Source organism: Misgurnus anguillicaudatus, chromosome 21, assembly GCF_027580225.2.
Source record: "Misgurnus anguillicaudatus chromosome 21, ASM2758022v2, whole genome shotgun sequence".
Classification (NCBI taxonomy): Eukaryota; Metazoa; Chordata; class Actinopteri; order Cypriniformes; family Cobitidae; genus Misgurnus; species Misgurnus anguillicaudatus.
In genome coordinates this window covers 41,445,089-41,589,267 of record NC_073357.2, presented here as the reverse complement: position 1 = coordinate 41,589,267, position 144,179 = coordinate 41,445,089, and the positions used below count along the sequence as shown (strand labels likewise).

At 38.0% G+C, this 144,179-nt stretch overlaps 1 protein-coding gene and 1 long non-coding RNA gene across 2 annotated transcripts; one reads left to right on the top strand and one right to left on the bottom strand.

Moving 5' to 3' along the window:
* Positions 1 to 12,708: 12,708 nt before the first annotated feature.
* LOC141353327 (uncharacterized) lies at positions 12,709 to 16,575 on the bottom strand. The gene is made up of 2 exons (XR_012360373.1): positions 16,239 to 16,575; positions 12,709 to 13,170 (listed from the first exon to the last, which is right to left on the bottom strand). It is a non-coding gene; the product is annotated as an uncharacterized lncRNA (long non-coding RNA).
* A 35,031-nt stretch (positions 16,576 to 51,606) lies between these two features.
* On the top strand, positions 51,607 to 137,477 carry cdh8 (cadherin 8). The gene is made up of 12 exons (XM_055207810.2): positions 51,607 to 52,282; positions 53,911 to 54,395; positions 86,847 to 87,141; positions 111,776 to 111,895; positions 114,184 to 114,351; positions 114,464 to 114,651; positions 122,588 to 122,835; positions 126,379 to 126,515; positions 127,966 to 128,087; positions 129,827 to 129,938; positions 135,676 to 135,927; positions 136,123 to 137,477. The coding sequence occupies exons 2-12, from the start codon at positions 54,141 to 54,143 to the stop codon at positions 136,614 to 136,616; spliced, it is 2,391 nt and encodes a 796-aa protein (XP_055063785.2). The 5' UTR covers positions 51,607 to 52,282; positions 53,911 to 54,140; the 3' UTR covers positions 136,617 to 137,477.
* The last annotated feature ends 6,702 nt before the right edge of the window (positions 137,478 to 144,179 follow it).

The following is a 144,179-nucleotide window of genomic DNA, read 5'->3' as shown; positions in this document are numbered from 1 at the left end:
CTGAAGTGATTTTAGGCTCAGCTAAAATGAGAAGACCTAATTAAGGAGACTGATGGCCTTTACTTAAAAGCCGCCAGAGATGTGTTGGGTACTTTGTTTGTCCCCACAGCAGATCACTTTGATTAACCACTGTCTGTATCAACTCAGGCAGGACAATTAAGAAAAAAGCTCCAGTCAGGAAAAAGAAAAGGAAACAATTTTAATAATTGTGATGATTTTAATTATAAATACGGTTGCAAGCAGCAGTTATTGGGCCAGACTTAATAGGCCCTTCAGCCAATTGGCTCAGGCTTAATTATACTCAATCTCAAGTAACAGAGGTAACACCTATGGCCAGACACACTAAAATAAAAGTCCCCATACGAAAGTGTCAGCAATATACTTTTTTTACAGTTACAAGCAAAGTGGTTGAAGTAACTACTGTTTACTACAAAGTTAACTTGTTTTAAAGTTTTTGGATCCTAATTTCTGTAAGAAAAGCACTGCCAAACATAGCTTCCCAAATGTCCTAAAGATTATGTAATGAAGACCAGTGCCCAGTTGCATAAAAGTCCTTAACCCTCGTGTGGTGTTCATATTTCTGTTACTTAGACAATGTTTGTGGGTCTAGTGGACCCGCTGTATTATTTGTATCTTTAAATCAATGCAGTCATACAAATGTATGTAATATTGTTTACAGATGATTACTTTAGCCTTATTGCAAGTAATATAGACAGAATTTTTGGTTAATGTTTGTCATTTATAACTGGTAGAGGACTATTTATAGATTAAAGTGCTATTCGTTTTTGTGATAATATGAAATAAGAGAAGAAAATTCTATTCCCCTCCAGATGTTTATCTAAAATAGGTATTTTCATCACTTTTTCATCTCAAATAAGTTTTTAATCACTTTGATGTTTAATTCTGTGAACTTAGTTTGAAATTGTACACATTTGTGTCAGTCTACACAGCACAAGCCTCATCTGAACAGATGCGGTATCATAACACATCATCCACACTGAACACATAATCTGTTCATGCCAGCCTACACAACACATAAGAAGCAGATTTTTACTGTGTAGCTGTGTTGCATATGCATTTCTTCCATTTTATAGACGTATACTGTGTCTTCCTTTCCATCTTATGTCCACACACACTGCAGTACAATGTGTTGCTTTTGGCTACAACCTAAAATGATGAAAATGCTTAGATATGAACTTTTACTTTCTCTATTTCTCACTCTCTCTCTCACACACTCATACACACACAAACACACACACACCAAAGGTTTTGTGGTAAACTCATGGTTTTACAAATGGTAATCAATACACCAATTTACCATGATTACTACACTTTTACTATAATACAACCATGGTTATTTTTTGTAAGGGATATAATGGTAAAATGTACACTCTAAAAACAAACGGTGCTATATAGCACCAAAAGTGGTTCTTTGCTCGTAATCATAGAAGAACCGTTTTTAGTGCCATATAGCACCTGTGAAGCACCTGTGTTGCACCGGTGTAGAACCAAATAGGGGCCATATAGCACCACACATGGTTCTACATAGCACTATATGGTTCTACACAGGTGCTTCACCGGTGCTATATGGCACTAAAAACGGTTCTTCTATGATTACGAGCAAAGAACCACTTTTGGTGCTATATAGCACCGTTTGTTTTTAGAGTGTAGAAAGGTTCCTGTTAGACAAAAGGTAAAGTGTTTGGGACAGTGGAGGCAGATAAGTGTTCATGCTTGATATATAAAATGTTGTATCCTTTCGCTGTTACAGCAAGTGCAGAAGGACAAAACTCTGCCATGCATCCATCACATATGTACAGACATATATACAAACACACTCATGCACTCACAGGAGTCCCAGATAGGAGAAAAACAGAGTAAAGTTACATAGCACATTCAATTTTCACTCTCTTATTACCCTCGGGTCCAGTGGACCCGAACACCACATATGTAATATAAATGTGTAGGGGGTTGTACGGTGTACAGTCATTATAAAGTTGATTATTTTTATGTTCTTTATAGAAAATGAACCAAGGCCACTGAATCTGAGGTTGAAACAACAATTAATTGCATACTTTTTCTTTTGGTAAACATTAAAAACGGGTCCCACAGACCCGAACACCACACAAGGGTTAAGCTAAGAAATCCCTTGGATATAAGGTTAAGGATACCCTTAATAAAAAGCTTAAGTGTTCACTTAGGGAACCATAAGGCTATCAATAAGTATTTACCCTTTAATGGTAAAATATTCCCTTAAGTTCTGCTATGCATTGCAACAAAGTCCTTAGTACCTATTTTACCTTATAAACTTAAAGGCGGAGTCCACGATGTTTGAAAGCCAATGTTGATATTTGAAATCACCTAAACAAATACGCCCCTACCCCAATAGAATCTGGACCTTCTGTTGATAGACCTGCCCCACACATACGCAACCCGGCAAGGATGTCGGTTAGTAGACACGCTCCTTACTACTGATTGGCTATAAGTGTGTTTTGGTAGTCGGCCCGTCTCCTTTTCTAAAGCGTTTTTCAAACATCGTGGACTCCGCCTTTAAGGAACTTTAACAGATTCTTTAACGTCACACAATATGGCTGATTTTATGGTTATTTAAGAAAAGGAAAGTTTCTCATCAGTCAATCCAAAGTGCTTCAAGTTTTAATTAATTTGAGGCTTTATACATGCAGTACTTTACAGTCTGTTATTTGTGACATTTCATTGTACACAAATCCACTGAATGTTAAGCTGCGTGCATTGATTTGTTTACGCTGTGAGGTTTTGTAACTATAGCAACCACTTTCCATTGCCATGTTTTGACAGAGACAACCGAAAATACTTCATAACACTTAGGTAATGTGACAGTTAAGACGTTTGTTGCAACGCTCTTAAAGAAATCCCTTCCCTCAGGGATTTTTCTCCCTCAGGGAAACCCTCACTTATGGAGTTTCATGCAACCGGGCACAGGGGTCTCATTTATAAAACTATGCGTAGGAGCCTTACTAAAACGTGCGGCCAAAAGCCAAAAAATGGGGTACGCCAAAGAATATGGTGAAAACGCTATAAGAAACATTACACTAAAGACAAACATAGGGGAAACAGACTTCGACAGAACACTGGATCCATAAAAATCACTGTTTAATGCTGAAACACTTCACACCACAGCTCCACCCACAACAAATGTCATCTCTGTTTGCAAACACGCAAAAGGTCTATAAAGTTCTTCTTTCTTTTATTTTGGATAGCCTCTTGAGATGTATCATCTCATTTTCAAGAGGATCCTTAAAGTCCTAAAAAAGTCCTTCCTTCAGAAATTCGTATCGAGTTCTGATTGTGTAGCTTGTTTAGTGTGTTGCCGTTAGCTTAGCTGGCGACTGACGTATTCCTGTACGTATTTTGATTTTTAAAAATCATGCACACTAGACTCTGTTCCCTTTATAAATCACAAATTACTTGCAAGTGTGTGTATGTGAATCACCCACATATCCCACCCATGTTCACGCCCATATTGGGTCACTCCTTGGAAGGTTCTCCACTGTTAGTTTTCGCCATTTGTTGATAATAGCTCTTACTGTGCTTTGCTGAAGTCCCAAAGCTTTAGAAATTGCTTTATTTTTTTTGTGACTGATAGATCTTTGATCTACTTCACTTTGTCAGGCAGGTCCAATTTAAGTGATTTCTTATTGGCAAACAGGTGTGGCAGTAATCAGGCCTGGATGTGGCTGAGGAAATTGAACTTAGGTGTGATAAACCACAGTTATGTTTTAACATGGGAGGCAAACACTTTTTCACACAGAGCCATGTAGTTTTGGATTTTGTTTTCCCTGTACTTAAAAATTGCATGTTGTGTTCACTTGTGTTATCTTTGACTAATATTTAAATTTATTTGATGATCTGAAACATTAAAATGTGACAAATATGCAAAAACATAAGAAATTTGGAAGGTGGGCAACACTTTTTGACACCATGGGCTTCAAAAACATGTCACACTTTCACTTTTTCACACAAAAAGTTCAAATTTATAATCTGAAGAACCTCTACTTTTGTATGTTAAAGGTTCTTCTGTGGCAGTGGTTACCAACCATGCTCCTGGATATCTACTTTTCTGCACCTTCAGTTCACCTCCAACCTGAAATCAAACACACCTGAACTTGCTAATCAAGCTTTTCATGGATACCTGAGGCCTAGTCCAAACTGTAGGTTTTTCTCCTGCGGTTAAAAAAAATCTCTTGCAGGGGTTTTCAAAAATGTTCGGTTTCAGTGACGTGATACTGCGTTTCTGTGTGGATGAACGTCCGAACCGCGTAAAAAAGTACCGGTTATAAAAATACACATGTCTGTGTGGACAAGGCCTAAAATTAGAGGCAGGTGTGCTGAAGCAGGGTGGGATCTAAAGTATGCAGGAGGGTAGGAGTGCTTCTCAATTCTTATTTGTGCATCCTCGTTTCCTTTCCTCACGTCTTAGCTCCACCCTCCTAGGATGCACGGATGGAGGAGACGAAGTATTAAGTGAAATGATATCCTCTTTCCTTACTCTCTTTATAACGTTTATTATAAAACGGCCAGTTCTGGTTCTTCATTCTGATTGGTTGAAACGCGTTCTCAGCTGTGATAAAACTCACCGGTAAACCCACGGCTCAAACCGTATTACATAGCTTGTATCACTGCGCCACTGTTGTTGTGTACTGTAGAAAATAACTGTCAAAATGTCGTATTTTGTTGTCAATTTTGATTTATTGTGTGGGCTAATTATATTATATTGTATTAATTATAATCCTCAACAATTGAACAATTAATGGCGATATCCAGATAAGTGTCAATAAATATTGTTGAGTTTTCTTGTTGATTAATCATTAATGCTTCCGTGAGGAGTAGTTGTACCGTATATTATCCACTGGGTGGCGATCTTACACAAACACTGATGCTTTCACTCAACACTTTAAAACTCAAGTGTATTTTTTGATCAGCGATCTGAATCGGATTTCTAACAAAAGTCATTCACAGAAATGGAATTATCCCAACATTTTGCTCAAAATTTGAGAGGATAAAAGAACAATTGAAGGTAGGGTGAAACGTTTTTATTTTGTTGTTTGAAAGCAGAGGGTCTGTTCTTTCATTTGATATATTGTATGTTTATATATCTAAAGAAGAACATTTTTCTGGAAGGCATTAATGTTTAACTAAAGCTGGGTGGCAACTCTTTTAAAAAACGCTGGCAGGGAAAGTGTTAAGCATGCTTAACACAAGCACATGCTTCCAAGCATATCCACACGTCAACAGTTGCACGGTATAAATGTTAATGTATAAATTAGATGAATGTTAATTTATGAAAATAAACACCACAGTCTTAATGAATCATATTTTCATTGTGTCTTTGCTCCGTCTGTTTTGCTTGGGAACCGCTCTGTTGCAGACACACTTGAGTCTGAGGAACTACTTTGTTTGGCGGAAGACTAATATCTGTACTAATATAATTACAACTTATTTGCTGTGTTTTATTATATGAAATCCTGCTATACATAATTTGAAGCAACCGTTTTATAAACGCAGTGGGCCCCGCGAGGCAGTGGGTTGCCAGTGCATTTTATAACGGCTAAGGGGGTTTTAGGCACTCCGCTTCGCGTCGTGCCTAACAACGCCCCTTAGCCGTTATAAAATGCACTGGTAACCCACTGCTTCGCGGGGCTTATTGCTTTATTCTCTAACTATCAAGTGCATTAAAAACCCCCAAAATAAAGTTAATTACATACTTGAGTCAGAATTCATATCCTTACTACATTAAAATAAAGACATTCTTAAAAGTGCTGTAAAAAATTAATATATGTGTCTATACCACTAATCATTTATAAAGATCGGTGGTCTAAACATAAATATTAAATATACAGTCTGAAACGAGTCTACATTTACAATAATTTAATGATTAATTGCAAGATTTATGTGTGTTTAATGAAGTGACGATGTGAAGCGGGAGGAGATTTATACATGTGTCAGGTTAAGTTGATAAAACACTTCAGCATAGGATACACTTGTGTATCCTTGCTCATGACTCTTTAGAAAGCATCCTAACTCATCGTTCCTCACCTCCTCACACTGCAATTAAATAATTGAGACCTCCTACAAGATGGCGGAGCTCGATCGGTAGGATGTAGGACGTATGGAGCGAGGAGACTAGGAAGTATATTGAGAAGCACTTTAGATCTCCAGGAACAGGGTTGATGACCACTGTTTATGGCATCAAGAAGCAGAGCGTACAGTATGGCCAAACCTAAATAATATTTTTTAGATTAACCGCCCAAATACCCTCTGGATAATACACTGTACTGTATATCATAGTTTATGTATTTAGAAATATATATTTAATCAAAATGCAATGTATTTCTATTGACTGTTATGTGGGGCACAATGCACAGTTTTTCAACACTACTAATGCCCCTGGTGTAAACCGTCTGACCCAATTTAAAATAAATGGCTGGGGCAACTCTATCATGATCTCTAGCATTCGTCATTAATCAAATTCGAAGGACAAAACAGCCAAATAATAGGTCTTAAAAGTGATTAATCATTCACCATGAAAGAATGAGAGAGGATTTCAGATGTCGGATCCCAAGACAATAAATCACTCTCATAAGGAAATATTTAAATAGTGACACTAATAAAACAATGCAACTCTTCCTCGCTGACCTGGCATGATAAATGTATAATCATTATTAACTTCCAATTTGCCCTCAAGGAGAGAATAGATTTGACTGTCAGAAATTCTGATGGATACCTTTACTTACATCAATGATATTGACTTATCAATACATTCCCACTGTTTACAACAGGTATAAACACGGACAACGAGAGGGTGAGGTTAACAGTCATCACACGCTGTCAATGTTATCACTGTGAAAATATTCGGTATGTTTAAGGAACACTTAGTTTTACTAAAACCCCACTTCCCATTACACATACAATAATTAAGCTTAAACTACCATTAAGTACATTTTAAGGATTCTTTGATCATTTTAAGGCACCAATGAATCTTTAAGGGCCGGTATGTCTTATCTTTGCTTCACTTGCAGTGTGTAGACAGTGCAGCTCTCGTTTATTTCGACTAGTCCCCTAATGCGTTGCAAAATTACCAATACATCAAACTGCCGATGAAATAATTGATCACTTGCCAAAATACACCATCCTTCACATATATCTGATTTCTGTGTTGCTTCAAGCAGCTACTCTGCATGTATGCTAGTGAGCAGAAATCAAAGCTCACAATGACTTTCAGAAATCATTTTAAAGCATTCCAGTGTGGCCTTATTATGGTGTAAACACCATAAACATTAAATGGGATGCAACCCCCATAATTACTTTTAAAGACTTCAGCGAAACAGTTTAATCTGGAAGAGTTCAACTTGCCAACTTGCCTTGGGAGGCAGCAACCCATCTAATTTTTCTCAGGGGTTTTGGATGAAGTTTCATCTTATAAAGAGAACATCAATTGCTGACTCCTCTCGCTGCCAAAGTGAGCTAGTGTATGTCACTCACATCAATCAAGCATTGGAGGCTCAAGCAGTTTATTAATACACAGCTTTATGCATATGAGACATTTGCTGTGTTTTCTTTATCTTTCAAGTACTCTCATTTTCCCCATATTTAACACCACTTTAATAATTTGTCTTTCCTCTGACATTGAAAGAGCAATATCATTGTATTTTTATGACACAATGCTTAAACTGCCGCTAATAATAAATCCTGTGCCAGGACCTCTTGGCAATGGCAGGGCAGTTCAGGAGAGGTCCTGGGTCATGTGGCCAGGATGGTCCAGGATCATGGGGCAGATGCGGGCCTGGGTCATGGGGCAGGCTAGGACCTGGGTCATGGGGCAGGCTTGGACCTGGGTCATGGGGCAGGCTTGGACCTGGGTCATGGGGCAGGCTTGGACCTGGGTCATGGGGCAGGCTTGGACCTGGGTCATGGGGCAGGCTTGGACCTGGGTCATGGGGCAGGCTTGGACCTGGGTCATGGGGCAGACATGGAGCAGGATCAAGGGGCAGACATGGAGCAGGATCAAGGGGCAGACATGGAGCAGGATCAAGGGGCAGACATGGAGCTTGGTCATAGGGTAGTAATAGACCCAGATCACAGGGAAAGGAAGGATCAGAGTACACTTCGGTCTCCGCCTCGGTGTCCTCTGCCTCCTTCCTGTGTCTGGGTACTACCCCCCCCCAAAAAAAACTTGGGAAAGCTTCCACAGACCAGGGTGGCGATGTTCCAGATGGTGAATCAGATGAGCCAGGTGAGTCAGACGAATCAGACGGGACACGTGAATCAGGCAGGACAGACGAAACAGATGAGTCGGGCAGATCAGATGAGTCGGGCAGATCAGATGAGTCGGGCAGATCAGATGAGTCGGGCAGATCAGACGAATCAGATGAATCAGGTGAGTCCAGTGAATCAGATGAATCAGATGGGACTGGTGAATCAGATGAATCAGAAGAATCAGAGGAGTCGAGTGAATCTGATTCAGGGCCTTGAGGATCCTCGGGAACAACAGAGCAGAAGGCAGACCAGACGCACCACAGGGCTATGGCAAATTCAGAGATAACAGAGTTCATGAGACATACCTCTGTGGTCGTCGGTTCAAGCAGGGCGGCCATCTTGATGATAGGTGCTGGGTGGATAATAGCCCTCATGAGTGAAGGTGTGGTGGTGATGATAGCTCTCTGAAATACAGGTGCAGGAATGATGGTAGCTCTCTCGAGAACTGGTGCAGAAACAGGCAGGATGGCGGCCGTTTTCGGGACAGGCAGGATGGTGGTGGTTTTCTTGAAGACAGGTGCAGGTGCAGAGACAGGCAGGATGGCGGCCATTTTGGGAACAGGCAGGATGGTGGCCATTTTGGGAACAGGCAGGATGGCGGCCATTTTGGGAACAGGCAGGATGGCGGCCATTTTAGGGACAGGCAGGATGGCGGCCATTTTGTGAACAGGCATGGTGGCGGCCATTTTGTGATAAGGCATGACTTTAACAGGTTTTGGCAGAATGGGCAGAACATGGCTAGGTGTGTGGTGAATATTCCCTGGTTTATTATCCACCACACCCACAGTGAACGGAGAACCACACAACAGCAATGCAAAGTCAATATAACTCTTCAGGGACCAGGCAGACATATCACGTGGCATACATACATAAGCGCAACCATTCATCCAATGCATTGTAGAAAATTGTTTTTAAAGTGTCCTCATCATAATGTACTTGATTACTTAAATCCAAAAAGTCACTTACAAAATCCTCAATGGGCCGGTAGTTCTGACGGAGTGCAAGCAGTGCAAAAACAGGTTTCATGGTGCTGGTGGGAGATTACAAACCTTCGCTGGATTCCGGGTTATGGCTGAATATTCTGTAACGGGTGCTTTAATGAAAGCGATGAAGAGGTGAATCCATGTGCAAAAGGTGTTTTATTGTAAAATCCCAATAAGGGCCAGCAAACAAATCCAGTCAGGGTAATCCACAATCAGAATCCAAATAACAGGCGATATATCAGGGCAGGCGGCAAACAGGCAATAAATCCAAATAAACAGGCAATGGTCAAACACAGGCAGATGCAGATAACAGATACAGATACAGATGAACAGATAACAGGCAGATATACAGACAGGTTGGGGCAATGTAATAATCAGCAGAGGACAGGTGAACAGAAAGTGACTTATATACAATACAGACAGGAAGTGTGAACTGTGACATGGCATGATGAGTTTCAAAATAAAAGCCAGAACAGAACAGGATGTCAAAATAAAAGGCCAAAATACAAAAATACACAGAATACAAGAAAACACAGAACAAAACCATTACACTCAGTTTATTATAAAAACTATTTCATGTGGGATATCTAATGCTGCGTTCAAACCAGCCGCGGTAAAGGCGTCAAACGTGAGTGATTTCAATGTTAAGTCAATGCGAAGACGCGTTGACGAGCATCTGTAGGTCTCGCGGCGCGAATTGACCAATGGCTGTGGGAAAAGTGTGAATTTTTGAACTTTGGCGGAAAATGTGTCGCGTTAACCAATCAGGAGCTTGCTCTAGTAGTTACGTAATTACAGGAAGCGAGCGGAGTCGCAGAATCCCCTCCCATGATGCGGATTTCTGCGTGAATGTCTCGATTAGTAGAATTTCAGGTGCTGTTTTCAAAATGTTCAAGCGGCAAACTAGGCGTGGTAGACGTGAATTTGACGCTTCAAATGCGGCTGATGTGAACCCACAGTAAGAGTGTATGTTTCTGCTGTAATGTTTAAAAATGAAGACTATGGGCAATATGGCAAAAAAATCTAATCTAGATTTTTTTTCGGAACATTTGACGATTCACGATTTCTGTTTTCTCAGCAACAATGTCCGACAAATGCTTGCATGCTCAAAGTCTAGTGTGACCGCGGCTGAAGTCTGCAGGATGGTCACTATGAGAAGGGTTGGAGACATCTGCTGTAAAGAATAGACACTCTCTGAAGACAGTCCTCCAGGGCAGTGCACCATTTAGATTTGAGAAAACATTTTAAATGTAGTTATTTTATTTTAAATGATGTCGAAAACAGGATGCAGAATTATAATTTGAATTTAAGTTTGGAATTAAGTAAGGTAAACCATTAACGTCAATATTTATTAAATAAAGTAATGAAAAGCAACAGTTTTGTGGTGGACAGTTTACTGACTGTAATATCTGTTTTGGTGCTAATTGTTGTAAAAAAAAATGTGGTAACACTTTACTTGAAGGTTGTTCATAAGACTGACATGACACCTTCATAATCATACCATGAGACGTGTCATGAACATGAAGGAGATTTTATGCATGTTTATGACAATTGTCATTAAGTGTGATATGTTTACTTATGTCATTTTCAATGCAAAGATGACATTGTTTAAGATGTCTTTGTTATGACAACTTGACATAAACCAATACATCATAACTTGTCATGACAACTAGACATTACCAAGACAACATTACACAACAACTCTTTTAGGCATCATAATTTAGGTGCCGTCACTAAAATACTCTCATATGTTCTTATGCCTAGACCGTGGAACATCGAGAAGCATCCGATTGGACGACCTCAATGATCTAGCCTGAGTATAGACATGTAGCATGTAGTCATTAAGTGTTAATACAAATTGTTAATAAACAGATATGTCAAAAGATTATATTTAACTTGATGTATGTGCACCATACATAAAAAAATGACAAATAACAGAAATTGTTCTTCCTCACACAGAGGGTTCTGAAATGTTCTGTCATAATAATTTATTTAATTAACATTTAATTAACATTAAATAAACGTTTTTGCAGCAATATGGACCAAATTCTGCATGGCTTAACCCACTATTGTACTGTTTTCATTTAGTTTTAGGTGAATGTGTCTCCAAATGCAATAAAATATAATTTTATCAATTTTAATTAGTATTATCATTATATTTGCATATTTGATTTTATTTATCTAACATCCGGAGGAAACTAAAAAACATAATGAACTGAAGAATGACACTGTTATAAAACGATTTGACAGAGTATTAACACTTCATAACATTTTAATAACAATTTTAATTTGTACCACTGTAGTTGAGGTCAGGAAAAATATTTATGACGTTGTTAAAAAAACTATTTGACAGAGAATTAACACTTAATGACATTTTAATAACAAGTTTTACTGGTATCACTGGTAAGAAGTGATCAGACACAATTATAATGGCCTCATGACAGCAAATGTTATAACCAACTACATGACAGTTTAATGTTACCCGTAAAGCTGGGTAGTTTTTTTTAATTTTGACAATTTATCTGCTATGTCATATTTATGACAGGTTTATGGCAAGTTATGTTGTTGTGGTAATGTCAAGTTGTCATGACAAGTTATGATGTATTTTATGTTAAGTTGTCATAACAAAGAAATCTCAAACAATGTCATCTTTGCATTAAAAATTATATAATTGAGTGAATGACAGTTTTCATATACGTGCATAGAATCTCCTTCATGTTCATGAAACATGTCATGTGAAGTAAAGTGTTACCAAAAATGTACGGTATTGAACTTAGTTTAAATGTATGAAATAGCTTTGTTTATTCTCCAAAGTTGGACTTATAAAATTCCTCTTGTGTACGACTTTGATTTCCTTGAACTGACATGCAGTAAATTCCTCTTTCCTTTCATTCCAGTGTAACATCTTGTATACTTGGCCGATTTAACTCAAACTCATCAACATAAACAAAGCCAACTCTCAGATTCTGAATTTTGCGCAACCTTCCCACACACACAAAGACTTATGCAAGAAAGATTCACACATCAAACAGACATCAAGATGTGTAATGTATCAAGTGTACTCAAATAAGACAGGTACACTGATTAACACATGATTTCTGCTCCTGACTTTGATGTAATGCTTGTTTTGCTTTGCACGTCTTACAATTTGTCATATTTGCATTTCATATTTCAAACATTCAAGAGCCATAAATAGTTATGTCTCAGCTATCATATTATTAAAATTGTGTTTAGTGCTACAGCGCTCTCAAGCCTGAAAATTCATTTTAATCCTTCCTAATTCCCATGAGGACCTGTGTGGTTGTCTTACTGTTATATAGCGGACTTTGATCCTCTTAGTCCTCCGAATCATGTAATTGTTGGCTGCTTCTCTAAGTACAAGCAGGGCAGACACTGAGAATAAATTGCTGGAGGGCTTGGCAACCAAAGGTTTACTAAAATTCCCAGTTTTATTTTAAATAGTATCAAAGTATCCAGTCTCAGCTCTGTTAACCTTTATCCATCTTTACACATCCACGTTAGCAGTGAATGTGCGATCGGCTTTCTGACTGTCTTTCATAGTAAAAAAATAATAAGTACTCATTCTACTGCCTCACTTCCACCATGCGAGTGTCATAGTGATTGACAGCACTTGCCTTTGTCTGCTCCGCCCACGCTGTAATTGACTTGGCTAGGGCAGCTGTGTGTCTGTGTGAGTGTCTTCCTTAAATGGCTATTAATTAGCATTAGAGAGCGCAGTCTGCTCACACCTCGCCTCTCTTAATCCTGAGCGTGTGGCTTTCGTGAATCCATTAGCCACGGCACGGAAGTCGCTTCTGCGCCAGAGTCAATTACTTTCTTCATACTGCTTTGCTGTTTTGGAGACTCAGCTTTGACACTGTCAGCAGTCAGACTGAAACAAAAGCACAAAAAGGAGTCAGTCACTTTAAAAATTTCAGACCTCGTTTGATTGCTTTTACATTTGTCTTCAATAGTATTAGATATTGTCCATTAGCATCTTAATTCTCATTTCGAACAGTGCTTCACCTGCTATTTTGGGTATAGTAAAGTCACATTCTCAAGCATTTAACAGAATATATCAAACTTTTCTAAAACCTTTGAGCGTATTTAGAGTTGCTTATATAAAAAATAAAAAGACTAAGTGTAAATTCGCTAAAAATCGAACTTAACAAGAATAGCAATCTGTGATGTGCGGGTTAATCCCCCCCAAAAAAAGAGTGCCTGCGGTCACCCGCAGTTATGAGTCATCCAAAAATATTTTTTATGATAATCGATTTTTGGTCGGTCGGGTCGTTTGGAATAAAGATTCCAATAAAACTTTGTAATATAGTTTACAATAATATAAAGAACACCCTATAGCAACTAGTTCCTATGTCTAAGGCCTAATGACGCTACGATGAGCATTTACTACTTTTAAAAAATGCGGGCGAGGAAGCTGGTCGGGTACAATATTTTTTTTTTTGCGGTCGGAGTTGCAGGCGGGTTAGTTAAAAACGTCGCTCAGGTGAGGGTTGTTTATACACTGACCCGCGCATCATTACAGACATCATACAAAACATGACATTGACTACATAAACTTCTCCCAGATAAAACTACATTAGGAAATAGATGATTGAAAACCTTTACTAAATGCCATATAAGCGGAACCAAAACAAAAAGAAATTACGTAGTTGTTTAGTATCAAGAAGAGAACTGGATATAGTGCTGGAGTAATAGATCAGATTTAAATCTGTTTTGTGAGAACACATTTATGTGGCCAAATGTAATGGGTACTGTAATGGAACAGAATGTGCATACCTAAAGCCATCCAATTGACAAGTGGTACATTGGAACTAAAATGTATTGGGTATGTAATGGAATAGAATGTGCTCGTCCAGTCAGACAGAAATCCAATCGATACAGACACAGTAACCATGTGTGAGAGATTGTAAATACACCAAATATAACATTCCAACAATGCACTCATGGTAGAACATTCGTCCTATGGATTTTCCTGCATTATTTTAACAACGCGAGCAGGTTACAGTCTTCGGGGCATCTTTGGTATACCTACTGAAAGGCATTTGGTTTTTGGCTGAGCTCCCAAATCTAAACCCCATTAAGAAGTAAATCTAAAAGCTTTCAGATTTCCAGCGAGGAAAGCCGAACCCCTTGGTATGAAATTAGATTGTGCTACTATAAGGAAACACGTGTTCCTTCTTTCCCAGAAGCTGTCACTTTCCTGACATGATGCTTTGTGATGTGGGGCCCATGGCTGTTTGTGTTGTCCGTAGCTGTTTGTGGGGCAATATTTCCTACTTTACCAGCAACCTCCTATTTATTAGCGACAAAGCTTGCTGAAATAGTCTGTTCTGACCTATGCGTGACTGGCACTGGCATTTAAGAAATACCAACAAGAAGGCAGTGCAAACTGACAGGGTGGACCGCAGGAGTGGCGCGTAGCATTTCAAATGGAAAGCGCTGAAGAGGACATGCTGTCATACTGTTCCTTCATGCCGGGCCTTCAACCCAAAGGTTGAGCGGGCTCATCTGTAGATGATGAGCACTATGGGAGGTCACCTACACCACTGAGAGCACACACCGGCAAGCTTTGGAATTCTCTTCCAGCAAATCAGCCAGCATCCTTGTGCGGAGGCTGAAAGAAGATCAGGGATAGAGAATATCAGGTTGTCGTACCTGTAATGGCTTGATCCGTATCAGTGACAGCCGGAGTCATTAACACTACTGTACTGTATAGATGGATTAATTGGACAAATGCATGTTGATGCGGTTACGTGCCTGGCTTGTAGTCAACTTCCGGTCTGTGCTTGTTTAGTGGTCTGCCTAGCAACTGAAGTGACCTCTGGAACAAATACAGTACCTTGTGGAAAATAAAAATGTTTCAGTTTCTAAAAGATGAGGGGAGATAGTGAGCATGGATCACAGATGTGCATATTTGGCAGTCAGGCAAGAATTTAAAGGCAGAGTGAAAAACAATTTGTAAAAGGGAGTCGGGGCCGACTACCAACAAACACTTGTAGCCAATCAGAAGTAAAGTGCATGTCTACTAAACTACATTGTTGCCTGGGTTGCGTATGTGTGGGGTTTTTCCACCAAAGTTCAAATTTTTTAACTTGCACGTTTCCCGCGGCAATGCTCAATTCGCGCAAACTAGACGCACGAATGAGGCTGAATCCCGTCTACTGCTCACTGCTAAACGCCTCATTTACGCCACGAGACCTCCAGACTCACATCAATGCTTTGTCACATTGACTTAACATTGAAATCACTCGTGCTTGATGCCTCTACCGCGGCTGGTGTGAATGCAGCATTATGCAGAGACTCTGTTTGGGTGGATGAGAGTGGACTGTTTGGTTTATATTGCGAAGGAACTGAAGAGCGGAATTAATGGAAAAGACTGCAACACCAGGCCAGATGATGATAGAGGGGCTGTATGTGATGTGTTCATAATGCAGGCTGGATGCACCCTGTGCTCTGATATCCCATGAGAGGAATAAGAACCCCACTCTGGACTCAGGCTTTAAGATCAATAGGATTAAAGGACCTCTGCTAAAAGCCTGTCTTAGTTCTCCCTGTAGCTTGCGTTGCACTTTCATTGCAACTTCAGTTCCTCACTAACCTCATCTCCGACGTAGGATCATGAAACATGTGGACACTAAGCAGTGTCACTATATTTGACTTCTTTGAGATTGGGAAGCACTTTCCAGCTACAGTGTATGCTTGTTACAAAGTTGTGACCATATCCAAGTTAGCAAGACTGAAAACTGTTGGGAAGCCCAACCACATTTATAAAAATCCTGTGAATAAAAACCATGATGGTGATTTGAATTGCTAAACAAAACTCTATTTGAGTCCACAACAGGCACTGAGGTAGAGTTACCTCAGAATCAATTGTAAATAAATATGCTGGAAGATAAAGATGATAACACAGTAAACAAATACAAAAATCCACTCATTTACCTGTCCTTGTGCTTTGTGTCTGTTTAAAGATGCCAGCTGACATTTGGAAATAGATTCATCTGGCACCATTCTCTCTAAATTGTGTTTAAAACAATTCTCTTAGCCTCCAAATATTGTTGTCTCTCTGTAGGGGTGGGTTGGGTGTAATGGGATTCCTTCTCATAAATCATAATTCTTGAGAAATGTAGATTCTGTGAATAAAACCTATACCACACAGACATCTTGCTGAGTACCACTGGTCCCCTCCCAATGGGTTTGCTTACGTTCACGCTACACTCTAAATGCTGTTATGTGGAAACCTTCGTTGTCATTCAAGACATGACGCTGATGGTCAAAACACCCTGGAAAAAATAAAGAGAAAAGAATATTAAACAGGAATTCGTGAGGGGTTTTAACCAAAAACTGTCTTGGAGCAATGAAAAATGGTGGCAGAAGAGGGAATTGTGTTTTTGTGTAAAATGAAAAGGATGGCGGGGCGCTTGTTGCATTGGTAAGGTGCTTTGAGACCAGATTCAAAGGGGGAATAGTGCATTATGATTCTGTGACTCTGTGTTATACACTTCAAAGATCTTATTGCAACACAACACAAATTAGTATTCATGTGCCATTCAAAATGCAAGTCCAGCACCTGCATGGCTAACAGGGTGTTGGTAAAGGGACACGTTAAAAAAGAGACTAAAGGGGCTAAAGGGGATGCTTTCTGAGTCTCTAATAACTGTCTAATGCACTATTTCAGTTTATAGCAGCATTTACAAACTCAAGCGAATAAGTGGAACCAATTTCAGCAAAATATAAAATATCACAATTGATGTAGGGTGAAATAAGCAAAGACATTATGCATTTGTGAAACACTGTAATTGACACATCAGAACATACAACTGATTTAGATCGGCTTTTTTATTGTTTTATACTGTTACCTGACGTCTACTTATGATGTTTGCGTAGAAATGCTCGGATTTGATGGGCGGGCCGCATTGAAGACCTGAAGGTAAACACCCACTGCTATGATTAAATAGCTTCCATCATTACATGTGGGGAATTGTTTTAAACCTATTGTGTAAAAATAGCATCTGAACACATATATGTTCGAGCCATAAAAGGTTCTGGGTGCTAGAGATGATACACATAAATGACAATGCATATGTTGAAGTAGCAACAAAACTTTGAACCAGACTTGACTATATTACCGTATACGACACAGTAAGCGTGTATTAGAATCTAAATTGTGGCTGGCAAGTCCTTATCACTAACTTTGTATATTTTTTATGTATTTGTGAAGTTGCACTTATGAACACACAATGTTACATACCACAGTTATATGATAGAAAAGTTTTGTTTGTTGAGTGTTGAACCTTGCCTAAATTACCGTATATAACACAGTAACAAAATAAAAAATTGTGGCTGGTAAGTCCTTATCAATAACTGACTATATTTCTATAATTATATTACAGCTATATTATGTTGAGTGTTGTCAAAGATGAGATTACTTTAAACTAATTGAACAGTGCGCATTTGATGGTGCTGTGTGGTGTTTCGTCTGTCAGTCATCTGTGGAAGCAAAATTTAAAGTTTTATGTCCGCTTAATATTGGGTCTTTACAGTATGTTAGGTCAACGTTGGATTTTGACATCGGACCAACATTGGATTTTGATGTCGGATCAACGTTAGATTTTGACTTTGAATCATTTTTGGGTCTTGACGTCGGATCAACGTTGGGTCTTGACGTCAGATCAACGTTGCGTCTAGACGTCGGATCAACATTGGGTCTTGACGTCGAATCAACATTGGATTTTGACGTTGGATCAACCCTAGATTTTGACGTCGGATCAACGTTGGGTCTTGACGTCAAATCAACGTTGAATTTTGATGTCAGATCAACTTTGGATTTTAACTTCATTTCAATGTTGGAAATTCATGTCCAGACAAACTTGGGTCTTGACATCAGGCCAAGGTTGGGTCTTGATGTTAGGCCAAATTTGATCAGATGTCAAGACCCAACAGTGACCTGACGTCAAGACACAACACTGTTAAACACAATCAGGACATATCAAGCGATCGCTAATAAAGCATTAGTGCAACTAGTAACTTAATAAAATGTTTTACTCACATAAGACTGCTGTGCCATTCCTGTCAGATCCAATACTAATGGTACAATATTGCTTTTTAATCACAGCCTCTCTGCAAATCCAGCTCTTTTACTGTAACAAACCTACAACTTTGGAGATTTTTAAGTGTGTTTTTCTGTCTTCATAAATTCTTAAACATAGCCTGTCATTTTATGTTTAATACAGTGACACTGCGTGTGTTTATTTATTTTTTATTGACTTGCTCAGTAAGACTCTAAAACGCTCCCTTTAAATTAAAACAGGTCGTGGCTCTGTATTTTATATGTACTCTGACAGTAAAAATTAATTGCAAGTTAACTTCCCTGTTTCAGCTGAGTACAAATCTATGCCCCTCATCTCATACATCCCTTGTTGCAAGTTATTTGTATTGTTATCTTTTGCTAAGGGCTTGGTTCACTGATGAATCAACTGTGACAAAACGGACAGCCCAACTTGTACTACATCTCTTACTCGATGCCTTGCTAATTGGTAAGAGACTGTGTGAGCTAACTCTAAAGTTGCCACTAAATAGACTCTATTTTTGATGGTTCTTGTTTTTTATTTATTATAAATCCTAAAACGAAATTTTACTTTTAGTGTAATGTTGATTTGGTCCAATTTACAAGCATAAAGTTCTGTGTAAATCTCATTACTGAATAATGATACATTTTTTCGAAGATGCAAGCCAGTGACAATGTAGTGCTAATGTGGCTCCTGCAATACACAGGCAAAATGCATGAATATAAAGTATATAACATCTGTACAGAGCAAAATACTTAGGCCTATTATTTTAAGTAGCAAGCTGCAAGTTATTCAGTTAGATTCTCTGAATTAAAGGTCCGGTTTTTCCTGTGTTTTCGAAGCCTTGATTGTGTTTACCGTGCGCAATATAACACATGTTTATGTTTTTTCACCAAATGTACTCATTTCTATAGCGCTGTTTTCACAGTCCTAAAAACGGGCTGATGTCTTCCTTGTTCTTTGAAGTCCCTCCTTTTAGAAATACGTAACAAGTTCTGATTGTGTAGTTTGTTTAGTGTGTTGTAATTCGACAGCAGCTTAGCTTAGCTAGAGCCGTTTGAGCTTAGTTGGCGACTGAAATATTCCTGTGGGTGGAGCTTAGTCAATAACTCTAATATTGATGTCCGGGAAGTAGAAGGCAGTAGTCTAAACCGGTCATACGCTGTAGGCTTTGAAAAGTGAATTTTGTTAAAGAAAATATATCGCTTGGCATTGAGCTTTATAATTTTGCAGGTATTACTTATGCTCTAACAGCAACATTACACACTAACTAAAGTTTGAAAAATGGGATTAAGAAAAATGAGACCTTTAAGTGGAATGGTGGAAAGTTACCAAATTAAATACTAAATATTAAATATGATATCCATGTTAATTGCAATGTAAAATATACTACTACCTGTGGGACAAGCCATGCATGGTGTGGTGCTGTTAGGGTTTAGAGCTTATGACACTACACCCACAGCACCCTCTACCTTGCTGGAATTAAAAATATATAGTAATACCTATATATTCATTGTGTTATTATCTTGTTAACTTATGCACAGCATGCAGTGAAATTTTGAGGGTTAAACCTTTTGGGAATCAAAGCTTGGTGTAAATAGCTTATATGTGATAATACTGCAGTTATCTATGAAGCTGGACAGCTTAACAATTTTAGATGTCTTCTTCACACAGAAGACAGCCCCCCTGGAATAAACATGGGCATAACAACAAAACTCCATATCTTTAACCATATGAAATTCCTGTTACAGTCATTATCAGCATCTTGCATGTTTACATGTAGCCTAAAGCTGGATGCCCATAATAAGGCCATCTGAGACAAATTGTAAGAATCCTAAAAGATTTCTATGAGCCTAGGCCAAAATCTGTAGTCTTTGATCGCAAGTTTTACATGGTCACTGATGGCCGATTAATGACCATTGTGTCATACTTTGTCTTTGACAATATTCTTGAAGTATCAGAAGTTTTGAGACATAGGGCTCTATCTTACACCCGGCGCAATGCAGCGCAATGCGCGACGCAAGTGTCTTTCGCTAGTTTCCACCCTAATTTTCACGTTTAGCGCCGCGTTGTTTAAATAGCAAATGCATTTGCGCCCCCTTTGCGCCCATGGGCGTTCTGGTCTGAAAAACGAGGTGTGTTCAGGCGCATTGTTGGCGCGTTGCTATTTTGAGGCAACTAAAATAGACTACGCCATTGACCAACAAAAACCTGGTCTAAAGTCTAAAGTCAATGGCGCAATATGTTTTTTGTTATTTAAAGAGCGCATTAGTAATATGCGCCTATAAACGGGAGGACAACGCGGGTTTGCTTATCACAAAGTACATAAATGCGCAGCAGCACAAAAATGCTTTTAAATATGAAAGATTAAAAGATTGAATTTAAGAGATTATTATTGAGTCTCTTGGACATATTTATAAATGAGGACTGATTATGAGACGTTAGAAGGCGCAAAGAGCTGCTTTACCTGCAGCCTGATAAGTAAATAAATGCTTTGCTTTAAACAAATGCGTCTGTTTTTAAATGTTTTTTTTTAATGCTACCTCACGGATTTATTGTATATGATGTACCTGTGGATATGGCGAGATGAGAAACATTTGTAAGTAATGCTTAAAAAAACTCTTTGCTAAAAAAACCGCTGTCCAAAGTGCTGAAACGTGAGGAGAGCCGTTTGTAATTTCTTTATCTCCTGTTTGTTACAAATAAAGTATTTTTAGAGTACAAACCTTTTCTTACATACTTGTAAATTATGTTTTGATGATATTGGATAGCCATACATTTAAAGCAATTACAAGCCTGCTTTTTACTTCCATGACTAAAAGAAAACGGGTTTTAAAGGTTTTAATAAAAAATAACAATTTAAATATAAGGGAAAAACAACACAATTATTTAACATTAATCTTAAACTGGGGATCTTCTACCTCCGTTTAGTTTTTCAGTTTACAAAGTCCGTCATCTAAATAGGGATAAGACATAGCGCCAGCGCAACTTGCTTTTAAAGGGAATGAGAGCTGTGACTCTCATTGGTTTACTGCACGTTACGCCCAAAATACTCCCATTACAATAGGACCTACCCTTTTCGACCATGAGCTCGGCGCAAAAACGATTTTTCCCGTCGTTAAATTAGCAAAAGTGTATTCGGACACGCCCATTTAGACGTTGCGCTGTGCGCTTTAGACAATGCGCTTAGATCGTTAAAATAGGGCCCATAGACTTACTGTATAGTGTGGCTTCCCCTACAATGAGTAAAACTCCAGGCAAGTCTTCTTCTTACATGTCTGTTTTTTTAATGAGTTTTAAATGTCATACAGTCTGACACCAATGACAACTGAGATCTCACAGTGTGATACTGTATGGCTTATACAGTAACTGAGATCATTACCGTACATTCTGACATGCAATGATTATAAATGATTATAAATTATACAGTGTAAGTAAATTGTATTTATATAGCACATTTCAACATAGCAAAGACATCCAAAGTGGTTAACAATGTAAAATAAACTTAAAAGAAAAAGGGAAACCGAAGCAAACAACACAGACAATAGCACAACAATGAAATAAAATGTAAAATGCTAAGGAGAAAAGATATGTTTTCTACCTCCATTTAAAAATGGTAATGGAAAGTGCAAGGAGGGACAGATAAAATATCCCTGTCAGCGGATCTTAAAAATCTGGTAGATGACAAAGGGATAATAAGATCTATTTCAGTGGTTTTCAAACTGGGGGCCGGGAGATGGTGCCAGGGGGGGCCCAGTTTTATGACATTTTGTGAAATACATTAATTTATCATGAATTCTGTGTAATTAAACCTAAAAAAGTAAAGCTACTAACCAAAAGCACTACTTTTTTGTATAATTTAATGTTTATATATATATATATATATATATATATATATATATATATATATATATATATATATATATATATATATATATATATATATATATATATATATATATTAGGGATGCACCGAATCCAGGATTCGGTTTCGGATTCGGCCAAATACTGGGCTTTTTGGCGGGGTTCGGGTTCGGCCGAATCCTATATTTTTTTTCCACCGAACTGAACCCTAGGCTTGCGCTACGCTGGTCGACGTCACGCAGCCGTTGATTACACACATCGGGTGCTGACGTGGAGATGAGCTTTTTCTTTCGGTCAACTGGACACACCAAAACTTTTAAACACGGCTGAAAACGCCTTGAGGACCCCAAATGCCAGCTGTTTTTCAGCCGAGCGCTTGGTAGCTGTGATGCTTCAGCTGTGAGCCGGACCGGTTGGTTGCTGTGGTAATGTCCTGCCCCTCCTCCACTGTAATTGGACGGCCGTGTGAAGACTGACATTGACGACCGGAGCTTCTCACTCAAAGTTAAATATAGTTTTCAGCGCGGAGCTGCTTGCTTATTGGAAAACGAGCGTGTCGCAACACATCGCTTTCATTATGCATAGGCTTATGGTAATTGTCAAAAAAGTTTTTCCAACTTGTCATCCTGGCATAATGTACAGTTAAAATTAAATAAAATGAAAAATACACTGCTGTGGACGTTTTTTACTTCATTAATGTGTTTTACTGTGTTGAATAAGGATGCGAGTAGGATTCGGTATTCGGTTTCGGATTCTGCCGAATCTTAAACGGTGGATTCGGGATTCGGCCGAACCTAAAAAATCTGGATTCGGTGCATCACTAATATATGAAGAGTTTGGTTCCAAAACGCAATAAACGCCATTTTTGAAAAAAATGAGTTACTGCCAAAATCAGTATTATATCAGGTCAGTAGTTAAAAGTAAATTCTTAATTTTACGCAAAATCCAATATCCGCCGTGTTATTCTGTCATCTTTTCTCCCTTTTTTCCCAAAATGCGACAAACGCCACTCCCACTTTTTTACAGAACGCAATAACTCCATTTCTGATATTACAGCCCACCAGTCACGCAATGTAAACAAGCAATGGCGGACGCGCGTAGTACACGGAGTCCTGGTTTTCCTCATCTACTTTGTACTACGTGATCAACAAACAAAACAAAATAATACTTTAATTGCATCGCTAAACCTGTGATGGTTTTCTGTGATGGGAAAGAAACGTAAGCCATCAGCATCTAACAATTTCCCTGAGAGGCACTCGGGAGACGGGTGCTTGTTCTCCCGACAGCATCAAGCTTCTCATGCTAACACATTGACCCCAGAGGATCTTATGAAAAACTTTACATAATTTTACTCAAAGTCAACGAAAATCGAGCAGGACCAAAAACATTTTACAGTCGATCGCTGTGAAAGACGTTAAGCGAAGACGTCAAGTAACCGCAATGACAGGGTTCTTAATATGACAAAGTAAGTGTTTTGATTAATAACATTAATGTTTATATTTTTAATTAGTGTGTACAACTAGTCAACTAAATGAATATAACATGGCAAAGATGAATGCACATTTATATAGGCTATTGATTCAATAGATTTATAGCATTTTGAATAAAAACTTGTCATGGATTTATTGCATTTTGTGGAAGAAATAATCCGTTTTTATAATAAATCTTTGAAAATCAACTTATGGATTTGAATTTTTTATGTTTTTATAACCTAAAGATGCTGTGTGAAAGTTTGTAACAGAAAATAGTTGTTTTCATCTTGTCACTTTCTTGGTATAGAAAACACGTTTTTACCAAAATTTGTCAAAATGGATTTATTGCGTTTTGGAACCAAACTCTTCATATATATATATATATAAAATGTTGAGTTTTAGAACAGTTTTGTGTCACAAATTTTCTTTGGGGGGCTGCAAAGGAATGCACTGTACACAGGTTGGGCCGCACGCTGAAAAAGTTTGGGAACCACTGATCTATATCATAAAATGGAGCTTGATTGTTAAAGGGCCTAACCTTGTTTTCAGCAATGAAAAAACACATTTTAAAGTTTTTTTTTTTTAGATTAGGGGGGCTTTAAGAGCTTTAAAAACAAATAACTGAATCTCTAAAATGTAACGAAAGCCAGTGAAGCAACCCTAAAATTGATCAACATGAAAACGATCATTGAGGAAGACCTAAGAACAGTGAATTGCAGTAATCCAAACGTGAGGTAATAAAAGCATGAATAACCCTTTCCAGATCTTGAAAAGACAAAAACATTTGGAGATTAGTTGATAAAAACTGTTCCTATTTACAGAATGAATTAGTTTTAACAAACATAACTCAGATAATCTATGATAACGCCCTGGTTTCTAACCTGTGAGGAAATGAATGGGAAATGATTGCCCAACTCCTCAATAATATCCATTTTGGGGAACAAAAAACAATAATTTCTGTTTGGTTCCCACTGAGTTGGAGAAAAGGATTTTATAACCATTCTTTAATATCTGAGATTAATTCCAGCATTGGTTGAATGGAATCACCAGCTTTAAGCGGGAGGTACAACTGTGGGAGGTACAACTGTGTATCATCAGCATATAAATGAAAAGAAACATTGTGCTTCCTGATACTATCCCCCAGTGTGTTTCATGCCTGACCCAAGACTAATTACAAGGCAAAGCATTTTTCTATATCTCTCACTTTTGAAATTTCACACACACCCTTGTCTTCACGCACACACACACATGCATAAGTATACATTATATACACTCACCTAAAAGATTGTTAGGAACACCTGTTCAATTTTTCATTCATGCAATTATCTAATCAACCAATCACATGGCAGTTGCTTCAATGCATTTAGGGGTGTGGTCCTGGTCAAGACAATCTCCTGAACTCCAAACTGAATGTCAGAATGGGAAAGAAAGGTGATTTAAGCAATTTTGAGCATGGCCTGGTTGTTGGTGCCAAACGGGCCGGTCTACTTCACAATCTGCTCAGTTACTGGGCTCAGTTACCATTTCTAAGGTATACAAAGAATGGTGTGAAAAGGGAAAAACATCCAGTATGTGGCAGTCCTGTGGGCGAAAATGCCCACAGAATGAATGGGCCGACTGATTCAAGCTGATAGAAGAGCAACTTTGACTGAAATAACCACTCATTACAACCGAGGTATGCAGCAAAGCATTTGTGAAGCCACAACACGCACAACCTTGAGGCAGATGGGCTACAATAGCAGAAGACCCCACTGGGTACCATTCATCTCCACTACAAATAGGAAAAGGCTGGTGGTGGTGGTGTAATGGTGTGGGGAATGTTTTCTTGGCACACTTTAGTCCCCTTAGTGCCAATTGGGCATCGTTTAAATGTCACGGCCTACCTGAGCATTGTTTCTGACCATGTCCATCCCTTTATGACCACCATGTACCCATCCTCTGATGGCTACTTCCAGCAGGACAATGCACCATGTCACAAAGCTCGAATCATTTCAAATTGGTTTCTTGAACATGACACTGAGTTCACTGTACTAAAATGGCCCCCACAGTCACCAGATCTCAACCCAAAAGAGCATCTTTGGGATGTGTTGGAACGGGAGCTTTGTGCCCTGGATGTGCATCCCACAAACTCCATCAACTGCAAGATGCTATCCTATTAATATGGGCCAACATTTCTAAAGAATGCTTTCAGCACCTTGTTGAATCAATGCCACATAGAATTGAGGCAGTTCTGAAGGCGAAAGGGGGTCAAACACAGTATTAGTATGGTGTTCCTAATAATCCTTTAGGTGAGTGTATTTCTATTTTATTTTTTAAGATTTTTTTAGGCCATTTTGCCTTTTATTGATAGACAGTTATTGAGAGACGACAGGAAAGTACAGGATGGAGAGAGGGGTATGGGATCTGCAAAGGACCTCGAGCGTTTGCACCATGTCGGAGCACTGTCCACTACACCATCGGCTCCGAAGTACATGATATATTTCATTTTTTTATTTAATGATTCAACTTAACTCATTTACAGTACTGTGATTACATGTTGGTTTGTGTGCCACAAGAGAACTGTTTAATGGAACAGCCCCCAAAAGGTCTCTTCCCTCCAGAAACACCAACATCATAGAAAACATAGAAAATATCATCTAGAGTCTAAACAGCATGACTTAAAAAAATATTTCCATAAGCTTTCTATTTTTATTTATCTTCAGCTTTCTGTTTATTTACACTGTATGCCAGATGTTCACGTTTTTCCATTTATATTAGACTGGTGAACCAGGGACTGCGCATCTGACTTTGATGGAGTCATATAAAGTAGAAACTTGCATCCTCGAAAACTCAGTCTTTTAATCTGCGGCGGAACTGATCATAGTTGACCACATAATCTACCAATTTCCTTTACCGGACTGCTGCAACAACAGAAGTTAAGTCCTTGGCCCTCTCGTCCCAGAGCGCTTGCTCAGCACTATAAAACAGCATTAAATCCAGGGAAGAGAAAATGAGAGGTTTCAAAGTAAGGATGATGAGGGGACTTATATATAGGTTAGGGCAAGGGTTTCATATTATCTGGATTTATTATTGCTGTCACACACTTCTCTCTGGGATTTTTATTTTGATAATTTATTTTAGATTATTTGATGTCAACAGTAGCCTACATGATTTTGATAAGAATATGAAAAGTAGAGATAAGAAAATCTTGGCAACATCTACTATATAGCTTCTGTATACTGTAGCATTCTGTTCTCAGTCTAGGAGAGATTAAATATGGTTATGTCTGTTGAGTTGTAGTAATACATCGATCAGTCTTGAATTATTGATACCATATTTCTGATGCGGCTCTATTTTAAGGGTTACTCCACACATGATTATATTGATATTCTACAGGAGGTGCTTTTAATTTACCAGCATGTTGCAGAAAACTTTTCACCGGCAGATGGTAATATGGGTGATGTGAGTGGAGTTTAACACCTTAAATTTCCAATGTAACATGGGAGGAACACTGCATTACTTGACAGAAAACTTCATCAAATACAACAACTCAAAAACAAAAAGCTAAACATGTCACATATATTTGGAAATCTGAAATTCTTGTGATTCGAATGATTTTAAGATACAATCAACACAGCAGGTACAATTAGTATCCTTTTTCAGGATTGTTTGAATACTGATTCAAAGCTGGTGTTGTGGAGGCGTATAATTATTCTGCTTGATGCCCACATGTGTGTTTCATTTTGAACATTGGTACAGTATGCTATGTATATAGGGGGGTTAGGGGGTACGCGGTTCCCTGTTAAAATTAACTTGATGTTTGTGTGTGCATTTTCTCTAATGAAAAGTGGGACTGATGTCCTGCAAGAATAGAGATAAGCATGGGTCATTCCAGATTATTGTAATATTGAGTATACAGAATTAAGTTAGACATATATAAACATAACACAAAATTGTTACAGTTTGGTGTAAGACAAAAAAATCTTGGTTTAAAAAAATACCATCCATTTGTCTTATCAAAAAATAAACAGAATCATTCTCTGTAAAAAAATAAAGGTCTTGGTTTTAATTTAGTGAACAGACAAAAATCAAGCACTTCTCAGTCCTTTTAGGATGTACTTAAAACAATGTAATTAATACAATATAGCCTACTGCAACTTCAGTAAGTGGCATCTTACTAAAACAAAAACTATATGAAAAACAAAGTGGAAGCATTCGATTATAATTTAGACTGATCTAACAAGCTGAACCAAGAATACCATCAGTGGCGGAGCCAGAGGGGTGTCCAGGGTGGCACTGGACACCCTTGACATGTCACTGGCCACCCCGTGTGCCACCCCAAATTTAATGCGCTACTTTCACTTAATCGCTATGTTTATTTCGACGTGCGGCAACGCAGCTCATTGTTAAAAACAAACAATATGAATAGTAATTCCCTGCGGTCGCAGCGCAAACTCTTTATTTTTCAATCACTGCGCAAAGAGACTTGGATTACTCTGCTGATTTTGGACATGCAGATATGATTTATACATCATTTAAAACGTTAAAGTGTCATTTTTTGTGTGTCTATAAAAACTGAATATTGTGCTTTTCACAAAATTAAGAAAATATACATAATGCGCGTTCTGTTATCTCTCCATCAGTGACGTCTTTCCAAAATCGCGTCAGAAAAATTACTGTAACGAATGCTTTTCATATCATCAGAAAATAAATGTCATGTCTACATAATGCTTGGAATCTCTTTAAAATGACGTAAGTGAAGTCGTACATTGCTAATATGATTTCACCGTATATGCTGGAAGTGTGGTAATTTTCTTGTGGACTGAATAAAGTCTAAGATTGCCAATTCTTTTTACAACAAATCCCAGAACCATGTTTTCATTCTTGACGTGATCTTTATAGGCTTCTGTATGATTGTTAATTCGACTGGATTGCCACATTGAACTTGAAAGCGTGACGCGCATATCCGATAATGCGCGTGCACAGCCAGAGCTTAAACGACTTCATGTTCGCGTCTTTTTTGCTTAAACGGACAAATGCTCATATGTCAAAATAGCTGTTTTGGTGATTTTCATACTAAATTTGGTTACTGTACGTCTTAAACGAATAAACATTTTATTGCATTCGGTCTTATCCTAACGTGTTGAAATCTGCATTAAAGTTAATTAAATATCAAAAGAAAAAAGAAAACTTTTGCATCTTCTGTATCTTCGTAAATAAAGATTAATCCAAGCATCCTTTGTGTTGAGCACTGCTATTTGAAGTACGTTTAAGGTTTATCATGGAGTTTAGATTTCCTGATCTTTTGTTTCATTAAAGGGATACTTCACAAGGTGAGAGTTCTGTCATCATTTTTACATCCTTATGTTGTTCTAAACCTGTACGAATTTCTTTTTTCTGATGAACACAGAAGAGGATATTTTGATGGTATGCACACAGCTGTTAACCATTGACTTCCGTAGTAGGAATAAAAACAACATGATGGGATTCAGTGGATATACCATTAATTGTGTGCTTACCATCATTTATCAAAATATCTTCTTTTGTGTTTATTAAAATAAAATACAGGTTACGACCAACATAAGGGTGAGTAAATGATGACAGAATTTTAATTTTTGGGTGAATCCCTTTAACAGACAGTAAATCATATGTAAGAAATACAGTAGAAAGATTTAAAATTCACCCTTATTATGTTTACATATAATGCGATAAAAAGATTCATTTATGCTTTCTTGATACATCATTACACGTCATTTTCTTTTAGTGACTATGGACCCCCTAAAGTACCTTTGGCCACCCCCTGGCCACCCCATTAAAAAAATTCTAGTTCCGCCACTGAATACCATCAATGTTGTAAGTTGGTTATTGCCTAATTTTATAATGGGAATCACATAACGTTAATGTTCATATTGCAGAATCAAACTTTCTGTGAGATACAACAAGCATAAACACTAAACACTAAAGATGAGACTTTGATGACATTGATAATATACATTTTCTGCATGATTTAAACCTCTGTGTGGTGCATCATGTTTCTAGCTGTATTTTATGACAGTATGAAACAAAAGATTATGTGAGTCAGTGATCAAACCAAGCCACCAATCACATGTATGAAGCTCAAAGTCTCAATAGTCAACTTGACAATCAAGTGAATGTTGTGCAGTTGCGAAAGCATCGAACGAGCCGAGCGAGTGCTCATCACAGCACTTGCATGTGTGCATCCTAAGCACAAGTTGTTTTAAAGCATGTAGAAATTACTGTCAAAGAAAAACTTTTACATGCTTTTATAATGCTCAAAGATAAGTTTTAACTGATACAATTATCAGGGGGACATAATTTAGGGCAAAGCAATATATATGCAACAATAAACATTTCATGCTACTGTGGTATGCTCTGTAATACCCTGCACATTACGGCAAATTTACTGTCTGAGCATAAAGAAAAAAAATTGTTATGCACACTGTGCATACTACAGCAAATATACTGCAGAAATAGAATAAACCATAAAAATGCTTGATTATTTTCAACACAGCGTTGGGTCAAAAGGGACCCTTAGGGAAATTCATCCTATGCTGGGCTGTTTCATCCCAAAATGTTGGGTTGTTTTGTAAGGGGTTTTGTCATATGTTCTGTTTTGTTTTTGTTATTAGGACTTTTATTTTGATATCCTGTTCTGTTCTGGCTTTTATTTTGTAATCTGGTCATGTCACACTTCACATTCCACTTCAGTTCTGTTCAGTCACTGCTGATTATTACATTACTTTGTATGTCCAGCCTGTCTGTAGTTTCCTGTGATCTATTTACCTGCACTTTGTTCTTTGTCTGCCTGTTTTTACGTGCCTGTTCCTTGGATATTGTTTGTTTTGCTGCCTGCCCTGAACTATTGCCTGTCTTTGGATTACGATTTGGATTGCCCCTTATTGGATGTGTTTGCTGGCCCTTTTTGGGATTTACTTAATAAACCTCTTTTGAACATGGATTCTACTCTCCTTCGCTTTCTTTAAGCACCCACGTTACATGTTTTAACCCATTGTTGGGTCAAATATGAACATATTCTGGGTTAATTAAATCCAAAGGCTGGGTTTGTCCCTTTTTAATCCAAAATAACCCAGCTTTTTTATAGTGTACTGTATTATTACAAACATAGTAGTGGTCACATCTTTCTAGGCTTTAAGTGCATTATCAAACTTCCACTTATTGTTAAAAACTTTTAAACCAGAAATAAATATACATGAATAATATATAATGTGTTAATTTACTTGGTCAAACATCATGTTTCTACTTTCTTTGTTCATTTATATTATAATTGGCATAATTAGTACAACTCATGTCACATGCATGTGCCACTAAGGAGCTTGACCCTTTTAACACTGCTTGCAACTATATTTAGCTTGTATTTGGTCTCCCTTCCTACTGTAACTGCTTTTATTCTTAAGTTATGGTACTTGAGTTACAAAATTGCCTGAACAATGGCTTTTCACTCAGCCTCCTACTTCAACACAGCAGGACATCATGCTTTTGACTATGTTCACACCAAAAAAAAAAAAAAAAAAAAAGAGGCAATGGGCTTTGTTTACTAACATGCGTACACGTGTTTGTGCTCATGCTTTGTTTGTAGAATAGATCTGACAGAAAGTCCATCATGAAAACTTTTTCTGCACACAATTTGTGGGCTGTTATTACCGAACAATGTGCATTATGTTTCTTCCATGTTGTTTGCATTGCAGTCATTATCTAGAGGTAGGGATGCTGGTGTAGAGCTGTGCTGTTGTCAACACCATGCGACTTGTCTCTCTGTGACTTCGTCCCTTCCCTCTGCTGCCAGTCTGTGTGTGTGGCAGCCGGCACAGGCTGTGAAATATTCCAGGAACCTTTCTCAAGCAGCTGAATATTCATCTTCATTAGGGCATCATCACCCCACCACACTCCAGTGCTGATTCCTGTTAACACTGAGCGATTGTGCAAAATGGGTGGCGGTGTGGGTGATGCTGGGGTGGGGGGTGTCAGGGATGAAGGCTTAGACGAAAGTGGAATATGGAATCAGTGACAGTGGGGTGAGCATGAACGCCATTGTGAAGGACACACTGAACTTGTTGCTCTATTCTTCAGCAATGTGCCCTTCACAGTGATATCATCAACATGATGTGTGGAAAACAAGGACGTTTGGAAAGGAGTTTAATTTTCATTGTTTTTTATGTACTCTTGAAAAAAATTAAATCCCACACACTATCAAGTCTTGCTAATGCATGGGACACACTGGACAATTTTCACATCTTAAACGATTTTAAATCCATGAGTGACCACAGACGCAAGGACAATTTAAAATGATTTAAAACGCACACACTGGAGGATTCGACCTGACTGCGAGATCACACATGTGATGACTGTAGTAACAATTTCAAAGTGACGCGAAATCTCACAGAAACGCGAGATCAAACTTAACTTGAGAAAAACAACATGATCTCACAAATTTCCATGAAATAGTCACGCATTATTTTGCTCAGTTTTGCGAGGCATCGTCGTATTTCCACCATTTTACGTGCTTGTGCCACGCATTTCTTTTCCATGTCAGTTTCAAGTATTGGTTACTGTTTTTCTTATTTTTAAACAACTGTTGCTTCGGTTTGGGGGTAGATTTGCTGTTTGTGTTAGGATGTCACTTTAAGTATTGGTTTATACTTTTTTTTCCGCATGCTTTTTAAACCATTGTTGCCTGGCAATAGGGTTAGAGTTGGGTTTGGGTAAGGATGTCATTTTATGTAACAGAAAGTTGTTCTAACCCCAAACCGAAGCGACAATTGTTAGAAAATAGGAAAAACAGTTGAGTTACCAATATGTGAAACTGACACAGAAAAGAAATGCGTGGCACGGGCATGTAAAATGGTGAAAATATGTGACAATGCCATGCAAAACTGAGCAAAATAATGCGTGACTATTTCACATATTTTGTGAGATCAGGTTGGAGAAAAACGAATGATGTGGTAGTTCTTGCATGAGACATTATAAAAGCAATTTTGCCAAAGTTGTCCAAGTCAATATTCTTTCTCAATACTTCTCTTTCATGTGATGCTTGTGCATGTCTTGTTTCAGCTATAAAAGCACGCAACATCCGGTAGAAGCTTGCATGCTGTCATTGGCTATTGCAGATATCATGCCTGAGGCAACCCGATCGAGAGTCGTAAATTTCAGACTTGTCACACACAAGGCTCCAATGCTCCAACGCGATCGGGAGCAACAAAATAATCACAATAACACCACCACATACCAGAGTTTTTTTTTTATCGGGTAACGCCCCCTTTCGATCGCCGAGGTGGCAAATTGGGCTTAAAATCTTCATGTGTGTGTCCAGTTTAAATCTTTTATTGATACATGAAACATTTAAAGCTTAATGCCTGATAAAGGTCAGTGGACTGAAAAGACAAGACCAATTAATGTACAAACACACCTATTGAATGTCACACAACTTCATATTGGCCATTGTAAATCATTATAAATCTATGTCTCCTACTTTATACTCTTGAAATTATTAAAATGCAGTGCACTAATTGCTTACAGCACAATTAGATGCATTATTTGCGGCAAAATTATTTGAGATTTTAGTTTGTGTTTTCGGTTACTACTACACTCTAAAAATGTCTGGGTTATTTTTTAAACCCATATTGGGTAAATATTTGACATGCTGGGTTAAAAATGACCCCATATTGAGTTAAAAATGACCCAATGTTGGGTTGTTGTTATGCAACCCTGGGGAATAACAATCCAGCAGTTGAGTTAAAACAACCCAGCATTTGGTCAATTTTAACGCAGCGGTGTGTTCTGTCCAATATTTACCCATTATGGGTCAAAAATATGGGCCATTTTTAAAGTGTATTCTCTCTTGTTCTTTTAAAGCTGATTATGTACTCTTTGTAAGTGTAGTTTTCTCATTTGTGTGGGTTGGCAAAATTTCTAAAAATGTCCTATAATGCTGTATAGTGAAAAACTGACTTAAGTTTGCCACAATACTTTGTCACTTACATGTTTAGTGAAAAGACACAATAAAATGACCACTTATTACCACTTATTATTTATGAAATTAACCCATGTAAATGCTGCTTGAGGTGATAAAAAGAGATTGGTTGGTTGTGCTGTCATACTTCACCATTGTATTCCAGCATACCTAGTTTAGTATCTGCACTGTAAAAATACTTTGCTGCCTTAAATCTTTTTGTTAAATCAACTCAACTTATAAAATATAGTTGAGAAAAGTCAACTTCATTTATAAGTTATAACAACTCACCTGTACAGTAGTCATCTCTAGTCAATATAAAAATAGTAAGTTGAAATGACTTATAAATCCGAGTTGATTCAACAAAAAAAATTTAAGGCAGCAAAGTATTTTTTACAGTGTGTTAGTAACCAAAGCCATTATACAGACTATGCATTTGTTTTAGGAACTAATTCGTCATCCACTTCCCTGTCTCTTTCCTCACATGTGTCACTTGCTTTCACCACTTTAATGAATTAAATGACGAGTTATGTTTAGCACTACTTGTGAGACGTAAAGGGGAAATGATTTTTAAAACATTTCAAGTTTTCTATCATTGTATACCTTTAGCACAATTATCTCAATGATATCCAGTTAAGTTGTTTGAGCAGAGAACTCAATTCGTATTCAAAACACACAGACCGACTGTACATGTACTGACATGGGTGAAAATATGGGGGGAGCTGTTTTTTTTCCAACTTATTAGGTTTTGGCTCCACTGGCACTGATTAGAGTCTGCAAAGATTTTTATAATAAGCCCAAAGTGAAGACATGCACACACTCATGCAGATAATATGGGACACTGAATATTAAAAATCAGTATTACCAGCCAATTAAAGCACTGCTTATGGGGCATTAGGGTTCCATGCTGTACTCAGCAATGTTTGTCTGTTTTTTTAATACTGCATGTTCTCAAACCTTTTGCCAGGACATTTCTCCTGCATTGGGTACTAAATATGTATTAAACAAAGGCATTATTACAAAATATTACTTTAATGTGGACAAAAACTACTTTGAAAGGAAACATGAATGTGGCGTGCCACTATACATATTAAAGGTCCCGTTCTTTGTGTTTTTGAAGTTTGATTGTGTTTACAGTGCGCAATATAACATGTGTTCATGTTTCACGTGTAAAAAAACAAGGTATTTTTCACACAATTTACTTACCTCTATAGCGTTGTTTTCACTGTTCTAAGAACGGGCTGATGTCTTCCTTGTTATATGAAGTTCCTCCTTCAGAAATACTTAACGAGTTCTGATTGTGTAGCTTGTTTAGTGTGTTGTGATTCGACAGCAGCTTAGCTTGCCGTTAGCAGTGTTGGGGAAAGTTACTTTTAAAAGTAATGCTTTACAATATTAAGTTACTCCCAAAAAAGTAACTAACTGCGTTACTTAGTTACTTTTCATGAAAAGTAATGCTTATGTTACTTTTAAGTTAGTTTTGCGTTACTTTTTCTTGTCTGAGGCTTGATCTCTTTCAGGCCTTGCAGATGTTTTTAATGACTGAAAAGTTCTGAATTCAGAAATTGGATATTTATACATGCAGGTACGCATAGGATGCATGATGTGACTATGTTCAGTTTGATTCAGTACATAATTTTTTTAATTAAATTAATTAAACTAAAAAAGTAACTTGCATTACTTTTTTTTAAAAAGGAACTCAAATATTAATGTTTACATTTAAAAAGCAATGCGTTACTTTATTCGTTACTACAGAAAAGTAATATTATTACATAATGCACGTTACTTGTAGTGCGTTACCCCCAATACTGGTTGTTAGCTTAGATGGCGACAGATGTATTATTGTGGGTGGAGTTTAGTCAGAAAACTGTTCTACTGACGTCATTAAAGCAGGAAGTAGAGGGTTGTAGTCCAAACCGGCGGTTCGCTGTAGGCTTTGAAAGGCTATGTTATAGTGTAAACACTATGTTATAGTGTTTACAAAAAAAAAAACTATAGTATAGGGAAGTTATTTTTTACATTTACTGTATGTAGGCCATAACAACCACAGCTAGTCTGCAGAAAATCTTTGAACGCCTGATTGAAAAAGAAACAAGTAAATGTATTTTCACAGAGAAACCCCAGATAACGTTATACATAATGGTAAAATATTGCCACATCATGCTTTGCTAAAAGCTAATTTGTAATTTTGAGTGCCAAACAGTTCCCTCAGTCTGTAATTGGTTAAACAATTGGTTACACTTTTCGGTGAAATCAACCTTAAAATTGAGTTATTTGTCCAGTATAAGCTGGGTTTAGTGGCTGTATTTTTACATCAAAAAACAACATTACCTTTAACATATTAATTCTGTATATTAGTTCATAGTACATAATATAAGTGTATGACATCATGCATTTTTTAAGCTGTACTTTTTTTAATTATAGCAACATTACAATGCAGCCAAGAAGAGTCAATTCTCAGTCAATTTTTGCATCGGTGGTGTTCATCACTATGGTCATGCCATGAGGCTGTAATGAACAGCTCTCTTCATCAAAGCATGAATCAGAGCCCATGCCAATCCTAAACAGGGTCTGGGTATCTTTATGCATCAATAATTACTGTAGCACTGATTCCCAGATGACCATTTTAGCCGTGGTTTACACCTGTCACATGTCATCAATGTGATGTGTGGCTGCTGGCTCAAGCAAATGTTATCCTGCTGAATTCACAGTCCCGTTATATAATTTGACAAGCGGGGGTGGGTGAGATGTTGAGGTTCTCATGTCTCATATCACACGGTTTACTTCAATACATTTCTGTCTGGACTAAAGGGCCTCCATTCCATAGCTCCATTCAAGATCTGTCATAATTTGAAACAATAAACATCAGTCAGAACAAACGCCCCATGCATGCTGTAAATCTTTGTCCATGAAAGTCATGGCATTCTCTTGAGCCCCAGTCAGGTGAGTGTTTTACGGGAAGCAGGCAACCCTCGGGGAATACTTAATAATGATCATAAACATGATCATGCCTGAGTAATCCTCCGTTTGGACCAATAACATTAATATTATGAGGGAAAATGTTTTAGGAGAACACTGTTGTAAAGCTGTTCAGAGTTTGAAATAGGAGGAGAAAATACAACATCTAAAATAGTACTTTTTGGCCGTGGTTCCATTTTATGACGGATGGTTGGATATGTTATATGCACTGCTTAGCTGTAGGATAATATGGGATGTCAGATCAGGCTGCAGTCATTTTGATTATGTTACACAGACTGCTGGTACTAGTTTAATAGAATTTCCTTAAAAAATAAATAAATAAATAAATAAATAAAAATGTCAGTAATATTTGGACACAGCATGCCCTCAGTCTGTTATGGTATACAGGGTTTGTGATTCGCTGTAGCTGCCAACATTCACTATCAAACATGCTAAAAATGTTTTAAAAAATTCCAAAAACGGGTGTCAGAGGAGTGGAAAATGACCAAGAAAGAAAGACTGGCACAGTAACAACTGTCCAGGCAAAATTAATAACCTCATTCCCAAGGTACCTCTATATTTTACTCCACTGAAATGGAGCAAAGGCTTAATAAAAGAGTCTTGCTGCTTGCGTTGATTTGAGACTCCCAGTTTTGATGATTCATCATCTCCATATAAACTACAATTTAGCAAAACAGGACTTTTGACGCAGCAAGCTGAAATGAATCATACCATCAAGGCTGTCTGAAGTAGCTACAAACCTCTCTCTGTACTGCTTTGGTACTGTGGACTCCTTTTGAAATTTGCTCACCCATATGTACTAAGTTAAGACATGCAAGTCGAGCTGAACTGGATCTCAACAGGGATTTAGGAAGGTAGGAAGTCATAATGAGGCATAAGTTCTGGCTGTTGGATATGTTAAGCTCGATCAGAGACTGTGGACCCTGGAGCGCATCCCCCCCAGGCACTTCTGACAGACCGCCACAGAGTCAAATTCTCGTCTCATTTACAATCAAAGATTAATGGAAGAAAGAGGTTTCACATCACAGACATTAATTGCATCCCATTTTATGATTCTTTCCTCATTCCCCAGCTCAGCATAAAACTACTGGTGATTTTTGTCAACAAGAATACTGGGAAATTAATAGACTTTCGATGACTCTGGCTCATTTGGGATCCTAGCACAGTTTTCAATGTAGCTAAGAGGGAAAAGAGGCTTGGATTGACTATTGTATCATACATTCATTTTTCTTGCATATTTTACTTTTTCATTTGAATTATACTGTTGACAGTGTCTCTGTGGATGAAGGGACCAGTGCCTGGTTTTGTTAAGAGAATGAACTGGCTAATGTTACTTGAGATACCCACAACAACTTTGTGATTGAGTTATAAAGTGCTGATTTGTTGTGTGAAATATTTAATATTTAATTATGATTTCATATGTATAGCAAAATTCCTTGTATGCCAATACTAAATTGGGTAATTGATTATGTAAGAAATAATTGATGATAGGCTGTTGAGTTATTAGAAATAATGCACACCCGGGGTGGTAATGCGGCACATTGCAAAGCAGAGTGTGCATTATTTTTAAATAATTCAAAGGACTATTCAATTATTCCGATTATACCACGGGTGCACGTTTATCGTAAAATAATGCACACGTGGAACATTTCTCAAATAAAGCATTCAACAGCCCGTGGTATAATAATAATTAAATAGGTCCTTTAAGGTGGCATTTTACATTTGTTCCCCTAGAAAGAGTTTGTTTGTGTGTAGATTATTGTAATATGCCTTGCTTCATGGCTTTATGTACCTAGCCTTGGTTTCCCCATGATTTCCCCATGCTGCAAGTCTAGCATGAAAACCATGGACCAATTTTTCGCCTCAAATAGGGAACCAATCACGGAATGGGGAGGGGGCAGCAAGACGATGATGATGTCTATGCGACACACTGAAGCAGTTTTGTTTATCCATCGCGGCAGCAAACGCGAAGTCACTTTTCGATGCAGCCTTAGATAGTGTTCTACGTAGTTTTAAATGCAAGGTTTTTTTGTATAAAAAAGAACAACTTTTGGCGTTTATCTTTTTTTATATCCAAGGATGTTTGGATATGGCAAGACATGTTAGCCACGTAGTTTTTTAGGACCAACCTGCTAGGCAGCGTCGTCGCGCCGAAGTGTTATTTATTACTATCATGTTGTCATTATGCCTGTAGCCTACTTACTGTGGTTGTCACAGTGACACTAAATTGTGTTGCTTATCAATATCAATATACAGCTACCGGTTTAGTTGCATAGCTTTCAGCTGTGTGCACACATACATGATAAAAGTTGTTGACGCTTGAATTGATGTCGCTCTACATACGTCATCTGGTATAATTGAAAACCACGCCTCAAATACGAGAAAATTAGCATGTGGTCCCCAGACCACGTCTCATTCTCTATGAGACTGGTGTGGTGTTAGCCAGGCAATTATGTACCATCAATTACCAACAGACTTCAGTCAAATGTAATAAGCAGTATATTTTCAAACTACATTCTAGTGATGTACTGTAAAGTGGAGCAGGCTAAGGCAATAGCAAGCCAATGACTGCAGTCCATCATGCTTTGCATATGTGGAAACTCTGCAGTTCAAACATTTTCTGTCATTCGTTGTAATTTAATGTAAGTGGTGAACGTTTTACAGCCTCCATAGCGTCAGTAATAAAGTGTGTGTGTTATTTATTTTAAATGTACATTTGCCATTCATCCAAACTGGGAAGTTTGTCATGCATTGTGTTATGCATGACTCACGCAATATATATATGTCAGACTAAGTTTGTTTAGATTGTTTACATAGCAATTATTTAAGATCTGTAGATCTGCACCAGCTCTTCCCATGAGAAATGTATTCTGTTATTGTTACTCTGCTAATTCTAAGCACATTGTGATTAAAAAAAAACATAAAAGCAGTAAGCCACCTTCATTAGGTAAGGATTGTTAAAGAAAGTATAATAGGAAGTGGTATGTAAACTGCAATGTATGTGCAGTTTAGGCCTGGTTCTATCAGCTGCAGTCACAGCCTACGTGATGGGCTTAATTACATAATAAAACATAAGTGTACAGTATATACAATAGAGAAAGTCAGCAAGGCAGAGAATGAGAGAGAGAAAAATATAGATGAGCAGAAAGAGAGTGAAAGAGGGATATAAAGCACCAGGACAAACAAATGTGAGTTATTGATTTATTGGGGGGAATAGTCTTTGTGACTTTGTACTGGATTGATCAAATGGAAGGTTATCCTTACTCACAGAAGCAAGCTGTTTGCCAATAGCCATCAGTGCAGATTCAAAATGCTTGCAACAACCCTTGGCATTCAAAAACAACATTTTGCGTGATAGGCATACAGCGGGTTGAGGTTCTCATGTTAAAAAGAGGAAAAGTTTGATTAATGCCAGTGGGCATGAGTAACATGAGCAGTCAAGTTAAATCTGAGTTTTAATTCTTTCTTCGATATTTGTTTGTATACTGTATGTTTCACCTGCCTTTCACACTCTAGAAATGCTGAGTTATGGAGTTATCTTCAACTCAGAGCTGGGTCAGAAAGGGAGGAACTCAAACCACTGGGTTAAATTAACCCAGAAAATGTTTATATTTTCCCCAATAATGGGAAAAAAAGTGAAGGACAGTGGTTAAAACTGTAAATGTGCCTCATTGTGAGAGGTTTTAAATATACAATTATTAGTTTGAAAGATTTAATTTATTTTGTCATATCCACAAACTGTCCATAACCTCATGCTAAGGAATAAATCTGGTATTCTGAATTAAACACTGGCTATGTTCATTATGTTAAAGTATAATTGGTAACACTATACTTGAAGGGGTGTTCATAAGACGACGACACGTTCATAATCATGACATGAAACGTGCTACAAACATGAAGGAGATTTTATGCATGTTTATAACAACTGCCATTGAGTATCATTCATTCAGTTATGTCATTTTTTATGCAAATATGACAGTGACCACGTTTACATGCGCACCAATAATGCGATTATTTCCAATAATGCAAGTAAGGTCTTAATCGCAGTAAGATGTTTACATGACTGGAGCTATCTTCACTCCGGTTTACATGCAGTTTTTATTTTCGGATTATTCACACATAGCCCAATGCAGAGCACAAATGATGAACTCACATATATGGTCCACTGTTTTAATTTACTTACGTTAAATGACAAACACGTTGTTATAGATGTATTTCATTATCCGGTGCCGTGATGAAGATATAAATATGACAGTGCCTGTAAAGGCAGTAACATTAAACGATATAAAAATATAGTTTTAAAAATCGTTTTATATCAAAGATAATAGCAGAGTTCACACAACAACTATAACGATAGCAATTTTGGCACATGATGAATGATAAACCATTGACAGCAAATCAAATCTATTTGAACTTGAAGTGCACGCGCACTTAACATGCAGTAGAAAGCTCATTCATTGCTGAGGTTATAACATAAAACTACCTCAGGTATCCAGAGCTGATGCAGTTGTTGCTGTGAAATTTTTCTACCACACTGACTATGCCAAAAGGTAAGATATTAACCTACATTCATTGTTTAGTTACGCGAAACGCAGCGAGTTGAGGACATCTGCTGGTTTCCCGCTGTGTAAATGCAACAAGAACAGCATACATTTGCATACACAATTGCAAAAAAGTTTTTATTACAAGAAATATCCAATATTAAGTAATGCCGCGCTCGTTGAGTGAATTAGCATGAAGTTATCATTATGATGTGGTCACTAATATATTTATTGTTATAAAGTCCCTTAAGGGTTTTATACGCTGCTCTCATGTTATTTGAGCTGTTTCTGGATGAAGCCAGACTGCTGACAGCGAGTCGTGTTGGCAGAGTTCATGTAAAACTTCCTAATGTCAAGTTTAAAACGAATTTGTGCTTAAGGTGCGTGACTAAAACACGTGCACTTAATTAGTGCGGTATAAATGCGATTAAAGCGTTTACATGGACGCATACTGCGATTATAAACGGCGTACGCCACCTATTTTAATGCGATTATACTTACTGCGATTATGAGCTTAATCTCATTATTTTTATCGAATTATTGCGTTTACATGAGGTAAAGTATAAACGCAGTTTTGACAAAATCCCATTATAATCGCATTATTAGGGTGCATGTAAACGTGGTCAGTGTTTGAGATATCTTTGTTATGACAACTTGACATTAACCAATACATCATAACTTGTCATTACAACTTGACATTACCAAGACAACATTTTTACTAGTGAAACAAATTGAATTTGTCATTAAAATGTCATTAACTGTTAATATTCTGTCATATAATTTTATAACAGCATTATGAATATTTTTCTTGACCTCAACTACAGTGGCACAAATATAATTTGTCATTAAAATGTAATTAAGTGTTAATACTCTGTCAGATAGTTTTATAACAACGTCACAAATATTCTTCAGTTCACAATGTTTTTTTAAGTTTCCTCCATGTGTTTAACAAATATAATAAATCATTTATTATTAATAATAATAATAATAATTAAAACTGATAAAATTATATTAACTGGAATTTCGAACCCAATTCTGCCGCATTTTGTTAAGGTATTTAATTTTTTTGACATAGTATTAATACTTAATGACATTTAAGTGACAGTTTTATGTAATGTTAACCCATAAAGCTAGGTAGTTTCTTAAGTTTGATAATTATTCTGCTATGTCATGTTTATGACAGATTTATGACCAGTTATGATGTATTGGTTTATGTCAAGTTGTCAAGACAATACAAACAATGTCATCTTTGCATTAAAAATGACATAACTTAACAAATGACACTTAATTACAGTTGTCATAAATGTGCATAAAATCTCCTTCATGTTTATGTCATGTCATAATTATGAAGGTGTCATTTCAGTCTTACGAACACCCCTTCAAATAAAGTGTTACCCAATTAACTGGACGTTCAAAATGGTGTACATAAAGTGTATGAATGTGCTTTTACTATGTGCAGATAAAGATTCAGTATATTCTGTATATAATCATCATTGCTTTAAAATTGATAGGCAGATACAGTGCTGGTAGCCAGTGGAACAAGAACACTTCTACTCAATAAGAAGTGTGATGTGGGTCCTCTTACATTAGTCCATAAATGTGATCACCAGAAGATGGGTGAGCTCTGCACCTCTGCTTTAGGGCTGTTGAGTTTGAATACATGTATATCATTGGTTTTGAGTGCATACTGTGGGAAATATCTTAACACATTCCAACCAAAAAAGGAGGCGTGGGGACAAGAAAGTAAAATGTCTTGAACAGTTATTGGCAAATCTTAATGTTGTGTTGGTTCTGTTGTGCTGTAGTCTTGGCAGTGGAGAGCACAGATAGATACACACTGAGGTCAGCAGGGGCTTTTGATTAACATTATTTTCTATAAGCGGTCATGAGCTTGAATTAATTTTACAACATTGGCACTGATGTTTTCCGTAAGTCTTTACAATATGTTTTTTTAGTATGTACAGTTAAAATCAATTGCAACACAATATGGTAGTTAATGCAACTATATAAGAATTTCCCTTCGTCGAGCTGTTTTTACTGTCACAAACTTTTTAAGTGAATGTCTAAAGTGATGGAAACAATTGAGAATGCTGCTTCAGTCTTTGAGATGTTTTCCCTTGTTTTAGATGGTTGCTTTTTCTGAAAGGACTAAATAACTTCTTACTGTTATGTAACAGTGACACTGTAAATGTTGTGAAATTATGTAAAAATTAATATTTTTATCTGATTGCAGAATTAAAGACACATAAAAGCAATGAATTTGGCATTTGCAATCAGAGTGTTATGAAATTTGCATATCAAAAATATACATATATCACACTCTAGATATTCTTCCTACGTTTACGTGAAAAGGGACTTGGACGTCTCTGCAGATCAGCCTACACCGTACTTCAGAGACCAGGTTTATATCCCTATAGATGGCACAGCTAAGTAAGTCTGGATTTGATAAATTATATCTGACAGTGTAGACCATTGGGGTTTTTAATCACCAAACAATTACTATGGACTTCAAAGCTGAGCAGGACTCACCACTTGACAATAATAATATCGTTCTATTAAGATTATCTCAGCTCACAGAAAAGTCCTTTCCTTTTAATTTCATGTTGGCACTGAGTCATTATGTTGTAATACACACAGGAACAAGTCTGTAGATTGTGCAATTAAATTTCCAGAACAAAACGCTTTGGTGCAGTGGAGCGTTCCCATAGGAGTTCCAAGATCCTTGCTTGCGATGTTAGAAAAGGCTGTTCCAACGCCTGCTTTTGTAACAATCTTATTGGGTGTCGACCACATGAACCACTTATTAATTAGAAGATAGAAATCCCACTGAGCACTTTTCTCAGCGAGCATGCGAACAGTCTGTATCCCCATATGCACATGAACGTCCCGCTTAAAGCTTTGTATAAGCACAGCACGCAATCTCCGCACATGGCTGAATCCTCAGTGTGGGAGGTTCACAGGGTAATATTCTCAGGGTGACTGTCATCGAGGATTAGATGTTCAAAATGGTGGCACTGCAGTGTTTTTCGCGATAGAAGACTTTTGTCTTTTACAAATCTGCAGTCCTGCGGAGCATAGCATGCCTCATGTTTTTTTTTTTTTTTTTTTTTTTGCTGGAGTACTCGTATAGGACTGAGCTGTCCAGCAGAGTTGATCTAAATATTTTAATATTCACCATAGACAACAACTGATAGATTCACTTTAGACTCTGATACAAAACAGCGACTCACAGTCTGTCAAAAACAAAACTTCTGGGAAAAAAGACAAAGAGACATAGACTAGAGGCGACATCGCTGTTTACACTGTCAGATGAATAGCTGTCTTTGAGCATGTCAGCTTGACGTGTTTATGGCGTCAGCCAAACAATGACATTTGATAAAAAAAAATGTGCCTGTGCTATAAATAAAGTGCCAAGGTCATAACAGATGTTTTTTGTTGTTACTGTTTGTTTATGAAACTAACATAATTAAAATTCAGGACGCTACATGTGCAAAACACTGTAATTTTTTTCTTTTTTTTGTATATAAGCAAAACTATTTAATTAAAAAATATGTAATAAGTACACGAGCTAATTGTTTTTATTCCTTAAAAAATGGAAAGGTTGATGGTGTAATTTTTTTTGTTGCTGATTCTATTAAAAAGTTATCATTGCTAAAATCCTGAAGGCCTTTTTTTATAATTATAAGTCTATTAATTCACTTCAGGTATTTTAATTTATTCTAATTTCATCTAGGAGGAAGTGCATATTTCATAAAGGTTGCCATTTTTAATGACATACACATCAGTAGATGTCAGATCTAAAAATATCTTTCATGCCTCATTGTATGAATGCCTTGAACAGTTATAATGTTAAGTTTTTACTAATTATACTGTAAACATACACAATAAGTCCAACTTGTTGCTTATGTTTAACAATAAAAGCCAGAAACAAACACACACACTCTTTAGTCTGGAGCGGTAGATGTAGCAATTGTAATGAGTTTCCTCTCATCTCCTCCAAAAACGGAGAAAACGTCAGTCTTAATGAGCGCTATTAAAGGTACCTCGCGCCATTATCACGCCACCTCTGTTATTTATGGCAACCATCAGCGTCTACTTTTAGAAGCCAGGTCTAAAATGGATCACTCTAAAGGGTTTTTTTTTTCACATCCAGCTGCTTCCTCGGTTGATCGGAGGTCTGATACTGTATCCTATTCTAATCAACTTGCACAACTTATTAAGACAGGTAGACAGAGCAGCTTTGCCCTGCGGAGTGCTTCATTCAGATGTATGACAATTTATGAATCCCAGTGCCAAAAAAATGAGCTCTTGGCTCACGGCTAAATGTGAGTGAGGCTTGTGGCCTGCCAGATGCTCATTTCGATTGCATTCACATCATGCCTTCTTAGTGTAAAAACTCTCTGCCAAAAAATAAGGATGTTTAAAACCCCTGCTTGTATCTAGCTATCTGACACAGCTCCCTTGGTTTGCTTTTGAGCCAAGGAATTATAAAGAAAGCAATAATTACTGCAATTGGGAAAAAAGCTTAATAAATGCGAGTAGATGTAAATAAATAAATAAATAAGTTAAGTGTAATTAATAGGGGGGCCAATATGAAACCCGTGATAATCAAATCTGCTGTGTTTTTCAATTTGCATGATTAAGATCTTAGTTGTGTTGTTCATTTTGGATCCAGGTTGTTCATTCTCAAAATGTCAACATATCAAAATTCTGAACACTGCACTTAATTATCTGCAGTGCTTTAAAATCATCAACGTAAAAACCAATTAACTTTAATTTGCTACCAATTAAAATTTGACTTTTAGGAGTGTTAATATGCTAAGCATGGCACTAAACCTATGCTGGAAACTGTTTACACATCACAGGGCCCCGAGGCCGCCTGCGTGCATGCTGGCACGCAGAGGTGGGAATGTGATGGTGGGAAGTCTTGTCATGAATGTACAAAGCATGATGCATATCGAGTGAACTGACTGTTTAATGTCATTGATTCATTAGTGAGCAAACTTTTCAAAGCTGGATTGAAAAATTCTTGTCGTTATCTGTATCGATACCAGATATGACTGTTTAATGTGTACAACCACAACATAAAACAATGGCTATACTTCACTGATATTCTTTAAACAGTGGTTGTTCAGAGTTTTAATCATGTTCAAACCTAGTTGTGCTATCTGCTATTTGTTTTCTGTAAACTGTACACTGAAAAAATGATTAATTCAATTTATTTATTTATTTTTAAGTTAAGTGGTCGCAATCAATTTATTCAAGCTACATTTAAACAAAAGTTTTTTGTTTTGTTTTTATTTTTTTTAAATGTAGCTTAAATAAATTGATTGTGACTTACCCATACATTGCTTTTGATTGCATGAATCAACCCTATATATATTTTTTATTTTATTTATGTTATTTTATTTTAATTATTGTCTGTATGGAGGTTTATTTCTATTTTTACAATATGAATTATATGAATCTCTCAGTCTGTGAGGACTTACAGTTGTGTTTATGTTAGCATTTGGTTTGTTAAGATGTTAATATATGATTGTGACCACTTACCTTAAAAAAATTAGTACATTAAATGAATCATTTTTTCAGTGCACTTACCTTAAAAAAAATGAGTACATTGAATGAATCATTTTTTCAGTGTATTCTATTATTGACACTTTATAGTAAAGAAAAGTTTAAAATACTTTGATAGCATGTACAACTTTCACTATGAAGCCAATAAGCATTATTGTAATATACACTGTAAAAAATTATATCAAATTAACATATTTTATGTTAACAAATTAAGTTAAACAATATCAACTTATTTTTATAAGTAATGCCAACTTTGAAATGGTAGGTTGAATTGACTTCATGCTGCACTTGTTTTACAGTGTCGGTATACTGAATTGTGATTCGATCTCTCAATCTATTTGCAAACTGAACAGCAATTGCTTTGCATCTTTGCATATACAGTCATGGCCAAAACTGTTGGCACCCTTAGTAAATAAGGCAATAGAAAGTAAAGAAAGCTATAAAAAATCTACGTTTACTCTTTTAAGCTTTAATAAAAAAAATCACAAAAATATGATTTTCATTGAAGTAAAACAATTTAAAGTGGGAGGGGGACATGATGTTGTCATTGTCAGTGTGTCTATATCATCTTAATGCTCAGCAAAGAGAATAATTTGAGTGGACAAACACTCTCCAAGGATCACAGAACTTCAGAAATCAGTTGAATCTTGGGGTCAGACATCTTAAATTAAAAAAAATATAACAATAAGGGAAAACAGCACAACTCCACAACTACAAGTTTTTTTGGGAGACAGTTTAAGAAATCCTCTTCTCTCATGCAAAGCAAACTCCAGTATATTCATTTGCCAAACTGGAATTTGAACAGGACTGGGTTCTGCAGCCATATGAAACAAAAAATATTTTTTGGCAGCAAGAACCCAAGATGGCTTTGCTTCACACACAGATTCAAAAGTTCTTTATGTCTACAGTTAAATATACCTCCTGACCTTATTTTTTTTAACCTAATTTCGTCAAAGATGTCCCGGACATTTTATTTGGATGCATTGCATCATTGATTTTATCAAATACCAACATATAGAACAGTCAAAACCTGACTTGCTCTGCTAGAAATCTTACAATGGGTTGTGATTCAATCTTTCTTTAAGACAATGGTTCAAAACAAACATCAAAATCAACAAAAAAATGGGTCACTGAGCACAAAGTCAAGGTTCTGCCACAGCCACCCTTCCCTGACCTGAACCATACAGAAAATAACTGAAGAGTAGAGAGCAGCAACATATGAAGGGTCTCGAGAAATTCTGTATGAAGGAATAATCTAAAATCACCTGCCATGAATTCTTCAACCTCATCAGACATTATAAAAGAAGTCTCTGAGCTGGTGTCCTTGCAAATGGAGGCAACAATGAGGATTAGACTAAATGAGTATTAAATAAAGGGGTGCCAATAATTGTGTCCAGTGTGTGTTAGGGAAAAACATTTATTTTATATTGTAATTTCACCCCCACTTTCAAATTTTATTTCAATGAAACATTATATTTTTATTAAAGGTTAAAAGAAGAAACATTGTAGATTATTTTTTATAGCTTTCTTTGCTTATATTTACCAAGGGTGTCAACACTTTTGGCCATGATTGTATTTTAATATAGCCACCATTATGTCGCTCTTTGACTGACTGTTGATTTCTTGGTGCAGCTGAGTGGAAACAAAGACATTCACTCATCATTATGACAGCGACAAAAGTAGCTGTGATGCAGCCCTTCATTTAGGGGTGGTTTCCCGGACAGGGATTAGCTTTATCCAGGACTAGACCTTAGTTTAATTAGGATATATAACTAGTTTTAACAAACATGCCTTACTAAAAACATTACTTATGTGCATTATGATGTAAAACAAAGGGCACTGATGTATTTTAAGATATGTCAGAGCAAGTAGTTTTCAGTTTGGACAGCTCTTACATTTATTTTAGTCTAAGACTAGTCTAATTCCTGTCTGGGAAACCGCCCCTTAGAGTACACAGAACTGGAGCCTAAAACCTAAGCTTTGCTAAAACTTCAAGGCCTGGTTTCACAGACAAGGCATATAATGCCAGGACTACGACTTAGTTAAATTAAGAAGTTTAAGAATCTTAATTAAACATGCCTTGAAAAAGACGTCATGGTGTGTATCTTCCAACAAATCAATGGCACTGCCATATTTTAGATATTTAAGATTTGTCACGGCAAGTTATTTTAGCCTTGTCTGTGAAAATGGGCAAGACTATTCCATGACTTTTAGATCTTTCCTTCAGGAAATAGTTTTGCTTTGTATTTCCTTTCAGAAGTAAGGACGGAAGGGGAAACAGGTTGTTGCAGGTTCATTCTTGTATTGAATGGCATAACTTTATTTTGTTATTTGTGTGACAGAGATTCCATTACTTTGAATGAACACTCACTTTGCAGAAATGGAGAATCATCCACCTGAAACTGTTATTATACAGCTGAGACTGCTCTTTAAAGAACAGTCTCGTTTTTGCTTTGGTTGAAGTGAAATCGATAAACACAGTCCATTATCTTCTTGTCCTGTAGAATTGTATTTTGAATGGAGAGTCTAACAGTAATGCTTATTTACCATTAAAGCTGATGCATGGCTACGTAAAAGCAAAATCTGGGAAAATTGTATAGCTGCACAATGGTGCATGAAGAATTTGTATAGTCTATGCTTGCATGTATGCACAGATTTGTTTTGCATATTCAATATTACTTTTAATCCAAATGGTAGTGAAAGGTTTGTGATCAGGACAGTATACGGTCATAGGTACATAAGGTAAAAGGAGGTAGGAGATTGGAGGTACAGGATAATATTGAGATACTTCAATTCTCCTTAGAGATGTAATTACACTCCACCCACACATTTCACTCTTCCGTTTCCATGTGTCCTGCAGACTTATTTACACTATTTTTTTTTAAAGTTGTACCTTTATCCTCTCTATCACCATCTCTGTTTGAAACCTAAAATTGCATTTTACATCTTACTTGTAGAGCTTTTTGGCTGTTTTGTTTAAAGTCACCATCATTGCAATCAGTGTTTGCATTTCATCAGCTCATTTGCATTATAAAGGACACACCCAAAAAGGCAATTTTTTTGTTTGCACCTACAAAGTGGCAATTTTAATAGCTTAAACTTCACATATTACTCTGGAGACACCAAATACTTATTTTGCATATCATAATATGACCTCTATAACACTTTTGTGAGTCAAAGAAACTCTGGCCTAAAAAAGTGTTTATTTAACTATGATAAGTATGAAACTATATAACTTCTGAAAAAGTGTTGAAATCAACTCTGTGAGACTTAATTTAACACTGGACTTTTTACTGTGTACAAGGCTTTAAAAACAATGTCAGTTGTTTCAGACATAACTATAACTCTTTGTGTGACAGCTGAGAAAATCCCAAAGTAATTGTTCTGCCTTTCGAAATGATTTGATGTAAATGCATGGACAAATGAATAAATCAGGGCTTGTTTCCTGTTTGTTTGCTGAAGTTTGCTGTCGTTGTTTGTAAATGACAGGACTGAGGTGTGTGGAGAGAGGTGCTAGCAGTTCACGGTGCACCGGCCCTGTGATTAATTCCACTGACAATATAGTAACCAATGATCGATTGAGGAAGCTTGGGCTGTAAAGACCGTTTCCCCTTCACTTACTTTGCCTTTTTCAGAAGACGTCTGATATTTTGATCACCGGTAAAGGCTGTGTCAGTGAAATTAATCATTGACAGAGAAAAAGAACCACTGGAGAACAGCATGACAAACTGCACAAGATAACCAAGATAGAGTTAAAGAGAAAGTCTGGCAGGACGTAAAATGTGAGCCGTTTTATATCCGTTATCATTTGTGATGTGACAACAACAATTGCATTTCACAAAACTGATACACGTGATGCCGCAGGGTTTTTGGACATTTAAATGGGTTATGACTGTTAATTTTGTTTTTATTACAGACTGTAAAGTTGAGGCCAATGATAATTTACACTATAGACATCCTGTCTGTGACTAGGACAATTGAAGAGAAACACTGAGATACGTGTCTGAGTGACAGGATTATCTGTATTTTTCTAAAGTATATAAATATTTTTGTCAAATGGCGTTATCATCATACTCAGAGATTATCACTTGGATTGAAATATACATTTTACTCCACCTATCTGCAAAAGCATACATATTTATTTTTTTATGAATGTGTATGTGTGTGTATGAGTGTGTGCGTGTGTGTTTAAAAACTGAGATCTAGCCAACAAAAGCTCTTGCCAGCAGGAAGGTATTACACTTAATTTTGAAGGTTTATTCCTTAATGGTCTAACTGAGCACTGTCTTGATGCCTGTCAGATATGTGACCGCTAGAGGGAGACAGTTTTATCTAAGATATTTCAAATTAGACACACTTGTGCTCTGGATCACATTATTGCCTCGTGGGAATCTTTAACTGGACAGTCTACAACTGCACACAAAAGCATGTTTAAAATAGAAATAATTGCACTAATGAAGAGCTGAAATTTTAATCTAAAGTTCTTCTGATAACAAAAATCCGCTTAGAACACCGAAATGGTTAATAAGGTAAGATGTTTGATTTGAAGAAAAAAATAACACTTGGTATTAATTATCAGTGCGAAGTTGAGAGTGAACAGATGAGTAGCTTGTTAATCTCTCTCCTCAAAGTATTTGTCCAATTTTTGGGGCCTTTAATGTGCATTTTTATCATCATAATTCTTGCATAATCATTTCGTTTATCCAGTTTTGCCAGAATTGTGGCTTTATGCAACATTACTTCTCTTATTTTTACTGCGCAAAGCCCTGTTGATACACTCAGAATTGGTGATACATGAGCTGAGCCAGAAGGCTTTGAATTTCATCCCCAGTCGTCGCCAAGTCTCTCAATAACTCACACAGTATGCTGTAGTAGCTGTACAGTCTACGGTGAAGAAAACGAGGAGCTCAGTCTCATTCTGAAATCACGCAGGCAAATTTCACAGCAACACGTAAAGACTTCGGCATCTCGTTAAATAAAGTCTCATCAGATTCTAATCGCAGGACAAAAAACACGGAATTTTAAAGGACCGTCGCGCACGTGATTGAAGACACCGGCGGCGTACGTATGGACGCTTTGTTACCTCAATGCGTTTTGCAAAAAGGGATGAAAAACGCCAACGCGTTGCCATAAAAGTTCAGTATTCCCAGGGTAGGGGCGCAGGCATTCATTGCCAGGGCTGAGGACCTGCCTCTTTATCAGCCCAATGAGCGCGGCAGAGGGGAGGCTCTTCCCACCAAACACCTCTCGTCCATCTCTCCTCACTCCTCCACTCAGCGAGCGGGCTTGCCGGAGCTACCCGACACCCTGTCAACGCCAAGTCGCAAAACTGTACGGATCCTAATAGCACCCCACTGCGTCCGACAACCGATTCTCTTTATTTTTGTTCTTTCATTTTTCTTGTCTAAATTGGCTGAGAATTTACTGATAAAGAAAACAAAGTGCCAACTGTATTCTGAAACAAGTCACGTCTTTTTTGCACTGTTTTCTTTGAATGGATCGGGCGTCCGGATGAGATACAGTAAGTACTTGAGACTCGCATTAACAGACACATGAGTATTTTAGGCACTGTTTGTTATTTGGCTGCAGGCGCGTGCAGACCCATTCATTTGGCTCAACTGAAATATATTGGGAATGTTTCGTTTGATCCAATTTGCGCTACGGTGCGTGATCCGGTGGGCAATGAGACAGATTGACACCTGCAGACCAGACAAAAAAAATCAGCGTAATGTTGTTCATCAATTGTTAGGAATATCGCTTAGGAATGTCGTACATGTGTGTACATTTGCAGAAAAACGTGATGTGTGAATGCCTCGGTAATGGTTAACTTAGTCAACTCACCGTGACATGTTATTCATGTAGGTTTCTGCAGTGTTTAAAGTGTTAAAATCCTGTTTTGGTAGTCAACCAAAAGCGATTCTAAATGTTAAGCGGGTTTCTCTGCAGCACTTTTTGTAAGGAGCTGTCCACTCTCGGTGGTGCTGAAATGTACCCGCTGATGTTCGTGTGGCGTTTGGACACCGAGTTCAGTAAGCAGCCGCCGCCGCATATGGCGCTTGATTTTATATGGAGGTGGTTGAAGCTTTACTGCTAACTGAAGTTACACTGTATAGCGGGTTGTTTAAAATGTTTTGCTAACTTGTCAGCAAACAGTCTAATTTTGTATATGTTAAAAGTTGTGTATTTATTTAGATACTCTTCTTGAAAAACAGGCTAATTTATTTTCTTGTTGAATATTATATTATAATCGTTTTATTAGATTAAATCATTGATTTCTTCTTGACTACTTCTCTGCTGCATATTGATGCATAGAAACGTACAAAGTAAGAGATAACAGAGTTCAGCATTGAAACTATTTAGCTAAATAATCTGGTTTAGTGGAAATGCAGCTTGTGATTTTTGTATGGTAAGCCAGAAATGAGAAAACCATGGACTTGGTGCACATTTTGGATTTTAAATGAACACACGGCAACAGCAGTATTTTGCGTGAATAGTCTTCTTTCTCTCATCCAATATTGTCACTTTCTTCTAATTACACTTGTTAGTGAATATTCATAATTAAGGTTTTGTTTGAAAGATGATTTAATTTTCTGTCTGAGTTGGATTTTCTGATTTTGTCTGTGTCCGCCTGCATGACAGTATTTTTATTTAATTCAATTTTGTGTGGTAACATGTCAAGGATGTGAAAACAACTGATTAAGGCGAATGAAAGAAAGGCTTGTTGGCATGACAAAATAGTACATATTTTCTTTAACATGCTATTTTCAAGTTTACTGCAGTCATGGTGTTTTTGTTTACTTATAGTATAGTGCAGCATTTTGTTTTATTTTCTAAATTCCTGCAGATATTATTTCCTTTATTTTTAGATATTCTCAAACTGGTAGCGATATCGAAACAAATCGTTTTTTATGTAATTTATTTATTTTTGTTTCCTAAAAATATGTGGTGTTAAATATAATGTACCAACAGAACCGACGCGTTTTTCAACTTCATAGTCCCTAAAATGTTCACATAAATTAGAATTAAAATATATTGTTGTATAGCACACCATGTCTACATCTAACTGACCTTGAGACTTCATTTCTTAAGCTTATCAGTGTTATTTACATGCACTTCCTGTAAGCCTGCATTTCTCTCTCTCTCCTCTAGATCTTTTACACTGATGAAACAACTAATGGATGTTGCATCTGGCTGTGTGTCTCCCTTCTCTCTGTTCTGGAGATACATCAGAGTGCATTCGTGATCCTCCCCACAACATGAACCCGAGCTGGGGGATACTTAGAACAAAAGAGTAACCATTCAGCTGTCTGTCAGCTGGTCAACCCCAGACTTTTGGAGGGGAAACAGAACAAAAAACAAAGACCGAAATTACTGCAAAAATGCGGAAAAGGCGAGAGGAGATGCAGCGAGACCTTTGGACTCTCTTGCTAGTGTGGATTACTTGTGTGCCCTACTCTTCCATGTCTCCGTTGAACAATCAGACACAAAGTTTACAAACCGCATCAACCGTGATCCTGCGAAACAGGCCAAGTGAAGGACAAAGAATCCTGAATCGTGCCAAGAGAGGATGGGTTTGGAATCAAATGTTTGTATTGGAGGAGTTCTCTGGACCCGATCCAATTCTGGTTGGCAGGGTGAGTAGTCTAATTGTCGGTCGAATATTAAGCTTACTTATCATGTGGAAACATTAATTCTGCAGCCTGAATGCCTTGGCGTTTGACATTTTGTGAGGGAGCAATAATTGGTGTGAAGAAGAGGGCAAGGTTGGCGTCACAGCCAGATCTTAACCTTCCGCAGTGTCGCTCTTTAATGGATGTAAGACTGTGACAAATCAGACGAAATAAAAACAGCTCTAGAGGGTAATTGAGTGGTATTTGGAAAACACAAAAATGTTCAGACACAAACACAGTATAAAGACATTACATTGGTAGAACATACTGTATTACACATTCTGTTGTGAAGAGGTGGCATTGAGATGTAAAGGGCAGGAGAGCGACTTGGCATAGGACCTGTGCAGAGAGCTCGGGGTCCTGAGAGGACTAGAGTCAGAACAGGCCAAAGCAGCTTGTTCACAGATCGCTGCAAACGTAAACCTCGAGACTGAAACTGGCACTACGATTGTCCCGCAACTAGTACTTTGCTGTAACCAACTAAATAAGCCAGTCTCTCAATATAATTATTTTAAAATAGTGCAAATGTTTCTTATTTTATTAAAGGATTAGTCCATTTTCCTAAAAGAAAAATCCAGACAACCCACTCACCACCATGTCATCGAAAATGCCGATGTCTTTCTTTGTTTAGTCGAGAAGAAATATGTTTTTTGCGGAAAACATTGCAGGATTTTTCTCATTTTAATGGACTTTAATAGAGCCCAACATTTAATACTTAACTCAACACTTAACAGTTTTTTTCAACGGAGTTTCAAAGGACCACAAACAATCCCAAACGAGGCACAAGGGTCCCATCCAGCGAAACGACCGCCATCTTTGACAAGAAAAATAAAAAATATGTACTTTTAAACCACAACTTTTCGTCTAGGTCCGGTCCAGCGCGACCTAACGTAAATGCGTAGTGACGTAGGGAGGTCACGTGTTACATAAATAAAACGCACATTTGCGGACCATTTTAAAGAATAAACTGCCACAAAGACATTAATTAGTATCAGTTGACATACAACAATGTAAGAACGGTCCTCTTTCAAGACGCTTGTAAACACTGGGGCGGAGTTTCGCGTTCGTCCTCTGTGACCTCTTGACGTCATGATGTATTGCGTGGGGTCAGCTGGTGCATCACGACCGGATCTACATGATGAGAAGTTGTGCTTTAGAAGTGTATATTTGTTATTTTTATTTTCAAAAATGACAATCGTTTTGCTAGATAAGACCCTTATGCCTCGTTTGGGATTGTGTTAAGTATTAAATGTTGGGCTCTATTAAAGTCCATTAAAATGAGAAAAATCCTGCAATGTTTTCCTCAAAAAACAATTTCTTCTCGACTGAACAAAGACAGACATCAACATTTTGGATGACACGGTGGTGAGTAAATTATCTGGATTTTTCTTTTAAAAAATGGACTAATCCTTTAAGATGTTTTACTTATCTTTAAAGAGCCAACATACTGTATGTGATTCTGCATCTACTATATGACAGAACGAGCATCAAAGTTTTACTATGGAATGACATAACCTTACTTAGTTAAAGATATCAAAGTTTTATTTTTTACAGAATGTTTCTTGCATTATTTGCATTAGAATGATTTTATGTAGAAAACAGTAAATATCAAAAAATGTCTTTAGCTCGGATTTCACAGGCAGGGTCACACATACGATATAAACACTTTATCATGAGAAATACAATCACATGATAAGTTCAAAAGTTATTTGATCATAATTTGAATAAAAAATCCTCAATTACCTGTTAAAAAACCTGTTAATTCAAGGATGCATTGTGAGGATGCTATCCTCAATATTGCCGAGGTTCAATGCAATCCTTTGTGTGTCCAGCATTTGGCTGGGAAGCAGCTAATTAAGGCCTCTCACTTGAATTTTCCCCTGTTTTATTCCGCTTGTCTCCTCCCGCCACTCTGGCATGTGAATAAAACATGTGCTCTCATGTGCCCTTTACACCTGTGTTTTCTCAATATCTGCACCATACAAAAAAACTTCTTAAGAGCTGCATCAATTTTTCAAGAGCTGCAATTAAACAGCCTTTGTTGGATTCTGCCGTAGCTTTTGATCAGCAGAAATGAATAAACAAACACAATAAACAGTCTTCCTGTGATGATCTCCAAGGTATAAGGGCAAATGAGAGTGATGCTTTCCGGCTGACACATCCACAACGCTACACTGTTTTCTGTGGGTGATGGAGAGCCGCAGCAACCGCTTAGACAGCGACGTGCTGTTTTGTTACTCCGTAATGTGTTGTGCTTTATTCAATGTCATGAAGTTTTTGTGCAGCTTCCTAAATTGCCAGAGAAAGAGTTATTGTCTGCAGAATGACAGCTCAGGTGAATGGTCGGGCGCGAGGGGTGCCGGCGTATTTGGCATCCTTGGTGGGCCGGCATTGATTGAGCTTCATTTTTCCGCTGTGCCTTTTTTCCTCGCCGCAAGGTTAAGTGCTCATGAGCATGGCTTGCAGTGCTCAGATAAGTTCCATGTTGCAGTGAGATAGGAAGCCACGCTGTCGGACGAGATTGAATACCTCTTCGCTCTCTCCCTCTCTCCATGTCTCGCTCTCTCCATCACCTAAGATCTGCAATCCTCTCTAACTCTTTCTCTCTAATTAAAAAATGAATCAAATAAGAAGTGGGAGGTGTGCGATTCAAATGGGTCATTCGAATCAGCCTGCTTTTTCCCCCTTTTCCCTTTTCCTACCATTTCTGCCAGGCATGTGGAAGTGGGCTGATTATTGAGGAACCTCAGGCCAAGATTACACTCATTTTATCCTTTAACTTTATTACGTGCCATTCTGATGTTTAATTATACACCCAGCTCCTGTCTTGTCACTGCCTGAACTCCCCTTGAGCACCAGCTGCCAGTCGGAGGGGACAATTAGCATACATGTAGAAGTGGGCATGGCAGGGCTAAAAGAAGTATAAAGAGAGAAAGAGAGGGAGAGCTACGATGCATGACAGCATGCTCCTCTCTGTTCCATGTGGTCGTTTGGTCTCAGCAGTCTGACTCACTGGGCTGGAGATGTTGCTTGCCGTCACCTGGTTCTGAAGGGCACGTCAGACACAGCACAACTCACGCTGCTCCTGGAGCTCTGATCCGCTCCCGGCACAACCCATCTAAACAAGACCGAGCTGCTTTTAGATGGGCATGAAGTCCTATGACACTTTTTCATGAATATTTTTGGCATGGCTTTGCATACTTTTCCATGCATGGGAAAATATTCACGACTTGTGATTCTCCATCTTGGAGATCAACACAATATATTATATTTTTAGATAAACACTCCCAACATATTAAAAAAAACTAATTGAAAGCTTAGCCTGACAAAAAGCGATGTAGATGTGTTTACTTAAATCACTGTCAGTTTGATTATAGCGTATGTCAGTTAGATGTTATCTAGCACATGGCATTGTTCTCTCCTCTTTTGGTTGGGGCATGTGATGTTGCCTAAGTACAACGGATAATGACGGAGAGACCATTCTTCTCTGCAGAGTACAGATATACTCTGCTCAAATTAATAGCTTTGCTGTCTGATGTCTTTTCTTACCATACTGTGCTCTTATCTCTGATGAGATTATATGTGTTTGTGGCAAAAAGAGAATGGATAATAAGCTTTTCATATTTAGCAATCCGAGCTAAGAACAAGATCACTGGGAGTGTCAGTTTGAATGCAAGGAAATGGCTTTGATTATTAATTCAGAAAAGAAAATGGATATGTGCCTGTAGAAATTTGTTTCCATTGCTGTTTTGCAGGGACTGTGACAAATACTTGATAGATAGCGTAATGGATGGAGTGAAAAACCATCAAGGCTGCCTGCGAATCTGTTTTGTTGAATCTTTATTTTTACATTAAGCTATTATGTTTCTAACAGCTGATTTCTCTTATGTGTCTCAGTCATGCTGATGTAAGGGTAAAAACAGCATTAAAATAGCTAGTCATTATCTTCTCTTAAAATATGTTTATTAAAAAATGAGGGCAGAAAACGAAAGAGACATTTACTAGCGCAGATTTGGCCTACATAGAGGCATGACTCCATTTGGGTTTAAATCCATATCATTATGTTGCATTGTACATTGAATCCAAATTAAGCAATAATGCAACCGTGTAAATAATCACGCGGGTTCAGCATTATTCTCCAATGCTTCATTTAACGCGAGCCTACAACTTAACCTTGAAATATTCATTATGTTATTATTAATTACATTACAATATTAAATATGAATAACTTCGCTATCAAATATTAATTAGTAGCGCTCTGTCATTTTGTAATGAAAGCCAGAGTGGATTAGTTTCACACAGCACAATGACTGCAGCTCGGAAGGGGTATAAATCTAATGTCGGCCTGTATTAAAGCCACGCTGTTCTAATTTCAATTGAAATTGGCCATTTCGCAGTGCAGGGAAACGTTGGTTGTCGGATCTCGCTCGTTTTGTTTTAGTGGCGTTTGGACGTGTGCCCTATAGCTAAGAGGAAAAGAAAAATATTGTGACAGTTCGAATGTAAGAAGCAGTGAATCCTCGAAACGGACAATCGATTCATGTTTTCTATGCTTGCCTGTGATAGGATTTGCTGTTAACTGCCACTGTGTTTTTGCTGCTTTGACACATCGCACCTCCGAAACCACCGAAACTGCCCCAGCAATTCTACAGAAGAAATGTTTTGCTCTAACAACAGCGCTTTAACAAAAACACCTCTCTTTTCAAGGAGCGAGCGTCTCTGTGGAAAACAATATGATCACGTTTATTGCTTCAGAGGTTGCTGTACGAAACTACGTTCGAGCACAAGTATTACTGCTGTAATAACATATGCACACTGTAAGTGGTTGAAATGCTTCTGGTCAGGCTCTGTACTGAGTGCTGCAAGTTAGACCACAGAGCAATACTTGCCCTGTTCAACCTTCTTGACACTTCATGAATTATCTATATTCCTCCTACTGATCCACTCTGGAGGATTACAGCTCTAACTCTCAGTTGTTTTTCTCCCTTCTGTTTTTCTGTTCTAGAAAACAATACAGTTTTTTTACTTTTAGGAAACTTACTTGTTTACTAACCACCTAACGACTGTCCGATGCTGTGATAGATCAGTATACACACTGGTCAGAAAGATCTCTTACTCATCCTTGCAAAATGTTGTCTTTTACCACATGTACAAAAATGTAATATTGTCATTTTCAAGCAGATTCTTAAGGTATTACCTTGGGATGTTTTTTACTTGTAGTGAAGAATTTCAATATATGCTGAGGCCTTGTTGGCTGTATTATTCATTTTACAATTTAAGTCATTCAAAAACAGCTATTTCATAAAAAGTAGGAAAATATGTATGTTAATAGAAATATGTTGGTACAATTTTATTTTGAAGTCTGTGTAAAGTGATATTAAATGTGTTCCAACATATCCTCTAACCTATACGATTGCTTTGGTCGTTTGTCCATTTCACCAATACGACCAATAGATGCATTTACTTAATTTGCGCCTCTACTGGCAGCATGTGAAACTTATTATATTAGGGTATAAAATAATATTTTGGGGTATCATTTTGCTATGAAGACATGCACTGGGATAAGATTTTCAATTTAAACCGCCAGTATTTATTTTATTTTATTACACTTGTCAGGAATCGGACGGGGAATGAACAACACAGGACTTTTATTAACAAACAGGGTAAAAAACAGGAAAACAAAAACCACAAGGGGGCAAACAAAACAGAGTAAACACTAAATACACTAAACTACACAAAACTTCACAATGATTAAACATAAAACTGGACTAGATCTTTTCAATAACAAAATACTCACGGACACAAGAAAATGAACCCGTACAAGACATCAAACACAAGGACTTTAAATAGGGAAAACTAAATGACACACACCTGAAAAGAATCACAAGTAAGGGACCGGGGAAAAAGTGACGAGAATGGTCAGAATAAACCAATACCACGCATCTCCCACATGAAACATTGTACTGTCAGAACCCTGCCATGCTGAAGATCTAAATACAAACCAGGTTCTGGCAGGATCCTGACAACACTATTCAGGTATTTAAAGCAAAAAACGTACCCATTTATTTATTATATGATATAAACACAGCATACAAAACAGTCAAAACTTTTTAAAAATATACTTAAAATATTCCAAGTGTACCGAGGTTAAACAATCGATTTATTTGAAGAAAAGATGCAAAAGTGATGACAATCCGCAGTCAATTTTAGATCCTGTGTACACTGATTTAAAAACTGCTGCCAGAAGAAGTGATGACACGTCATCTATGATTGTGAAAAGGTATTTGCTCTTGTGTGTCTCATGACCGATTGCATTATTATGTCTACTAAGAATGTGAAGCACTATTGGCTCTTGTGACCGACTACGTCATGCTGGTTTATGTTTGAATGAGATCTGACTGTGCGTTTTGATCACAGAGTTCTTCATATAAAGTGATCATATGGCTTCAGTTCGCAAGGTTTGCAACGCAAATGGTTTGTAATACTTTCAATAAGTACCTGACTGTACTGTGTTGTGTTTTATATGGTTGAGAAGTGGTTGTAGCCTGGGTGCCAGCCGGTCTTAGCCCCACCCACAACATTTTGAGGACAGGAAGATCGGTCTGAGGTTTCTCCGTTGAGGAGCTACTATGCGAGTCCCAAAGCTGGTCGACCAATCAAATTGTCAGGGCGGGCTTTATACGATGATGGACAGATGATCAACAGTAACGTAATCAACCCATCACCAAAGAGCGCGTGTGTTGAATCTATTTACAACTAAATGGCTGCCGCTGTAGAATTCAGATGTGTGGATTCTGACATTGAGTCTGTTCTAAAAGATATCGACAGAGCATTGATTTTAAAAGAGGAACAGAGAAAGGTGATCAAGGCATTTGTTGATCGGAAAGATGTTTTTACCGTCCTTTCTACGGGATTCAGCAAAAGTTGGTCGCACTTATGGAGGACTAAGTTAAAGAAGCAACTGAAATGGGTATCACGGCGATGCAACTTGGCGTGCGCAACGAGATGGATATAATTAGCGGTCGTTGCTAGTTTCTTTTCGGAACCCCGGAATCGTGGCTGCTGAAAAAGTGGAGGGACATGCTAGGCTACGATATTTTTCAAGCAAACGTAATGGGTATCGTCGTGGATGAAGTTCAACTAATGTACAAATGGTAAGAGAAAGTCTTACTGTATGACTTAGTAAATACTTAATGTTGTGATATAAATGAAATGTTGTAAACATAGTAGGTGTTGATGTACATTCGCTAACTCAGACTTAGTATAATCACAATGTAAGTGTCATTGTAGCGAAATAACTAGCAGTTCGGTCAGGCTGCAAAAGACGTCATTTCAACAAGCGTCACACAATCCGTTGCTCTGATTGGTCGTAGGTCTATCCAATTGAGTGCAGAGGCATTTTTCAGTTGAGACACACCTCATAATCATAGCCCAATGGAGCGGTATCAGACTCAAATTCTGACAAGAATTGAGTATGACAACATCAGGCTAAAGTGGTTGGGTTTAGGGTAAGGGTGAGGGTGGGGTTAGATTTTCCAAAATATCTTTAAAACCATAAATGTTTATGAAACCGTTTCTACATTTACAAATTCATAAAATTAAATTTGTCTAATCTGATGTATAAGGCAAAAACCTTAAAAAGTAACAACAGGTTGTTTTTATAAGCTACTGCCGCTTAAGGACACTAATGCCTTAATATGTCACTTTACAGAGTAATAAGGGGATTGCACAAACGACTTATGAGGTCGTTATTTTTTGGAGGACAGTCTCATGTGTTCTGAGTTCGTCACATGACAGAAAAAATATGTTATTAACCACACAGCCAAATTTGAATGTTTAAAAGTGAATTAAATAAAATATGATATCATTTGTGAGTCTTTTCTATGACACTGACACGTTTTTGACAAGGTATTTTTGTTGTTTACGTGTCACTGTCACCTATTTGTTACTCAACTATTTTGTCGTATTTTCTTACCATTGTCGCTTCGGTTTAGGGTTAGATTTACATAAAATGACATCCTTACCCAAACCAGTTGAGTAACAAATACGTGACATGTTCACGCAAAAAGGCGGGAAAACGTGCCAGTGTCATGCACTTACAAATTTACATGACTATAGGTACGTAATTTTGTGATACTGGGTTGCTTCGAGCCATTGTTTTTGCCCGCCCAAATAATCCTGAAAACAGGAATGTGGGGAAAAATGTTTAATGGTGTAACTCCACAATTTGGTACTACATAGTTCACATTGTGTTTCAACAATACATTTTTAGAAACATTTCTCTGAAATGACTTTACACAAACTTTAAACATTTCGGCACAGGCCTTCAGTTGGCTTATTAGATCATAAGAAGGATTTTACACCAATTGTCCTAAACCTTTGACTATTATGTGCTTATCTCTTAACATCTGTAGATCTTTACACCTGAATGCATATGGCTCACATGATCACTCATATAATGAGATTATAATGAGTGGGTCGGGGCACTGCTGTGATTCACGATCTTCCCATATTTTTTGATTCCATCACATGCAACTTCATTCTGTGCAACCATCTGATGAGAGACGTTTTGGCAGATCAAAGGTCAAAAGCAGATCCCTCCATGATTACCCCAACCAGCACACACTCGTGAGATGTGAAAAGATTTTGTGCATTAATCTGCACTTGCTCAGGTTAGGAGAAGGTTCTAATGGATATCGAACAGTTCCATGTGATTGAAGGGCCGGCGAGTGGGCACAAACGAGGATATTAGTGGACTTATCAGTAACCAAAGTAATGAGATGCTGATGATCAGCATTGACCACTGCTATCCATCTGCAGCTCCTAGTCTGACCTGTGATTGGGAATATATCACTTGTAATTCCGATGTAAAAAGAGAGAAAATTTTACTTTTTTTACAGTGCAAGGTCGAAATGCCTATACTGAGTATACCTTGAATGCACTTTAAAATAAAGCTTCTGTCAAATGCACACATCTAAATGTTTCACGGATATGGTTGGTATTGAAAGGACAGGAAATTACTGTAGGTAAGCTTAAAGCTCAGACTGCCATATTTCACTGTGATCAAAATCAGTATCATGGTGGTGGCAGCACTGCAGGATTAACAACAAATGATCCATAGAATCTTCCAAAGCAAGTCAACGGTCCTTTCTCTCTCTTTTCCTCACCATTAGATTCACTGTGCTTTCTATTTCATGCCTCTCATTCAGTGTGTTATTTCACCCAAGAGCTGTGGGTCATGCAGCCATTATATCATTGCTAGGTGAGCGCCGTCCCTGTTTCTCTGTCTATCTCAGTCTTTCGCTCCCTCTGCACGGTGGCTGTAATAAAACACCAGGACCTGCACAGCGCCCAGCTGAGCTTTGGGATCACATTAACACCTCTGTGGATCGGCCGGACAGCTTGTCTATTGCTCGGTGTTGTTGTCTTTGTCCCCACTAACAAGGTCTGTGTATGTCCCGCGTGTGCGTGCATGCATTTATGCATCTACGTAATTGTTGTGCTGCCTACATGTGTGTGAGTCTAAACTTGACAGAGGAGAGTTTCTTCAGCTAAGCATATTTCCATTACAACACCCGGGTCACCATACAACTGCAATTACAGACAAAAGGCTCGCACCAGCTGCCTTTCCAGCAGGTGCACTTGAATCATTAAATATGTATACAGCCAAGCATTTAAATAAATAACTGCTGGCATTTTATTTCACTAGCCGATCTCCATTTCTTAATGCCCTCGCAGCATCTCTACTCCCCGTCTTTTTACACAAAAGTAAGCGCACACGCACACACATACAGCAATTGCTCGCTGATATACAGCTCCAGCAGGCGTAATGAGCCAGTGTGGCAGAGGTGTGACAGCAGCAGAGCACCTTCGCTGTGACTTATAGGGTCTGGTTGCAGGGAGAGTTGTTTGAGGTGTAAATCCCACAATCCTCAGCGGTAACGAGAACACAAACATGCATACCCGTGCGTGCGCACACACAAGGGCTGAACGCTTTGTCCCTCGGCTCTGAATCTTTTTCCAAAGTGACACGGGGTCCTGGCGGGAAATCTGCATGCAGTCGCCGCCGCCTCATCGGTCTCCTCAGGACGTTGTGGGAATCCACAATGAACCCTATGTAAACGCTTTCACGTAGTGCGGGAGAAGGGTGAGCGAGCACGATCCCGCAGCCATCCCAGTGAGATTAGACGGGCGGAAAACAAGTAAAACGTCAGATGCAACCAACTGTAGACGGAGATGATTTCACTCACGCTGTCAAGTAATGGCAGTGCGCGGTACTGAATATCCAAAGCCATATTTTCTGTTCATTGGATCTATAGATATAGTGTGTACAAAGGCCGCCCACCTTGAATCCTACAGCAAAGGAAGAAAATCCATACATCGACAAACCTTTTATAATGGTCTGTCCTTGTAAGCCATATAGTCACATCAATTCTGGTACCTTGCCGTAGCCTCTGAGGCTTCTAACTAATTTCTCCCTTTAGATAAAATCTGTGCATGCTTAAGTTGAACAAAACATCTAAGTCAAGTATTCTGACTCTCTGAAGCAGTCTAAACAGGTACTGTATGAAAACGCTAGCCGCGCTCAGCCTTGGATCTGATAGTGGAGACAGACTTTACCCATCTGGGTACTTCACATACATGATGTAAAGCTTTGTTACCCAGCAGTCTATGGGTTTTGGCTGTTAAGAGAACTTGCGGAGGTGGTGCATGGTGCAGCGGCTAAATGAAGGCTTTTGGCAGAGAGCCTTGAACTCTGTGTGGACTAATCACTGGAATTAAGCAGTTAACCTTTACAGTGTCGCCTGGGCTCGATCTTTCACTGCTTAAGCGTGTTATATGGCTCTTTCATTCACCAGAGCAAGAGCCTGTGGATTGTGCTGTATAAAGTCATTTCACCATCTTTTGTCATGTTAGGTTTAAGTGTCAGATAGGATGTTGTTGATATGAGCTATAGTATATGAATGCATACGTTTTTTTGTTAGGCACCTCACCACTTTTGTTTTATTTTAATTCTGGTGAGTCATAACCGGCGTTTAAAAATAAATTCTTGCCGAGCTCTTGCAAGTGACTTTAATGCAAGAACAATCGGGCCGTTTTAAGCTCTGGCAGCCAGGCTAATTTCTCCATCATATTGGACTGCAATTTTCAATTCTGATTAGTTAAAGACTTGATTATAATTATTGAAACCTCCTAATTGGTCTCTGGTATAGTCATTGTAGGCTGCTAAGTCATCCAATGAGTCACTTGGCAGAGCCAAGCAGCCCGCTTCTGCAGACGGCACCCTGTGCCTGGGGAACTGCAGGCAACGGGGTTTATCCGAGGCTCCCTCAACCCATGAAAGCCTAGGAGCCAAACTGGGAAGATAGAGTAATCTTGTTAAGAATGGATGTTGGTATTGTGTTATTTGATGTACAGTTGGCTGCGTGGTTCATAGGGAGCAAACGTGGGCAGGCAAAGTGTAGACAATGGGATCGAGTGGGAGGAGAGATCTATTTCTAGATTTTTAAAAACAGCCACTGCGCGCTCCAATATGCACGAGGTCCAAAATCACAACGAAGGAGGAAGTTAATCCATGCTTCCGGTCCATTCTGGTACCGCGGCTCCTGCTGTCGTCTATGTCTGTTTCTGCATGGCAGCCATTTTGAGAAGAATGTAAAGTCGCCATGGTGAATCGATTGCCTCGGTTGTCTCAGTGACACACCTGTGAGAATCTCTGGAAGCCATTGAAGTGTCACACTGACCTTTATCACGAACTAACTATTTTGTTTAATTATCCTGGTTGAAAGAGCTGGGGAAAAATCATAAAACCCAGAGAGAGAGAGCAAATGCTTTATTCTCACACAAAACACACACACATAGCAGAGCTGCAAATGGCTTTTCTCACATCTGCATCATGGCAATGTCCAAACACGATCCATTCTAGCACAGACATCCTAAAAATGATCATTATATCTAACAAAATGGAACAAATCTTGTCACAGGTCCTGTTGTAATGGTACAAGGTTTTAACATGCTAATGCGAGGGTGGGTTTTACAGACAACATTTCATCTAATTTCAATTCCTTTTTTGCTCATCTTGGCATTGAAGGGTTGCATGAAAAATTCAAGCCGTTATAATATGAGATCCAGATGAATCATAAATCCTTAATGGCTATCAGGCCTGTATAGGCTGGCCTCTGGAATTACACTCAAAGAATGATGGCTTTCTTTGTACTGTGCCAGTTGTCTGTGTGCGTGTGTGTGTGTGTGTGTGTGTGTGTGTGTAGCAACGCACCATGTGGAACAGAACAAGGACCTGTGTAGTGCCTCTTATGCAGGCCTGAGTTTACACCTACCTGCTATAGAGATGAAGGAAATCAGATAGAACAGGAAGTGAGAAAAAGATCGGAGGCATAATTCCATATCTGTTTTACAGTTCATTAAAATCGTGCTGCTGGTGTGGTCATGTACGATAGTGTGAGAAAATGTACAAAGGAAATGTGTTCTCTCTTTCTCTCTCACCTCCTACACTAATGTGTCAAAAAGAGAAATGTCTAAATTGTTATTATCTAACGTACAATTACTACCATTCGGGACGTTCCGAGAATCACGTTCACTATTGAGTTGCCAAATTGATTGGTGGCAGTGATGTGACAGTGTTTGTTCTTATCAATTTCTCCTGCAGCAAAACAGTTTTCTGCAAGATCACACACATGTACATGGTAATGACACATATTGTGCAATGCATCAAAACAGTGGATCGTTTTCTGAAAGTGTGAGAGAGCTATCGACATTTTCAAAATGGTTTCAGTTTTCCTGCAACAGGAAATTCAATGTGTATTACATTTAATATCTTACATGTAAGTTATTTTTTTACAGTATATTATTGAAGTCGCACACACACACTGGCAGACAAGTGCAAACACATATGTAAACCTTGACGTGTAATCACACAGTAACATGAACCCATAAGCAGAGACAGACGGTGTACCAGAAATTCACGGCCAATAACAGATCCATGATGTCATGCCAAACATTACAGGTGCGTGCATTACAAATGCAAGGTCACTGTCATGCTGCTGCTGTGTATTTTTATCTGCACGGAGGAAACCGAAAACATGTCATGTATTCTTGTCTGGGTGCCGCTAGCTTTATGACTCAATATTTTCACTTATTCTGAAATGCGCCACACAAAGTCAAAGGGGACGACCTGGCAAGTTGCGCCTCACTGGATCGATCCGATCCTGCATTGATATATTTCTGTGTTTTTGTCTGTCTCTATAATGCTTTTAGAAGACTACCATGGATTTTGTTTTTCAAGTTCAGGAAGGCATGCGTGTGGCAGTGTTTGTTTAAGTTTATCCTGCAGACCTTAACTGAAGATTGCAGAGAAAATGGTAAATGGAGTTTTGAGCTTATCGTTTGCTTGTGGACATGTTCTCTATATGCCGCATGAAATCCATTGAAGAGATGGCCTGCCAACGCACGTGACCTTTTCTTTTGTTAAAGCGTAGTGTTTTCATAAATACCGCGCTGATATCCCAGGCTTGATAATTGCTAAGCTATTGCACACACACAGCCCCTTTATTAGTTTCCCGACAATGGGTTGTCTCGCCAGCTACACCGCTGCATGAGAAACCAAAATTTACATCCCTCGGCATCTCTTGTTCTCAACCTCAAAGATAAATCAGATAAACATTGCTGTCTGATTAACATCTGAACACTGTTAAGCCTATGAACACATTATTTAAAACATAGACAGATTATAGATATATTGATTTTATACTAGGGTGTGAAAAGGGTTATCACCCAAAGCACACACTCGAAACACTTCTGGGTTCTTTTTAACCCAATGCTTAGTAAATATTGGACAAAACACATGTTGGGTTATAAATAAACCTATGCTGGGTTGCTTGTTGCAGCCCAGCATAGGTTTATTTATTAGCCCAATATGTATTCTGTCCAATATTTACCCAGCGTTGGGTTAAAAATAACCCAACAAAATTTTGAGTGCATACATTTTGTTATGATCTAGTTCTATTATTGATAACACATTTATTTTAAAGAGACAATCAGCTATTATCATAATCCATGCCCAAACTATCTCCATGTAAAGACTTTCTGCACAATCTCTTCTGCATCAAATGCTTTTTTTATAGACCTTTATAGGCGGTTTCATCGAACGCACGTGCGCTGTCGTGATACACGTCTGGATCCGAACTTTACTTCCGGTTTCGTTTTTTTAATGGTCTGACTAATTGCTAAACTGATCTCTTAAATGAATGCCTTGTCGAAAATAACAAATGTTTTGGTTTCGTAGGTAATCCATGTTTTTTTTTTTTGCTTTTTATATAAATAAACTACGTTTAAAGAACTTTGTTGTTATTTATTGTTAGCGGAGTTTACCGGAAGTTACGTGCGAAACCACGACAGCCACTTGTTTATGTTGTTACTGCTGAAACGGTCTATATGCATGATTGGTGAATTTAAAGGGGACATTTTTAACATGTCAAATAAATCTTTGGTGTTTCCAGAGTATATATGTTAAGTTCTAGCTCAAAATATCATATAGATAATTTATCATAGCATGTTAAAATTGTCACTTTGTAGGTGTGAGCAAAAATGTGCTGTTTTGGGTGCGTCCTTTAAAATGCAAATGAGCTGATATTTGAACTAAATGGCAGTGCCGTGGTTGTATAGTTCAGATTAAGGGGTGGTATTATCCCCTTCTGACATCACAAGGGGAGCCAAATTTCAATTACCTATTTTTTCACATGCTTGCAGAAAATGGTTTACCAAAACTAAGTTACTGGGTGCTCTTTTTCATATTTACAAAGTGAAGAAGATTTTCATGATATGTCCCCTTTAAACTGGTTGTGGCTTGGAAATTTTCATTAATTCAAATCATGCATGATATGATACATAACATATATTTTTTAATGTATCTTTATTAATTTGTATTCATGCATCCTATATTATAACGTAAAATATAAAAAAATCATCAGTATGTAAAAAATAACACTTCAGATTTAAACAAAAACTTCATTGTTTAGATCCCCTTCAAAAACACCTTGCAATATTCTCCTTTCCTTTGCGTTTTACTTTGATTCTACTGTAGCATCACTGAATCGGCTCTGTTGCTGCGTATAGGCTTGAATCTGTAATAATCCTGTAAGGTGAATATGACAAAATGACAAGGAGGAAAAGAAGATTACAGTGCTGATACTAAGGCTGTTGGAAGGGCCTGTACACATGTTATTGAATTTTTGGTATCCCTTGCCAGTAGTTTTGTCCTTGTCAATACAGATCACTCTCTGCAGGTCAGACTCTAGAGAATAGCTCACTGATGTCTGATCTGAAAGAACTGATGCGAGGAAAAGCAGAGAGAATAATTAAAAATACATAGTAATGTTTCGCATTGCTGCTTCTCATAATATTTTATATTTTATTACGGTCCTCGAATCCGTTTTAACAAGAGGCTTTCAATGATCACTGATATTGAACCAGAACAGCACTGGGGGCTTTAAAAGTATCACATATTAAAGCAATATCACACACACAGTCATGCTCTTATGGTTGTATATCAGCACGGTGTGATTTTCCGTCGCCTCACAGCCGTGCTGATATACGGCCATATTGCATTATTAGCTGCACTTCATAATGGAAACCTAACTTTCCGTTTAACGTATGCGTGAACGGCCACAGTTCCTGGTGATGAGGGCACATCCTGTGTGCATTATCTTAACTTGTAAAGGAACCGACTCCTTGCGCGTAAACGGCACTGAGCTGGATGTGTCGGTTAGGGAACATAATTACTACTAATGACCATTAGGAGTTCAGTTTTCACCCTCCAGGGATTGGTGAAAAGGCTTTCGCCTTATCAGTTGATTAGTGCAAATTCGAGGAGGCCGGATCCAGCATGTTAAGTAAACGGGACTGAGAAGTGTAGCATTATCTAGGGAAGACTAATGGAGCAGTGCAGAGTTTATCCTGAGTTAATGTGAGCCACATACATGGAACCACTTACAGAAATCAGCTAATAATATAAAAAATTGATCAAAATGCGAGAATACACCACACACATCCTCAGATCAACCATATTACATCTCTTGATGGTAGAAATGGGTTCACCAATGGAGATTCTGCTGTGGCATATATAATGCAATATATCTGTGGGGTGTTTAAAAAAAAATCCAGCGGCAAGCAGAAAACTATAACATAGGCTCCAAAGCGTGTCACTTTTAGTGCAGACAGCTTTGTTGATTATATTGGGAGAGGTTTTGTTTAGGCACACTGCACACGTCTGATGTAGGCACGATGTAACTGTAGGCTGTTTACTGTTGCGAACGATGTTGCAACATACAGCACTAATATAGAATTCAACTGATGTGCGATCAGATGGGCACAGGTGTGCAACTATATCAGCAATTTTACAACAGCTTCAAATGTGAGTCTTCCAGTCATATTTATAATGTATAACAGTCTTGGTTTTGACTTTTCTGTTACATTTTGTCAAACTTTTTCTGTGCTGACTTTCAATTCATATGTTTCATGGGTGTCTAAACCATTATATGAAAAGACCCACTCACTTTTTAAGACCAATGATATTAGACCCACTCACTCTTTCTCTAATTTAGCAAATATGTCTGTTCATTTGTCAGAGCACTGTCAGTCAAATCCATTCCACTAGAGGAATTGATTAAATAAAACTCTGTTCTGTGTTTTATCTACAGCATTGACTTCTGCGCTGCTTTCTCAAATCCATTCGGTTCTGACTAGAGGGGATACAGTTACGGCCAAATCGCGTAAGATGTTGGGTACAGCTCTGGCCTAATTCCAGTGAAATGTTGGTTTGGGGGTAGGTTTGGGGGTTAGGTTTAGTGTGAAAACAGCACTCATCTGGTGAGATTTCACAAGATTTTGGCTGTAGCTGTATCCCTGCTAGCCACAACCAATCCCCTTGGTTCATTTAGAGTCCATTTCATTTAAACTCCATTTCGTGTTTTTCCTGCTTTACTTCCGACGCCCATGATATGTTTTGAATAACTGTACCTTTTGGTTCAATATAATAGTAATTAATAATAATAATAATAATTTGTTAAATTTATATTGCGGTATTCTGCAGGACTCAAAGCGCTTTACATATGAAAGGGGGATTCTTCTCAACCACCACCAATGTGCAACTGGATGATGCAATGGCACCCATATTGCGCCAGAACGCCCACCACACACCAGCATATTAGTGGAGAGGAGACAGAGTATTATCGCCAATTAGTATAGGATGCCAGGGCACATCCATACTCTTTTTCAAATAACATCCTGGGATTTTTAACGACCACAGAGAGTCAGGACCTCGGTTTACCATCTCATCCGAAGGATACAAGACATGTTGCTTGCTTAATTGCAAATGCAAACAAAACCTACAGCATACATACAGTAGATCAGCCTTTGCGGAGTTGGCCTTTTGCAAAGTACATTACAGATCATTACAGATAAAGTAATTGGTTGTTGACAGGGTAGTATCCCTGAAATGGTCACATGAGGTGGACTCAGGGCCACATTTGATGTATTCAAACAAATCCATAATTGGACAAAGGATAGAAAGGATAAGGCCATGTTTTACACGCCTGGACGTGTTCTCTCGTCTCTGGTATGCTAATGGCGTAGATTTACCATAAACCGGATCGTTGCGTGAAACGTGTTTGCTGGGTAAACTCACATTCAATTCCTTCCCAGGCAGAATGATGAAGATTGAGAGATGAAAGTGGGTGGATGATGAATAATCTTGGGCACCACATGTATCATAGGTAATTTATAATCCATTATTTATTCAACAGCTAGAACAGCATTGATCGTTCAGTATTTGTACTCATCAGTTTTTATTTTTGAGTTATTACGTCTTAAAAAGGCACGAGGCAACAATCAGTTTCGTAGTGATTGTCATCCAGCTGTGGGATGCTGTTAAACAAACATTGTGTATCGGTTGAGAGTCCTTGTTAAACAAACGTCTCAGATTGGCTCCCAGATATACACAAAAACCTATAATTGCTCAGTGAAAAGACGAATCGAGTAAACAATGATGCATCTTTTGCTGTACATGTGCGAATAATAAATGTTGAGATGTACTGTAAATATGTAGCCTAGAACTGAATGAAAAGACAGCAGGCGGTTTATTGCATTACATCTTTATGTGTGTGCTCTCAGCCATGCGTTGGATACAAACATGCCATAAAATCTTTAAATGGATGACTCCATAGTACTTCAGATATATAGGGAGTGCTTCTCAGAACCGTGCTTGGGAATACAGCCTCATTATTATGAAGTAATACAGACGTTATTTTGAGTTATGAGTTAAGCGATCCAATACGGAGTGATCCCTCAGCATACACATGACATCACATTCATTACAGAAATTACCCCTGGCGCAACTAGGAAATCATGTGATACCAATATGATACCAAATCATTAACAGAAAATATAAATGGAAGGGGTAACAAATGTTTATGCATAACACCTAGCTGTGTACAGGCCCTGTGCAAATAAAAGTAATTAATATCGTTCTGCAGCCTCTCTATCCCAGCCTTCTGAAGGTCTTATTTTTTTTTTCATTTATAATCAGCTTCGGAGCTTGAATACTTTCTTTTCGATTTTTGGAGTCTCACAACTGCAAAAAGAAAATAAAAAAGTTATGTTGCAGCATTTCTGCCAGTGCTCTGGAATGCTTTGAAGGGATTTTTATTTTTCTTTATATCCTTTGGACCTTCGGACCTTTAAACAGAGGCGTGCACTGCAAGAGGAACACAATTATAATTCTGGTAGTCTTGTACAGTAAATGTAAACAGATAGCGGACTGCCACGCTGCCCTCCACTTTCTCCCAAAAGGCAAGTAATGAGGTAGAATAAATGTAATCGTCTCGAGCGGAGGCTTTGTACCTCACTTCTTTATTCCCCTCCTTTTTCCAAATTGAAGAGTGTAGGCTGGTCTATGACTGGAAGGCAGAGAGATGGACTTAAAACATTTATGGGACTACAGAGATTTCAGCATAAGCATTAAAGTGATTTGTAAACCGTATAATATATGGCTTCTCATAAACAGTGGCACATTTTCATTTCCATACAATGGAGCTGTGTTTTGTCACCAGCTTAATTTCAGGTTGGTTAAGTGCCAGACTCAAAGGGGAAGATAAACAAACAGTCCCTCTAGGTACCTGCACAAGTGCAAATTGGTGGCATACTTTGATTTACTGTCTTGTGGAAAATTTGTAAATCTTGTTTTCCCCAGGCAAGATCCCCCCAATTTATTGTTTTACAGAATATTTTCTTCGCATATTCCATTGGGGGCTAAATGTACTTTTTTTATTTACGTATTTGATTAATATGTATTTGATTCAAATCTTCCAGTGAGCACAAACTCCTGTGATATGTTTATCAAGCTCTTTAGGCAGCCATTTTAAATGCATCATTGATCTATTGAATTATTAATAAGATACAGTATTGAAATTTTTGCTTTTTTATCGCCTCTTTTTCTCACAAACTGGGCTCTCAGATTGATGTATCTCTATAGTTTGCGATCATTAACACGCTGTCTTTTTAGCCTACTTCAATTTCAAACCATTTTTGTTGTACCACACAGCACCTTTTCATTTAAAGCCTTGCTAAATGCCAGAAAAGTCAGGGAGCGTATACCCAGCAGAAGCCTGAGTCCAACACTCTCACTCCGTGTATTTTGCGCATGGCTGGTTGTCATGAATGAGTTGATTGACAGCTCAGAGTCGACACCTTCCACTCCACAGGTTTCACATTGTCTGTGCATCGCTAAGCGAGTGGAGGATTGCAAAAGGGAGAGAATAAGAGAAAAGTTACCCCCCCAAAAAAAAAAATAACACGAAAAAGCTGGTTGTGCATTCCAAATCCTTGCCTGAAGACAAGTTTTACGGTGTCAATGTGACAACAGACGGATGACTTGCTACGGAGTCCCAATCTTTTTAGACAGTGAAGACCAGCTCTGCCTGTGACTTCCTTTCACGGCTCCCTTGGTGATTTACGTGTGGTGGGGGTGGGCCATCTGGGTTCATCACGTTTACTGCCAGCCCAGGCCGGCCCTCGCTAAATGACTAACTTCATGAGATTGAATTCGTATGCTAAAGGTCAAAGTAGTAGATCATGACTGCACATGAGTGGTGAGAGATAAATTCTTGGTCTTAAGTAAATGGATAAACTTGCAAAGCTCCGAGGGGTACGTACTTCGTTCTGTGTTTAGGCACATCAAAGTTCTTGTTCAAGATGCCTGTAGCTAATTAGCACTTACACGTTTTACTGGGAGTGCAAATGGGACAAATTAGACACTGTGTGTGGCCTATGGATGTAGAAGTTTTCATTAAGCACAGATGAACATGTCAGTCCAAGTGACCTGTTTATGCTTCATAGATGTCTAATATACATTTTTGGAATGTGCATTGTGTTTTAACACTATAGGCTATGAACATTTGCTTCCTATTTTTTTCACATTCAAGCAAAAAAAGTGAAATGTTCAATGATTTTAAATATCTGAATGTGCATCACAAAAGTACACTCACCTAAAGGATTATTAGGAACACCTGTTTAATTTCTCATTAATGCAATTGTAAAATGGTTTGGGGAATGATTGCTTTGCACACTTTAGGCCACTTAGTGCCAATTGGGCATTGTCTAAATGCCACAGCCTACCTGAGAATTGTTTCTGACCATGTCCATCCCTTTATAACCACCATGTACTCATCCTCTGATGGCTACTTCCAGCAGGATAATGCACCATGTCACAAAGTTCAAATCATTTCAAATTGGTTTCTTGAACATGAGAATGAGTTCACTGTACTAAAATGGCCCCCACAATCACCAGATCTCAACCCAATAGAGCATCTTTGGGATGTGGTGGAACGGGAGCTTCGTGCCCTGGATGTGCATAAATCTCCATCAACTCCAAGATGCTATCCTATCAATATGGGCCAACATTTTTAAAGAATGCTTTTAGCAGCTTTTTGAATCAGTTAAGGCAGTTCTGAAGGCGAAAGGGAGTCAAACACAGTATTAGTATGGTGTTCCTAATAATCCTTTAGGTGAGTGTACAGTCAATGGTTGAATAAAATATTTGAATACCCCTTTATATATTGTAAAATAGCATTGACCCATGTGAGAGTTTATTTTTTTAGACTTTGCCTTTAATGTATGCCAATATTTTGTCTCTTTCTGGGTTTCTGGAAGAACATTAGATGTTTGTGGCCATATAAGTTAGTATGAGGTTTATAGTGACCCATTTTTTAAAAACAGGGAGATGGGTAGAGCTTTTGAACATTATTTTAATGGGGCTTGGTGAATTTGAACATAAATGTGCTGGGTTACAGTGACACTAATCAAAAGCATCACAGTGTGAGTGACAGAATCAAAGTGAGTTTCATATGCATATGGGAATTTGCTGACATGTTGTTTTTCAGCAATTACAGCTTTTTAGAAATGTTGGAGGATTTATTCCATTGCAAAAAAAGTTGATTTTCACAGCCTGGCAGCATATAACTACCACTGAAAGGCTAATAATAAGTTTTTAGTTACATAACATACATTTTTTTTATTTTAACTCTTTATACTTTTAGTTGTTACTTAAATGATAAAAAAATCTCATATTGTAACTAAATTGTTATTTGGACCTGTGAGAGGAGAACCAGGAACACAGGGCAGAAGTGAGATTGATGAGTGTTTGAGCACTTTCCTCACGACCCCTTTGCATCTCGCAAAAACAAAGACGGGCAGGTGTGACAGCCAGCATCCATCTCCTAGTCAGGGGCAACGGAAAGAGGGCAGACATACAGGCACACCCCCACATGCCCTCCTTCCAATTGGCTTCCATTGGCAGGAAGGGCACCATGTGTTTGAGCGGCTTTCACTTTAACCTATAATAACTTTGATTAGATTCTAGTTGAATATTATTCTTTTCCCAGCACTGACAAAATCATGCTGTTGCTAAGAATCCAATTCATACAAATTAAATGTGACCTGACCTTACATCTTTTATATCATAAGCATCTTTTCAGTTTCTGAATTAAAATTCCTTTTCTTTTTTTGCAGGGGCTATATTAAAAACATAAATCTGTGTCCAGGTGGAGTAACTGTCTGAAGATTAAAAATAAAAAAGAAATATAATTTTAAGACTGAATGTCTTGGGGAAAGCAAAAGTTGGCATAAGTAGCTTGGCATCATCATTTTTTCAATTTGATTTTTTTAAAATATATGGTTTTTTATATATAACAATTAGGGAAAGTGTTTCTCAAATCCAAGAAATCCAAAAATGTATGATTTTAGTACTTTAGTCTTGTGCACACTCAAAGTTGTTTTACAATGAGAGAAAAGTAGCACATTTTATTTGATGATTTGTGAAAATTAATTGCTGGATTTAAAAAAAAAAAAAAACTTGTCACGTTTTTGAAACTAGATTTTGTGGTCAGCTTGTCCATGGTTCTGGATTTAAAAGCAGGACAGCACAGCAGTGAACGCAGCTCACAGTGGTGAGTGGATGAGGCATTGTTAGAGTGCTCAGTCAAAGCAGCCTTTTACCAGCAGCACAAATCTCACCGTGCGTGCCGTCTGATCTAAATTACAGGTGAGGGGGGAAATCACATTCGGCTGATGTGACTGCAGTGCAGCGTAAAATCTCTGTTGACACTACCGATGGGCATTTCAGAAAGAAAATAAAAATGGATGAGTGATTGTTGAGAACATGACTTTGTTTTCAAGTGTCAGTTTTTATGTGTTATGTCTTCCTCCATCAACATGCATTTTATGTGATCACTTTCAACAATTCAGTTTATATTAAGTTCTCTAAAAAAATGTGTGTCTTTTGACAATTGGTGTGTATATGCTAAACAATTTCCCCGAATATCCCTTCATGATATTTTTTATTTTTTGGGGGGTCATGTCCTTTTCTCCAGGGTTTCCAGGGACCCTTAGAAGCTGTTTGAGAAAACACAATGCACTTTCAAAATAATTCACAAGGCATAGAAGAAGACCTATATTTATCTTCCCAAAGAGAGCAGATAAAAGTAAAATAAATTTTTGCTGTGGGATTTTTTTTTTTTTTTTTGCTCTGTAAACTGCTTATTTTGCCCTTGGCACACACTGATTAAGAAAAATGCTGGTAGTATAGGTGCTAAAACAGTGCAGCATGTAAGATTCTTTCATAATTTAGTATTTCTTTCATGAAATGTACATTACACCTTAAGGGGGGAACTGCGAACTAAGACCCTTTGTGTTCCTGTGTATAAAACATTGCCCTATGCCTCTTTCCTGCTGTTTTTAAAACTCAAGATGATGGAGCCGCATATAAATATGTGCACATTCGTGTTCTTGCAGTCTTTGGTCTGTGAGACAGCGCAACCCCTTGTTGCCACGTCTACTCTGCCTTGATGTGGCATGTTAAAACAGAGCTCTCTGTAATTTCACATTAGAACAGACAGCGAGCATAGATAGTGCCGCCTGAGTACTGATACCCCCTCTGTCCCTAAAGCCTTTGTGGGGACAGCCAACAGACACTTCAAAGAAAAGAACACGATAATTGTGCCTCTATCAGTACATGGGTCTATGCCAAAGAAAGATGGATGAGTTATTTGCATGGCTAATGGCATTGTAGTATCTTCATGGCCTTAGGGAATCACTCAAAAAAAATCATACATGTATGAAAGTCTTATATGTAAAAGTCTTAGGCCACCATGCCAGAATTAGATTTGTTGTTTTTGCAACTTTATAGTGATCTTATACCACGGGTCTGTTGAATGCTCTATTCTGATTGGCTGAGAAATGTTCCGTGGGTATGCATTAAGTAAGCGATAATGTAGAGGCAGCCGGTAGTTATCGGGAAATAAGCCCCGACAGTGTGATCAGGACCCGCCGCTTCGCGTCGGGTCCTGATCACACTGTCGGGGCTTATTTCCCGATAACTACCGGCTGCCTCTACATTATCCCACTTATTACACGGCTACTTGCCACATAAGAAAAAAAACTGGACATGAATATGAATTTGAAACATTTTATTGGCATATTTGTTTTAAATGAACATTTTTATCCTTCTGCGAAACTTTGCACAGATGCATAAAATGATCGTAATACCTTATTAAGATCCTCTGCTTTATACTTGTCTGTCTCCATTTTTTTCTCTTTTAGCCAGTCTTTGAGAAGTTTTAATGCTCATTCTGTATTTTTTTTGTGTTGGCTTCGTAGCTGTCATGCTCTATTTTGTCAAGTTCAGTCTCAGTAAGCTCTCTGTGTCTTGTCGTTGTTCGTTCTTCAGTCCACTGTTTAAATGTTTTGTTTTTTCCGTACATGTTAAAATGAATGTCAAAATGTTCCATTCTTAATTGTGGTTGTTCAGTGTTTGTCACAAGATGGCACCAAACAGTAATCTTTGTTGGCGCGGAGGGATTTAAAACATACAAGTAGTACCAGCTATGCGTTATTACTTTGGAGTGGTTATTGTTTGAAAAGAACAAACCTGCAAATGTCTCAACTGACCAATCAGAATCAAGCATTCCAGAGAGCCGTGTAATAATTACTGATAACCGCACACCTAACTTTTCAAATGTTTTAAAAATAGGCACCAGAGCAATGTTTGTGGTAACCGTCGTTGCACCTTGGGTGTGCATTATTTTCTTATAATTCAATGGCCCGTCGTCAATTGTTCCTTACATATATAATTGTTTCTCAGTCTCTTTAATAGATTACCAGTGATGCCACAGTTACTTTGAAAAAGTAATCTGATTACTGATTACTGATTACTCCTTTAAAAAGTAACTAAGTTACTTTACAGATTACTTGATTTTAAAAGTAACTAAGTTAGATTACAAGTTACTTTGTTAGTTACATTCCAGTAGCTGCCAACACCCCCACTGCCTCAACATTAAAAATGACAACCGGTTTTGCCAACACTCACTTTGTTGGAAGTGCATTTTTAACAGTAACGTCAACAATGTATCTCTTGACATTTTAAGTTGAACTGTTGTGTTTTAAAAAAACTAAAATATATATATATATGAGTCTTTCTTGACTTCACTTAACATAAATAGGGGTGAGCAGGGGCCATTTTCAGAAAAACTTAATTTTAAAAGTTAATGTTTTAGACAGAGATATATTTTTGTTGTGGTCAATAACTCACAAGTGTGGTCTATCAAAACCAGCTGGAATTTTGAACAAATGTAAAACGACTTCTGTATAATTTCACTTTAAACAAGAGTACTGAATTGTTACTTTTGACCTTGACAGCAGGGACGAAAGTAACAAACAGGTGGGTCAAAAGTAACACAACAAAACATGATAGATTTTTGTGTTACACTTGTTTTTATTAAATATATATTACTATGACCTCTTTAATATGTAACTGCAAACTTATTTTGTCATTTATCTTTGTAAAAAATAATTAAATTACATTTTTATTTTAAATTTCAGTTTTATCAAATGTTTCAAAAGCAACCAACAGTACAAACTTAAATTGCTGAGACTAAAAAAAATTCAATAGTTTGAACACTATGAAAATAAAATTAAATCAAATTAGAATAATATCAATTTTTTACCATATTATACACAGTATTAGCAGCTGGACAAAACTAACAAGTGTTACTTTTGATTCGACAGGATCTACTTACTCTATAAACTCGACTTACTTTTATTTTGAAAAACGGAGAAGTCTTCAGGATGTTATATACTAAATACCTTGTAGATTTATCAGTATTGTAACACATGAAACGAGAAACACAACGCGTTGTAAGAAAAAAAGACCGCTTTTGGAATGTACTTATCATGGTTGAAAACACAGTTCTGGATCTACACGTGGAAATCGGTGAGTAAATAACGCGATATTTGTCAACTCTTTCAGAGGTTATGTGCTAATATGCGGTCATAGTGAGATTTAGATGTTATCAGGGCTCGGAGAAAATCGTTTTGTTACTTTCGTTCTTCAACTCTCCCACACTTACTGGTTTTGCACTGAAGTCCAGCTTTTGTTGTTTGGGTAGTGGATGAACTCCTGCTCACTGTTTCGCATCACCGGGTGGGACTATGTGGGACTTGCTCTTAGTTTGACTGTCTGCGCCGTGCTGCGACTCCAAAGGTTTTTTTTTTAATTTGACGTAGTGTTTTTGTAGCTGCAACTCTCTTCTCTCTTCATTGTACGTTGTTTACGTTTGTGTCGCTTACACGTGACCTGAATTGTCCTGACTTCACTTCCAGAGACGCAAGAAGAAATATACAAGAAAATATATATTTTACTAAGGAAAATTTCAAAAATAGTAACGCACAGTGACTTGGATAAGTAACTTTAATCTGATTACTGGTTTGGAAATATTAACGCGTTAGATTACTCGTTACTAAAAAAAGTGGTAAAATTAGAGTAACGCGTTACTAAGTAACGCGTTACCGGCATCACTGTAGATTACATCCAGAAAATACAGAAATTGTGTATATATTATTAAAAACTGTATAAAAATGTAAACTGATGTGTCAAGTTTTTAGGGTAAACTCCCCTTCCACTTGAGCAGTAGCAGGAAACCGCCAGATCTCTTAAACCTAAAATAAAAATAAATTCAAATTTTTTAATTTGAAAGAAATTAGTCTTTTTACTTCATTCTGCTCAAACATTATGTGTTTAGTGCCAAGAGAGGTCACACTAAACACTGATGATGCTTAAAGAAGGCACTTAGTCCTGGCGGAGTGATTTGCACAACTCTGACCGAACTCTTTGCTCCTCCGCCCAAGTAGCAGTGCTTCGCCTTCTGAGAATATAGTTCCCAGTATGTACGCTGTTAAAAGATGGCTGTGTCTCATATGACCTTGCTATTTGTACACAGTATGACTATACAACTCACAACAAATAAATAGGAAAATGTTTGCGTTATTTTGTCACTTATTGAGAGCAGTATGCTAGCTGAAGCTATTTACTTACGGTCTTTGTGCTAAGCTAAGCTAGCAGGGACTGCGTCAGACAGAGTTACAGCACGCACAGAGATGAGAAATGTATGTATGGACTTATCTAACTCTGGGGGATACCGTGAATAAGCTAAATTTCCCAAAATCTGGGCATGTTCCTTTAATGAAATAGATTGAAAAATAAACATGGATGGACGTTAAAACTTAAAGTCTGGTGGTGGTGGTCTAAGACTTTTGCACAGTATTTTATAAATATGTAAATGGTGACATGTGTTTTTCAGGACAACGTGCTATGAACAGAATGCTTGCAGATATAGATTCACAAAGTATGCATTCTTTGTTTATTGTTGATTTATTTTTATTATTAGTGGTATTGCTATAACTATTATTATGTGCATTGCGGTTGATGCCAGATCTGTGGATATTAGAATAGATCCTAGCACCCCAGAAGTTCAAAGTCGCAGCCAGTCCTAAACAGGAGCTGTCCCAGGCCAGACCTGACGTGTTTCTTGTGATAGTGTTACTTGCGTGAAGTCAGTGCATGTTTTAACGGGAGAGTTGGTAATGACATCCGGTACAATCCACAGTTCATTCAGTCACTTACTAAATGAAGCAGGAAAAAACAGCCTATGCTAAAATATGAAATTACAGACTCAATATGTAGTATCTGGACAGAGATAAAACAGACTGTTATATATGTGGATTGGATCTGCTTGATTACATTAGCTGCGTTTGGCAATAAAGTGCTGTGTTTGGTTTCTTTTGCCGATCATGTATCTGGAAAAGTTTCAGGAAAAAATATAAATAAGGGAATTCCGTACACCGTTCATTTATTTCCTGTATTGTTATATTTTAATCAGGCCTTATGAAGATCTTTATTGATCAAAGCTTATGATATCTTTTACAAATAAATTAAATGGATTATACTCTAAGTGTGCACATTTCCCTTGTTCCCTTGATATATTTTTTTGATCCTGCACCAATTAGTATGTGTGTACTTTTTCCTTTTTTAAGTGTCAAAAGCCACTTGATTCAAGGCATTGTGTGGCTTAATTGAAAAATCATGTATAACATGCTTGCTCGCACAGTTTTGCGTCTGGGATTTATTATTTTCTTTGAAATTAGGAATGTTGTTACTGTATTGTATTGTAGTACAATAGCTTGAATTTCACTTAGAAATTGTGTGGTGCAATTTTTCAACCACATAAAATATAAATTGCTAAATTGCAAAGGAAACACATTTTGTGAAAAAATTCTCTAGATAATTCAATAATACCATGTTGGATTTATCAAGCAACATATATTTTTTCCATGTGCACTATTATGACAATAAGTCTCACAATCATATGTATTTCTTAAGTGTAACTGTAATATTTATGACCATGTATCACTCATTAATATTTACACCTAGCTATTTTCCAAGCTGTCCATTTTTCAAAATCTGAGACAGAATAAATTATATATAGTGAGAATGAGAAGTCATATGTTCCTGCTTGGGCATAAAATAATGGAGTTTAGAGTTATGGTAGCAGCTCAAAAAGGCTGGCTACATGAAATGCATGAAATAAAGCGTAGGGAAAAATTATAGGTAATAATAATAAAAAACATAGCTCGATAGGTCACAATTTGTGTTGCATATCATGTTATTCTTTATACATGTCAAGGGCTGTAGCTGAGTCCCGCCAGTGTTTTGCATCTTGTTGATGTTTTTCAACCTACGCTAGCTACAAAATAACATATAATAATGCAGCGATATACAAATTCAGATACACTTCTAATAAAAGATGGAATTTTATTCTCAAAAAAAAAAAAAGTAACACTGCTTGCCTGTAGCTAGACTTCAACTGACTAAGCAAAATTATAAGCTATTAGAAAAGGACTGTTGTGCTACATTTTGCCTGAATAGCATTAAATGAATAATATCAATGCTAATGATGCTGATGATGAGGAACTTAATGTCATCGATGGCAGTTAAATTGAAGATGACATTGCTTCTTGAAAGCACTTGAAATCGTTCCAAGAAAAGCTATTCAACCGACTTTTCCGATATGTGTATAATCACAATGAGCCTTTGCACCTATATTATACAGAAACTGCGTTGGGCAGGCAGGCCTGCAATAGCACTTAGTCCACAGTTACAGTTTATCCAGTGCTGAGCAAAGCCCTACACTTAAACCATGCCTAATTGACCGTTGAGATGGTCTTTAGGTTGGGGCTGTGCTGACACATTTGAAGCTAAGTGATACTGTGTCTATGTGGGTGACGTGGATCTTCTCCACTCACAGTGAACCCTTAGTAGACACCATCTCTGCCACTTGCCCTGACAAGAAGCACAATCATTAATTTGCCATGTAACACTGCACTTTAGTGCTCATCCAGTGGGCGCAAAGGGAGGAAGGGCTTCTCATTACGGAGCCACTGATTGTTCCTCAGGCTACCATATAGGTTTCCATCTCCAGCAGCCGATGACATATTTTCTCCTGAACTGACAATAAAAGCAGCTCTCAGTGGCGGTCGTGAAGAGAGACGGGTGTAAAACTCACTGTTGTTTCAGTTGAGCTTCACTCGGGCAGCTCCGAATGCTAATCCACACCGGCGTGCTGGCAGATTTAAGACTGCCCTGGTTTTTACGCACCCCACTGTTGCTGTTATACTTTGGCTTGCTGTTTTTCATACTCTTTAGTTTTTTCAATAAAGTTTATTTTGTGAGCAAGGTTACAGGGTGAGTGGTAAAGCCACTGTCTTTACCTATGACCTGTTATTTTTTTCTTTATTTTGTATTTACATATACATTTATGCATTTTGCAGATGGGTGATTCTCACGAAATCCAGACTTAGAAGGTGTCCAGCATCAGAATTTTTAAAAAGCCCTTAAAGTAAGTTTTTTGCACATTTAAGATTAAGGTCTGAAATTACTATAACCATTAATTTTAGAGGATTTAAAAATATTTCCAATAGAATTATTACAATTTTTTAGATTATCATCATAAAAAAATATCATTACCGCAACATGATATTTTATTAAATATATGCATTTACAAACTCATGTTTCGGTAATGAGAACTAAAAAGTTGTCTAGGTACTATGACAAACAAAATTTTAACTTTTATCTGGAGAGAAAAATAAGAACTGCTTACCTGGTAGCCATCTTGAGTGTCACTGTCAATTTTGTCCCTTCCAACAATTTTTTTTTTAAATGATTGAAAATTGCTGCGGAGGATGAGAAATTTGGTCTTGGACACATTTATATTTCTTATTATTGTCTCTACATTTACCAATAATTACTTTAATGTTTCTTTACTGCAAATGTTTATAGTATAACATGCACTGAAGCTTTTTATTTTTTAGATTTTTTAATTATAAATATTTTCCATGTCAAAGAACCCAAATCCAGTCATGGGCACGTTGCGGTAATAATTTTCCATTAAATGTGGAAAAAACAACAAAATTGGTTTGTATGTCATTTGAAATTATGTGCAAAATAGTACATGAAGAGACATTTTAACTGTATGCCTCTTATTTTTATAGCATTTACTTTTTTATCAAAATGTTTAATATATAACACCTCATAAGTCTAATTTTGTGAGAGTCACCCGGATGCTTTGGTCCATTCAATAGCCTATATACATTATATAGTATTGAAACAAAACTATATAAACAAGAATTCTACCCTACCAGACCATGCATGTTATGAGAGTTTGCTAAGATACTGATGTCGTCAGATGTTGGAACACTGGAGTTGCCGTGGCAACACGTATAATGACAGGCTGCCTCCCCTTGCTGCCGTACTTTCAGTCGATTGTTTGCACATTGAGATTAAACGATCACTCGTCAGAATGAGACTAGCGCAGGACCAAGGCAGAAATGTTGTCTGTACACACAGGGCAATAAGGGTGACCAAACAGAGGAAATAACCTGTCCGCAGCAGTGACATTTCGATCATATATATTACAGCAATATATAATAACGTATCATCGGTCATTTTCTTGAATTGAAAACGGGAAAGTCACAGGATAGAAAAACTAGACAAAAAGTTTGGCATCAGAAAATGTACATCATTAATTTAGGCTCATTTAAGGGTTTTCGTATAGAGAAGAATGTTGTGAAGATGATGTGTTAATGAGATAGATCTTTCATGTGGAATGATAGGACAATTAGGAGAACAAAAGTGCAAGGTGTGACAATTTAAGTGTGTGTACTTTGTCAGTGTCTGGGAACAGCACCACTGAGACAACATATGCATAAAATCATAGTTATTAAGCAATTGCTTGTTTTTTTGAAGTCTGTATTTCAAAGCTCATGTTGGCCTTGTTACTGCAGTCTCAAGTGTACTCCCACCTCGCACCAGACTGTATATATTACCGCTTCGAGAAATGATGCCGAGAAACAGCAACAAAGTTGTTATACAGTATGTAGCTCAAATTGAGTTCATGTAAAAAGGTGTAAATTATTCTGTTTTATATAAAATATTACTTTAAAAAATAATGCTTGCCTGTAATGAGCGACCATATTTATCTATATCTAAAGTTATTACTTTTTAAACTTTCTTTTCTGTTAATTCCAGAGATTAAATAAAACGTGCAGTCGGATTTCAAACAGATGTGATTTTTATGATTCTTCATCGCAACTATTCAAACCCTCGCTCTGCTTTCTCTTCTATACCTGTGCTTCTGAATTATGGCATTTGAGGTCAGCGACGTCAAACCTGGCACGACGCGTCTGAAGGCGCTGTATTTGAATTAAAGCGCAAATGAGATTTGTGAGCTCTGGTGGAGGGTAACGCTCGCTCACACTAATCAACTCTGTTGTTCCAGTTTATGGAGTTTACAAACTTTCCAATTAATTTTTTGAACATACTCTAGAGGTGTAGGAGATTAAAAAGAAGGATCTCAGAGAAAATTGTACTTTTATTGTATTAAAACAACCAGCTCATGAAAACAAAAAATTCGTACAAAATAAATGAAAGCGAGAGAAGGATTAGCTAGATCTGGGCTTCCTTCCCATTGGTTGGCAGATGTATGTCTCTCTCAGCGCTCGGGACAGTCTTGGCCTTTCCCTTTTGTCAATTTTTTTCCTGTCAAAATGCAATTGCCTTCTGGTTGTGGAACTGTGACCTGGCAGTTGATTTCAGGTTGGTAACAGGGCCCCGAGGCAGGTGCGGGCAGAGTGCTTTGACCTCCACCCTTTACTAGCAGCGTATGAAGCAGTGAATGACAGATAGATGCGATACACAATCCGAACATTACCGGGAAATCCAGGGCTTAGTCTGCCCTTTACTTCTTTTGTCTTTAGAGATTGAAGATTTCAGCTGTCACATTAAAACACTGGCATTTTGGAGAGACTCTGACGCTGTGCACTTGGCGTTGGGCCTTAATTCTTTTACGTGATTGATTACAGCTCAGTCCAGCGTGGAAGGCATTGATCTGGTCCTGCTCAAGTGGTATTAGCTATGAATGGAAGTGGTCTCACTCATCCACCTTTGTTTCTTTTTAGCTCCATACGGATTTGGACGTGGGGAATAATAACATCAAGTACGTGCTGGCGGGGGAGGGGGCGGGTACCATCTTCGCCATCAACGAAAAGACGGGAGACATTCACGCAATGAAGAGGCTGGATCGGGAGGAAAAGGCAGAGTACACGCTAACTGCACAGGTCATCGATAGAGACTCCAACCAGCCTATGGAACCGCCCTCAGAGTTCATCATCAAAGTGCAAGACATCAATGACAACCCCCCACAGTTTATTGAGGGGCCTTACAAAGGTTCAGTGCCAGAGATGTCCCAAGTGGGTGAGTGATTTCCTTTCATTATCTCCGCTTGTCTCAGCTAAATAATAATAATACGTTCCTGTAGATAGACCAAATTTACAGGTAATAAATATATATATACTGGGGTCAGGTCTGAGACCATTACATATATATGTTGTATATCCTCATTTTCTTTTTACTACCTCATGCATTCAAGCTGACTCCACAAGCTGATGACCCATGTTATCCCAGATTGATCTGAAAATGTGGTGTAATGAAGCCTGAGCTTTTGTACAAAAACTTGGTCGGGAATCAGGAATTTTCTTTACATTTGTATAATGATTAAATATTTAATATATTTCCATATATATTTGAAGAGGTCAGAAGCGAAACCCTCTAAGTGCGTCTGATATGTTTTCTTGTAAATTAGCATTTTTATGCGGCTCTAATGTTTAAGTTCAGTCATTTTACTTTAATGGCAATAAAAAGGTTATTAGTCAGTAAATGAAATGCCTTATTTTCACAAATGTCACTTTAGTCATGTCATTGGTATTTAACAAATTTGATACATTTGTCTTTCGTTCCAAAACCCTTTATGTACATGCAAAAATCTCCACTTCTAAAAACAAGTCTCCAGTCACTTTTCACTGTCCTTTATAAATAAAGGTAAAATGCTAAAATACAATATATACAGTAAGGAAAATAAATATTTGAACACCCTGCCCTTTTGCAAGTTGTCCCACTTAGAAATCATGGAGGTGTCTGAAATTGTCATCGTAGGTGCATGTCCACTGTGAGAGACATAATGTATGATTTTTTAACTATTTATTTGTATGATGCAGCTGCAAATAAGTATTTGAACACATGAGAAAGTCAATGTTAATATTTGGTACAGTAGCCTTTGTTTGCAATTACAGAGGTCAAATGTTTCCTGTAGTTTTTCACCAGGTTTGCACACACTGCAGGAGGGATTTTGGCCCACTCCTCTACACAGACCTTTTCTAGATCAGTCAGGTTTCTGGCCTGTCACTGCAACACATTCTCACCCCATGGCGTCAATATTTGACGACACTTGACCATGCGTCAATAGTTGACGCGGAGGGTATACCATTTTTTGACGAACTGGGGACTTCAATACTATTAGGTACGCGAAATTAAACAGTTGTCACCTGGCGTTGGGGTTAGGGTTAGGTTTGGGTAGGGATGTCATTATGTAAATCTAACCCTAAACCGACGCGAAAATGGTAAGAAAATAGGAAAGAGAATGCAACGGACTTAATAGTATTGAAGTCCCCAGTTCGTCAAAAAATGACGCGAAAGGTAAACCCTCCGCGTCAACTATTGACGCATGGTCAAGTGTCGTCAAATATTGACGCCATGGGGTGAGACTGGGTTGGTCACTGAGAAACATGGAGTTTGAGCTCCCTCCAAAGATTCTCTTTTGGGTTTTGGTCTGGAGACAAAACCTTGATATGCTTCTTACAGAGCCACTCCTTAGTTATCCTGGCTGTGTGCTTTGTGTCATTGTTATGTTGGGAGACCCAGACTCAACCCATCTTCAATGCTCTAATTGAGGGAAGGAGGTTGTTCCCCAAAATCTCGCAATACATGGCCCTGGTCATCCTCTCCTTAATACAGTGCAGTCGCCCTGTCCCATGTGCAGAAAAACACCCCCAAAGCATGATGCTACCACCCCCATGCTTCACAGTAGGGATGGTGTTCTTGTGATGATACTCATCATTCTTCTTCCTCCAAACACGTTTAGTGGAATTATGACCAAAAAGTAATATTTTGGTCTCATCTGACCATATGAATTTTTGCGTGTGTTCATGTGAGAGTACCTGTCCAATCAACTCGAAGTATTCAAATCTGTTGCCAACCTCACAGTTTCTCCTCACCTGTTGGTGTGGGTTTGGCGTGGACTGTTTAGCACAGCAAGCGAAGGAGAAAAGATGCTAATAGAGGCACCGCCAGCTTCATTTAAGTCTACTGCAGCAGCGATGCTCAAGAAAACGTAGACAAAACTGTAAAAAGAGTGCCGTATGCTCAAGGCAATACATCTTATATGACAAGTCGCTGATTGCGCCGTCATCACCAGGGTTTTGTTGATAGCACGCGATCACAGGTTAACATTTTTTGTTTAAATGTTAACAAACTGATCTTCTTGCGAAAAAACTTGAAGATTGTGGCATAGAATATAAAAAGGAACCCAATGTTCTAAGCTATTTTATGTTAATTTTGAAGTGCACAGTAAAGTTGGTACATGTAGAATAATAATTAAGGTGCTCTTAAGTGAAAATGTAGATTTTGGCAGAGGTTAAAAACAGCTTAGGCTTTCATTTTTGCTAAAGAAGCCTGTTGTGACCAAAGTGTACCGAAACCGTGGCCCTAAAACCATGATACGCACCGAACCGTGAGTAATTTGAACCGTTACACCCCTACTGCTTGGCAATTTCCCCATAGCCCTTTCCAGCCTTGTGGAGGTGTACAATTTTGTCTCCAATGTCTTTGGACAGCTCTTTGGTCTTGGCCATGTTAGTAGTTGGATTCTTACTGATTGTATGGGGTGGACAGGTGTCTTTATGCAGCTAACGACCTCAAACAGGTGTTTCTCATTTAGGATAATAAATGGAGTGGAGGTGGACTTTAAGCCCGGGATACACTGCACGATTATTGGCTGTCCCAGACGAAAGATTGCCATCGTGAAACAATCGTCGCCATTTCTGTGATCATGGCTCTTCATCGGTGGTCCTATGTCGTACAATGAGAGAGGCTCAAAGATAGCAGTTTTCATCGGTCTTTCGTCTAAAGATAGCCTAAGATAGTTTTCTGACAGTGTCAGAAATTCGGCATGATCATCGCACAGTGTGTTTGCTGCTACGACCTGCACGCCGGTATTTGTTTACCACGAGCCCATGCTGGTGACGTTGCGCAACATGTGACGCTGCCGCCGAAGCTTCCGTGTCATCATCGTACAGTCTACATGCCTCTCGTACCCGAGTTTAAACGATACATGTCGCACAGTGTGATAAGGGAATGATCTTAAAGGAGGGCAAAAATTGTAGAGTGTATTCTGGGCTTTAAAGGCAGACTAACAGGTCTTTGAAGTTGCAATTTGCAGCTGTATCATACAAATAAATATTTTAAAAAATCATATATTGTGATTTCTGGATTTTTTGTCTCTCACAGTGGACATGCACCTACAATGACAATTTTAGACCCCTCCATGATTTCTAAGTGGAAGAACTTGCAAAATAGCAGGGTGTTTAAATACTTATTTTCCTAAATAATAAATATATATAGTAAAATAAATATAAATAATGTTTTTTATTTGGTCTTAAACTTATACATCACTGTATATATTGTGATATAGGGATAAACAAAAATAAATATAAAGTGACATTAATATATGTCTGGAGATGACAATCATTTGTTTGTATGCTGGTGTCCATATTATATTATTTCCCTAGCTTAAATTTTTATCAAATGCAAATGCTGGCCGAGCTTGGGGATAACGGGTGACTGCACCTGTGATATGACCGTTATAACCATAACAATGGTTTTCATTTCAAGAAACATAATGTATTCACAAGTTCTCAAGCATTCATAGCAATGCATTCTAATCACTGTCTCCTGAACAGTGGCTTTAAATAGAGCTCAAACACTGTTGACAAAGCCTGAGTGAGTTTTCTTTATACAATCTTGAGTTTGACCTTGAGAATGATCTTGAGTATGAGTAAGGCTGTGTAGGAAATCTGAAAAAAGTGAAACTTAAGCTATTTTTATAACCTTTCTGACATTTGGAAAGCTGTGCTGTTCTGTAATGCACACTACATGTGTAGCATATAGAGTAAAACTGTTTTTAACAAAACGGTATGCAATAAACGTCTATTGTGTGTATTTGAATGCAAACATCTGAAGTCATGACTTTTTGCTTTTTGTAAATGTGCTCTGTGGTTGACAGCCTGCAAACAACATGAAATAATGTAATGGAGGCCAACACTGTATTCATTAATATAGATTAAAGATAAGAGTTACAGGGAGTGCATTTAATGAAATTATCAATGTCTATTTGAGGACAACAATGGCACTAAAATCCCCTCTGTGTGCGGTTTGAAGACTTCTGACCCAAGGCTTACTTTTGAAGTGCAGAATGCAGTCAGGGAAATAGTGCACTTCTTCATATACATCATAACCCAGACATGTATAAAAGAGAGCATCTTTTTTTCTTCCAAAACCTTTGAACTTTTCATATGGCCATTTTCTCCTCTGCATTGTTCTTCATAAAATTGTTCCAGTATACAGAACAATAGACACACAATAGGTAAGAGGATCTCTCTCTCTCTCTTCAGATGCACTCAATTGAATTTCTCAGTGTACGGGGTTTGACAGTGAAGTGTGGGATACAGCAGAAGGTGGGGTGATAAGCAGATAGGCAGAGGAGGGCAGGAAGGGGGTCACCTGTGGGAATACAGCAAAAGATGCCTGAAGTCGACTTCTTTCACGATTGTTCTTTCCTTTTGTCACTGCTTATTAATTATACATTAGCTGATGTTCTCTTGTTTGCTTGAAAGGCATCCTCGATGACTTGTTTTGGTCTTATAAAGTATTTATGTTTGGGAGACAGTCAGTGAGAATCAAAAGCTCATTTGGCAGTGAGAGAAAAACAACAAACAGACAAATAAGGATGGCTCTTTTCTTTTCTGCTTGATATACACAAATCACAGAAAGTTCACAGAAAATTCTGATGTCGCATGTTTGGTTTTCTAATAAAGACCTTACTAGAATCGGTAAATGTAAATGCAATATACTAATGAAGTATATTTGGCATCCCGAAGCTCATTTCGAACATTTATTTATTATACATGTGGCATAACAGTATTTGTTTGTGCTTTAACTTAGTTTAATACCAGCTGATTGTGCAGTCACAGTATGTACAGTACACTTAATGCATTAATACACAGTGATACTGTATATTGAAATACACCCTTGCAAAAAAACCTGCTAACAATAATGTGCTGTCTTTGAAAAACACACTTTTTAATATGTTTTGACTGAACGTGTTTATTTATCTCGATAGTGGTTTTGTAATGAAATGTTTTTTTTAAAGTGACCCTATTGAAAAATGCTATAACTGTAAAGGGGGAAAACAAAGAAACATGTTGTTATTGCTCAGATTGGTTGATGAAATACTTTTTTGTTTTATTAGTGGCTAAATACTTTAGATAAACATTGCAGATCTACGACACATAAGGTACTTACTTTTTTACTGTGTTTTGATCTATACTGTATGATTGGATATGCACATTCTGCTTGTACATTTACACTTGGTGAAGTGTGTCTTGTATGTCTCTTAACCTTTTAACTGTTACCCCCCTTTTTGAAGGGGGGGGGGGCAGGTGATGTTCACCTTCAAATTAATTTAACCATTCTTTGGTCTAGAAGCAAAATCTTGGTCTCTTTTTAAAGAAAACACATTAAAGTTTTTCATTGAAGTGTCTAGAGTTGTGAATATTAAATTAAAAAATGTTATAGCAGTTTAAGTAAATTTTTAAAAATACAAATAATGAAATAAAGTATTTATTTTATATATTTTTTAAATCCAGTGTACCGTGGGAGGGACACTGCATTATTTGACAGAAAACTTCAACTACAACAAATGAAACAAAAAGCTAAACATCAAACAACATATCTTTTGAAAGCTGAAGTACTTGCGATTCGAATGATGTAAACTGTTTTAAGATACAATCAACACTGCAGGTATAATTTGTGTCCTTTTAAAGCATTTTTTTTACCCTTTTTCTGGAATGCTAAGGGGTTTAAAACAACACAACAACTCAAAAACAAAAAGCTAAACATGTCACATATCTTTGAAAAGCTGGAGTTCTTGTGATTTGAATGATCTAAACCACACTGAAAAAATATTATTCATTGAATTTAATAAAAAAAATTTAAGGTAAGTGGTTGCAATCAATTTATTTAAGCTACATTTAAACAAAAGTTTTATATTTTATTTTTTACTTTACTAATCTTTTTTGTTTAAATGTAGCTTAAATAAATTGATTGCAACCACTTACCTTAAAAAATCGATTAAATTCAATGAATCATTTTTTTCAGTGCATCTAATTTGTTTTAAGATACAATCAACACAGCAGGTACAATTTGTGTTCTTTTTAAGCATTTTTAGCATTTTTCAGGAATGCTAAGGGTTAAAAACCCATAAAAATTAAAATGTTTTACTCCCAAAATGCTATGAAAATAAGGCCATGAGTCTAAATTCGTTCTGATACAAATTTCCAGTTAAAATAATAATGAGGTTTTTGTCACACTTTTAGTGGTTTTACCAACTAAGGCCACTAGGTATCAACGGTTTGCTGCATACTCACAAATCACAAATTAATACATTACTGTCACTGCATCATTATTAATGAAAAAAGGTTTTGAAATGAGAAAACTAGCTTTCCAGTGATAAATAGGTTGTCAAGATTTTTGAAGATTTATAATAGGAGAATTAAAAATATATTAATTACGAGGCGAGTGACATTTCACAAAATGACTGTCACTACTAAATGTTTATTATCAAATGACCTTGAAATATGAAAACGACATTCTTAAAGCTTTTCAGCAATATAGAGTTTGTCAAGATTATTTTAGGTTTATAGGATATCTAATAATAAACATGTAAAAACAACTTGTGCCCATCTGAAATTTTAGAAAATTATAGAAATTTACTATATCATTTTCTTTTTTTTGTGAAATGATAAAATATGAAAAACACAATCTGAGAGCTTTCCAACGATATATAGTTGGTGAAGATTAATGCTGGTTAAGACAATAAATTATTGTTTTAAATATGTCACGCCAAACATCCTACCTGAGGGACAGTGACAGTTTTTTAACAACCAAATATTAGCGACCAAATATAAAAACTCTTCGAGTTACTGGACTGTGCTGTCTAATGCTGTTGCCAATGTACCAAGTATATCCAACACCCTTAGGTCATTTTAGAGCCTAAAGTATTAATAATTAGATCCTCTGTACCTTTTTTCAAGTTAGACATTGAATGAAAGCTCACCGACACTAAGTTTTCCCTTTAGAGCGGTGCATGCATATTCATGAGATTATCTCGTATTTCAATTTCACTTCAAATAATTTAAATCTGTGAGTTACTAACACTGGTCCGTCCACAATAGGGAATTATAACTCATTTGCATGGATTGGACAAATCTCATTGGATTACCGTGTCTGTTTTTTCGCTAATGGGGTCTTTGACTCTAAGGCCAATACAAGCAGGCACAATTCCCCATCAGGTCTTCAAACCATATGCTGGAAATACAAAGCTCCCTGCCTTCTGTGCTGACAAGATGATTGCTACATTGTTGAAATTAGCAAGTCTTCTTGAAGTGACTATTGGGGTAATTAACATCGAGTCGCCCATATCGCCTCCCTTCTGCAGAAAAGGTGTGAATGACAATAATTGCTACAAGGAAAAATAAACCGGGGAAAGTTGTTTTTGTCACCTGAAAGTCGTGTGCGCGTGAAGCCCCTGCGATGGAGGCTTCGTTATGGAGTCGGGTAATAAAGTCGGAAGAGACAGATGGCACATGGTTCCTCTGCCCTGCTTGCTGTGTGTCCGCTCTCTCCTGGCAAAATGAACCCTTGTACGCAGACACAGCGCAGGATTGTGTCAGGATCTGCTAAATTGGAGTGCTGATATAAAACTGAAGTGACGTTAATAGATTACCCTGAGTTCATTTGCATTTTCAGAGTTATTACGAGCTCTGGTAACAGGGCTAACAGGCGAGGGGTCTGTTCCTCTAATAACATTTCTGATTATGCACGCCATATTCCTGGCAGGTAAAAAATAAATAAGGTCTTGTCAAGAGGATTTTTGACAATGATTTGGAAGCTATTTTTTGAGACATATTTATGGAAATACGTAACAGACATATCCAGCATTCTGCTCAGCCTGGAACGGAGCGCACGTTTTTAGCTATCAGCCAATGTACATTTACAGTCTGCACATTAATTTAATGGGCCTTAAATATGCTGTAACTCGTTAAAATAATTTGAACCGTTGCTGTATGCTCAAATATTAAGCTGTTTTATTTTACATTTATTCCACTTATGCCAATAAACATGTCCTCAGTTCATAAAAAATCCCACCCAAGTGCAATATTGGCCAGTAGAGGTACTAATGCTTAACTGGAGTAAATATTTTATGCTCAGTTACATTGTGATTTACATTCTTCACTGCTAAATGTCTACCCAATCAGAGCATTCAAGAGCAAATGTCTTCAGCCTGCCAGACCTGGAGCAACCAAACATTACACCTGGCTCAAGACTTTCTAGATACAAATAATAATCAAAATTTGTCCAAGAACTGTAGCAGTAGCAGTTAAAACTTGTGAGACATGAATGGAGAGAAGTAAAGAAATGGTAAAGAAAGTGTGCATGTACCCTTAAAGGCCCCGTTTTCATCCCATTTTTCAAACTTTAGCAAAATGATAAAGCTCAAAATTCACTGCCAGGCGATATATTTTCTTTAATAGATTCCACGTTTCAAAGCCTACAGCGAACGACCGGTTTAGACTTTAGCGTCACGTTTGGTATCAGCTCGGGTCGCTTGGAACCCCAACCAAGGTGGTACGAAAAAAGTATCGGGTAGTACGTATTGCATCCAATGGAAAAGCTTCCAAAAGTAAGCTGATCTGACCCAAACTAACCCAAACCATGGGGTACTATGCAATATAAAAGTGCCATTATATTGCGTACCATAAACACAAGCATAGCTTCAAAAACACAGGAAAAACGGGACCTTTAAACAAACTACAACTGAGAAACAGTTTGTTCGCACTCCTGTCAGAAATGTTCAGGGCAAGCTGCCATGCTTTTTTTAAATAAACCAAACTTTCTAGTTTGTCTTGCTTTGATAGTTTAAACAGTCAGATGAAAGTCCTCCTCTTAACCAAGACTCTTTTTAAACTCAAAGTCAACCATAGCTAAAGTCTAATTACAGTGAAGATCATGCTAGCGTTACTGACTGCTTTCACATGAAATTGCTGAAGCCAAAGGCAGTACATAGATCTTTTTAATTACCAGCTTCTTAATTATTCTTTTTTGCTGTCAGTAAACTTAATGACTCAATTCCTGACAAGTGCCATCAAAATACATTTTTCCTTGGCCAAACAGAGTCATTTTTTAGATAAGCTCTGCTCTTTAAAATATGCCACGATGAATACTTTGTAAACTTTTTGCCTGTTAGGCTAAAACTCAATCACCATCCATATTGCTAAAAATTTCTCTGCTGATTTCCAAAGGTTTATACTTACATAATTTAGTGTGTAATCTGGTGCATGAATGTGGCAGATGGAGAAGGAAGTGGGGGGTGCTGGGCCTTTAACATGGTGTGCAGCTGGGCCACTATGAAGACACATCTGCTGGTCAGACTTCACGCTGAGGTTTGCCCATGGCCTCGGCTGGGTGTGAGGGTCAGGGAGTTAACTCACCGCAGCCAAACCATGTCTATCCGACCTCAGATAATATAAGAAGGCAGTGATCAGCACAAATGTTAACACTACTTGCCTCTCCAAGCAGACTTGCATCTCCACACTTAACCTTTGTGTTTGAACATAAACTTTAATTTCTTATTTTTTAGTAACCTTAAAATGTGTGTCATGCTCCCCAGTTGTTCTCCTGCCTGTTTTGAATGTAATTCAATTAGTAATTTCAATTAGTTTATCGTATTAATCGTGTCTTCAAGTCTCCAGTCTCCCTCCTTTCACTCGCACACCTGACAATGTGCCATATGTGATAATATCTAAATTTAGAATTTATTCGAGTAAATGTATTTAGATATTTTGAGTAACTATTATTTTTCCACACTTTTGTTATATACAGTATATAAATACAGTATGTGTTAACTTGTTTTTTTATAGTAATAATAATTTGTCTTCCGTGCAACCATACCTCTTTCCTACTCTCGATTCATACTAAGCATTCCCTGTCTCCATCCGGTTACTCTTGGATTTATATGACTGTCTCATAAATCCCCATAGTTTTGCAACAGGTGTGAATGAAATGGATTTTCATTTGAAATGGGCTTAGTGAAAAAGACGTAAGCAATTCTAGCTGTGAATGTGCTACACTAGTACTATTTTCAGCACGTTTTCTTTGAAACCTTCTCACCTGCCGCCTGGACACCGGTGCTATACATCACAAAGAATGAGCTTACAAATGATCTTACTTCACTCCACTAAACTCTGCAGTCATGTTCAACTGTTTATAAAAAGAGATGGAGGTAGACAGTTTAATCCATTTCTATCAAAACTATTTTTGTTATTGAATCTGTGGGTGTCCAGTGTTTTACTGTACATGTTTCTTTTTCTCTGTGTGCAGTGAGATTTCTGGCTTGCTGTTTTGAAGCTTATCGGGATCATTGATTAGCCTGGCTAACACCAGACCAGTCTCAGTCTCGTAGAGAATGAGATGTGGTCTGGGAACTACACGCTCATTTTCTCGTATTTGAGTCGTGGTTTACGAATGCCCAGAGCCGTATTGGGCGATACGAATGTCTATCAAATGCATCTGTACGTAGCTCATAGTTAAAGCTGCGGCCGGCAACTATTTTGATCATATTTTTTGTCATATTCACTGAAACCAACACTATGCTCTGATAGAACAACATAAATTAGACTGTTTAAGAAAAAAACACGCTTCTAGCTCCACCTAGAGCCTATTATTTGTTTTGCAAAAATCCACTGCTCCTGGTTCATTTGGTCCAATCAGCGCAGCCCGGTTCATTTGGTCCAATCAGCACAGGGGTGTGTAAAATCTGCCTGTCAATCACAGTACCTGCACGCGCCACAGATCCCCCTCCCCCTTACGCGCGTTACAATATCACGTGCATCCGCCTGAAGTTCACAAGCGTGTTGCCCTGCGTTCCAGCCCTGTGTTCCAGTTCGTTTTTTTATGAACTTCCCTCGCTAACTTCCCTCAGTCTCGTTTACTCGGATGTACGTCATTGCTTACGTTGTACAAGTGCCCACTACTGCTAGAACACTTGAAGTGGGTTCAAATGGATCGCCCTAAGCCCTTGATCACATGGAAAGTGGAGACCGCTCCCTACATGTGCAAAGCGCGAGTTGCTGAAATGACGTCACAATCGTGTTGCATTGTGGGATATGAAGCTGCATGAAGTGTACATATGAAGCCGACTCGCTCCCTCTGTCAAAATCGAGGGAGTGAGGGTCTGTCCATACAAACTTCCCTCGTCCACTTGACGAAGTGGAACGCACTTCAAAATGGCGACAGGGATTCCCCCGAGGAAGTGCTTAGGGAAGTTCACGAGTGTGTGTCTAAAACTGGAGTGGAACGCACCCCCGGATTGAACGCAGCGTAATGGCGAAGAGAACTTTCACTAACAAACTTCCGATTCCTCGGTTAACAACCAGAGCTAGGAAAACAACTAATGAAAAGAAAGAAAACAAACATAGAAAGTGACCGTAATAAAACTAGGATCAATATCGGACCAGCATTTGAAAGGTGGAGGAATCTACGAGATTTTAAAGGGTTCAAGCTGGATGCAGAGCTTGCCACATTTCTTCTCGACAGGTAATTGTGCTTTATCAACCATTGATTGTGTTTCGGAGTGTTATGTAAGTAATCTAAGTATTCTTGCTAAGTATTCTTGCTAAACATTTGGAAACTGTTCAATCCTCCAGAGTTGCCGACGGCAGCTTTAATTGTTTCAATTATACCAAATGATGTATGTAGAGCGACATAAATTCTAGCGTCAACAACTTTTATCCGGTACGTGTGCACACAGCTGAAAGCTATGCAACTAAACTCCTATAAAACTCCATGGCTATCATGTCTTGTGATATCCACACATCCTTCTTGGATATGAAATTGTTTAATGCCAAAAGTTGATCTTTTTTTAAATATACTTGCGTTCACAACTACTTAGAACACTATCTAAAGCTGCATCGAAGAGTAACTTCGCGTCTGCTGCCATGTTGGATAAACAAAACTGCTTTGGTGTGTCTCAAAGACGTCATCACAATCTTGCTGCCTTGTTTTGTCAAAATAAGTGCCTGCTGCACATGCGTCAAAACCGTTTATGATAACGCTCACATTCACAAAATACACGCAAGACACTCCCTTAACAGTAAACTCAGATTACGCATGAGATTATGCGAGTATCTGGCAAACGCAAGTGTTTCTTTCATCATAAACCCTTTAGACACATCTGCAGCAGACACTTATTTTGACAAGACACGTGACGTTAATCAAGCTATTACCAGTTAATTTTCAGTCTGTTAATGCTGATGTTCTTTGCTCTCAAATCTAATACAGGAACTCTGAATCGGGTTTACAGTTTAAAACCCCAGTCTGTGCTTTTCATATGACATGAACAAAAACCACACATGAACAGGAAATGATGCCATTCATTGTGTTCAGCATAAAAGTACATTTAATGATTAGGTGGGAGCTCTTAAGAATTATTTTTTAAAGAAAGATTTTTTTTTAATGTCTGCTTCAAACTTATCTCTCTCTCTCTCTCTCTCTGGAGAGGATAACAAAAAATATTATAGGTGGAAATAGATGATGAAAGAGGAGGAAGTGTATTTTGCAGTTGGGTGATGAGAAGAGACCATAAATAGCTCTGGCCGGCACTAATGGGCCCAGGAGGGTATTGTGTTGGCTTAGAGAGTGACACTGATGCCATATGACAGGGTAATCAGCACTGAGGTGGACACTGACATTATCAGTCTCCCATGATAAGGGAAAGCATGGAGGTGAAGCTAACCTCACATCACTCAGGCCTATCTCCCTCATCCCGACCGTGAGCTGAATGATAGCTACACGCTATTATACGCCGCTCCGTCGCATGAGACGTAACGCTGTGTGCGGTTTCAGCGGGCCTAATTGACCTGATTTACTGCAGATTGGAAATTATCTCTGAACCAAAGCCATGACATCCAGCCAGAGAACCTTTAAAAACTGTTGAAGCTTAGCATATTTGGACCAGCTTCTTTTCAGCTGTACAACTGTTTGTCTGGTATGGTCGTCTTTAAAAATCTCATGAGCGTGCATATTTATGTCATTTATCTGTGAATTCCCTCTTCAGATCAGTTATAGACCGGTGTGTGGGAGTGTCTTACATGAGCAGCGTCCTTTATAGGAAAGCTGAGATTTCGGTGAATGCTTCAGTGTTCAAATCTACAGTCTCGCCATTGGCACTGCTTATTTATATCTGATACGACGCCTGGCTGCTTTCTCACAGACGGCCCTCTGTTCAAAATCTCCTACATCTATTAATTATGCAAGAGACACAGTGTGGATATTTAATGTTGCGGCAAAGCTTTTTCTTTCACTCCTCACCCTAGGACCTCATTTTACCTTGTTGTAACAATGCTTCTATCAGTACTATTTTCTTTGATTCTCTTATTTTCCATCCCTCTACGTCTCTCACTTTCGCTCTGTCTCCCTCTCTTTCTTTATACGTTATTAGGCAGTGGCATAGCAGCAGTGTGTGCTCCCCACGGGCGTTTAAGGTTGCCCTCCCAAATTAAAAGCGATGATTACATCCTGTGGGCCAATGTGTTTTTATTTGCTCTTTATAGTCCTTTTATTAGTATATTCTAATGAGCGGCAGTATGCAGAGTAAACACGCAACTGTGGAGAATCATGTGATCATGCCCACTCAGAATGCCATTATAGACGGCTGCATTAGCCGAGGATATCAAACGTCTTTGTGCCGCTTAGGCTAACCAGTGTGATGTGTGTGAAAAATGCGTTTGTTCTCTTATGAGGAAAGGTCTTGATGAAAGATCTTCTTGCCAGGGTCGCACCACAGAAGATTCACAGTGCCGGCCTGGTTTGGGGGAACATAAATGTGAGGGAAATGCATTCATCACTGTGGTGTAGATCTGAGCTTAGTGGAGCACCCCATCATGGCTCGGAATAAAAGGACGGGCATAAAAGTCTCTACTGCAAGGTCATTTGAAAAAGAAACAGATAAGTTGAGGAGATCAATTGGTAAATCTTCACCGCATGGAGTCTTTGTGGTTCCCACAGGGGACTGGCCCATTAAAACAGGCCACTGCTCCACTGAACATCTCATGCAAGCATGAAGAGCGCTATTATCCCTGCTCAGTCTCCCAAATAGCCACACTCAAATATTTACAAATAAAGTTTGGATAGCTACACCAAACCTTTTGCATTTCCAAATATCATTTAGAACTATTCAATACCTTATATCAACTTGATGAATTGATGGATGCACAAATAAACAGATAGTTAAATTATCTGTAAGCTTGTGTACAAGGGTTGTGACAATTAATCGGGCAAATGCGCGTTTTCTCACTGAATGAATTTGAATGAATTACGGTGAAATGCAGCCACATCCAAAAGCCAGGGGGCGCTCTCGCTTAGAAACTCCATTTGTGCCACAGAAGAAGTAGCATTACTAACACTATTCCAGGAAATATCTAGAGGCATATTTATATCCCTGTTCCTCAGATTGTTTCAGGTATTTTCATGTTAATAGAGAATATTTTAAATGATTGGGTTTGACGAGTGTTGCTCATTTTTTAAATGCACGTAAACGAGTCAAACTTGTAGTGATTTTAGATTGATAAGGACTTCCTACTGATCACGGAGCCGTAGTACATGCACAAGCTGTGCATGAAACACTGAATTGGAGCCTTACGATATATAATCGATTTTAGACAGGTCTTTTTAATGGGAATGCGATGCATCGATGCACATCCCTATTGTGTACATGCACAGTAAAATGCACAGCCTCGCAAAGCATACTTAATTTGACTTGAACATGTACATTGGACACATGCAATGTATCTGCTGGCCTACAGGGGTCCAAGTTGGTCTAAAGGGGTGATGCCACAAGGTAAAACTCATGTACTCATCTTTGTACTCTTTCATGGTACAGTTGTATAACAAAGAGATTCCTGACCTCTTCACACAATCTCTCATACAGTATATGGCCTCCATTGTCGATACACACATTCCGGTTGTACATTGCAAAGGTTCCAGTGTGTTTCACTTATGGCGCTTTTCCATTGCATAGTACCTCACGGTTTAGTTTAGTTTGGGTCGGGTCAGCTCACCTCACTTTGGCGTGGTTAGCTTTTCCATCGAGTTTGGTATCACTTCGCAGTTGGAGGGATTATAGGCGTGTCGTTATATTTGCGCTGCCTACTGCTGTGACATCATACAAGTGAGAGGGTCCTTGTACATTCCCATACATTTATTTATTTATCAGTCTGCCACAAAATTAAAATTGACCACCACAAATAAATGTTTGCACATCACGTTTATCACTAACGTTACCTCTGTCTCACGTGACAGTTTCTGTTCAAATACCCGTGGCGTCAGTAGTTGAAGCACTCCACTGAGCCTCATTGAAGTTGCATTTAAGCATATATAATGCTGATGTGCTCGTCGCGAATGCTCCCCCACAAACTGCACGTTTGGAAAAAACTGTTATGGTGTCCCTTATTCTAAACATGTGGATGTTTTTCATCGCTAAAAGGGAGTTTGGGAACTTATAGCAGAGCTCGAGACAGCGCAAGCTAGCACTAAAGGTAAAGCTAATCTTTTACATTATAGCGATGACGCAAGTAGTGACAATTCTCTCAGACCAATCAGTGATCTACTGTGTTTTTGCGTCACGTTTGGTATCAGCTCGGGTCGCTTGGAACCCCAACCGAGGTGGTATGAAAAAAGTATTGGGTACTACATACTGGGGTGTGTCCTTTAAAATGCAAAGGAGCTGATATCTGCACTAAATGGCAGTGCTGTGGTTGGATAGTACAGATTAAGGGGTGGTATTATCCCCTTCTGACATCACAAGGGGAGCCAAATTTCAATTACCTATTTCTTTACGTGCTTTCAGAGAATGGTTTATCAAAACTAAGTTACTGAGTTGATCTTTATCACATTTTCTGGGTTGATAGAAGCACCGGGGACCCAATTATAGCACAAACATGGAAAAAGTCAGATTTAATGATATGTCCCCTTTAAGTTACACAACAGGGCAATAAATACTAATAAATACAGACATAGTAATACAATACTGCTGTACTTATTCCTTTTATTTATTTTTTAAAGAAAGCTAAACATATTATACTGTGCGGTGTTTTCGCATATGAAAACTGTATCTACAACCACAAGTTACCTTTTTCAAATGCCACACTTGATCAGATACTTAAGAACTCATTTATTTTCTTTCTGTTTTTTTTCTTTCTTTCTTTTATTCATCATTTATTTCTAACAAATCCCTCTAGGTAGTGTGTGCAGGTGTTGATGAGAGTGTATATGAGAGTATGTGTGTTCATTTTGATGGATTGCTTGTCAGAAGGCACCACAAGCGCTTCCTATGGCTCACTGAAACATTTACTCACCAGTCACGTCCTCTTCGTTTGGTCTTACAATTCAGAATCTCGCAGCAAACGTGTTAACCCTTTTCACCCAGACCATTTTGTCGGAGGCCAAGGGGTTGGTTCACACGATTCCCTTTTGCTTGATGCTACCAGCGTGGGGCTGTAACTCAATCCATCACTGCGTCCATACTGTGTGCAGTTGTCTTGTCGGAGTTGACAACGGTATCATGGAAGGGAGATCAACGCTCCGTCCACTCCCACGTCCACTCAAACCCTTTGACCGCGATGCTTTTCATCATTGCCTGCACACTATATGTCAACTTTGATGGTCCCATCATGCTTACGGGAAGTCAGGCACAGAGTGTTACATCATTGCCTCACACATGCACACACTTCCACCTGCTCAGTACTGCCTTTCATCTCCTGTCCTTTTCTTTCACTTTTTCTGGTGAGGGGGAGCAGACTTGGCCGGCATTTTCTGTGATGATCACAATCACTTCAGTGTGTCATTCATTCTCCTGAGAGCTTTAATGCTTATCACACTCTAGACACAGCCAAAAATGAGGCTGGAACATACCGACCACTTCAAAACAACCAGACAGACAGAAATATTCCTTTCGACCACATTTATGACATGACTCTGTGTCACACACAGATGTTATTTATTTTTTTGTTACTTTTCAGATTGTGAATTGCTTTGTTTGCTCGCCTATCTGTCATTTGTTCTTTTCTAAGTCAGAATAAAATAGAAAAGAGCTGTTTTCGGTGTCATGAAGCCCGGCAGATCTGCGGTCGTCTTTGACGGCATGTTTATGGTTTGACAGCACATGCCACTGTTTTGATAGAACTTGCCTCATTTATTAAATTTTCAGTCTGGCTGGATGAACTTATTTTTATTCCGAAACACGAAACATTGTGAAGATGCGTCCTCACAACGGCCTCTTGACTTGTTGGCCCTCTTATTGTGTGACTTCCATCTTCCTCTGTCTTGTTTCATTTAATTCTGTCTGTCTAGGGAACAATTAAACATGTGAAGTGTAGCAATTTGTCTGAAAATTACTTGACAGCACCCTCCACAAATCCTGCACACATTCGCTAAGAACTAATTAAAATGAATCAATGACATGCCACTTCAAAATGGCGGCATATGTCAAAGCCATCAAAGGACACTCTTAATTGTTTTGTTCCCGTGGTTCTTGTAAACAGCTTGTCAAGGACTGCACTCAAACATCCGTGTTGCCCAAGTCTTTTTTCTGCCTCAAATGCCTTTCATAAGCACACACTTTACAACCCTTGCCACCTCACTGCCACATTAACTCGCCCCAGGCCACTAGCATGTTGTGTTAAGTGTTGGTTGTCTTGCTGTCTCATCAAAAGCCATTAATTCTGGCACTCAAGTGATGGTCACTTATACTGCGTCTGCCTGCGGCCGCTTTTCCATCTCTAGATCATGGGAGCAGATTTAAGACATTGACATGCTCTCTTATGTCATTTATGTGTTTGTATAGCTCGACTCGTAGAGATGTGCTAGCGATGCCGAGGCTGCAGAGGTGGAAAGAGCAATAAAATTTGGTTTGGTTCCAAAACACAATAAACGCTATTTAGAAAAAAAGTTACCACCAAAATCAATATTGTATCTGGTCAGTATTAAAAAGGAAATTATTCCGTGGCACGCCTTTTTCACCTTGCATTATTTATATATATATATATATATATATATATATATATATATATATATATATATTTTACTTAGTAATAGATGTAATTTAAGTTGTAGCAAAGTCCAATACTTTAAACCAAACATACTTCGGTAAAAGTAAAATGATTTTTAAAAACTACTCCAAAAAGTAGTAAAAAAAATACTACAGTACTCAATTACAGTAACGCAAGTAAATGATAGTTTGTTACTTTCCACCTCTGCGATGTTGTGAGTTTAATTCCAATGAAAGTAAACATAGAGTACACTGCCAGATCTGCCAGGTGTGAATGTAATACAACCTTGAATCTGTTAGTAGCACCTGCCATGCAGTAAAGACAAAGTCTTTCTCCCTTTACAAAAACTAGAGTTTTGAGACAGAGCATGAATGTGAATGAACAGCCGTTATGAGGACAGATCAGGTGAACGGAGCCCAAGATGGGACTACTTTATTATTTATAGTCTCCCTCTCTAAGCCTCTCAGCAACATTCATGTCCCTTGATAAACAACACGAAGGAAACACCTTTTTCAATTATACCTCCAGCTGTAAATCATGTCGGAATGAGTGGCGGTCTGAAAATTACACCCTTCCATATGACAGGCGGGAAGCACACACCTTGATATCCTTCTCCCGCTGATAGCTTTTAGCATTTGCCGTAAATGTCCACCTGTATCGACAATAACACAAGCTTTGCTATTATGAGCGCAAACTGGCCGCAATCCAGTTTGTGCTCTAGTGGATGTGTGGACATGCATGTGTGTTTCACACTTCTAAACCTAGACTAGATTATTATCTCAGCCGGTAGGTTTAGGCCGCAATTTGGGGAGAATGATGGTACTTTGATGAGAGCCTTCAAAGCTGGTGATACATCTCTGACCACTGCATTTCAGTCAGTTTAACTGCTTTTAGTGCAGTTGGCAATATGGGTCTTTAAGTTTAACACTGGCATTATACCGCAGGACTGTTTAGCTTTTATATTAGATTTTTTTACTTAAAGGGGTGGTTCAATGGTATTGCATGCATTCTGACTTATTAGTTGTTTCCTCATGCTAAACGTAGGCAAAGTGTCAAAAAACAGTTGGGCGTGTTACAGAGTATTTCTGTGCCGAATACACTTCGGCAGGGTTCGTACAAATTTCAGAAAGTCCAGCTGACGTTTAGGGGTTTCTATACGTATCACTTGTTTTTATGGGCACTTCCCCCCGAAAACCCCGCCCACCCATCAATCAGCGGGAGACGCTAGAACGTACAAACATCACATCACGCGACAGCTTTGTTTAATTTCAAAACTCAACAATGGCACGAATGAAGAAGTGTGTTTTTGGATGTAAGGTGAAGAAAGCCAGCCTTATGGAAACAATGAATATAGTTTATTATCCGGGGTAGCAGCGGAGTTTTGTGTGTTTGTTTGCTGAGCTGGATTTCATTAAAAAGTCCCAACCGGGTCATGAGTTGCATGCGGTAAGTAATACTTCTGTCTTATGTTGGAAATAGGCGCATGCATATTATATAAATGACACAAACATGTAGTGAATCATAAATTAAACAGTGTTGTATAGTGTTGCATGACTCGTACTCGCTCCTACCGCGGTAGTAACTCCTTCTTCTTCATTTTTTCGTACGTTATCGGAAAGAATTGGTGAAGCTAATCTTTCTTTAATAAATCTGATTAAACTAAAGACTGTTCGGAGATATAAAGGATGTAATAGTACTCTATAGGTACTCCAGATTAACATCAGAAATGCAGAAACAGCGGGTGTTATGTGAGCTTTAATAATTATGCATTTTGCAGAGTAATGAAAAATGTAAATGTATGTACAGACTTCATGCTATTCTTAAGTAAGTGTTTTATCAGTGTGGTTCAGTTTGTCGTCAAGAGATAATGCAGACTTGTTTGGATTTAAAGCATGTTTGTAATGCAAAATGTCTTTATGTGCCGCTGGTCGTGCAGAAATTCAAAACTGAAACTAGATGTAAAATGTTTCAATTGTCAGAGATGTCACTAAAATCTACCATTTCAAAATCTTATTTTAGTGTGGAATTTGAAAAATGTAAAGCAACCGTATGATGTAATATTTAAGGTTCTGCATTATTTTTTGATTGACTCCTTTGTACAGAAGGTCAGATTTTTTTTGCTTCCCTTGAAGTACATGAGAGGCTCTTTGAAGCCATCTCAGTCATGCTGGGATAACATGGATTATTCGCTTTTGCACAACCTTGTAGAGTTCATCCCTGCTTGAGTGCAAACTAAAACAACAGGGGCAGAATATTTCCTCAAATATTCTCTTAGACTTTGGGACCTCACTGTACAGTATATTACTTCTGTAAATGTTAAAGTATGCGTTACAAATACAACAAGGTGCTAAAATCTGAAACTACTTTTGTGCTACTAAAGTTGCAAAAGCTGTCCCATCCCAGCTGCCACTGGTTCTTCAAATGATATCAGTAAATAGCTTCCAGCAGGAATTTAAGTGGTGCTATGATGAGATACCTATTTTTTCAGCCACATCTCCTGCCTAGTTTAGCTGCCTGCCCACAACTACAGTAGCATATTATACCAACTCTCTTAACACTACATTGCTTTAAAGCTGTCAAGACTTTGCTTTGAAATTGTGGACATGGGAACATGAAATTTTGTTGATGCTTTGTCTTTTGAAGAACATTGAAAAACATAAAGTAACTGTGAAGAAAAGAAACCTCAAAAGCTCTACGTGGGTTTTTACCAGCTTTATCAGATTCAGTTACAGCACCAATGACTGACTGTTTCCAAGCTATTCTGTGAATCCACCCATTATTGCTTTTCAGTTCACTGGTCTTTTCATTGGTTTTCTACAGTCTTATAAGCATGATTGACTTTGATTCTGGTGTGTTTTTACACTTTTATGGAGTATTTTTTTGCTGTTGTCAAAACATGCACCACTGAAGGATTGCATTGGAATTTTTTCTTTTACAAAAATGCCTAAAAAAGTTAGCTTAAAATGTACTTTTGCACTTTTTTATGCAAATGTAATATTAAATAACACCAGTCTTTTTTCTTTGTTCCATGACTTCAACTTAAGTGAAGTTAGTGCTTCTTAAGCTTTCGTTTAAATAACTTGGTCATGTTTTTTTAATTTTCCCCTGGGCTGGGATTTAAATATACATTTGAAACGCTGAGTGTGACACCCGAGTTCATTCTTAATAGAGATTAGAATTCTATATGCAGCTTTTGTCCTAGAAGCATAGCAATTTTCTAGCAAATGCCTTTACATTTGCATTTATTAATTAATATTAGGATCACAGCTAAGCGCATGTCTTCATTTATCTGCAATACACCACTTCTTATTTAATAGTCAGAAAATTCATTTATAGCTAAAGTTAAGATAGTTATATTTTCTGTTCTTTTGAGAAACCACAATGTAAAGACCCTCACTCAATAGACCGAAATAGCCTGACGAGTACATTATCATTTTCAAACCTTGACACTATTCCAACCTTTCAGGCATGGCTAGTACAAAGTCTGATCTTGCTAAGGCTACCGTGGATATACCAGCAGATAATGATGCTACCACCGGCAGAACCGTGGAGAAACACAGCATGGCCCAGGGCTACAGGAGCAAATGCACTGAGATGTAAACAGCTTGGTAGTGGCCTGGCCTGGGGACATGTGGTGGCCTCCTCAGGGTGATGCTTTCTCCATTTTCTTCAGTCGTTTCATGAATATACATGAAATCCTTGTCTCGAAGCTTGTGGTATATGGAGACCTTTCTTAAACTGGAAGTTTGTGTTTCAGGAGATGCTGGTCTCTCAAATATCTGCCATTGTGCAACTGACGGTACATCATTCAGTGTTTATCCAATACCCACCACAACCTCAGCTCATAAGAAGGTTTTGTATTGATTTCCTTTCACTGAATCCATGTATTCAGTAAGCACAAAGCACTTTTTTTTCGTTTTTGTTTAATGTCCCAGTGCAGTGTTTCAAGCATGGACTTGACATTTCTCCAGACACAAATACAATTTTTATGGCTGTTCTCTTTGAGTTCACCCAAACAGCTCTTATGGCAAGGCAATGAAGCACCCTTGATTTCCCAAATGTGATGGAAGAAATGTCACAATATTTAGATTAATGTGCGGCAGACTTGTACAAAGCAAGCTAAGCTTCATCCCCCAAAACAACTGGGTCAAAGTGATCATAATTCTTTTTGAAATTTGTCAGGGACCGTTATAAAGGATTTAAGTTTCCTTAAAAACAGTCTCCCTCAACTTTGCTATAATCTTTCATGGCACTGTCACCGTGATCGTTCTACAGCTATTGGATATAGCTAGAAACAATATTTTCAAAATTGCGTTTCTGCCAGCGTCTGCCACCCATGGGTGTAGCCAACCGGTGCCTGTGAGTCTTGGACTTTGCCGCACAATACGTCAGAAGGACAAGCCAATCTGTACTGATTTGGAGCTCTGCCAATAGACGGTTTCTCAAATCCTTCATTCTTTTTTATCAGAGGAGGGGAGGCAAATTTCACTTCTGCAGAAGGGGGGGACTGAGCTATTTCATGGTTCACTGACTCCACTGTTTTTTAGAATGGTTATCTTCTTTTTTAGTTCTTATTTTATATGCTGCATAGCTCCATTCTCCATTCCAACAAAATGCTGTGTGGGTAGATTTTTTTTTTTTTTTTTGCTACTAGAGGTGGGGAGATAAAGACACCTTTGCCAATTAACACATTTGCCCGTAGTTGTCCTGTGTTAACACCGTGGCCCCTTCCCGTGAATAGGCGGTCATTAAACATATTAATGCAGTGCACAATCTTTTATTTTCATTGCAAAGTAAAGGCATCCATTACAAAATTTCATTACATAGTCCTCAAACTGCCTTTTTCTCATACCAAAACAGATTGTACTCCCATGTATATTTTATCCCTGGATGTTTCCAACCTCCCCTTTTCTGCCGCAGCACGGTAGTAAAACAGATTAAAGACCACACGAGCCTGTTTGGATGGTGCGCTTGATGTTTCCCCCTTATGTTTTTTTAACAGCTGTCCAGTACACAGTAGCAAGAGACAGAGACAATCACTTTATCAAGAGCTTTCAGCACTCCACAAGTTAACAGTAATGCCTTTATTAATCTCTGTGCCTCTGAGGCAGCTTTGAGTGGAAACATCGAGTAAATAAAGAAGAATATTCCAGTCTTGGACAAAGATAAAGAGATTGCTTTTATCTAAGCATGAATCAGCTGTCTAACTTAAAGGCAGACACAGAGTACCTCCCCAGGGCCACGCAGACGAATTTATAGTATACTGTTAGAATGGAGATAAGGACTATTTTGCCATTGACTGTATATGTGTGCCGAGAACACACACAGACACTGATATAAGCTGGTAATGCATTGTAATTGAAGCATTTGATAACACGACGCAGTATGCCGAGCAACAGAAATCCAATTGAGTGAAAGGAAGTAATATATGTCACAGATATCCTACGGAGTGAATCTCTCATATTTCCTTGATCATATTTCACATCATCCGCATGCATGCGCGCTCAAGGACGTAAACCACTGTCATTAATCTTACAGAAACACTATAATATCGCATCACGTTTGAGATATGTAAGAATGGATTTTCTAAACAACCAAATATTTCTGTGAAAATCAGTGACTGTCTTTATTCCCTGCCAGTGTTTTTTTCCTATTCTAAAAAAAGACCTTTTGTTTTTATTTCGGGGGCTTACAGGTCTGGTGAAACCATATATAGAACACGTATAAATCAAATATTCAGTCAATATCCTTTCTAAAACCGTCTGGTGGTGGTACAGGGTCATAATAACACTTGAAAAAATCAAAACCCACCACATGTTTTTCAAAGGAGTTCAGAAGCGAGGGTTTCCCTTTGTTGCTTCAGGAGTAGGGATGTTCCTCTGCTTGGACCTAAATCAAGCTGTGCACGTTCCAGTCTTCATCGTGGACATTTTTTCCTGCCGTTTCCGACAGCTCCGGATACCTGTAGCTGCAGCACAGGCGTGCTTGCTGGTCAGATGCTTACCAAGCTGTCAGAGCGCTGTGGAACATGCTTTACAAACAATTACCAAACCATCTGCACTGTCAGTGAGCTGTTTCGCATTAGCGTCTCGGTTTCTCTCATTCGCCATCTCGCTTTCACCCCTCCCCCTTTATTTATATCTGTCTCTCTTTTTCCCTTTCTTCTCAATTCATCTTAGCCATGGGTTAATGGAGAGGGGTTAGACGAGCAGCGTGGATTGTTTGTTTGTCTGACTTCCTTCGTGTTGATCTTGTTAAGTCCTGGAGCCTTGATGTGTTTTTTGAGCGTGGAAGTCTCGCAGCATGGGTGAGCGCCTGTGCACATCTGAGCAACAAAACACACTTTTATGAGTTTATTCTGGAGAAGCTTTACACCGTGGCCAGAGGTATTATTGAGACAGCTTTATAAAGAAAAAAAATTGCTCTCAAAGAAAACAAGTTCGTAAAACGGACAAAAAGATGCCGTGAATGGTACTAACTTATTTATTTCTTCATTCCCAGTAAATTTTGTGTATTGATGTTTTTCTATCTCTCTGTGTGTCTCTGCTGCATAGGTACATCAGTCACAAGAGTAACTGCAACTGATGCAGATGATCCAGTTTATGGAAACAGTGCCAAACTGGTCTACAGCATTCTGGAAGGCCAGCCTTATTTTTCCATTGACCAAAGCACTGGTATGTGTTTACATTATAAACTCACAATATCCAAACGGTCATGAATTTCATGACGATTATTTAACATATTTATTGTTGTGCATACTCATAACCCTAAAATAAGTGTAAAGTTAATACGTATGTGCCAAAAAGAGTTTTAGTCGTAAGATAATTTATGAATATTATTACTACCATCGTCATTATCGGAGGTAGGAAATAAATATTAGAGAGGCTAAATGAACAAAATCATTTTACCTGGAGGACACATATGCATACAGATGCAGGTTTTGTTCCATAATGGCGCACAAAGTAATTTACGCCTTCTTGATTTAAATGACAGGGCTATCTTTGAATTCCATCTGCGTTCTGCTTCTTTTTCAACCTTGACTTTGTTTTTTCCTAATTGCATTTTCAGATGACTTGTTAACAGTGCGTCTGTAAGCAACATGATTAAATAATGGTGAAATTACATTAATAAGCAATGAGATGGAAATGAACAGCTCGTAATTTGGAAAAAACAACAGACAATAAACAAGTCCTGTATCTGTCCAAATTGCATGTGCATATTTAATGAACAGACTTTAAAAATGAATACTTTTTTTTACGAGAACACCTCGTCGGTTTCACAACCCCATGCATTTCAATCACTGTTACTGTCAGCTTTGTCTGAGAATGCAAATGGTCGAGAGAAGGTATGAAAACCCAAATTGAGGTGCGGAGTGCATGGTTTGCGTGATTACTGAACACTTGCAGATGGCTTATTCAAGTGAGCCAGATGTTTTAATGAATGTTAATAAAAAATAAAAGGGAAAGGGAAAACAGCCATTAGAAACCATTTGACACTTTCTACACCTCACAGGAAATGAGACGCATTTGATAAATAAGTAAACATTATGCTCCAATTCATCATTTGGTTAATGGCTGGCACAAAGTAAAAAAGTAAACCTCCAAATACCTATATGGAAATGATTGTTTGTCTCGCCCGGCTTCTCTCATCAGCAGGAATTCATTTGAATAGTTAATGATAAATTAGAATTAGAATTGAATGAGGGTTGAAGGATGACAGAGTATTGATGGTGTGTGTGTAAAAGCGTCAGAATGAATGTTTCACAGCGCACGGCACACACGCCGCGACAGTCAGAGCACTTTACCTCTAAAATGCATCTCTTTAGTTAAAATGATTGTGGTCTTTTGGTCCATTTCAAAGACAGGACAAGAAACAAAGACATATAAGTGCAACAAGAAGTCTGGCAAACAATGCATGCAAACTGAATTATTCATGCCTAATGGAACATGAGCTGGGTCTACAACACACTTGCCATTTAATTGCATACAATTGCTTTTTTTACTTAAGTTAGATTCTGAGTCTAGTTTCTATTTACTGAAGATGTTTTGTCATTTCCTCAAGTGACATCATCAGAATAGCGCTGATTTCCCAGGATTTAAGTTCATCGCACATGCATCATAAAACATGCGAATTGCTGTGGGAATCGCTTGCCTAACGGGAAAAATCACTGTGTGTTTGGGACGAAACCTTTGGGATAAAGATAAAAGAACTGCATTAAATGGTGGGAAATCTCATTTTGCATCTGTCAATGAAGCACTTCAGATGAATGGCAAAACATCGGCAATAAATGTAAAAATATGTCCGGAGGCTTTTGAAACACATTTAGCAAAAATACACATACTCTCTGCTTTATTTAATACAGAGAGGTTCTGAGTGTTTTACCCGTGGGTGTTTTTGGTGTTTTATTATTTTTTCTTGGATGGTGGAGTCAATGACTATGCATATAATATTAAAGATTATAAGCTACAGATAGCACAATTCGCATTCAGTCGGAATACAAATAACTCCAGGTGCTGCCACAAGTTCTCTACAAACAAACAAGCTCATTTGCAATGCCAAATGAAAGCAGTACAAGTGATGCATGGCACACACTAAGCTGGCCAAGGTGTCAAGGACAGGGAAAGTGCTGTGACCAACAGCAAACAGATCGCAGACAGTCATTGATTTTAGCATCACATTTCAACATCTTATCTGGAGATATCAGATTTCGCAATAATTGGTCAGATGGTTTTAATAATTATTTAAAGTTTTGCATGCGGATGTTTTTAAAATTAGCACAGCATGTGTTTCCATCTTCTGGCACACTGCCCAGCTTAGCATGCACATTAGTGTGTATAAATGGCATTGCTCTGCAGTATTTTTATATTTATTTAATGATTAATCTATTTATTAAGTAGCGAATAAAACATTAAATATTTATTTAATTCAACTAATGTATATGTATTGTGACATTACATTACAGCAATTATAAGGGTGGCTCTGGCGGGCATGGATCGTGAGATGAGGGAAGAGTATCTTGTTGTCATTCAAGCAAAAGACATGGGAGGTCATATGGGTGGGTTGTCAGGAACCACCACAGTGACCATCACTCTTACTGATATCAACGATAACCCACCAAAGTTCTCAAAAGGTGAGTGCTACACCCCTTTACAAACAGTACAACATGACTCGTATAGCATCTATTTTGTCTTTCAGTGCTTTCACCTTATAGATCAAATCTTGTACTTTCTTTGTCTCTAAAGGCTCTTATGAGTTTAATATTCCTGAGGATCTTGGCATCGGGAAGCCTGGAGGAAGAGTGAAGGCAAATGACAGAGACATCGGGGACAATGCTAAATCAACTTACAGCATTATAGCTGGAGACGAGCGGGATATATTTGAGATTGTCACGGATGCTCAGACTCAGGAGGGAATCCTCAGACTCAAGAAGGTAAGACTGGAAAAATAGGTTTAATGTGCCATAGGGACTGTCTAACAGTTGTAAACTGTCAGTTATAAGATTGTCACACTGTGCTGCGTATTGTGAAAAATATGAAAAGTGGCTCATTACTGATGACAAATGACTGTTAATATTGTAAAGACAGAACCTCTCGTTGTGTATTGCGTGTTGTCTTTCTTTGAAATAGCTGGAGTGCTTTTCAAACCACTTGGGTTTTTTAGAGAGACAAACTTTGTTTACATGGTTGGAGGAGGTTTTGATAGATTAAGGGTGGTGCGTCATCATCAGTAGCTATGTTTGCATCCACCTATTTTTATGCACATTTTAGGGATGTGCATAAAAAAACGCTGGTTGGAAATGGCAAGATGCGCATAAAAAATGTATGCGCATAATTGAGTCGGATTAAAAACTAAGATGGATTGCGTTACTTAGTTACTTTACATGGAAAGTAATGCTTACGTTACTTTTTAGTTACTTTTGCGTTACTTTTTCTTGGCTGAGGCTTGGTCTCTTTCAGGCCTTGCGGGTGTTTTTATGACAGAGAATTTCTTCATTCAGAAATTGCATATTTCATCACAAAAATGTCAAGCTCTGGCCTGCCATCTCAGTTGCTATCTCAAACTGTTCCCACACAGGCGTGTACGCATAAAGTGCATAATGTGTCTACATTTAGTTTAATTTAGTACATAATTTTTTTATTATTTTAAAGAATTAATTAAACTAAAAAAGTAACTTGGATTACTTAAAAAAAGTAACTCAATTTAATGTGTACATTTGAAAAGTAATGCGTTACTTTACGTGTTATTTCAGAAAAGTAATATTATTAAGTAAAACACGTTACTTGTAATGCGTTACCCCCAACACTGTGCCTAGATGCGCATCAAAAAAGTCATGTGTGCGTTGGACGGCATAACTGGACTAACCATTTTACAGAACTAGATTGCACAGCATCTAAAACATGGTTTTGAAGTTCTGAAGTGAATAGGTTAAGTCTTTTTTATCTCAATGGTTCTGTATTATTACTTTACAGGACTGTCTTACTTGACTGTCAACTCAAACAGCAGGAATCCACATTCGAAAACACATAACAGGTGTAGCCTATAGTGTTTCGTCTCTGGCTATGAGCTCTGATGTGATTATACACGAAAATAGTTAAGTACAGTGGCTTTAGGCTTTTCTTAATAGTATTTAGCGCCAAAGTATCAGGAAGTGACAATTTTGTTCTCTTCAGCCCCCTAGATGGAAACGCATGCTTCATTCGCAAATGTTTTATGCTATATTCCAATGTTGCGCATAAGTTTAATACGCAACTTGGATGGAAACATAGCTAGTGTAATGTTCTGCATGACTGTGATTTCTAGTTAATGACACTTTTTACATTTTTTGTCTTTTAAACACATGTATAGGACATAGCATAAATGAATCAGATCTGGACTTGACTTGCTCCGGTACAAATGAAGCCCTGCGTGGCTGAAAAACTATTGTACACTTAAACCCCCATGCACTTAAAATTGGCTGAAAAACTGCAGTCCAGGTGTTCTGAGTTTTGAGAACTACTATAACTGTAAACCCCTTGACTTGCATGCGTTCAATGCTCGGTTCTTGTGTAGCAGCGTATATTTGCATATGGAATGGCCATTGTATGCAAATGAAGAACCCTTCACAGTGAATGAGAGGACAATGAAGCCCTTTTATCTTCCAGGGACATCTACAATGCAGCTGTGCAGCAACAAACAATGTGGGAAAAACATGGGACATTTAAAAAGACAAATCCCTTTTCCTTTTTATAATTATAATTTAAAAATATTGCGAAATGGTGATTGAGTCGCGCATGTGATGTGCAAACCATGTGATAAGTAAAGGAATTTTGTGCAGTTAACATAAGCTGCAAGAAATACACATATGAAGATATTTAGCCATTCCAGTGCTCCCTAATCAAGTTCCACATACTGTGTGTGCATTATCAAAAGAATGAGGTTTCAAATAGCAGGCAGTCACGAAAAGTATCCGAACAAGACAGATTTTTCTAGGCAGAGCTAGAAATAAATATATAACTAAAAAGTGATTGGGCTTGTCTGTGGTCTCTCGCAGCAGAATGTGTAATAGCGTGCCTGTTATTCTCCGTCTTCTCATCCCATAGCACTTGGCCTGGAATCTGTTGTCTGCATTGCTAATAGCATGATGGATGGCATTGCATGAGAAAAACAGGCAATCAACATCTCGCTCCCCGCTAACCTCTATACCTCCAGACGGTGCTGGAGTTCAGGAGAGCAGAACAAGCTTGTAAAGCCCACAACCCTTATTTTTCCTCAATTTTTTTGCACCTGCCACTGTGCTCAAATACGCATTTTCCCCAGGCGCTGGGAGCGAGCCAGCATGCGCCAAGCATCATCTGCAGTGGGTCGACCATCACAGCCTTTACCAACAATTAAAATTTAGTTTAACTGCTGCCTAATATTGAATGGGCATGACCAAAGAGCCTTTGTAGCAAGGTTAAACATATTGATCTGATTGAGATGCCACAGGCTCAGGCAGTCAAGATTCTGCTTTGTTGCAAAGAGATCCATGCTGCTTTCATCTTGTCTCTGGCCCCCTTAGGCTGTTATGGAGCTGTTGGAGAGGGATGCTATGTCCCCCACTGCTGATCTTTGATGCCTCTAAATGTGCTTTGTATACAAACACTCTCAAACCATGCAGGAGGTAATTTCGAGATTTCAACACACAAGGCCAAGGCACGCATATACATGAGATCCAGAGAGAAACTGGTGGTGGGTGACAGATAATCACAGTCAGACACTTTTGTATGCATGTAAAGCCCATATTGCATCCATTGGAAATGATGGAGCGTAGTCCCTTCTGCACAAAGAGTACCCAGACCCGGAGGGATACAAATATGGCCGCAACAGAGTGGAGAATCAAATGGCATGTACTGTATGATTATCAAAAGAATGGGGTGTTGGCATGATAGTTTTAGAAAGAACAGATTTGCAGTGTCTGAAATGAGAGAAGCTTTGTTTTACTGTAGGTTTTAGTCTTTGCAATACGCAAAGCTGCACTTTAATGATGTCCTGAAGTGAACTACAATAAAGCGCTAACATTTCTAGTATGCTGGTGAGAGGAGTTTAAAAGGTAAACAGAGTACTGATTTATTTATGTGTTTGTTGGCTTATTTTTTTACCCTTTAGAGGTGTCACTTTATTTACTCATTTCTATATTTGAGCCAGAAGAACTGTCTCAAAAAGTCAATACTTTTATACAGCATTGACCTTTTCTAAAGGTACCAGACTGCCGCTTGTTCTAGATTTTAAATCATAGGGAAACTTCTGGTTGCAATGCTACAGTATTCAGACCAGATTTCTTAATTTATGGTGCAGGTCCTACGCCAATACTTACGGTTTGCGGTGATGTTTTTCTGAGACTGTATTTATTTCTGTGGTGGATGTTCTGGCTAGTAAGGTCAAAAGCACACTAAGGCTGACTGAACCGATCTAAACAGTAGAAAACCTGCAGGACCAGATGGATTTACATTTCAGGTTCTCGGGGCATGCTGAATGGGGTTTACTAATTATTTTTCGGTCTTTCCATTCACTCTTTAAAATAAAGGTTCTTGACAGATTCTTCACAGTGTTGCAATAGAACAGCGTTTTTTGTTTTTTCTAAGAACCATTTAGTCAAAGGTTCTTTAAAGAACCATTTTTAGAACCTGAAGGACCTTTATCACCTTAAGGGGTTGTGCACACTGAAACTTTTAAACGCGACTGAAAACGCCTGGACAACGCCGAAGTGCCAGCTTTCTTCAGCTAAGTTCTTTGGTAGCTCTTATACGTCAGCTGTGAGACGGTTGGTTGCTGTGATACTTGTCCCACCCCTTCTCCACTGTGATTGGACGGCGGTGTGAGAGCTGACTTTGACGAGCGAAGCTTTTCATCCAAAGTTGAAAATTTTTCAACTCTCGGCGCTCAGCGCTGAGCTCGGAATAACGTCGGTTACCAATTTTCAGCGCGGAAGAAAACCGCTAGCTGCTGCCTTATTTAAAAAACGCAGAGCTTTCATTGGAAACAATTAAAAACATGCGCCGGCCGCTGGCGGAAAAGCTTTGGTGTGCACGCCCCCTTACTCATACCCCGCCAGCCATTTTTGGAATAGTTGCCCGCCAGCATTTTTGTTTCACAAAATGCCTTTCAGGAAAAATTACTTCTAAAAATATTTAAACATACAAATATATCAAATGAAAGAACAGACCATCTGCTTTCAAACAAACAACAAACAAAACGGGAAAAAAGTTTTATCCTATCTATATTGTTTTCTCTGCTCATAAACTCCCAAAAATGGGTTGCTGTTTTTTTTTTAGCAAAAAGCTGAAACAATTGCAATTTTGTGAAGGAATTTTGTTAGAGATCAGATTCAGAACGATTATCAAAACATACACAGAGTTTAAAATTAATAAATGACGGTTTGGCTTCAGTTTTTTTTTTTCATAAATTGGGTAAGTGCGAATAATCGCGGTATGGCAGATAAACATAAAAATTCATCAGGAAAAAGTTTTTTATGCAAATTATTTTCTTAATTGATGAGATCGGGAAAGAGTTAAAGTAAAACCCTTCCACAAAAGGTTACATGTTTTTAGTTGCACCTTGTTGTACCAACGTCCAACCTTTTTTATGAGCTGGAAACAACACTATCAAGTAAGGAATAATTGACGGTGGGCCATTGAATTATAAGAAAATAATTCACAACCAAGGTGTTAATGCTTTAAGTCGTCCCGTTACACTGTGGGTATGCATTATTTTTAAATAAGTCAATTATTCCACTTATTCCACGGTTACCACAAACATTGCTCTGGTGCCTATTTTTAAGACATTTGACAAGTTCGGTGTGCGGTTATCAAAATATAATGCATACCCGTGGAACATTTCTCAACCAATCAGAATACAGCATTCAACAGACCTGTGGTATAACCTGTCGTAATGACTATTGAGTACTTCTAATCTGCACGGCCGTGAAATGATTTGATAGAATAGTCCAAAACTTCATTTGTTCTTCAATCTCAATCTCATTCAGTTCACTACAGCTATGCATGGCACTCAACACAGTCACTTTCATCCTAAACACAACACTATTACATGGTGTGAAAGCTGACAAGCACAAACCATGGCGCTCTGCATAAACCTGCTCTTCCTGAGAGAAAGACCCCAGGTGGCAAGGGTGAGGAACTGCATCTTGAATACACATTTGTGTGGATATTTTTGTTCCAACCACATTCTAAAGTTTGTTTGTGCTACTGCTAATCTCTGACAATGGTCAGAAGGCTTACAAAGAAAACCTTGAAGCCGAAAGATGACTTCAGTAGAAAACTGGAAGGCTGCTACTGTATTAAACCTCTTACGGTCAACAGGACCACTGTGGAGAGGTTGAACATTGTCAAGTATCTGGGTATTAATATGGACATCTTACATAAACCAACAAGTGGTCCTGCTGACGGTACCACCAGGTGCCTTTTAACAGTTAAACATATACATCACAAGGTGTAACAGCAAGGCCAAGAAAAAATGTTAAGGATCCCAGTCACTCCTAGACAACAGCCTCTACACACTGCTGTGGTCAGGCCAAGACTAGCAAAGTCATATAGCTTAGGTTCTTCCCTCAGGCAATCTGGATTCCTAATGATGACACTGCCGGGAGACTGCAGTAAACTACAACTTACTCCTAAACAGATGCTTCATTTCATCATTGACTATGTATCTGTCATGGGCACTTATCAGTCCTACACTGTATCTCATGCACTACATGAGTGTTTGTGCGTCGTATTTTGTAATATAACTTTCTTCCTGTAAGTAGTTTCTTTTACTATGACTATTACTATTTATATATGAACAGCTTAAGGTGGAGTAGCCTGCAGAAATGTATTATACTGCGTATGCATTATTGTGTGACAAATGAAAGATGTTGCACCACTCGACCATAACAAAAATCTCTGCATGATATTGGGTTATATGGGTGCCACAAAAGAAGTCGTCACACAAAATTGTGAAGTGGTTGTAGGAGCTATTTAGATTTATTACACGGCTCATTAGAATGCTTGATTCTGATTGGTCAGTCGCGACATTTGCAGGTTTGTTATTACCAGATAATAACCCATCAAAACGAATAACACACGGTAAGTCGTATGCTGTTATTCATTTTGACAGGTACAGTTTAATATTACACAAATTTAAATATAAATATGTCTTTTAATAACATACTGTATATGAAATTATATTTACAAATGATTTAACCAAATAGCGTGTTCGTGACATTTGAACGTCTTGTTTTATCTTAAAACCGAAAGTAAACAGGTTTTTCAGAAATACAGTTCTGCATTCATTAAAAATGATCAAATAAAATATTTTATATCAATATTTGATGTTTCTTACCTTATAAGGTAAATAACTGTGTTATAAGCGGGATAATGTACAGGGCCATCTGCTTCACGTTGGATCCTGATCTGTCGGGCTTATTTCTGTAATACAACCAGCTGCCATACTGTACATAATTATTCCTTACATAATCAATAGATTTTGAGGAATATGTGCTCTGAAAATACCTCAATCATACATAAAGTGAAGTACAGTATGGTAGCGATAGCTTCTTGCTGTGTATCTCTTTAAAATGGGAAGATGGAAAAGCTTATTTATATATTTTTTGAAAAAAGAAGTCTGACCTAATACAAATATTTTTGAGTTTCTGTTTAAAGATAAAAATAAGAACAACTTGAGATTTTTTAATGCAAACTTGGTAATACAGTCAAAATTGGAGAATAGTTTGAGATCAGAATAGTTTTGCGGAGAGCATTGTTTACTCTTGTGTTTCCACCATCTCTCGGTGTGATCATGATGTAAAATAGGGGGAGAAAATGAATGCAAATGTCCTGCGCTGCTTCACACAGAGGTACATGGGCTGTTCTTATACAGTATGGGTGCCCTGCTGTAAACTACTGTGACTTCAAAGCTCACCGATAGAGAAACTCCAGCTGCTCTCGGCCCAGCTGGGGCTGCTCTCGGCCTGGCTCCAGTGTCCGTCTCACCTCCCCTGTGGGATTGGGGCTTTTTTGATAACACAAGCACATATTGTACATTTTTCATTGCATCATTTCTCCTAACTCCCAGGGCATGTTTTTCCTCGGCCTCTCTTCAATGGTCAGGTCTAGTTTAGTTTTGTCAATAAAAGTGCAAAGTGGTGACTTGGGTCCATTTTTCTCATAAAACAGTTGGAGTCTGCCATGGTATTAATGTGGCGCGTTTGTGAAGAGAGTAAAAACCATGACATTTTAACTTGATGGAAAAAAGCAGTGTTCTGTGTTAACATCTCCACACCGTTGCATGTTACACAGATGGGGTGAGCAATATTATCCCTCCACATGCACAGAAATCACAAATATTTATCCTGGAGTATAAATAATTCCTAAATTGTATTTTATCTGCTGCTCCAATAATATCTTACCATTGGATAATTGCCTCAGAGAATACATTAACATTGTTAACGTCATGGTATTGTGGGCAAGGATTAATTTTGTTTTCAGACAACACAAACATACAAATTATATTTTTTCATGATTTCTTAACAATTTGCAATACGGTCCTTGTGTTTCCATTAGATTAACCTTATTTGCAGGCTCATTTAAATCCCAAACACATGCCGTCTCAGCCCCAAATTAATAACACATCACATGCTCCAGGTACAAGTGTGGTTATTGCTACTAAATATTATTTTCGTTTGTCCTGTTATTGGACCTTAAATCATAGCCACAGCGCGTCGTAAACAGGGAGGAATATGGTGCAATTACACCCAGACCTGCAAACCCAGCAAACTGAGTGTGCTGAAATCAAAAAACATTTGTCTTTGTTGTGACATCCATTAATAACAAACATCTTTTTTTTTCTGTTCCCAGCCTCTCGACTTTGAGACCAAAAAATTCTACAACCTAACAGTGGTGGCTTCCAACATACGTGCCGATTCGATTACGGGCGGGCCCTACATGGACCAGGCCACGGTGAAAGTCATTGTTGAGGACGCAGATGAACCCCCAGTGTTCACAAAGACCACATATATCTTTGATGTGCATGAAAACGCTGCAATCAACACGGTTATAGGATCCATAACTGCGAAGGACCAGGATGCCACTCATAGCCAAGTCAGGTAAACGCATCATGTTTAACCTTGACAGTGGACGTCTTCAGTACAACTTCAGTAGATCAAGAGCAGGATCAGACTCAAGCTTTCACATCAATCTAACATCCAAGCGCTCTTTCACAAATGAGTCCCACCAGCTATTAAAAGCCACTGATGAAATTGCTTGTAGAGGTGCATTTGCATTTAAACTAAATGGAGCTCTCACCTCGACCGAATTGGTTGTACTGGGAGAGAAAAGAGCGAGAGGAGAATGCCACAATAAGATTCATCCCACTGATGTATTTCACTTCTCTAACTTCCTACTTGAAAAATTACAAGGGCACCTTGAGTATAGGTTATACAGCCAATTTCTCACAGTCCAACCAGCATTCCATTAATTCTCTAGTGACTTGCCATGTTTCAGGGACAACATTCAACAGGTTGTGCAATTACATAGGGAACCAGGGGAAGGGGTGAAATCATATATTGGGTTTCAGCCATGCAATAGAGTTTATATTAAGTGAGCATTCCCATGTGTGCGTTATATTTATTTATTCAAAGAGCTCCAGTTACCATGTCCTTACTTGTTGCTGTCTTTCTCTAACAGAAGAGCTGTTCTACATACAGTAGCAAACTACATCAAGTCATTACATTTACATTTCATTACATTTATGCATTGGCAGACGCTTTTATGCAGGGCTTTAAATGTCCTGCAGTATACATCTGATCAATTTATGTGTTTTCTGGAAATCAAACCAATAAACTTGGCATTGTTGCTGCCATGTTATGTCATAACAGGTGCATCTTTATACTTTATAAAGCTAAAAAATTGTGGGTAATAATAAATTGTTATTTTATATAATTTGTTACTTTTATTTATTTAAATGTTCCTAAACTTCTGTTATAGACTGCATTTTCATTTTCAAGACACAATTTTATGTTGTTTTAATCTTCGCCTTCCTGGGCCAAAATGAATTTTTCCTTTTAGCTGTCAATCGCATTTGTGCACCCGCTGTTATGACATTTTGGCTTTTTGTACAGATAGATTGTATTATTGCTGATGATAAATTACTTTTATCCCGATGCCGGCCAGTAGATTGCGTTAAGTACAACAAAACAAGGTCCACTTAAGCAGTAAGAGAGGGATTATGTTTTCTAATGTGATCAAATGATTTTTTGTTGTTTGATTTGTTTGGACATAATAGCATCCTTAAATGAATTTCAAACTTGTAAAGTGATAAAGTCGTATGTCTTTCCGTAAGCAGCAGGATGGTTAAAGTATTTAAAGTAAAAGCCACTTTGTAAATAGCTAACCAGAAAAAAATAGATGACTTACTGTATCCACCACGTTGAATTTCCGAGAGATATCATAAGATAACCGTACCTTGCCACAAATGACAAGATTTCTGCTTGAATGCAGCTAATTGTGCACATCGGTGTGGCTGTCACGTCAATGGCAGAGGCAATCAAGGTGAAATAGGGGAAGAATATAAAAATATGGATGGTGTAATTGTGGCTTTTTTAAGGACTCTGGTTAAAATGAAAATGTCAGTTTTAATCGCAACAGGACATGAAAATAGTCACTCACAGAAACATAAGCCTGACCTCTTAGACCGCCACTCTCTTTGCCGCACATCTCTCTCTCTTTCTCTCATTCATTCTCAATTTTTTCCAGCAACAACCCCAAAGCTATATTAGTGCATTGAACCATAAGACATTCCAGGTAAATGTCTCCCTAAAACATTGCAGGGTTTTTCTTGTTATTGTGAACTTGACATGCATCAAATGGTACCAAGCTGTGTCCAAGTTCAAATTAGGCCAGTTAGGAGTATTGTCTATCTGTCAAAAGAATTGTGGGTGTAATCAGTGGGGATCCTTTAACCTCCTCTGACAGATTTTCCTCTGGCTCTAACTCGTGTTGTGAAATCTGATATCTAGCATACTGTATGCTGATACATGGTGACTGCTCCTGTTTTACATTAAACTGTTGTGCACTTAGAAGTTAATCATTTGATTTTAATACTGTGGCACGTTTCAAGAGCTCTTTAATTGGAAACAATCTTGTACGTAAGAATCAAACTATTGTGAAAGTTCTCTTAATTACTCGATTATCCAACATAAAGCTGTTACATTTAATTTAAACACTATTATAAACACATTAATTAACATTAGAACATATTCTTTTTTTATATTCGCTTTAACCTTCTTATAACTTCAGTTTATTTGTGGTTCATATAAAATAATCTTTGGCATTTAGTTGATACTTTAATTACATTAGTGTTTAATTTCATTTAAAGTTCAATTTAAAATGTTTAATTAATGGAAGATGGTTAAAATCTTGTTTTAGTTGTGTTGCTTATTATATATAGGGACTTTGTTGCGTACTATAGCAATACACTTCTGTAGTGATCACTGAGAGAAACTGGCATGTATAGAAGCTGGCATTAATATTCTTTTCCCATAGGTATCTCATATGTTTTATTTCTTCATTAATTACTTTCATTTTTATTTGCACCATAATAAAGGACAACATGAATGTTTTTCTATGAAAAAAAATGAATTAGAAATTTGATTGTTTAACAAAAAAAATATATATTTTCCCCACTGTAACTTTGTCAGTTTGATTGACACATAGAAGAACATTTTAGGGTCTGTCTCTCCATGGTACGTGGAGCTGTCAGAGCTTGACTGAAATCTACTCATCGTCCTGAATACTGTTCCCAAGTGGGAATGCTGTCTGCCTGCTTGCGTAGCAGCAGAGATCCTCCTGGACCTCAGGATCTCTATCATGGCTAAACATTTTCATTGCATTCACAATCCAGACTTTCATTTCATTGTAAATGTTTCCATCTTTATTTTTTTGCTTCAGGATCTTTCTTTATGCACTGAGACCTTCTTAACAATTCTGTCTGATATTGAACCTTTTTAAGCCTGGGATACACTGCACGATTTTTGCAATCCTATAAGATCATTACATTATCACACTGTGCGACATGGATTGCTTAAACTTGAGTACGACTGTAAGACGATATCACCAATTTAATCGGTGGCTATGACGGCTGCAACACACGTTAGCGCAACATCGTCAGCACGCGCTACTGGTAAACAAATACTGATACGCAGGTCGTAGCAGCAAACACACTCTGCGTTGATCATTCTGAACTTCTGATCATAGGCTATCATTGATCGCAAGACCGGGAAAACAGATGGCTTTGAACCTTTATCACTGTAAAACATAGGATCACAAGAGCCACGATCACAGAAATTATTGTTTCACGATGCCAAAAAGTCATGCGGTGTATCTCGGGCTCCTAGGGAGAATGTTTAAAAGGACCTTGCATGATAATTTAATTATTGGTAATTTATAGGTGCATCTGAACTGAGATGCATAAAATAATTTATAGATTTGTGGCAAATGTAAACCCAGATTAAGTTTATATTTGACCCAACAATGGGGCATTTTTGGTCGAAACAACCCAGCATAGGTCAAATTACAATCCAACAGGTTTGCCTACTGTATATTATATACTGAGGAGTGGTTCTTGAATTCTCCCTGTTTTCCTTCTCCAGGTATTTCATTGACAGACACACAGATCTGGAGAGACAGTTTAACATTAATGTTGATGATGGGAAGATCACATTAGCCAAACCTCTGGACAGAGAGACTGATATGTGGCACAATATCACAGTGACAGCCACTGAAGTCAGTAAGTAACATTTATTCCTTCATTTTTTAATTTGGTTCAGAATGAACCTTATCAACCTTATTATTACAGTAAAGCCCAAAGAAATCATTAAAAACTGTATGGAGGCACTTTAGACCAATCAGACCAATCACAACAATTTAATTACATAATAGAATACAAGATGCCGCAGTAATTGGTGGTTTGTTTATTCAGCATTTTATAATACACTTAGATATAAACTTCTAATGAACTGTAATAAGAAGAGAGCTTTATTTTACACCTCAGGTTTTAATTTTACCATCGATTTTAAGGTGGTAAAGTTTTATCTCAGAAACCGAATACGCAGAGATTTTACAGAATTAAATAGCTCTGCAGTCAATTTGTGGACATCTAATGAGTAATTTTTACTCACGGCAGGGCTGTTTGCTGTACATAATAGATAAAAGAACATCTGTTGACTGGATAAAGAACTTATTAAACAGAAGCCGTGGACCAGAAATAAATATTGCTCAAGCTATCCATAAACAAGGAGGTTCATTATGATTGGCATGTACAGCTATTATTCGGATGTTGGGGCCAAAAATGTTTCCCGGGGGGGTTATATGCTGTCATTGCCGTATACAATTAATAAACGGTGTCTTTGAGCTCAAAGAGTTGAATAAACTGAATTAGTATGGGCTCCTCAAAGAGCAAAATTGTATTAAGTCAAGCATGTCAAATATTAATCTTTCTCAGCAGCTCAACATGTTGACCTGAATTTTTGCATTAAAAATAAACAATTTCATCAGGAATACCTAAAGTGATATATTACATGAACACATCACGGTTGCGTGTTTAAATGCTGTTTGCAAAACATTATTGCAATACACTAGTACGTCCTGAAATCACCCGAAGCACTATAGTGTAAGCACTGTTAAGTTACTGTGTCATGCGCTTAAGCCAAGTGAATAGATAATTACTTTAAAAGTCACTGGTTGCAACCCTAATTAAATACAATCATTTACTGGGGTCCTCAATGGGGACTGTAAATTACTGCCAATGAATAATTCCAATAAAAGTTAATCTAATTAAATTGCCCTTTATTGTCTTCTAGACTTCAGCTGCCACCATTTTATTAATATTCATTTTTTTAACCTTCATGTATTAAACATGCACCTGTACAGGGAATTTCAAAAGCACTTTGGATGTGTTTTTTTTCTTCACTGTAATCCTGTTTTGCATACTTGATAATGTCTAAAGCTCAGACGGATGCTGCGTCTCATCTGTCTCTCCATCAACCCAAAGGATGAGTGAGAAAAAGTGAGAGAGAGAGAGAGAGAGAGAGAGAGAGTTAGATGGGCATGAGGCAGACAGAGAAGGCAAAAATAACTGGGTCATTGTATTTACCTGGGATTTGCAATGGCTTACTTCTATATTTGGAAACTATACTTCTGCTTTCAGTGGTTTAATAGCTTGTCTCTGTTCACATTAGGAAACCACAGCCAGATTTCCAGAGTCATCGTGGCAATCAAAGTGCTGGACATAAATGACAATGCCCCTGAGTTCGCCACAGAGTATGAAGCTTTTGTTTGTGAAAATGGCAAACCTGGACAGGTAAGAATACATCCATCAGCCCTGCCAGCAGCATCTCCTTCTCACACCTCCTCAGAAACGATCAGCCACTGTAAATTATAGTCTATCGATTTCCGAGCAAGAGAGAGAGGGAGAGAGAGAAGAGAAAAGTAGTCACCTGGGTGGCCTTTTTTAGCTACTTTCACTGCAGAAAACTAAAACAATCAGATCCATTCAGCCCTGGTGAGAGCCAGCAACAATTTAACCGACATGGGGTATCTGTGACTAACAGTGTCAGTATGTACATCCTCCAAGTCACCATGTGAATGGTCTTATGGGTGGAGAACAATTTAGCGGGGTCTTGCTTTTACACATTTAGTTAATCAAGAAAAAAATAACATCCTACAGAAGGTTTCAGCAGTAACAACATAAACAAGCGGCTTTCGTGGAACACACGTAACTTCTGGTAAACTCCGCTAAGAATAAATAACAACAAAGTCCTTTAAAAGTAGTTTATTTTCGAACACATACTGTAGATTATCTAGGAAATCAAAACATTTGTTATTTTCAACGAGATATTTATTCAAGAGTTCAGTTTAGCAAACATTCAGACCATTAAACAAACAGAAACCGGAAGTAAAGTTCCGACCAGACCAGTGTTGTTTTTGGCAGCCCTTAGTCTTTTGGACGAAAATGCTTTTTAGTTTTAGTCACATTTTAGTCACTTATAAACTTGATAGTTTTAGTCAAGTTCTAGTCGACGAAAACACAAAAAGGTTTTAGTCAAGTTTTAGTTGATGAAAACGCAAAAAGGTCAATTTTAGTAAAAAAAGTAGTCTTTAACAAATTAATTTAGGTTAAAAAGTATTGGAAATGGGCTCAGGTTTGACAAGTAGATACATGTAAAACCTTAAGCTTACCATGAAATGTGTCACAAGCCGATTGTCGAGTAAAATTGAATGTATATGATATGTTAACAGCGTGACTTAGTTACCTTTAAAAAAATATATCCGCGTGATGAGTCTTCAGGTGCCACTTGAGGTTGGTGGTATTCTTCCCACCTAGTTTGTGGCCACATTTACTGTCGTCTCCCAATATGCATTCCGTTTTTCTTTCTGATGGATTATACTGAAGGTATGTCCATAAATCATCTCGTCGTTTCCATTTATTGGCGTCACCGCCACGGTCCTTCGAACTCGCTACAGCCACAGGTGTCTTGTTGTTGTGTGAAATCTGGTGCATGTCGACAGCATGGCAGCAGCCGGGTGGTGGGCATACCCAAAATAAGGATAGGAAGCGGCAGCATTGCTGATACGTTTTAGCTAAAAACAAACAGATTTCACAAAAAATAGGCAGAAATGACATGCATTGTGAACGTCAGACTTATAATCATTTTCACAAAAAGGTTTTAGTCAAGTTTTAGTCAATGAAAACGCAAAACGGTTTTAGTCAAGTTTAAGTCAATTTCAATTTCATTAAGTCAATGTAAGAAATCATTTCGTTATCGTTGATGAAAACAACACTGGACCAGACGCGTAATTGCATCATCGCTTGTGCGTCCGATAAACCGTCTATAGAGAGATGACAGATATATAGATAGTCCTGGCACAAAAAGTGGGCCACCAAAGATAGCACCCCATAGCTTCTCTTCTCATAGGGTCTCTACTTTTATGATTGAATGGAAAGATTTTTCATTTTGTGTTGGCTGCTGTCAGTATATGGCCCTATACAAAGTCAAAAGCTGAGTAATAGATGGCATAACCCTGTGTTTGTGTCCACAGGTGATTCAAACCATCAGTGCTGTGGACAAAGACAATCCTTCCCAGGGACACACATTCCACTACCGCCTGGAGATGCTTAACAATCCCAATTTCACCATCAAAAACAATTTAGGTAAGAACATATGACCATGAAAGAGAGCAGGGAAAAACAGAACAAGCAAGACATCTGCAAGCCCGAACATTTAGTTCGGAGGCATTTTCGTGCGTTTAGATGGGAAATCTGGCGGAATTAGTGTACCCAAAAGTTAACAGATGCACAATTGTCTGGACATCAGCTATTTTTTACTCCCCAGTGCATTGTGAAAGAAAACAAATGAACAGAATCGGAGCCACTTTTAGGGAGGATTAGCGATGCTAGCTCAATGTAGGGTGACTTACACAAGGCTGAGGCTGTGCGGCAGATGGTTGGGAATTTGTTTGCTACAAACACTTTATTTTCTTACTCGTTTTATTGTATAACCTACTCGACCTTCCTCTCCAGTCTGCGCTCCTGCTGTTCTTGCAGCGCAACCAAGTATTGCACTGTGTTTTCGAAGACGTAAGGGAGAACTGTATTGATCTCGTTCCATTTGGCATGTGGTCTTACGGATGACCGTTGAAGGAGCTGTTGTTTTGGCTGCTCACCAAAAAGAGGAAACGTGATATTTTTGAACCAGACAGATCAGAAGTTACATCAGAAGAAGTCAACCTTCTGAGGGACTGACATGTGTTGAGCTAATATGAAAGGGAGTGGGAAAAGGAAAGAAACTGCGTATTCCCCACTATCTGTAATGCACATCTATAGAGTCCCTGGAAAGCACTATATAAATGTATTTATTTTGTATGTATGTGAATTAGGTCCATCACAGACACATTGAACTTGGCTATATTTACAGCTTCCTGGGATGTGAATCTAAAGAGGGTCGCACACCGGACGCGCAGCTCAGCGCCACACCGTGTCGCATTGAGTCGCGTCTAGGACAACTCGGATGTTGTCCCAGTCGTAGCTGGATGGCGCGGACAGGCGGCACCTGTTGGCGCCGGTGTGCGTATACTCATAGAAAACAATGTGTTAGATTTTTTTAGAATGGCACAGCGCGGCCCTAAGCTGCGCGTCCGGTGTGCGACTCCCTTAAGAATATTATTAGAAATAAAATTCAGCATAACATGTTACCAATATATATATCTGAAGGTGAATGGTAAAATGCATGAAATTACATTTAGTTACATGTAATTTCTGTTATTAGTAAACTAAAATTGTATTTTAAAATATTATTTTTTAAATAGATGACTTGCACTGAATATTAAAGAAAATTCTGTCAGTAAGAGCCCAGATTAAATCTGAAGTCCTTCAATATTCTTTAAAATTCAGTCTAAAGTATGGTTTTGCAATTTCTAGGCAAAGGGTGACTGCACATCAGATGATAAAATATAACAGAATTTTGATTTTTTTTTTTTTTTGATGCTTTCAGTCACCAACATAATTCCCGCAGTTGCATTTGTGTTATGCCATAGTTTGGACGAGTTTATTATTATTCTGTTATGTGTAAAAATATATGAATAAAGAACAAGTGAGTGTGTCCAAACTTTTGGCTTGTACTGTATTATATTATATATGTAGTATATACAGTCTTGTTCAAAATAGTAGCAGTACAATGTGACTAACCAGAGTGGTCAGGGTTTTTGGTATATTTTTTGTTGCTGCGTGGCAAACAAGTTACCAGTAGGTTCAGTAGATTCTCAGAAAACAAATGAGACCCAGCATTCATGGTGTGCGCGCTCTTAAGGCTGTGCAATTGGGCAAGTAGTTGAATTAGTTGAGAGGGGTGTGTTCAAAAAAATAGCAGTGTGGCATTCAATAACTGAGGTCATCAATTTTGTGAAGAAACAGGTGTGAATCAGGTGGCCCCTATTCAAGGATGAAGCCAACACTTGTTGAACATGCATTTGAAAGCTGAGGAAAATGGGTCGTTCAAGACATTGTTCAGAAGAACAGCGTACTTTGATTAAAAAGTTGATTGGAGAGGGGAAAACCTATAAAGAGGAGCAAAAATGATAGGCTGTTCAGCTAAAATGATCTCCAATGCCTTAAAATGGAGAGCAAAACCAGAGAGACGACGAAGAAAACGGAAGACAACCATCAAAATGGATAGAAGAATAACCAGAATGGCAAAGGCTCAGCCAATGATCACCTCCAGGATGATCAAAGACAGTCTGGAGTTACCTGTAAGTACTGTGACAGTTAGAAGACGTCTGTGTGAAGCTAATCTATTTTCAAGAATCCCCCGCAAAGTCCCTCTGTTAAAAAAAAAGGCATGTGCAGAAGAGGTTACAATTTGCCAAAGAACACATCAACTGGCCTAAAGAGAAATGGAGGAACATTTTGTGGACTGATGAGAGTAAAATTGTTCTTTTTGGGTCCAAGGGCCACAGGCAGTTTGTGAGACGACCCCCAAACTCTGAATTCAAGCCACAGTACACAGTGAAGACAGTGAAGCATGGAGGTGCAAGCATCATGATATGGGCATGTTTCTCCTACTATGGTTTTGGGCCTATTTATCGCATACCAGGGATCATGGATCAGTTTGCATATGTTAAAATACTTGAAGAGGTCATGTTGCCCTATGCTGAAGAGGACATGCCCTTGAAATGGTTGTTTCAACAAGACAATGACCCAAAACACACTAGTAAACGGGCAAAGTCTTGGTTCCAAACCAACAAAATTAATGTTATGGAGTGGCCAGCCCAATCTCCAGACCTTAATCCAATTGAGAACTTGTGGGGTGATATCAAAAATGCTGTTTCTGAAGCAAAACCAAGAAATGTGAATGAATTGTGGAATGTTGTTAAAGAATCATGGAGTGGAATAACAGCTGAGAGGTGCCACAAGTTGGTTGACTCCATGCCACACAGATGTCAAGCAGTTTTAAAAAACTGTGGTCATACAACTAAATATTAGTTTAGTTATTCACAGGATCCCAGAAAAAAAATGTTTGTACAAAATAGTTTTGAGTTTGTACAGTCAAAGGTAGACACTGCTGTTTTTTTGAACACACCCCTTTCAACTAATACCCCAGTTGCGCAGCCTTGGGGGCGTGCATGTCATGGGTGCTGGGTCTTGTTTGTTTTCTGAGAATCTACTGAACCTACTGGTAACTTGTTTGCCACGTAGCAATAAAAAATATACTAAAAACCTTGATTATTCTGGTTAGTCACATTGTACTGCTATTATTTTGAACAAGACTGTATATATATATATACATGATCAACCAGGTCATTGCTCCAGGTGTGTTGACGCTATGACTAGAGTTAACAGAGAGATAAAGCTGATGGCTGCCTTTTAACAAAACATACTTTTATGACTAATATTACAGTGAACAAGGAATCCAGAGAGATGATTGATATTACAAAAATGAAAAAGGACTTCAAGGAGACATCGAGAAAAGAGAGATGAAACAATAGCGATAGGAAAATCGCTGAACAATGGACCATTCAGACAAAGACAGACCTTGAGAACTGTTAGATGAAGCAGAGAGGCGGAATGTCATTAGTGACAATCTGAGATATCTTAAAAGACAGCATGTATTGTTGTTCGGCCTGAGTGAGTTCAGGTTAAAGATGGCCACTCCATCACACAGACAGGATAAAGCTCAGTAAGGACATGGAGCTTTGATGCACAGCCTTAGGCATCTGGACGCTTTCTCATCTTTTCTGCTGTGCTTGTATGTGTGTGTGTTTGAATGCACTTGGCATCAAAAGTTGTGCCGGGATTTGACAGCATGTCAGAAACTGCGGTTTATCCTATGGCACTTAATCACAGTATACGTTCACCCGTGAGTCTTGCTTATAAATCTCCCATAGTTGTGGTTTTCAACTCCAGGCCTGTGGACCCGGAGCACCGCATAATTTATTATTTTATGTCTTCCTTATGTAAATCATTATAGCTCCTTAGCATAGATCTCCATTAATTGCACTAAATGTTTTAGATAGGCATGCATATGACATGGGAAGAAAAGAGATCTGCAATACAGTTGTTGTACATTGTTAAAGTGTTTTGGCTGACCCAAATTAGCAAAATAACAAACTACAGAACAAGCCACAGAAATATGAAAAAGTCTAAAGGCACATCAGAAACACATAAACTGTACAGTGGCATTTCTGTGATGGTTCCCATCTATAGGTTCTCTGAAATGTCTGCACCTCTGGAGCAAGCTTAGGAGGTTTGTTTGTGATGATAACTGTAATTATAGTGGCTGGTGATGTGGAGAGGCCAAGGTGAGCTGAAAACCGGCAGGTCCACCTCAGTTATCTTGACCCATAAGAGACGAGTTATGCTTTTGGGGCATTTTGCACTAAAAAAGATGGAATACAACATAATAGCTACCTTACTGTCAAAAAACATAATGTTTTACATGAGTGTTCCCAACCTTACAGCCTCGACATGACGAAATAAGTACCCATTCATCAACACCAAAACAATTTTTTTGTTGTTGTTTTGAATAACATGTTGGATAAAATGTAGCATGAATATAATCATATTAATATCATTAAAATATCCGGTGTTACAATTGCTCACTTTAAAGCTACTGTTAAAACAGTTAGACAAAAATAGAATCTGACATTTTATTACTTCCTTTAGTTTGATATCGGTTTGATTGGCTGAGACATTTTGACAAATTTATAAAAGAGTGCTTTTGTGCGACTGAGAAATGCATGAGAATGAGCAAAGAGCCCAGCTGCAGGAGTCTTTAAATACAAGCACATATGTTCCATGTCATTCTTCAAATTGACAAAAGTAATGCATATTACATAAAATGATTTTAAATTAACATAATTCATTTTAATTCATTGCTGTAATAAATTCATTCATTGCTGTAATAAATCGTATATTAAAAGTGATTTAAAATTAAACAAAGTTGTAAGTAGCACAAGTGGTGTGGATTTACTGTTTTGGGTAATATTAGCATACATTTTGCTATAAAGTTACTAGTATGATATATGTTGAAATGTTTCACCAGCATGTGCTAGAATGCATTCTGAACCTTGCAAACACAGTCAGATCATCAAAGCTACGAATAAACCTAGCATATTAGCAAATAATCGTTGCTGAAATAGGACATATTAGTTTATCGGGCAATGTTCTTCACAGATAATGACACAAACATGAAAAAGAGGCTATTTAATTACATTGATAAATCAGCTCACGCATTTCCTGATAATTGCTTTGTGATCTCAGGGAAACAGAAAAGAAAGCCATATTTACATTTTTCATTACCATGTTTATGAGCGGAAATTAAATTCCGACATATTTGTTCCAGTGAGCTCTGTGATGTCCTTTCATTTCATACTTTCAAATTATGAACTTCCTGTTGTTCACTTCATGAAGGCAATAAATAAATGCATACATACATTAACATTTCCATGGTTGCTCCCAGGACTCTATTAAGTGATAAAAAAGCTTTTTCCATAACTCAGTTATTCTGCTGTCGGAGGTATTATCTAAACCTTCATCCAAAAGCTGATTCTATTTGCTTGAACCTGAAATAAAATTGAGAAAATATAACAAAAAAGCAAAAGCTTTTAAAGGGACATTAAATAGTGTAACCGAGGGAGCTTCTATTTAGAGAGAGGAGAGATAAATAATATACTTTGGGGAATGAGGGGTCATAATAAAATTACAATGCCATTGACAATGTAAAGCATATGTTTCATTCTGCGTACGTAGTTTAGTTACATTACTATTTATTGGTCTGATAGACACTTGGCGGTGTTCATAGGCAAAAGTAAATATGAACATTATCTTAAAATTTAATTTCATGAACTGTCTTTGATTCCATACAGAGTCACAGCCAAACTTTATCTTTCCCCAGATAACTCGATCAGTGTTCTTGCCAAGCACGATTCCTTTCGGCGACAGAAACAGGAGACGTACCTCCTCCCCATCGTTGTGACTGACGATGGAGAGCCACCATTGAGCAGCACAAATACTTTGACTATCCGAGTATGCGGCTGCAGTCACGAAGGGATTGTGCAGTCTTGTAACGTTGAGGCCTTTGTTCTACCGATCGGCCTCAGCATGGGAGCCCTGATTGCTATTCTAGCTTGTATAATACTGTTACTGGGTAGGTCATTTTAACTTCAATTTTTCAGAACTTACTAATTTATTAATATGAATTCTATTGTCTGATGTGAATGCAAAATCTGAAATGAAAGACATGAAAAAAATCTTTGAAAGAAAGACACAAAAAGTCATTAAGAATTGAAAGATTACAAAGTAAAGAAAGCCATTACAAGTGAATGTATTTTTTGCTTTGCAGTCATCGTGGTCTTGTTTGTGACATTGAGGAGACACAAGAACGAGCCGTTAATCATCAAAGACGATGAGGATGTGAGGGAAAACATCATCCGTTATGATGATGAAGGAGGCGGAGAGGAAGACACGGAGGCCTTTGACATCGCCACACTGCAGAACCCAGATGGTATCAACGGTTATCTGCCCAGGAAGGACATCAAGCCTGACCTTCAGTTCATGCCCAGGCAGGGTCAGCACTCGGGTCCAAACGGAGTAGATGTAGATGAATTCATCAACGTACGGCTTCACGAGGCAGACAATGACCCCACGGCTCCACCGTACGACTCCATTCAGATCTACGGCTACGAGGGCAGGGGCTCCATTGCGGGCTCGCTGAGTTCCCTCGAAACGGCGTCTTCGGACTCCGATCAGAACTATGACTACCTTAGGGAGTGGGGGCCGCGCTTCAGAAGACTGGGGGAGCTCTATTCTGTAGGTGAGAGCGACAAAGAGACTTGACCTCCGATCACCACAGACCTTTTGCTTTCGTCCACATAACTTGTGTATTATGCTACGGGGATTACCAGATGTTAGACACTGCTGTTTAAAGGGGGGGAGCGCCTTTTTTTATTCAAATTCTTAGAGAGACCTAATAGCGTTAGTCATCTACCACATCCGAGTGCATCGTAACGTCAGAACTTAACAGTGTCTATAGTAGGAGGTCAATGAATCTTGTGGAGTGTGAGTTTAGATTACCGTCATTGAGTGTCTAGCAGTATTTTGGGTATTTGTTGTACACTGTGACAACCAGAGGCATCAGAACCTTGATTCTTGGTAGTCGCTTGAAACGGGATGGACATTGTGGACATTTTGTAGCCAAGCAAGGCTGCACATGGGAAAGGAGAACTGCAGATGAATGACGCCACTCCCCAGCGGAAAAAAATATGATCCCTTGCAGTCATTCAGCCAATCAGATAAGGGAACATTAATAAAGAAGGTAAACTTAATAGCAATATATGGTCTACATTACTAATGAATGTATGTGTGATTTAATGAAAACAAGACTGGCTTTAGGATCTGCCTGCTGACTTAACATTTGACCCTTTGATACTACGTGGCCGGATTTATTGAGTAAACGGGAAAAGCCCTGCGGCTCGCTTTATACAACCCTTTGTATTCACACGCTTTAAGTGTGGTTCACACTCAAAGATTATTAGACTGTGCGAGACTGACTCGAGGACAAGAAGAGAATTGTGAAAACAATGAGGCCTTCGTTTTACAAAAGCAAGCATTAAATACTGTTGTATTCAAATGTTTTTTGGAACATTGATGGTGTTTCTTCATTAATGTATGTTTTATATAAATATATAAATATTCATCGCCAGTTGTCCGTTTTGTGATGCCGGTACGAGTATATTTGTACTTTTTATTTATTTATTTATTTATTTTAGGATATTTGTTATTATTACTTTTAATTTAAAGTTTTCTCTCTCTCTTCGGCTTTCATTCCGCTGCATCATTCGTTGTGACGCTATTCTTATTAAAAGCTGTACTGAATTTCTGCAATTCTGAAATTCACACCAATTAAATACATTTCGGCGGTTCATTACCTACAAAAACTGTGAAAACCGGAGAGGATGTGTTTTTGGTCAGGAATGACAAGTCAATATTTTATTGACACGGTGTGTGTGTGTATATATTCACATACTGTATACGGTGAAACCAGTGATCATTTGAAGCACAATAGCTGGGAACATGCTTAGATTCGACCCCTGCCATTTTTAAATCAAAAACTGGTCATTGCAAAGTCCACTGAGTAAAGAAATACAGAACCAGACATGCGTAATGTGCTGCACTGTATGATATTAGAGTAAAAAAGTCAAACAAAAAATAAATCAAATAAAAGATGTACATAGAGTCGTTGCTCATTCTCTTAGATTTTCTTTGAAGTGAAGGTTTGTCTATGCACGTTAGCTATTGCACATCTAGACAGCACTGAGGCTACGTGCATACTATCTTTATACTGATGCGGATGGTATATATAAAATAGTCTTTCATGCAAATCATATTTTCTACTGTGCTTTAATGCCCATACACTTGTATGTTTAATTAGCTACTCTCTGTATTGTAATCTAAGATATCCATGTATTGTTTCCTACTTTGTGAAATATATTTTTATAAATACTTGTGGGTGTAATTTTCCTTAAACACACAAAGGTCTACAGGCATCTCAGAAGTCATTGTATATAAGATCATGTTTTCATGTAAATGTTTTTCCGCATTTGGCATACAACAAATGAGTAAAGGCCTACACGAATGATCAATATTGTGCTGAATTGTATTGTGCTCGAAAATGCAAAGCGCTTCTCTTACTGTCTTATCCCTTTACTTACCACCAGTTGCTGATCTCTTTATGACTGTCGTCAGGTACTTTCTCCATATCCTGATTTACATCTTCTATACAGAAAGCTGCTTTACTGTCAGACTGAAATCCTTTGTGAGCGATGCTGATAGAGTTTTAATTATCTGGCCCCTACAGTGTTTTCAACAAAGTGGAGGCTTATGTGCCATAATCTTCTCCCCATTCTCCCTTTGAATTTATGCTCAATCCTATCTGATATTTGAGTCTTTCATGAATAACAAAAGCTTGTGATCTTGTCACTTACTGTGCTGGAGTGGATTTATTATTTGTCACACTTAAACTAAAAACAACTGAACGAACTACGTACGCGTGAAAGATCACATACGTACACTTTGTTTGTTTATTGGCCTGGCTGTTTGATTATCTTTTCATGCTCCAGGTTAGCATTATAATTAAACTTGATAAAAGAACATTGCTGCAGTAAAATGTCCATAAATAGCTAAGGACAACAGTTGCTTACCAGAATGAGAAAGAAAATATATAAACATTAAATGTTTTCCTAGAAAAACAAATGGTGCATGGGTTTTAATTATTTCAAATTAACCAAAGGAATTACCTAATAATCAGTGCGGTAGTTGTTAATGGCTCCAACTATTTTACCCTTGAGCAGGACCCTTAACATCAGGCTGTTTCATGAAAACGCTCAACTGTAAGAAGATCTGGAAGCATTATCTAAATGAGAATTAACCAAGGAGAATAAGTACACAAATTACTGCAATGCTGACAAACAGTATCCACAAAATACAATGCAAGTCAAATGAATCTTCTGTTAGACTAAAGCTGCATGCACACCGCCAGTGACTAGCAATGGCGGAGCGACGTAATCTCATTCATTTCTATGGGAGCTTGCCGATTTCCAGCGACACGAGCGACAGCGACTGGAAGTGGGCATGTAAATGGTAAATGGTAAATGGACTGCATTTATATAGCGCTTTCATAGACCAATGGCCATCCAAAGCGCTTTACAATTTTGCCTCACATTCACCCATTCACTCACACATTCATACACCGACGGCGGTGTCAGCCATGCAAGGCGCCATCCAGCTCGTCGGGAGCAGCTGGGGTTAGGTGTCTTGCTCAAGGACACCTCGACACTTGGTCAGGTGGAGCCGGGGATTGAACCACCAACCTTTCGATTTGTAGACAACCTACATGAACCACTCAACCACTGCCGCCCCATGTCCATGTCCAGAAACTAAAAAAAAATTGAGAACCGGTTGACTTTATGCAAATGCTAAGGGACTTTCTGAAGCGACAACCAATGAGAGTGAAGCAGTGGAGTTTACGTCATCCATTTTACGGTTACTTATTTGTTTTTATACCACGGGCCGGTTGAATGCTTTATTCTGAATGGCTAAGAAATGTTCCATAGAGACAGAGCGCAGTTATGATAATTTGAAAACCACGCCCATTGTGGGGACAACAATCAAACCGTCTCCAGAAATGAGTTTTTATAAGCTGTTGAGGCACAAAACCCAGCCTTTAAGGAGACAAAAGTGGATTGCCGACTACATTTCCCTCTAGTGGGCGCAGTTCAACTAATAGTTTCCACTTTTGTGCTTTAAACGCTCGTTTTTTGGATCAACAGCTTATAAAAACTTGAGTTTTTTGGCTTGTTAGCTGTACATCCTGTCACACAGCAGCTTTTAGGCATTATTCTGTTTTTTGGTATAAGCCAGAAATGACAAGGAGGCAGTCTCTCGCAATACAAAGTCAATGGACACGGATGGATTTCTCCCCCCACAAGTGGGCTTGATTTTCAGGTTATGACATGTTGCGGTCTGTCTCTATGGGTGTTGATTATTTTTCTGTAAATCTGCACACCTGACCTGTCAAAGGTCTTAAAAATAGGCACTAGGGCAATTTTTGTGGTAACCGTGGTATAAGCGGAATAATTGACTCCAGTCCTGTGAATTATTTGAAAATAATGCACAACCGCGGTGCACTACCACCTTGGGTGTGCATTATTTTCTTATAATTCAACGACACATCGTCAATTATTCCTTACATAGCTGTGACTAAGACAACCACAATTAGGAATGCCTCCTAACGACCTCATTGAAAGAGACTAGAAACACAGAGGTCACTGGCGGTGTGCACGCACAGTAAAGTGACAACCGTTGCTATACTCAACAGTAAATTATGCTGTATTTTCTGTTCTACTCATGTGGACCAGGCCAGTCAATTAAAAATCATTTAATTTAAATGGGTAATACTGTATGACTTCAGATGTACTTTCTGCATATTCATCCAATAGGCATTTTCTGTGCCGACTAGGTAATAAATTGGAAAATGGCATATGTCCCCATTAAAAGGACATCTTTATAGAAGTCAAGCGATTTGGATCAGGCCATTACTCTGCCTCTCCCAGAGATCTCTGGAGCAATGGAAATACATAGACACCATATGACCACCCTGTCACACATATTAATATTGTTGACAACTTTCAAACTTATGATACTGTCGTTGAAGATTTATCCAGTAGTCCTACAGCTTCTGTAATTTCAATCACAAGTTTTAAAGTATCAATAATATCAGAAATTGATGGTTTTATCAACCATAAAAACATTACACTATTATTTTGGCCTACAAATGAAAAGCCCAGACGCGAAACCTACTGTAACGCGAAAGTACTGTACGTCTGGTAAATTAGTATTTTTTATCAGGCTTTTATGTTTAGGTTTAGTAGTTTAACTTTAATGGCAATGAAAAGTTTATTAGTCAATGCCTAATTGTCTTTCCCTGCAAAATCATCTAGTGTATGCAATATGCAATAAAAAATCCACTTCTTGCACAAGACATAGTAAACAGTTGTAAAATCACTAAAGATGCAACTAGAAACTGAAGCACACGTTAGGGGTGCTGTGATGCATGTGGCTGCCACATCCGTGTTGCATTCAGGACCCAAGTTTGAATGTGATCCACTGTTGTTGCGCATTCGTCTTCGGTGCACTTTGAGGAATTTGCTAAAAAATCAGTGTGACGTTTAACAGATTCTGGCAACAAACCAATATTTCCTGGCTACTTTGCCCGAGGCCAGGATTAAAGGGATAGTTCACTTTAAAATGAAAATTCTGTCATCATTTACTCTTCCTCATGTTTTGTTTTAAACCTGTATGAATTTCTTTTTTCCCATGAACACAAAAGAAGATATTTTGAGAAATGATGGTAAACACATTGCAGATAGTGACCATTGGCTTCCATAGTAGGAATGCAAAATATGATGGAATTTCAACAGGAAAAAGAAATTCATACAGGTTAAGAACAACATGAGGATGTGTAAATGATGACAGAATTTTCATTTTAAAGTGAACTATCCCTTTAAGCAGATTTGGAGTGAAAGTATTTGATGAACATATATTATGTGCAGGAGTATTTGTTAAGATCATTAATATCATTAGTGACTGAGGTGACGTTCAGCAGCTTTTGCATCTAAGCATCTTAGTAAATAAACTTATACATGTTAAAAATTTTATAAATGTAAACACCTTCGCTCGGCCTGGCACAAATAATACCTGTGTATTCAAGAACAAAATCTACCTTCATCATCACCCTTCCTTGAAGATTTGTATGGTTTTGTTGTGCTTACATATTCAGTAAACAATTACTGTATAAGACAACATGCCCTCTTTTGCTCTATGACTAACCACAAAACATCATCTCTTTGATTCATTTCAAAATGAACTTACATTCAAATTTACATTAAACTTGTGCTACTAATAAAACTGATTTGCTGCTATTTTAATCTAGTCAAGAAACTAAATCTGTTTGTTTGTTCAGACCTGACTGACATGTTTCAAAAAGGATTGTATGTTGGCAGATATCTTTCTATCTTAGTTCCAGACAAGAAAAACTGTTCCATAATTCTCATCTGTTTATATCTGTCTTGGACTGAAGCAGATTTCTCTCTCCGTCTATCCTCCTACATACATGAGACCTTGGATGCCACTCAGCCACCCTTCAAGTGCCAGGTTTGTATTCAAATAAGTTCTGAAAGCTTTTCTTTTATATTTCAGCATATTTTATGAAATAGTTGTTTTGACAGTTACATTTAATGGGCCCTGGACATTTATTCAAGTTTAATGATAATTCGGAATGACTAAAATGCATTCCTAGTCATCTTTAGTCCAAAGGCAATGACGAATTCATCCATATTCATATGAAATGCAGATTTGCAGGTTTGATGGTTTGACAATGCTAATTAAAACAAGATGGACATGACAAAATGAGGACTGTCATTGATTTCCCAGCCTATAGGAAATAAAATCAAGTTACATTAAATTCAGAAATAATCTTAAAAGAGCTAAAGTTACTTGGCAAACTTCAAGTGAACAATACATCACTTGATGGGTTCAATGCTGTGGTCAGTCCTCGGACTAAACAGCCATTACAATCAACAAACCAGCTCCGGATAGAGAGAAATGTGAAGCTGATGAATTATACAACAGTGGAAAAATATGAAGGCACTTCAGCGGAAGCACTTCTGCAGAGAATCAGATAGAAAGCAGAACCTCTTTTGCAAGTGCCGTACGCCGAAAATCAATGAGTTCTGGTCAGAGGCTCTTCACCACAGCACCTACAATACTTCCAGAGCTCAGCCGCAGTAAACGATAAGAAGAGTGTGCACGATCAACCGCAAAACATTTCGTATCTCTGCTTTCGCAAAAGCTGGGTCAGCTTAGTGTCAAGCAAGTTTACTCACAGACAAAGAAAAGCAGAGACTACAACATGCCCGAGACCAACCACAGTTGATCAAATTAGATATTGACCAAATGACAAGAATTGAGTGCTCCCATACAGCAGATGTCTTTTTTGAGGCAGAACCCAAATAGCCTTTACCAGAAGCCTCTTCTCCATGTGAAATCGAATTAGTAAATTATACCATAGTAATGCAACATGCATGTCTGAGTGCTTACCAGATGTAAGGTTATTTATATTATATAAAGGACAATGTACAGCTCTCCATTAACCCCTGGCTTGTTTTGTGATAAGTACTTGCGCTTATTATACGGCATATTACTAAATAAATTAATGGATGTGAAATATTGATTTGAGTTGCAACTATTCAATTATGTAAGACAGAGGCCAAGGATGTGATACCAGTGAGGTAAAAAATTAGTTGCTGGGAACAACGGTCAATGATACAAAAATAATGTGACCACAGAATTCGGTTAGTGACTAAGTCAAAAACAAACAAACAAATGTAAAAATGAGAATATGTTTAGTCTTAAATTGCCTTAGAAAGCTTAGAGAGTTGTTTTGTTTTGCTTTGTATGGCTTTGCTGTTCATTTACACAAAGCACTTACTTAGAAAATATAAAAGCAAACTGCACTGGACCAGAATGATGATGATGATAATATTAAATATTGTAGGAATGTTAACAATCTTGCACTGCATGATGATGAATAAGTGAACTTAGAAAGTCTGCTTATTTTTTACTTAGCTATCAAAGGCATATTCAGCACATTAAACTGAATGTCTATAGACAATATGAATTGCACTTGTTTTCTTATTGCAGGGGTCAACAAAAGACCCCTGGCTGATTGGTCTCAGACCAGAGACCAGAACAAGTCGAACAGAACTAGGTCAGAACTCTCCAAAACCCTTACCAACACATCTACCAATTTTAATTAGACAGATTCTCTAAATACTTTCATCA

What these genes read in the sequence shown, in the direction of transcription:
- cdh8 (XM_055207810.2), top strand. Translation starts at nt 54,141, where the DNA reads ATGCGGAAAAGGCGAGAGGAGATGCAGCGAGACCTTTGGACTCTCTTG. An exon ending in GAATCCTCAGACTCAAGAAG is followed by an intron (nt 114,652 to 122,587) that starts GTAAGACTGGAA and finishes TTCTGTTCCCAG; the next exon opens with CCTCTCGACTTTGAGACCAA. An exon ending in AGTGACAGCCACTGAAGTCA is followed by an intron (nt 126,516 to 127,965) that starts GTAAGTAACATT and finishes TGTTCACATTAG; the next exon opens with GAAACCACAGCCAGATTTCC.